Source organism: Parasteatoda tepidariorum, chromosome 10, assembly GCF_043381705.1.
Source record: "Parasteatoda tepidariorum isolate YZ-2023 chromosome 10, CAS_Ptep_4.0, whole genome shotgun sequence".
In the NCBI taxonomy this organism is placed as follows: domain Eukaryota; kingdom Metazoa; phylum Arthropoda; class Arachnida; order Araneae; family Theridiidae; genus Parasteatoda; species Parasteatoda tepidariorum.
Window position 1 is genome coordinate 11,167,390 of NC_092213.1, and position 144,179 is coordinate 11,311,568.

A 144,179-nucleotide genomic window follows, 5' to 3' on the forward strand; every position below is an offset into this window, starting at 1 on the left:
ATGACTCGTTACTTTCAAATCGTACGCAATATAAACCGGCTCTATCGGTTTTTTCTTAAAATATAATTTTCAAGTAAAAAAACTGGAAAAAATCAATAAGTATTTTCAGTTTTTATCGTGGGAAACTTGCCACTGTAGCTTACAAGTAATTTTGTGTTTTGATGTTGATCTTTGCTATCTTTGCATTGTCATCGTATATTTAATGGTGCTCTAGCTTGTTTAATTCAAGTAAATTTCCAAATTTTATATTTAAAGTGTAGATTTTCTATAAAATTATTTATTTTAAAGCAGAATTCTTATAAAATAAGTTTTTTGAATAAGTAATTTGATTTATCAGTCTTGCAAAATGTATTTTCGGGGGGAATTTTGTAGTTTTACTGTCACTTTATTCTATGAAATTTTATTACGTGAAAACATATGTCAAATTTCAATTTATCCTAATTTTGTTGAAAATTTCTTTTTTAAATATAAATTTGTTGATGATGCAGTAGTTTTAGTACAATAAATAATTTAATTAATAATAATAATAATTTATCCTAATTTTGTTGAAAATTTCTTTTTTAAATATAAATTTGTTGATGATGCAGTAGTTTTAGTACAAATAAATAACATTATTCGTTAAGAATTAAAACATTTATTACAGTCAAACTATGCGCAGAAAAAAGATGACACATGCAGAATATTTTTACTTTAGGTTGTTATAGTTTTTACTATAGTCGAACGCTATGATAACATAATTTTTAAGATACATATCACGCAAAAGTTGCCACTCAAATATGTTTTGAAGATTAAAAAAAACATTAATAATTATTTATTGATGTTTATATATTTGTCACTCGTTTTAACAACTCGTTTTTTTTAATACCAATACAAAATTTATGTGTGTTTATTCAGTTTTCATAACTTTAGAAATGATTGAATTATTAAAGTAATTATTATGAATTACTAATTAAGCTGTTAATAGGTTTAATACATTTTAAGAGATTTTAGAAAGTTTTTTTAAAGATAAAGCATATTTTGTTTCATTCAGCAATTCTTTTTTGTAGCTAATTTATATTGATAGATTATATTTTATTACTTGTAAATGTTGCCTACATTCAGAAACGAATGTTAACAATGAGCATTGGCTATTTTTAGTTACTATCACTGATCAATAATGCCCTTGTTTTTTTTTCTCACAAACATTTAAAGTGGTAACAAAATTTTTGCTTTGACGATTATAATCACAACAACAAACATATAAAATAATCTTATAATTTTGGTAACACAACATCTGGCTTGACTTAAAATTTTATTTCACTACCAATGTAGATGTTATATGTAAATATTATTAAATATTTTCTGTTCACCTTAAGGAACTGCCACTTTAAATGTTTACTTTAATTTTTATTTCACTGTCACTGTAAATGTTGTGAGTTGCGACAACTTCAGGATTTGTAACTAATGGTTTTGCTTCTTTTATCATAGGCGATAATTTTCATCAATTGAGTATAATACAATTATTTTTAAAAGATAAAGTATTAATTTTTCATGTAGCTCTTACAATTCCTAATTGTTTATTATTTTATAATTGTTTTCATAATTTTGCATTTTAGTTTATGAAAACTCTATTTTTGTATAAGCAGCTTAGAAGATTTCCTTCTTGTTTTCGCCCATTTTTGTGCAATTATCTTTCTAACAAAAGAATAGTGGTAAATTTTTTTCACTCATCTATTTATCACAGTTGCAAATCGACATCCCTCAAGCTTACAAAAACAGTGAGTTTTTTTTTATTTATGAATCATTTTGGATTAAGATACATGATATTCATATTAATGCTACAAAAAAAAAGTCTTAAAAATTATATAAATAAATAGATGCGTTGAATTCAAATCAACAAGAGGTGATTCGCTTATTTAAGGGGGACCCCACCCTGAATATTTCAAAAATTCGAACAAAAAATTTATTGCATTTTTCGAATCTTCGTACCCTTTCTAATGTCTGTCTAAGACGATTTCTCGGTACCTAACTAAGCAGGTAGCAGGCATCGCTAAGCAGGTAGAAAGGCCCGTTCGGCCGGATTAGGAGGGGCGACATTCTTTTAGTGTCTCATCCATTCTGTTGACTGTATATAGAAACTTATTGTAGGCATTTCATTTATCGACCATTATATATATGAAATTAAACGTCTTCTCCTACCATAAGTCAAAATTTTAAAAGTGTTTTTCTCAAAACGCTGTTTTTTGACTTGGCCTAACATTTTTCTCATGATCTATTCAACGAAATAAGCTGCTCTTCATTTTAAATTGCGTAAAAATATATTCTTTAGAAGGTAACATAGGATTTTTTAGATATGTTTATATTTCGATTTATATTAGTATTTTAATGAATATTTTTTTAATGAAAAACTTAACTTTTTTTTTAAGTTGCCGCCATTTTGGTCATTTTGCGAATATCAAAAAACCTCTGTGCTACTTTTTAGATCTGATTTAGATTTTAAAGTAGACTTAAATTGTAGCTAAATAGCATAAAACAGTTGTTTTTACTTGAGTAGCCACCAATTTTAAATATTTGTCATTGAACAATGAACGACAGCTTCCGTTGGTTGTACTATTATACAAATTTTAAGCACGCCATATACATATACAGTACCGAAATGTAAAGGCCATTATAAAAATGATCCTAAAGTTTTAGTAATTCCCCATGATACGATCTTTGATTTATACGCGTTATAATGTTTCCATTTTCGTAAAAAATCAAAGATGGGGATCTTTTATTTGACGATAATGGAAATATTATATAAAAGGGACATTTATCAAGTAGCAGTTATTAGCCAAGGAAGTGTTATTTATCTTTCAAAATATTCGTTTTTGCTGACTTCATAATAAGCTTCTTAATTAGATAATAAAGGAAGTCGAATTTAAGAATTACAATGTTTCGGGGGACTGTTTATTGTTTTTTAGCGGATATTATAATATAAAATTAGTAAAGCATTCATACTTTTGTTAAACTTTTGGTCGTGAAATAAAACAGATTTAAAAATCGTTTTGTTTAATTATATATGAATTCGGACCAAAAATAAAACTATCCTGGAAAATAAATTTCAGATATCAATAAAGAACTGAAACTTTTATTTAAAAAAGTAGGTAGTAAAAGAAACAGTTTAGTTCTATTTCTAAACGAAAGAAAATTTAATAACAATGTAGACTGGCACTTGAAGCTTATTTATTCTTGATGATTGTACACTATAATTTGATTTAAATTTCGTAAATATTTTACCTGAATGCTGAAAAATTCCTGTACATTGAATGATAGTAATACAAAAGAGTAATTTATGTCATTTAAATTCCTTTTAGGTAGTAATTTTAAATTAGTTTTTATGAAACTGGTTGTTCATGCTTTATATAGCATAATTCTTTCTTACGCAGATAAATTTCTTTAGTGCATCTTCTGATGAATAAAGATATAAGTATTGAAAAATAATTTACTACTTAGGTAAAATTTTCAAATAATTCCAAACACACTGAAAAAAATTCATTTATCTATCTGTATTGTTTATAAAGTTTCGAACGCTTTTTGGAAAAAAAAAGCGGTGGTTTTTCCAGCAAAAACAAAAGTTTTTTCACGTGCATGCTTTTTTATGTTTACATGTTATTTGAATCCCTAGGGATTTTTTGTTGTTGTTGTTGAAAATGAAACTTTTTCGCAATCAACTTAAAATATAATTGTGCCTTGAATAAGCGTTTTGAAAATTATCATTCGATATACTTTTTTTTACTTTTCAATTTTAGATAAAGAGAACCACGGAAATTATTAAAACTGATATATAAGTATATGAATGCACTGATTTACTGCAGGAACCACAATGCAGAAAAAATATTGTTTTGTTGCAGAAAAATTTTGCGAAAAATATTGCAGATATTTACAGCATTAAAAACAAAAAAATTTTTGTAAATTTTAAAAAAAATCTTAGCCATATTATTAAATTTCGAAAATTAATTGATTTTTATTAAAATATGCTCGTAGAGCAACTGAAAACATGTTTATTTTAATTTGATTTTTAAAAAAAATAATTGTTCTGATAATACTTTGATCCCATAAATTAAATATACTTACATGCATAATGAGTTTTTCCCCCCCCCGTCCAAAACGAGGATAGTGTATACTTTGTATTATGTAGGTAGACTGAAGCAAAAATGTGTAGTAAGTGCAAATAAAGCAAAGAATTGAACTTACTATCGTTTCAGTTTTCGAAACAGGAACACTGAGTAAAGTTACGGTTAGACACTGAGGGTTTTAATTTTAAAAAAAATAAAAAAACTTGAAATCTCAATTGTTGTCTATATCTGTACTTAATACATGTTTTTAATTTTTTTTTGGCTACAAAGTTCAAATTTTTTTTTAACCTGTTATTAAGTACCAGAAATTATTTAATCTTATATTTTATCGGGAAGTTTACATATCATTTTGTTGTGAATTCGATAAATGTTAATTGATTACGATTCGATAAAACATAAGCAACTTTATTTTTAGTTATAACGATGAGAAGATGTTCTCTCGTTGATGGTTACATTTTTCTTTCTGATTCTTTGTGCGCTTGCGCAGTTATTAAAAGTTACAAATGGCGCTGCTCCACATTTATTTCTGTAAAAAAAAAAAAATCTAAATACGGGCAGAATGTTACCTTAAATCATCTTTTTAGGTCTGAATAAATGCTGGCAGTAACCAAAAATTTCGCACTTATTTACCACAATTTTAATAATTTGTTAGAAATAAATTAAGACATCAGTTAAATTATCATTCAAGTTTTCTTTGGAAGTTGTTTTTGTTACAGTTCAGTCTTACATTTGAAAAATGAGTGAAAAAGGGATTAGTTCATTTAGAAAGACACACGATTGCTACAACAACTAAATAAAATGGTAGCAAATATTCCAAAGTTTAATTTTTCAGGAATAAGTTTTTTACGTTTTGCTTTCTAAACCAAATTGCACATACTTATCCATTTCGAGAATCGTAAAAGATCGACAAACTATCATTGATTCAAGTAAAGGGGAATCAATGATGGCCGTACTTTAGGTGGCTGTACACTATCGATTTCTGAATTATCATTTCGCATGATTCTATTGTTAATAATAGAATCATGCGAAATGATAATTGATAATCAATTGATAATGAAATGATAATCAATTGATTAAGAATAAAAAATAGTTTCAAGAAAGCAAATTATAATTTTTTTTCTTCATTTGTATGAACTTTTGAGCAATATATGCTGAAAAAAACCTTTTCTGAAAACTATTACAGTAAAAAAAGATATTTATAGATTTAAATATTTTTGTTAAACACTAATAAAGATCTTGGACTAAAATAATTAAGATATGCTTGCTTAAAATAATTCATCAGCTAAAATTGCATGTCAACACTTCAGAAACGTTAAGAATATAAAAACCTATAAAAATAACTGGTTGTAAATTGGTAAATTTCTGTTATTTTCTTAATGAGCCTCTATGGGAACACCAAAAAGCACGGTAATTTTTACCGAAGTGCTTTTGGTAAAATTAAGAGTAAAATTTCGTCTTATAATATGTCTAAAATTTGGTAAATGTGATAATTTTAAAATGATACCTTAGTGCATGGCATAAAAACCCTTTATTCGGTTGAATATATCTTTCTGTTTTGTAATTTTTCGAAATGTGTGGTAATAAGAACTATAATTTTGAAAACCAGAATATCTGGTAAACCGTTTACCATATGAGCGGAAGCCTTTGCCATATGAATGATTTAAATACCGTATATTTGATTTTTATTACCAGAAATGTGTTTAATATGCAGAAAGTTAATTCTACCAGAATTTTTTCTTCGTTCAGTACCTTATATATCATCCTCATACATTTTCGTAACATAATAGGTTATCAGATTATAGATTATAATTAACCAAATGCCCTTAATAGAAGCAAGTACTAAAAAGGGAAAATTGTAAAAAGATTCCAAAGTCTTGCTGTTTTTAGAAACATCATCTGATTTGAAATCAATAAAAAATACGCAATTTTCGGATCAATTTTATTTAAAAAATAATAATAAGCAGTGAAATGGTTAACATTCTTTTTACAGAAATTATTATTAATACAAATTTTTCCCACATTTTATCATAAGAAGATAAGAATGATACTGCTTCAAGGAACCTTCTCAATAATTTCGTTATTTCCAGAATTGAATTCTGCTTGAACGAAACATTTTATTGTTTGAAAGCTAAAACCAGTAACAATTTAAATATTATAATGTATCTGAACTTATTCCATTAATTTTCTGATAGCGGAATCAATGATAAGGATACAACGCTAGGTTAAGAACCTCTGAGGCCCTCTGAACCTCTTTAAATGTAATAAAGAAGATCAATACAAATAAAAAAAAATATTTTTCTTAAATAAAATTAAAAGTAAGTTCACGAAAATAAATACATTTATATAACAACGAAATTTAAAACTTTTTGCAATGAATCGGGTGGAAATCAAAATTTTTCGATTAACTCTTTGAAAGTTTTTCAAGGCTAATCTTCGATCTTTAATTCTTCGATTTCAGAGCAAAATTAAAATATTTTTGACGTTTCTGGTATTTCATTTTTAAAAAAATTTCCTGACCCACAAGATATTTTGTTTTTTATTTTAATTCTATAAAATATAACCTAATTTTTTATTCAAACTTTTCGGGTGTTATGCAATGTTTTTGAATAAGCTTTTTAAATTTTTGCTAAAAATATTTTCACTGTGGGTGTCAAGTTACTATTCACGCAAAAAAATAAAAATAATAATAATAAATAAAAATTATCGAACTTTAACCAATTTTTATGGAGAATACAAAAACATACAAAGGCTCAATTCAGTTAATGAAATTAATAATCAATAAAAATAACAAACAACTTTTTTTTTTATCTCTTAGAATGTTGAGAAACCTGTGCCAGTTTTCCATGAATTTATAAAAGATTTCTTATTAAATACGACATTTGTTATTATAATTAACGAAATTATTTCGCTTTTTGTTTCCACTCCTTTTAAAAATGTAGTGTTTAAAATTTTATTTTACATTATTTTATTTATAACAATCCATCAAAAATATTCTATACATTTGCTTAATGTAAAACAATTTAAAGTTCTGTATTAATAATAAATTTAACGCTTAATTTGTAATTAAACCGTTATATGTTACTTCACTTTAATTTCATTTTCGTGAAAATCAACAACAGAAAGTGAGTTTTGTATATAAGTGATAGTGTGATTATTTTATAACGCACAATATGCTTTCATATTGAATTGTATTAAACATGAATTTTACTGTAAATTTACAGATAGTCTAAGAAGCAGCTTACCTTTCTCAACTATAATGTAATCTAATTTATTTAAAAACAATGTAAACCTTTCCTCAAATCATAACAAAAAATATTTTGCATTTAAAAGAAATAAAAAATTTTAATTATAAAATGTGTGCTAGAAAGGATTAAAATATGCTGCATGCTATTTTGATTAAAAATTGCAATAAAAAAAAACAAATATTACCTTTAACTTGGCACTCTAATGCTGAGAGAATAAATAACAATTTATGATTTTGTCAAGTATAACTGGTGGGTAAGTGCTGTTATATATAACAGGTGATTAGTGCCAGATTACGTGATCGCAGGGCCCTAGGCCATTCAAATTTTTGGGGCCCTTAGATAAAAATTTTTTCCTCGCATATTTTTTTATTTATTCTAAGATTTTTTTTAATTTTTTACTTCCGATGAGCTGCACAAGTGCGCACACATGAGCAGACCTAGTGCATTATCCAGAAGTGGTATCCACTCCTTCAGGACCACCACAATGGGTGAGATACCGTTGGCCTTGTTAATTTGGACGTCTAGTTTCTGCCACACTAGATGGCAGCACCGAGACTCTTATTTGGATGCTTAAGTTCACTAGAAATTTTAATTTTGCCGGAAATGCCATGAGCCAATAGGGCACTCCAGGGATCTTCTACATGCCGCATAATCATACGACATGGTCACTGAGGATTTTCTGAGTCCCGAAAATCCGGTGCCTGGGACGGGGATCGAACCCGCAGACTTGGGCTCAGAAGGCCGACGACAAACCAACTGTCCCACCCAGCCACATTTATTCAAACATAAAAGTATTTATATATCTTTTCATTTAAGAAAGCATATTTAAAATAATAATAGATTAAATTTTACTTTATTTTGTTACATTAGAACTAAAAAATAATTATAAAATTTTGAAAGAATTTGAAATTTATTAACACTTTACAAAATCAACGCTACTATAAAATTGGTATTAAAAATCTTTTCTATAAAATTGGTATCTGTATCTTTTTTTCTGCTCTTGCGATGAATAAACTCATCTATAATTTTATAAAAATTAATTTCACGGAGAACGTCTGATTCGATAAACAACAAACTTAGCATGTCTAATCGTTTTTGAAACATGACGCTTCTTTGCTCCCTCTTGTCTTGTTTCATTTCTGAAAATGAGCACTCTACAGAACAATTTGTTATCATAAAAGTTACAAAAATGCAAAGAGCGGTTTCAACATTTGGAAAAACAGATCCAAGATTGTCTTGAAACAAAGTTTTGTGAAGTTCAGAATGCATGAACTGAGTTTTTGATGGGAATTTTTATTTCATGTAACTCTGAAACTGTTTTAGTTCAGAATAAAAATCTTCCAAATCGTCAAACTAAAAGTAAACTAAATTAGAAATTGCTTCTCAGTATTTATTTTCCGCTAGTCCAAAATCCGACAAAAAAGAAAATTTCTGAGAAACCTCCAAATAAACTTTGTCTCATTTGTTAATTTCTGTTTTGAGCATGTCAATAATTACGATGAATCCGTTTATACGAAAATTATCTCTAGCAGTTAATACCACCTCTTGAGCATCTCTGTTGATAGGACTTCTTCATCTTCGTCAAATTCACGAGGCGACACTTGAAAAATCTGCAGAGCCAATTTACTTTCAGGCAAAAGTGATCATTGTGCACAGCCAAATCATTGTGCAGAACCAAATCAGAGTGCAGAGCCAAATCACTTTCAGGCAAAAGTGATTTGGCTCTGCTCTCAAATTCGTCAAATTTTTCTCCCATCTCAAACATCAACGTTTCCAGCAAATCAAGGCGCATGCATTATGCGGCACTTCAGTTGAGACACTAAATAACTTCTTTTTAATTTAAAATGTCTCAATAATGTCAACAACATTTAATTCTTTGCTTCTTGTTTGAACAAGTCTGAGCTTGCTATGGTATTGCCTTCAATTGTTCCGCGTGCAAATCAAAATGAATTTAATTCAAATTGAATTTCAAAAAATCCATTTCAAGGGAGCCCTTTATCACTGAGGGCCTCAAGCCACTGGTTAGTCTGGCCTCCAGCTCTGCTGGTGATAAAGTAATGCTATTCAGCATACAAAGTTACAAATTCCATGCGTTTGTAACGCTGTATTTTAATTAAAATTCTTAACATTTCTATACTGAGGTTTATTTTATAACCACTACTTATAAAAAATCAAAAGAAAGGAAAAATTACGAAAACTGAAAGATTACACTAAAAACTATTTGAAAATAAAATCCTTTATTCCAGTAGGCAGTGTTTAGTCAGATGACACTTCAATGAAAAACCTTTATCTTTAATGCAAATAGGGTAATCCACAGTATTTGAAATTCATTTAAATATGGTGTATCACTTTTCTGAAAAAGATTGTGTTTAGTAAGAGGACATTTTTGAGATAAACTCCTATGCTACAACAAAAAGGTTTCCTCACCAAAGTGAATACAAACAGAAAGAGCAAGGTCAGCTTTTTGAGAAGTTTTTCATAGGATATGAATACAACTGTGATTACCTGGATAGTCTTTAAGTAAAAAAAATTTTTTACAAATACAAGAATATAGCTTCTAAACAGAGTGTGAGAAAAAATGTCTTTAGTCAGATGATTTTTTTTGTGAAAAACTCTTATTACATATACCACAAATATAATATTTCTCGTCAGTATGAACACGAATGTGCTTCGATACATTATCTCCGTCTGAAAAACTCTTATTACATAACACAAGAATAAGGTTTCTCACCAGTATGAACACGACTGTGTTTAGTCAGTGTACTTCTTACTGAAAAACTCTTATTACATATACTACAAGAATAAGGTTTCTCACCAGTATGAACACGGCTGTGTTTAGTCAGTGTACTTCTTACTGAAAAACTCTTATTACATATACTACAAGAATAAGGTTTTTCACCAGTATGAATACGGCGGTGTCTTATCAGATGAGATTTTTGTGAAAATCTGTTATTACATATACTACAAGAAAAAAGTTTCTCACCAGTATGAACACGACTGTGTTTAGTCAGTGTACTTTTTACTGAAAAACTCTTATTACATATACTACAAGAATACGGTTTTTCTCCAGTATGAAGAAGACTGTGTTTAGCCAGTTTACCTCTTTCAGAAAAACTCTTATTACATACACTACAAGAATAAGGTTTTTCACCAGTATGAACACGGCAGTGACTTATCAGATGGTATTTTCGAGAAAAACTTTTATTACATACACTACAAGAATAATGTTTCTCATCGGTATGAACAAGACTGTGTTTAGTCAGCTCAGCTCTTACTCTAAAATTCTTGTTACATATACAACAAGAAAAAAGTTTCTCCCTAGTATGAACTCGACTGTGTTCAGTTAGTCTATCTTTTCGTGGGAAACTTTTATTACATATACTACAAGAATAAGGTTTCTCCCCAGTATGAAGAAGACTGTGTTTAGTCAGTGAACTTCTTTCTGAAAAACTTTTATTACATATGCTACAAGAATAAGGTTTTTCTCCAGTATGAACACGGCGATGACTTATCAGATTGCCTTTTTGTGAAAAACTGATACTACATATACTACAAGAAAAAGGTTTCTCACCAGTATGAACACGACTGTGTTCAGTAAGTTTACTTCTTTGTGAGAATCTCTTATTACATACACTACAAAAAAATGGTTTCTCACCAGTATGAACACGGCTGTGTTTAGTAAGTGTTCCTCTTTCTGAAAAACTCATATTACATATACTACAAGAATAAGATTTTCTTACAGGATGAATAACACTATGTTCAATAAGTTTACTTTTCTGAGGGAAGCTTTTTTCCCCCATACTGCATGAACAAGGTTTCTCAACTAAGAGCAGAAAAATGTGAACAATTTTATGACAAAGTCTGATTACATGTATACTGCAAGAAATAAACTCCCAACTTCTAGCTAATATAAAGAGTATTAACTATCTGTCACTCTTGTTTGCTTCAAAAAATTATATCACATACGCTATCAACTACTCATTAACTACTCTTGGAATCTTATAAGCACATAAACTACAAACATTAAATTTCTTTGTATGAAATTATTTTCGTGTTAAAACATCATTATATCTATGACACACATTATTTGCTGCTAGTGTCCGAACATAAATTGTTACTATCACATAAAATGATATTGTGTTTAATAATATTTCTTTCTGTCAGGAAGCATTTAACACACACTGCATGAATAGTTTATTAATAATATGAATCATTCAGGAAACATATTCTGTTTACTGTCAGCACGAAGAAAAAATAGTTTTTATCATTTCTAGCCACATTTATTTTCCGTATAAAGAAGATAATAAATGAATAAGATCTGCATGGAAATAATCTTTTTAAAGCATTTTCTATATTTTTTTCCCATTACTATGAGGGCAATTTACTTTATATTGGTAGGGTTTTTTGATAGGCAGGTTTATATAATTGAGTGCATATAAGAGTTTTATTACATCTCATACCCCTGTACAAATATATCTTCGAAATTTAAATAGGAAATTAAGTAATGAAAAAAGACAAAACAATTCAGTAAAGCCTTCCTTTACACAAATGGGGTTAATAAAAGTCTTCCTCAGTATAATTGAGATAGTCTGTTTTAATTTAGTTTATCTCAATAAAGAATTTTTAAACAAACATAATTGCGGTAGCCAGCCGGTAAAAGTTGTTTACGTTATTGGTCGCTTATTTCTACTCACCTGATCTCCAGGATCTCGGAGCAGTTTATGACCATAGATGTCGCTGCTACTAAATATTCACCTTATCTGTAGGCGAAGCTTAAGGCCAGGACCCCAAACCTCGCAGACTTCGAACACGGACGGTGACGTCACTATTCCCCGAAGTCTATTCTATACCACCGTCCGATAGTAAAACAAAATCCAAACCTCGCTACTCCNTCAGCGCGACGTTGACGTCCCGCTGACGCCCAGATAAGGCGCTTGTCCTAAGAAACCAGACCTTTATTTTCTCTTGTAGACGTAATGGTCCGCATAAGCTTCCGGAGCAACCGGAACTTATTTCTTTTTTAATGTTTTTACTTAAGCTGATTCAATCATCGCTGATTAATATGAAAAATTCATTATTAGGAAAAATACATAAAAGTTAAATAAAGGTTCGTTGAATACATAAAATTTAAAAAAGAAATAAAGGCTCTTTGAATAAATAAAAGTTAAAAAAGAAATAAAGGTTCTTTGAAGTGTGTTTGAAGTGAATTACAGAATAAAGCTCTACACTATTTTTTTTTAACACGGGCTATATTTGTTTCTACTCAGTGATGAAATAAGGCCAAGGGCCCATGTTATCCCTCTCCTGAAATTTTGAGTTTAAAAAAAAATTTATAACCTCAACAAAAAAACTTCTCTGCATATATTTCTTAAAATTTTTACGAAAATACTTTTCTATCCAATATATACAGTATTCCTATTCTTTAAATTTCAAGATTTCATCAAGCGTAGTTTAAAATAAAATTTGTACTTTCCCATAATGTAATGTAAAATTTAAGGTAATATCTAAATAGAGAAACATGACTTTTAACACCAAATAATTCAAATTCGTGTGTGCTATATTTGACATATAAAAAATAGAGTTACTTTAAACCAGAGGTGGCATTTTGTGTGGCACACCAACTCAATTTTAATTGAAAAATAATAATTTTTTACAAAAATTTTTAATATAAAAGAATTAGCTGAAATTAAAACAATACAGAAATCACATTAACATTTGTATCCTTGTAAATTTTCTCCTTATTATTTGCAATTGAAAAATTGTCTCATTTAAAAAAAAAATTAATTAAATGTAATTTTCTGTATATTATTTTCCTGCTCATTCAAATGTATAAAAATGATGAGCAAAAAATTGTGATTGATTAAATGTTAGCCATTGTTTAAATTTCACTAGAAACAATTCAATTTTTCAAGATTTTAAAGATAACATCTGTCATATTTTCTAACTTGTAGCTTAATTTGATCTAGAAAAAAGTTACTGTACGTGTAATAATTCAATGAACAACATTAACACGGTAGCACTTATTGACTTGACATAAAATTTATATTAATAATTGCCATGCTCAAGATTTTTTATACTAAAAGTGGTGCACGAGTTGCTCAGTGTTGACCACCCTTGCTTTAAACAATTATACTTCCTAAAGAAAAATAATCAGTAGATTAAGATGGCTTGGCCATATCTGGAGAGGTCCAGAAAACAACGCAGTTCGAATCGCCACTTCTAAAAATCCTTCTGGATCTCGGGCCAGAGGAAGACCTCCAACTAGATGGTTGGATGACACTACTAAAAATCTCAAAGTAAAAAAGATTAACTATCGGAAAAAAGTCGCCATGGATAGGAGGCTACGCGTGGTTGAGGCAGCCAAGGCCTGTAAGGGGCTGTCGTGCTGAAGAAAAAGAGGAAAGAAAAATAAAATAAATGAATTTTCATTTTAAGAAAATTTGATGAAGTAACATATCTCTTGTTTTCTTGTTTGCGTGAATTGAAGGTATTGCTTTTATTTAAGAATGAAAAAAAAATATTTCCATCATAAAATTAAATTTTTTGAAGAAAATTAAATTTCTGTTACAAATTGACAATAAAGCCACATTTTGTACTTCTTTTAATGTCATATCTAAAAGTTACAAGTTTTAAACTGTGCATGTTTTTAGAATGCCATGAATAAGTAGTATATCTGCGAGGTAAATATATCTTAATTTAATATTTAGCTGGTAGAGATCAGTATCTTTTAAAAACTTAATTGCATTTCATATTTTAAACTTTAAAATTACTCTCCAGAAAAAGATAAGACAACTGAATATTATTATATGAAAATTTTTTATTGCTCGTAATAATAGGAAAAGTTTATTTCGTTTTAATGAAACAAATTTTTATTTCCAAACAGCAAACGTTATCAAGATAAGAGAAAACGCCAACAATGTTTGGAAATCTAATGCAAATTTGCTTGAAATCCTCATCACAAAAAAAAGCTAAAATAAAATAGAATTGCACCAATAAAAAGCTCACGAGAAGGGACAGCACAAATAAAAAACAGCATAAAAAAAGACATTCCGCAAAAACAGGTTCAACTGTATAATAAGTAAGTTATTTAATAAGTAGTAATACTTTATTTACGTCGCTAGAGAAGCGCAAGAGCTATTGGTGATGGTCTGGGAAACATCCCTGAGGAGGATCCGAAGACATGTCATTGCAATTTTCTCTACGAAGGCGACGATGGCTCCCCCGTTTTGGTAGTTGCTTGAAGTCAAGCACTTTAAGCTGAAGTCAAGCACTTTAATGAGAGCCGATACCGCTCTCCCTCGGTCCCATCGAAAATTCACCGGTCTCGGTGTCCAAGGTGGTCACCCACTTGTTCTCTGACCGAGCCTTGCAGTCAGTTCTTTTTAGGACTTCCTTAAATAAAGCATCACTGGCTACGGTCAGTGTGCGGGTGGGGGACCACTTGGATCAGTCTGCGTAGGGACCGAAGGTGTGCGGTATTGGTCCTCGTTAAACTGTGCTACCGTAAAGTGCTCGATTTCGCGCGCAGGTCGTCGGGCTACCGAAGCGGGGGTGCCATCCCCTCCGCAGAGGATCAAAATTGTGATGGCATGTCTTCGGATCATCCTCCGGGATGTTTCCCAGACCGTCGCCAATAGCCCATTGTGCAGCTCTAGTGCGACGTAAAATAACAACTACAACAATAAATAAATTGTAATATTTTATCTGCCCTAAGATTTAAATTGCAGTTATATTTTCGAATTATTATTTTTTGGAAACTAATAAGCGACTGATTTAAAAGTGTTTTAATTAGAGTTAAATTAAAAAAATTGATAAATAATTTTCAAACGTTACATTTTAAGAGAAAAGATCTCTTTAATGAGTTTTATAATTGTTTGCAAAAAGTTTTCGATTCGCCAGATAAAAATATACAAAAAGTGAAACTAACACTGCGCTACGCCAAGTTTCGATTTGCCATTATCGGTTTATTTCTGTTAATAAAGATACCTTTAGTAAAAAGTTAAGAAATAAATACAAAATAAAAATTGAGATTAGATAAAGCGTCAATCAGATTTCCAAGCAAATGTTTTGAAAGTCAATTGTGACGCGTTACTTTCAAATCGTACGCAATATAAACCTGCTCTATCGGTTTTTCGAGTTTATCTTTTCTTAAGATATAATTTATAAGTAAAAAAACTGGAAAAAATCGATAACTATTTTCAGTTTTTATCGTGGGAAACTTGCCACTGTAGCTTACAAGTTACTTGTTTTGATGTTGATCTTTGCTATCTTTGCATTGTCATCGTATATTTAATGGTGCTCTAACTTGTTTAATTCAAGTAAATTTCAAAATTTTATATTTAAAGTGTAGATCTTTTATAAAATTAATTATTTTGAAGCAGAATTCATATAAAATAAGTTTTTTGAGTAAGTAATTTGATTTATCAGTCTTGCCAAATGTATTTTAAGGGGGAATTTTGTAGTTTTACTGTCACTTTATTCTATGAAGTTATATTACCTTAAAATATATGTCAAATTTCAATTTATCCTAATTTTGTTGAAAATTTCTCATGAATAATAGAAAAGATAACACGTGCAGAATATTTTTACTTTAGGTTGTTACAGTTTTTATTATAGTTACGATAACATAATTTTTAAGATAAATATCACGCAAAAGTTGCCACACAAATATGTTTTGAAGATTAATAAGAACATTAATAATTATTTATTGATGTTTATATATTTGTCACTCGTTTTAACAACTCGTTTTTTTTTTAATACTGATGCAAAATTTATGTGTGTTTATTCAGTTTTCATAACTCTAGAAATGATTGAATAATTAAAGTAATTATTATGAATTAATAATTAAGCTGTTAATATGTTTAATACATGTTTCTTAAGAGATTTTAGAAAGTTTTAAGATTAAGCATATTTCGTTTGGTTCAGCAATTCTTTTTGTAGCTAATTTATATTGATAGATAATATTTTTTTACATGTACATGTTGCCTACATTCAGAAACGCATGTTAACAATGAGCATTGGCTATTTTAGTTACTATCACTGATCAATAATGTCCCTGTTTTTTTTTTTCACAAACATTTAAAGTGGTAACAAAATTTTTGCTTTAACGATTATAATCACAACAACAAACATGTAAATTAATCTTATAATTTTCCTGACACAATGACTAGCATCTGGCTTGACTTAAAATTTTATTTCAGTACCAATGTAAATGTTATAGGTAAATATAATTAAATATTTTCTGTTTTCTTAAGGAACTGCCACTTTAAATGTTTACTTTAATTTTTATTTCACTGTCACTGTAAATGTTGTGAGTTGCAACAACTTCAGGATTTGTAACTAATGCTTTTGCTTCTTTTATCATAGGCGATAATTTTCATCAATTGAGTATAATACAATTTTGTACAAATTATTTTTTAAAAGCTAAAGTATTTATTTTTCATGTTGCTCTTACAATTCCTAATTGTTTATTATTTTATAATTGTTTTCATAATTTTGCATTTTAGTTTATGAAAACTCTATTTTTGTATAAGCAGCTTAGAAGATTTCCTTCTTGTTTTCGCCCATTTTTGAGCAATTATCTTTCTAACAAAAGAATAGTGGTAAATTTTTTTCACTCATCTATTTATCACAGTTGCAAATCAACATCCCTCAAGCCTACAAAAACAGTGAGTTTTTTTTTATTTATGAATCATTTTGGATTAAAATGCAAGATATTCATATTAATGCTACAAAAAAAAGAGTCTTAAAAATTATATAAATAAATAGATGCGTTGAATTCAAATTAACAAGAGGTGATTTGCTTATTAAATGGGGACCCCACCCTGAATAATTCCAAAAAAAATTTATTGCATTTTTCGAATTTTTGTACCCTTTCTAATGACTGTCTAAAACGATTTCTCGGTACCTAACTTCGTTAGGAAGTTATACAGGAAAATAGAGAGTCATCGCTAAGCAGGTAGAAAGGCCCGCTCGGCCAGATTAGGAGGGTCGACATTCTTTTTGTGTCTCATCCATTCTGTTGACTGTATATAGAAACTTATTGTAGGCATTCCATTTATCGACCATTATATATATGAAATTAAACGTTTTCCCCTACCATAAGTCAAAATTTTAAACGCTTTTTTCTCAAAACGCTGTTTTTTTGACTTGGTCTAGCATTTTTCTCATGATCTATACAACGAAATAAGCTGCTCTTTATTTTAAATTGCGTAAAAATATATTCTTTAGAAAGTAGCATAGGATTTTTTAGATATTTTTATATTTCGATTTTATATTAGTATTTTAAGGAATATTTTTTTAAATGAAAAACGAATTAAATGATTAAGTTGCCGCCATTTTGGTAATTTTGTGAATATCAAAAAACCGCTATGCTACTTTTTAGATAATGTCTTTATGTTTCAGAAAATCTAAACAAAATTGTTTTCCTATGTTGTTTCAGACTTCTAAATCCATGAGGCCAGTGAGGTGCTACTTTTTGATAACCAGCCAAACACGGAGCTGCCACCAACTTATTTTTAATTATTTTGTGAAAGAAAATTTTTTAAAATAGACTTAAATTGTAGCTAAACAACATAAAAAAACAAGGAGTCTCTGCATTGTCTCTATTACTTAAAAAAAGTTCAAGAAAACGGTAATATTTTACCATCTCAGGGTGGAGTCCCTTCTTAAGTTAAGATGTTACAAATAATGTTTTTTTTTGGGGGGGGGGGGGNTTTTTTGGGGGGGGGGAGGGCGAGAAAAAAAATCTAATATTTCAAACATCAAAATTCCTGAGCCATAGCATAAATGTATTTATAAAATGAAAGAAATACACTAAATTTTCCTATTTATTATAGAAGCAAATGAAAAACATATTGGAAATATTTTAAATGTTTTCCCCTTTCTATCACGTCAAAATGTGACATCTGGGTTGTGAGTAATTAAGTTTTGAAACCAAAATCATTGGGTTAATTAGAATGAGGCCTTTGATTTTTGATAATAAAGTCACAAAAGGGCATATGACAACAGGAGGTAATAAGATATGGCACAGTTGGAAAGGAATGAAAGTGGCATCTAGGGATAATTTCTCCATTAAATAAAGTTGCCATTAGTTTATTCTGCAAATAAATGAAGTAAGACATTTAAATTTTCTTTTTTTTACATTTAAAAATAGTAATTTAGCCAAACTTAGAGATTTCATTATCTGTGTTTTATCCAAAGATGTATTTTCTTCCGTTCACTTTCATTATACATCATTTCTGTGTTTATTGTTTATATATTTTTAATAATTGTTTTAATTTCAACAGAAATTGCATTAAGTTTTATTTCTGGACACTCTAGTTAAAATTATCACCACACCCTGGATTTTAAATGACAAAATTTTCGTAATATTTCATCTTTATTTTGAATTATATTGCATGGTTATATAATTCACTTAGTATTTTTAGGAGTTAGGAGTTCTAGATCCATCCTGGAAATTAAAAGCTCTATCTTGCATATAAAATAAAGTTTATGATAGTTTGATTTTCTATTATTAAATTTCTGGGTATTTAATTTTTCTGATTTCTCTTGTATTTTTTTTCAGATAAAATTTTCCAACATGTATGCTTTTTTTTCTTTTGTAGAAAATGTCGTCTCAGTTTATATATCCAATAAATACTCCAATTGCCTTATTGGATTGTACAGAGTCTTTCAACTCTTTATCTGAAAAGGAAAAGCTCTATGCCCATTATTTATCTAGAGCAAGTTGGTTTGGAGGTCTTATTGATTTACCCCAGGTACATAATTAGATTTTTTTAATATAAAATCATTGTTTACCGTTATTTTTTTGTGTTACAAATTATTTATTGTGTGTTTTTTTGTAATGTCCTTTTCGTTTTTTTATAGTTATATTTTATGTCTTTATTTCTTTTCACATTTCTTTATTTCTTTTTACATTTCTTTATTTCTTTTTTATTAAATTATCAGTAGCATAAATGTAATTTGGTATTTCACTATTGTTTTCCATGTTCATGATTGATTCACGATTGACGTATGATAATTTAAAAAATTTTAAAACCAATTATGCTACTTATTACCAATTATGCTAAAATTATATTTTGAGTTATAGGCTCAATTTATCTTATAAAAGGAATGGAATCAGAAGAAATTTTTTCAGAGCTATTGTTTCTGATTGTCTAGTTTTTAAAATTGATTATTATTATTATCATTTAATATTTTAAATTAACTAAAAATTTGACGTAATTTCTTTTGATATATCTTTTGTGACACATTACTTTGAATACTCGTTTTTAAGCTCCTTCATTATAATGTGAGTTTTTGTTGAACAATTGGATGATTTATTAATGATTGGATGGTTGAATTATTTAATTGCATGATTATTGGATAGATGATAATACAGGTTTGTGGTTGGTATGAAATAAACATGGACATATTCTTGGCCTATAATTCTTAATTTGAGTAGAAAATATTACATTTTTATTATTATTTGTATGCAGTATGCAATTTGATAATTGTAACTACACTGTTTCAGTTAATTACTAATTATTAAAAGCAATACAAATATATAAATAACATATAAGTTACTTTTGGTGAAAATGAACTATTAGGTGAAACACCAAATTTAATTTGTGACTCGGTAAAAGTTTTTAAACGAGTGAGTAAATAGTTATAATAAATTTTATTCTGTATAGAGTTATGTTCATTTAATTCATATATTCAATAAAATAAAAAGGCATAAATTGTGTCTTAATTTTTCTGAATTGTAAATGTGAATTAATTAATGAAGAAAGTTAAACTTTTCCAGTGATATTTTATTTATCTTGTTCCTATTTCTTATGGAATAAACTTTGTGTGTTGTTTATCAAAAGTGTGTTAAGAGTTTTTCTAATTTATACTTTTGACATAAATGATTCAGCATTTATTATCATCAAATTATTGATAATTTGATTTTTATCCTGGAAAATTATAACAAATAATGTATTTGGCATACATTTTAAATGAACATATTATTTTTCCAGACTTCTTTGGAGAGTCCATTAATTTTTGTGTTACTTCATAAGTTGTTCTCTATGCAACCTATTCAAGCTTTGAAAGAAATTGCTTTGAAAGAATATGATTTTAATGAAGATGAGTTCAAGGTGACATTTTTTACTATTGCTTTAATTTGACTATATGAAAAAAGTATTTTCTTTAAATTTCATAAATATGTTTATCAAGGAGGAGTTATTAAGTTTGTTTGTTATTAAGTACATATCAAGTTTGATAGTTTTCCTTTTTTTTAGATTTAGGCAAGTTTTTTAAATCTATATTTTAAGTCTGATGATTAATGAGATTTTATTTGCTTACCATTCAGTGAAATCTTTTGGCTTAGTTGTAAAAACTTTCTTCAGTAAACTTAAAAAGTTTTATTGTGATAGAATTATGATAGTTTAATCATCATTTATTAATGAAAATTTAATGGCTATGTTTAAAATTAAGGAAATAAAATGTATGAATATTTTTTTTTATATATTTTTGTTGTTGATAGGTAATGATACCTGAGTCCTATTTGTTTTTGCCCAATTACATGCAATTCTAAACTTAATTTGTCTTTTTTTTTTTTTTTGAAATTTTTTTTCTTAAATTTATTTCTAAAATTAAAGATTTATAAGCATATATAGGAGAAAAATTCTGTCAATGCTGCTAGTGATAGTTTTTATAAAAAAATTATAGCTTTGCATTATGATTCCATGTTTTAATAATTTCCATATCTTTATGTTTGTAAACTAATTAAATAATAACTCATTTTCAATTATTTCTTAAATAGTTCAATGTACCCTTATGCTATTCATTCTACGGTAGTGGAATATTTAGATATTTTGCAGCCTTAGCCAGATCTAATAGATTATGATTATGAGACCCTAAGTCTTAAAAATGAAATTGTAAAAAATAATTTTATTGTCTCATATGAACTTTATACATCATATTATGTTAGTCCTTATTGCTGCCTTACATAAGTCCTTTTTTCCATGTAGTTAAAAACTCAAAACTACTTTTAAAAGCTAAGCAAAAACATAACAGAACAAAGAATTGAAAACAATAAAAACTGGAATGTACCAATAAATTAGATATTTTTTGAGTTAAAGAAAATACAAATCATAGCACCTTTTTGATCAAATTTCCCAGGGAAAGAGGAAAATAGATAACAACTTAAAGAATGACAATTAATCAACTAAAGATCATTGATAAATCATAAAACAAGGTAAAACTGTTAATCATTAATAGAGTAAGAGGCCATCTATGATGAAAGCTGTATGTAACAACTTAAAGAATGACAATTAATCAATTAAAGATCATTGATAAATCGTAGAACAAGGTAAAACTGTTAGTCATTAATGCAGATCTACGATAAAAGCTGTATCTAACAACTTAGAGAAGGAAAATTAATCAATTAAAAATCATTGATAAGTCATAGAACGAGGTAAGGTTGTTAGTCATTAATACAGTAAGATGCCAATACATGATGGAAGCTGTATGTTCCAAGTTGGAGCAATGAATAAGTAAATTATCAGACCTCAGGTTTAGTTTGGAAAATAAGATACAATGACCCTATTACAAATTTTTTGGCTTAAAATAAACACTAATTCTTTTAAAAAAACTTATCAAAAGAATTTAATTAAGTATTTTAACACAATATAGGTTTTGAAATCTAATGAAAATGCTTTTCTGAATAATAAAGTTGTATATATTTGTTTCTTTTCTTTGTTTCTAGTTTTTATCACAATTTTTGTTTTATGTAAACTTTAAACCTATCAATTTTTTTCAATATATCTAACATTATTTCTATTAATTTCTCAGTTTCACGTTAGCTTCAATTGGTTCTACTTTATAAATAACAGTGTCTAAAAATATGTTCTATAAATATGTAAGTTTATGGAAAATAATATTACTTTTAAGTTTAAGTCATAAATAATTTATTAATATTACTTTTAAGTTAAGTTAAAATAATATTACTTTTAAGTCACTTTCCCCAAAAATCACCTTATTATTTATTAAATAATTTATAAAATTGAGGAATAATTTGTGACATTGAAGATATTTAAAGTTTAAGTATTTCTTACTTTAGGTAAGCAAATGATTTATAAATTATTAGTTTTCTTACTTTTTGAGTTAGCTCATATAAACTTCTACTTAATTTTTTTAAGCTTTTACTATTTGATGTATTAATAATTAATAAGTAAAATAACTGATGAGATGATGTTTTGAAGCTAGTATTGTTTTCAGATATAAATCATAACTTTTTTTTCTAAAATTGTGCAATATTGCATCCATTATGTTATTTTTACTTGCTTATTTTCAAAAATATTAACTTTTGCTCAGCTGAAAGTTTCTTATATTTTAATTATTTTAAGTGATTCAGTATAAAAAAACTCAAACATTTTTAAATTTCCAAAGCTTTCAAAGACGACATATAAAAATGTTTTGCACGAACTGTGTAATCATTAAATTTTCATTTAAAAAATAAATGGCTCAGATATTTTGTAAATTTTTTTTTTTGCATGAGAGTTAGTAATTTGAAATTGATTGGTGTGTTATACCAATCAATTAATTTTAATAATGTATTACACATTTTGTCATAATAGTTTTTACTTTTTATTTTAGGCTTTTATTATTTATTCTTGTGGACTAATGTTCAGCATGGGCAATTTTAAGAGTATGGGTAGTAAATTTGTTCCAGATTTACCCAAGGTAATTAAATTAATTTAGTTTAAATGTTGATGTAGTTTAAATGTTTAAATTAAATTTTGTTAGTATTTTATATTACATAGTTATTTTACATTAATACTTATTTTCGTTATTGCATTAAAACTTATTTTTTTGAACTCTTTTGGCTTTTGTAAAGAAGATTTAATGCTCAGTATGTTTTCACTAAATATTATACCATTTATATTAATTAAAAAAAAGTAATTTATTTATTTTCCTAAATTTTAACCACTTTTAATTGATAGAGACCACTTTACAATTAGAAAAAGATAATTATTTTGCTTGACCAAAGAAAAGAAAAAAAAGGTAAAAGGGTCAAATATTTTTCATATTCCTTTCCTTATTCTTCTAACATTACTTATTTTTTAATTTCTGCCAATTATCTTTATTAATAAATTATTTATTAATAAATAAATTATCTCAATTAATAAATTTGATTTGATAGACTCAACAAAAGCTTGCTCATACAAATATCTTATTGCTTATACAAAAACACCTTTTGCATTCCTATTAATCTCTACTGTTTACTTGCATTGTTGGAATAAATAATATTTCATTGAGAAATATTATAATTTTATTTAATAAAACTTTTTCAAACTTGAAGGTAACTATTTTTTAGTATTTACTAAATAGTTGTGAGTGTTACACTTTTATATTTGTTTTATTTATTTAGATTAGATCATAATAAAGATTTTTTTTTTTGAATCAGATTAAAAATATTTTTGGAATATTGTTAAATAATTGTGTGTGTAAAAATTTTATATTCACCTTGTATAGAAATATGCATTTCTTAAATTAACTGTTCTGCATTAAAGTTGCATAATTAACTGATATAACTTTTTCTTAATACTTTTATGAAAAACTTAAAACTATTTTTTATGTGTTACTTTCATATAAAGAATGCCCTTTATTCTAAAATATATAAATTTGCATTCTATGTAAATGTGTGCATTCATAAATATTTTCTTGTAAAACTATTTCTAAACTTAAATATTGATGTTTTGATCAATTTAAGTTTGTAGAAAAGTTTTAGTTACCTAAATGCAACCAAATAAAATTTATAATTAATTCATAAGTTTGCTTCATGTGACTGTTTACTTTTAGTTTAGTTAGTTAAAAGAATATTGAAAGAAACAGCCAATTCTGTCCTCCAAATTATACCTTTGCTCAGTGTTTAATTTTAAATTGACGTGTTTTTTTTCTTTTAATATTTATATTTCCCCCTAATTTTTATTGTTATTTCCAAGTATAAAGTTTATATTTTTTATGTATTCTTGATTATAATTCTCATGAATTTTAATAATGTAAATTACTAATAAATTTATATATATATGTATATATTGATAAGTTTCTTAGTTTCTTAAATTGAAGAATCAGCTGTCAAATTTTATGCATGAAACTTAAATTCTAAATAATTATTTTCTTAAGTTACATTTTTAATATAGATTGTTTTTTTGAAAAAAGGGAAGAACCTTATATAATTTTATAATTTGTTTCAATTTTTTTTCATTCTACTGATGAAAATGATGTTTAAAGTTACAAAAATGTTTTAACAAATATTATTCACGTTTGTTTTTTAAAATTTTCTGTGTTAAAATTGTAAATAATTTCAATCTATAATTTTTTCAATCAAAAGGAGAAATTTGAAAAATTGGTGCTGGCTAGTAGCTTTGCCAAAAATTATCCAGAAAGAGTGACATTTTTGTTATCAAGCTGTTTCAAAAAGATTTACTCTCTTGATGATTGTGACATCCAATTGAATTTTCCAGATATAGTAAGCTAACTTATTGTTTATTTATTTATTTTTTTTAAATTTATGTAATGTGTGATAGTAAGTGAATTATTCAAATTCAAATTCTTTTAATTTGAAGTTGTTATGACTTATTCAATTTCAATTGGTCTGTATAGTCTTGTATGTTATAAATTCATATAAAAATTAAATTCTGAAAAATGTTGATAACTGGAGAAAAGATTTACTCTTTTGATTGTGACATTCAATTGAATTTTCCAGACATTTCAAACCAACTTATTTGCTTCTAAAGTTTTTTTTTTAAAACTTATGTATGTAATGCATAATATTAAGTAAATGATATTAAGTGAATGCAAACTCTTTTAATTTGAAGTTGTTATAAATTATTCAAGTATTTCAATTGCTCTTTTTAATCTTGTATGTAAAAATGAAATTCAGAGATATGCTGATAACTTAAAGTTCAGTTTCCAAAATTTTGTGAGTATGTAATATTATATTGAGGTCTGATGGCTAAATAGTAGTGCTTTGAATTCCTTGCAAAAGGTCCAGAATTCTACTTTCAGACCGGCCATGATTGACTCAGTCTTTCATCGATTCAAGGGGGCAATAATATGATTACTTAGTATGCTTGGGAATTAAACAATCGCCTTCCATGTTTGGCTGACCACCCCACTGGAACATTTGCTTCTGCACCCCAGAGCCTGAGGTCAAGAAACTGGGGTGGGCACTATAGGCCTTTGCCCTTAATAGGCTGTCGTGTGACTTAGTTCATTTTAGCAGATTGTGTGTCCCCTGATGAAGTGTTGTTTTTACTAACATGCATATCGTCAAAACTTTTTTTTTATCTTTCCAATGACCAAGGTTGCAAAAGACCACTCACCACAAAGGGAGGAAGAAACAACAAAATAAACAAACACAAACAAACATGGTGTAAAAATTAATGAACTCAATAAGTCTCTTGCGCGCCAGTAACGGTCACATAAAGAGACATCCCCCAGTGCCAGACAGAGACGAAGGTAATTCGCATCCATCTCAGCTTGAAGGTCACAGAGTGTACAGAAGCAACATGAATCCGATGGAGATGTTTGAGGAGGAAGTCGTGTCCGGTAGTCAGTCGAAACTCAGCAACTGCCTTACATCTTGGCCACATACGAAGATCTTTGAGATTATACCACCAGATCTTATCAGAATTTTTCTCAGTGTATTGGTTTAAAGTGAGATCCGTCATCTTTTTCTTGATTAGATGCTTGGCATTGGTGAGAGGGACAGCTTTCTTTGATGTCTGTAGGATAGAAGCTCCCTGCTTAGCAAGATGGTCTGTTAACTCATTACCAGCTACACCACAGTGTCCCGGGAGCACCCCACAGGCTGAGGTCTTCAAAACTTCGTTTTGCTTATTTTTGGTTTCGAACTTTTTATCTAAATTGTTTATGCGAGACAAATTTGGCTTTTAGCGCTTTTCCATTTTAAGTTATTATTTTAAAGTTTTATCCTAAAATTTTTATCTTTAAATTTGTTTAAATCGATTTCATACCTTGATTAGTTCAATTTAGTCAGTAGTAAAGTATCAGATGAGTGGTAATCTAACTAGACAGGCAATGAATTTAATAAGTTTTGAGATTTTTCATAAGTTTCCTTGTGATAATCAATTTAAACAAAAATATTAATGTTTTTGAAGAAGTCTTATTCAAGGTATGTCCATTAATTTCTGGGCGTATCAAATAACTTCTTTAAAATATCAAGTATATTACGTATGTAAATATTTATTATGTTTTAAAGTAACCACAACTGCTTCTACTCTCTTTTCAAAAAAGTTTCAGAACCAACTTTTAAATTCTTTTTGTTTAGAATACATTTTAATTTTGATGTTTATCTTTTCTTAATGCATTCAACATCCATTATCTTTGTGTCTTTCACAAATATTTCTCAGTTTCGAAAAAAAGAAGTTTGCAACAGGTTATACAAAGAGTATGGTATAAATGATACATTTCTACCATCTGTGAAAAAAATGTTGATGAATATAGTTTAAGGATGTTAAAAGCATTAAACCTTTAAAAACCGGAATTTTTCACCTATTTAACTTGGTTAAATTGACATGAAGTCAAGGAAAATATATTACTTGCTGCAGTTAGAAAAATGTTAATGATTTTTTACCAAAATGCTTTTTATTGTTTTAAAGTTTTACTGGATTTTTTTTTATTTATGAAAAATTTAACTTGTTTGTTTCTATAGTTAATTTTGAACGATAAAACAATTTTGATTAACTATATTGTTTTGTTTTATTCCTAGAGAAACTAAAACTTATCTTAAACATTTAATCATTCATGCTTATTTTGTAAATTGTTTTGAAAACACCATCACCTGTGGTTAATTATACCATTGGGGTAACTTGATCACTTTTGCTGGTTAAATTTGGGAATCATACTTTTGGAACATATGTTTTTAACTTTGGTGGTTAATTTTCATATCTCAATGTCTTTTTATTTTTGGTGGAGTTTTGAATCACATATTGTAATTCTTTTTCCGTTTTTATTAGGTAAATTTATAAATTTTAAGAAATCTATAAGATAATTTTATCATCAATTTTTAAGTTTCATCAATATGAAGACAAGCTCGTAATTTTAGTTTAAACATTCTAAAGCATTTTAAAACATTATCGCAATTAGTTTTTTTTGGTTGTTTAACTTAATTTATTGTACCTATTTGGATGTTTTTCCTATATTTTAAATATCATTGTTGTTTCTTCTACCAGGTAACAGAAATCACCATATTTTTTCTATGAAACTGACTTTTGTTATCACAGGAACACTTAAATAAATAACCCTTGAGTGTGAATTAATTTTGATTTCACAGAAACGTTAAAAAACTGTTATTGATTGTGCTATTATTGATTAGTTTACATATTTTAGGTGAAATTTTAGACATTCAAGGGCGCCGCCGGAATAATATAAAAGGGCGTGCAACCCTCCAACAAACTACACCCCCCCAAAAAAGAAAATTAAAATATTATTTTATTACATTTTGTTTTGTTATTATGTATACTTTCAGCTGTTAATTTTTTTCAAGATACATTACTTCATTGTTAACAAGAAAGTTTGTTTAAAAAAAAGTACAAATTTCTCCTACTTGCAAATTTTGCCACGAGAAACTGTACTGATGGCGCTGTCATTGCTACTGACTTAGAAACTCAAATAACTAGAAACAGTAGTTTCGTTTACTAACGTGTTTGTGCACGCTTAACATTGGTATTTATTGTGTTGATGAAGTTTTACAGTTGTGAGAAGTCAGTTTGTGCTATACACCTTTGTTAAACTAAATAGCTAATAGAAAATATAATATTATTTATATTTTATTAAATGAAATTTAAAAATATAGCTTAGATATCTGCCAAGTTTGTGCATGCTCAGTGTGCATAAGAAAAGAATCAAAGATGACTCAGAATTCATTGAAAAAGTTATAAACAGATTTGGACAGCAAACAAGACGATTGCAATTCTTGTTTGATTAAACAATTTTTAGTTGCTATGTATCAATAATTGCTTAATTATTTGTTTCTGAATAAAAAAAATTTATAGCAAAATTGTTTTTCTGTATTTCTTTAATTGTTTTTTTTTTTTAAAAAAGCCAGGGGGTTGCAAGTGCACCCTCTTGTACTCCTTTGACGGCGCCCTTGTAGACATTCTTTAACAAGCTATATATATATATATATATCACCTTTGATTTTAAACACATATTTTTTTAATCGACATAATAAATGTTCTATTTTAGATTAATTAAATTTAATAGTAATCAAATTATAGAGTTACTTTTGTTAAGCAATAATATTTAAGTTATCCCATACTGTAGGTTACATAGACCATCATGTTTTATTTATTTATTTTGCTTTTGTAGGTTTCAAAAACTTTTGTCCATGCATGTAAATATAGAATGTAGTTGTCGACTTAAGTTTACAACTGTTAATTTACTCTTTTAACTGTTAATTTACTTATCTATAGCAATTGCTCTTAAATTGGAAGACGTCTTCAATTGAAAAGGGGTCTTAATAACCAAAAATGCTGGTAATTTGTTTTGTATCAAATTTATTTTTTAATCCTTACTAAGGTGATTTATTTTCATCATAGGGAACAACAACATATTTTTCCAAAAATTTCTGTGAGGAAGATAAGGAAATTGTAAAGAATTTTTATGAAAAGCATGTGAGTTTACTTTTTACCTTTCAATGTTAAGTTTTTATTTATTGAAAGCTTGTTAGTAGTATTGTGTTTTTTTTTTAATAGAAGTGAAAAATTAATTTTTAAAATTTGGAGTTCTTCAAAATTTCTAACAATAAACTTATGAATTAATTTTGCTTAAATTGTTTATATTTTCAGAGACATTTCTTCTTTGAATTCCAACAATAAAGAGATATTTTAATTTTAATAAATATTTATAAGATTTAAAGCAGAAAACAATGTGAATAAGGCACAAAGGAAAATACATAAATGGGCGTATTACATGGTATCAGTTCTATAAGCAAAATCCTTCCTCAGTGTCTAAACATTAGAAAAAAAGACATTTTGGTGTTTAGATACAGAGGAAAGTTCTTGTTTATAGAACTGAAACTATATTATACGTCCATTTATGTACTTTCAACTGTGCTTTATTCATATCGTTTTTTGCTTTAGTCTACATAGCACAAATGTACCTTATCCTTTGTTGGTTTATAAGATTTATTTATGAATATGAATTTTTGAAAATTTGTTAATTATTCTCTCGTTTGCAAACTTGTGAGTAGAGTACATTCACTTATTACAATTTCTAAAATGAAACATTTATAAACTGGTTTAACGTTCAAGTTAAAAAACTTAAATAAACTACAAAAATATTATGGCTTAGTAGTTGAAGATTTTATTTTATTTATTTTGATTTATGTGATTTTAACAGGGCTCGAAAAAACTCTTTACCCGTCCCCAAGGACAGCTTGTGCAACAATGTTTTTTTTAAAGATTTGACCATTTGATTAATTTTTTATTATCATTTAGCTATTTTTTTAGAGCAAGAATAACCTCACTTTGTTTTGAGAAAGATAATTTGAGTATCAGTTTGCATAATATTTATAATGTAAATTATGTTTACTTTGAGAGAAAAATTATGTCCCAATTAAATCACTTTGACTCAAACTTTAATTTAATACAACATTTTCAACATCATATACATAATATTAAAATTAAACTCTGTGTATTATTTTAATAAGAAAAAGTAAGGTCTGTTTTATCTTTTATTACTTATTAAAGCTTTACTGTGTGAGATGTATATTTCTCTCATTAAGTTATTGTTTTATAATTTTTTGAACAATTATTAATTTTCTAATTTAAAAAAAAAACAATTTTAAAATTAATAAATTTTTCAAGTGGTATTAATATTTCAGAAATAATTATTCAATTTCAAAGTTAATTTGTGTTATTTAGATACAAACATCTTAGTTTCTAATGAACTAGTTGTGTTATTGTTTAAAGATGATACATTAATAAATTTTACAAAACCATTAATGCACTAAAAAAACGTAAGTTGTAATGTGTAGTTATAACAATATGTACTTTTCAAAATCTTTTAATTGGATTAGCATTAGAGTGTGCTATTGAACTAAAAGTCATTAAACTAACATTTAAGTTTAATTTGTCACACCAATTTTTTCTCAGCTCTATTCTAGTTATTTTCCTCACAAAATGGTGCATAAATCTTCACAAACATGTGATTTATTTAAAGCTATGTCACCATGACAGTTTTAAAGTGCTTCCAACTATCCAAATGGAAAGAGGGTAATTCAAAGGACTGTATTTTACAAATCTAATCTTAAAATGAAATTTATTTACCCTTATAGTCTACTTGAAACATCTGAAGGGACATATATGTCTTGTAAAGTTCAAAAGGGTTATTATTCTACCAAAATTAAGGTTTTCTGAGGTTACTCCTCAACTGTTAATGTACACAATCATCTTTCCATTTTAAAAACATTCATAGATCGTCTCTTGAATCCTTCATATATTGAGATATTTGCAACGAAAAGACAGCAAACTTAATTAATGTTTTGTAGTTAAATAAAGCTAAAATAAAAACTTTCACCCATAAATCTTAGTTTTTTTTAAAATTGTCTTTTATACCTTTTGTCCACTTAGTTCTCAAATTATATCTATTGTTGTAAAGAATAATTAGTTTATCTTATACTTTTGAGGTTTGATTATAGTGTCTTATCTTTTTAGAATTTGGAAGCTTATAACACCCGAGTATTTAAAACGGTCAATGATTCTGGGAAAATCTGCTATGAAATACGATTGGCATCTGCTTTACAAACAGGTACTTCTCATTAATTCACATTTAATATTGATAATTCCTTATGTTCTTGTTTAAATTTTTATCAATACAGGATTTGCTTAAATGGATTATTCTGTTTTTAAGGACTACTTATTTACAAGTACATATACTAATCACTAACTCAAGTAATACATGAAAAGATATGTTAAAACTTAACCAAGTTACCTATATATAATATGTACTATATATGTTTTAGATAATTTTATAATTGGACTTTATTGAAAGCTCTCTGAATAATAATATTTACGAAATTCCTTCTCTATTTCCCCCTTCCTATTGTTTTAAAAGTAAATAAGCATACTATTCTGAAAATTCTAAAATAGGGTAGCAAATAGCTAAATATATAGTTTATGGGAAGTTTTGCCAGTTTGTAAATAGTAACTGTGGCTGCTTGAAAACAACCTCTTGTGTACTAACATCAGTTACACCACAACTTACGTTTTTGAAATCTATGTTGTTTCAAAATTGGCATTTTCAACTAGACTCCTTATTTTTAACTGGTATACATTTTTTTTGTGTTATATTTTAGTAGTTAAGATTTCAGTCTAAACCTGAATGCTTTTGATCACTGAACTCTTTTCTGAATTTCACTTTGCACTAAGAATTCTACTATGCAGATTTTATGATTTCTGAAGTAGTACTCCCTCTAGCATATACACTTTCTTATTATTTTCTTTGCTGACAAAATGCACTTAAAAAATTATGGCAATATTTTTATGTTCCTGCTGGCATGTTTATCTTTAACTTCTATTTTATAACCATCGTTGAGCAGCCCACCAAATTTTTAGTTTGTGACTACCAATGCTCAACTCCGTATCGTCATAGTTTTGAACCCATTCCAGAAGACAAAGAAACTCCTGGATCAAGTATTTGGAGAAATTTGCCTTCATGGAGGACTTTTTGATGGAACTATCCCCCGCATTTGCGTTGCATGGAGAGGGAAACCATGAAAACCTCCCACGGTTAGCCTGACGGCAAAGGGACTCTAGCCCATTACCAGTGTACCACTGAGGATATTTCGTGCCAGCACTGTAGTCGGTACAAGTCGGAATTCAAATCATCCAGCCATTGCCGGAATTCGAACCCAGATCAACTCATTGAGAGGGAGCGCTCTATCCTCTGAGCCACCATGGCTCAACTTCCATTTGTAGTTTAAAAATTATTTAACAGATTTTATAATTATATATTTAAATTTACTAATTGTTTTTAATATTTGTGAATTCAGAAAAAAGAACATATCTTATTCCCCTCAGTTTAGCTACCCATTTTCAAGTGATTTTTTATTGCTAATTTTTAATTGGTTTGGATTGTTGTTTGTGTCACATTGGGGCTGCACCAATAGGCTTTTGGTGACAGTTCCGGATTTATTCTTGAGGATGCCTTAAAGACGAGGCTGATGCATATCTGCACTATTTTCCCTCAATTTAAATCAGAGAGTTGATATTGTTATTAATCACCTGGCCTTTGCACAAAGCTTTACAACCGCCCATCTGTGCATGGAGCATAATTACCTTCTAAGAACACTACAATCCAATCTTTAGAACAGAGAATGGAATCTCTACAAGTAGGTGAAGACTTAAGAACTTGCAAAAACTTATGAACTAGGTGGTAATATATAGAAACCATATAATAATTGGAATAGCAATTAATACTTTAATTTATTGATTGTTAGTTGTTAATTCATACTACTTCATTATGTTCAGATATATAGCAAACTTTCATTTTCATTGAATTTGTTTTACTTTTATCATTTCTAGGTGATTCAGAAGAAAAGTCCTTATTATTCTCAAATGATTGTGATTCTCATATGTTTATTATCACTCGTGGCGATTATAGTGAGCTTCTTAAAAGAGTGAATGAATATTTGATGCAAGCCAAGGTCAGTTTTTTATTGTACACTATATTGTTGATTTTATACATTCAATGCATACACTTTTATACTAATGAGCCATTACTTATATTTACTATCTTAAATAACTAAATATCAACCTTACCTATGCATTCAAATTTTGGTATCCATATATTTTAAATTACATGAAGATCTTCATGCATAATAATAGACTATAATCATCCATATGAAATGTCCTATTTTGATTAGTCTAACCAAATACAATAAGTGTCTTTCTTGCATAACGTTGTAAAGGTAGAATAAATTTTCAATGACATCAGTCTTACCTCTAAAATTGCTATCCTAGTTAATTTATTGGAAAGAAAATCAAGTCAATACTGTGCTGTTATTACTGTGTGATACAATATAAATTACGAGTCACAATTTTTTTACCGTTTTTTTTATTGATTTTTTTTTTGTATAATTTTCCCAAATTTTGTCATTTATATAGTCATTAGTTAAAACTGAATCAAAGTATTTGCGAGAAGATGATGTTTTGACTTTACCCATCATAGATACTTTTGTAGGTTCGACTTTACCCCTTGAAGGTAAATGTAGGTTGTCAATGCATAATATTGAAAACCTATATGCAGTGATTCCATTAGGCTTTGGAAACTGCATGTTTTTGAAATTTTCTCTGTCCCATTTTACTAAAAGCTGGATCTTATGTAAAATAATATAAATTTCTACTTTAAAGATATACAGGCATAAAAATAAATATTTAGGGGAATAAAAACTATTACTGATTCTTTCAACAATGATAATTAAATAAAGAATTAAAACCAAAATTTCTATATCAATTTAACTGAGAATTTTTTTCAATTTCTTCTCCTGCTATTAATTCAAGAAGAAAAGGAATGAATTTTTAAAATTTATTTTAATTTTTTGTACACAAATCTGCTATTTTTTAGGGGGGGGGAGAACAAAGAATTATGCATTCTAGGGGTGCAATGTAATTTTTTCTATGGGTTCCTCTTGTGATTTTTTTTGGTGCATTTGGTTTGCTGTAAGCCGTATTGGTGCAGGGGATAGAGCGTTCGCTTGGCAATGAGGTGAACAGGGTTTGAATCCAAGCAATGGCTGGTCAATACGAATTCCGCATCCGTCTTGTACCAACCACAGTGCTGACGTAAAATATCCTAAGTGGTAGACGAATCATGGGTAAGAGTCCCTTTACCGTGAGTCTAACAGTAGGAGGTTTTCTTTGCTTTCCTCTCCATGTTACCCAAATGTGTGTTAGTTCCGTCAAAAAGTCTGCTACGAAGGCAAAATTATTCTCAATACTTTATTCAGGAGTTTCTTTATCTTCTGGATTGGGTTCAAATTACAAGGCTATGGAGTTGAACACTAGTAGTCATAAATCCAAAATTGAGTCGGCTGTTCAACGACGGCTATAAAAAAAATGCATAAGCAGAAAGCCGTCGTAGCTCACGGGATAGAATGCTTGACTCAAAATAAGATAACTCAGACTCGATTCTCAGTGGTGGCTGGTTGATACGAGTTCGGCACCCATCATGCACCGATCGCAGTGCTAATGTGAAATATCCTCAGTGGTAGGCAAATCGTGGAGTTCACTTGACCTCAGGTTAACTGTAGGGGTTTTTTCGTGGTTTTCTTTTTATATAACGCAAATCTGGGTTAGTGCCATCAAAAAATCCTCCAGGAAGGTAAATTTCTCCAAATACTTGATTCAAGAGTTCCCTTGTCTTCTGGATTGGGTTTAAGATCACAAGGTTACGTAGTTGAACATGGGTAGTTGTACACTCAAAACTGGGTCGACTGTTCAACAACGGCTATTAAAATAAAATGCATAAGCAGCATCACTGTATATAAGACAGTAGTTTGGTGCTATTAAAGAAATATTTTATTGTTTAATTTTTTTACAGAATTAAATATTGGTTCTAACTCATAACTGGAAATCTAAATTAATTAATCCCATTTTTAAAAAACTCAGATTTCTTATTTTGGAAAGCATGTTATAGTAAGCTGTAAGTCTAATAATGAGACAATTTTCAACATGAAACATTTTTATAATTTCCTTGTATTTCCATACTTTTAAAAGTTGACTCTATTTTTCAAGTCTACTAAAAACATTAAATTATTTCCATTCAAATTTTTTCCATTAAATATCTTCAAATAATTAATATTCTTGTCTACAATGAATCAAACAAGTGTCTTACTTCATAAACAGATGTACGCTGCCAATGCTACTGAAGAACAAATGATAGAAAAGTATATCCAGAGTTTTCGAACAGGATCTATTGATGCTCATAAAGAGGGATCAATCCTTTGGGTTAAAGATAAAGGACCCATTGTTGAAAGGCATGTTTTTAAAATTCCATTCATTACTTCAGAATAATTTTTAAAAAAATGCATAGTTTGAATAGTTTTTGCTACATTTTTAGAATTTCACTAATTGTCTCACAATTGTGTAACGAAATTTTATTTCCAAATACTACATTATTTAAAGTGTTTACTAATTTGGCATATTGTATTATTTTATTTTTTAATAACTTTTTGAAATATTCTTCGTTATTGTGTATTTAGTAATGAAATGTATATAATTGGTCTCATAAATCATTAATATTTCAAAAAAGTAAAAAAGAAGAACCTTATTGATTTAAGTTTTACAATGTAGTAAAAATAAGTCTTAAATATTCTAAAAAAATGTATGGATTTTAAGATAGAGTGGATGATCTTTGACAGTTAGAATCATGGGCATGTTTTTTTAAAGGATATTTAATTAATACTTTCTCATTAGATTTTAATGATTTAAAAAAAAAACTATAGATCATAATGTACTGCTTTTTTGAGAGTATTTACCTCGTATTTCTGAATATAAGCACATCCGTTTATAAAAGCTGTGAGTCTCCTTTTTTCTTTGAAAATTTACCCAAAATTCAAAATCCATATGTAAACCGATGTGAAAAAATAAGACATACTTATTTTCTATTGTCTTTTGGATTACCCAGTCATCTTAGTTTAGTTGTTTATCTTTGTTCAGAAATAAAAATCCTTTAAAAGTTCCACTGGTTTTTCTTTCTGGTTCTTTTGTTTTTCCCTCTTTTCTTCTCAAGTTTTTTACTTATTAGTCCAAATTGATCTCATCAGCAGTTCAATTTGGCTAGAAGCTGATGTAAATCAAATACTATCAGCTAGGGCAATCTTATGTCTGACTTCTTCATGCTCAACTTTTGCTGTTTTAATTGTTTTCTATTTTACGGGCAAAAATGTCTGGTACAGAAAGAAATATTCTTTTCTTATTATAGTAATTTTAATGTGTTTCCTTTTCACTTGCTTTTTTCTTGTATTTATATGTTTTGTATGTTCTCCAGTGTTATACTTAGATATCTTTTATTAATCCTCAACCAACAGGAAAGGATTTTTCTTGGAGATGTTCGGCTGTAATATTTCAAAATTAATGGATCCTATTTTAAACCGACCTCCTTTAGCTTTTAAAAACTTTGCAAAATTTCTTAAACTATGTTCGGAAATATGCGATATTGACTTCTTTGTAATAAGATACGTCAAATAAGAATATAATATATAGCGAGAATAATCTATTAATAATAATGATAATATATATCAAGAATATTAATAAGAGTATGAAAACTTTTTTGACAGGCCATAGCATAATGTGAACATGTTATTGTTTTAGATTACTTTATTTTTTTATCATCTTGAATTTTCCCTTACTTACGATTGTTAACTGCTCACTAAACATAGATTAGTGATTGAATGTTTATTTTAGTTCATACTTTTATTATAAATGTTTATTTTTACTCTTTTTTTTTTAAATGAAATTTTATAAATACAAAACTATGTTCTTGCTTGCATGAAAATGTTAATTTTTGAATAACATCTAATTAACACATTTATTTTTTCAGTTACATTGGATTTATTGAAACATATAGGGATCCAGCTGGAATGAGAGGAGAGTTTGAAGGTTAGGACTGTTTTATTATGATTAACATAATATAAATGAAAATCGTTTCTTTTATATTATATTTTTTAGTTAATTTTTCATTTCATAAACACTATATTTTTTGCAAGAGCTTATGGCTGGGCCCTGAGCAGACCCAGACCCTGGGACAATTGCCCCTTTTCCTCCCTTGAGTACGGACTTCACTACATCATGTGTTAATTGCATGCATAATTTTCTTAAATTGTCACATAATATAGAAATATCTGCTACTTTTTCATTGAAATTCTTGTATTCCTAAATTTCCCATAGAGTAACTTTTGTTCTTGTTAACTCTATAGGTAGGTACGTAATTTACATTGCACTATAGCTACACAATGGGCTGTTCTCGACAGTCTGGGAAACATCCCTGAGAATGATTGTGTTGAAATGACTTACCCATTATGAACATAAATAATAACAAAATACAAATTAATTTTAAAAAAAATGTTGTTTACTGCATTGCTGTAAGAAAAGCAATAAATTCTGAAAAATGCATTATGCCTACATAGTTCTAAATTTTACCTCTATGCTTTACTGTCATAAATCTGCTGTAAAAAAAACAGGAAGAACGCCTAGTTTTCAACTAAGTGTTGTTATGTGAGTTCATGCTAAGGTATTTTTTTTTGGAAAAAAAGTGTATTCTGGGGAACAACCGCCTTGTTGAAAGTATTGTTATTTAATTTTTATTCTCAAGTGCTACATTATCTTTATCAAGATTCTTTTTATGCCAGTCTGGGGCATAAGGGTTTAAGTCTCGTCCTCCAGCGCTCGTGGTCCAAAAGCCGACTCCCTATCTAAGCTCCAGCTAGACCATTCAAGCACATATCTTTCACCCACTATCATTCTTCATATTAATTTTGGTCTTCCTCGCTTCAACGCTTGATTTCCTCTCTGCAATGGGTCTCGTTGACTGTTATAGTTACTCATTTGAAAATATGTAAGGCCAATACTAAAAGAAAACAATTTTTTTTGAAATTCTAAATAGATAAAACTTCTTTGAAAAAGCAGCAGAATTTTAAAAAAAAGTAGCAATAAAGGAAACGAAGACGTCGGCCTCGGTGGTCATATTTTTATTTCCTTCATTTCCTTTATTATGTAAGGCCAAAAGATTTTGAAAATCCTGCTTAGAACTTTAGTTTGAAATGAGTTTTCTTGAGATGTGGTAAGTTTTCAAATTCACACCCATAAAGTAGGACGGATTTGAATTGAAGATAAGTTGTGTCAACTTGATTGTTAATGCTGAAGAACTCCAGATTTTACTTAATGTTCTAAAAGCACCACACGCTTTGATAAGTTTGGATGCAACATCTTCGTCAGTTCCACTTGAGGTAGACACTGTTGAACCAAGATAACTAAAAGTATCAGTTTCTTCGATATCTGTGTTTTGCACAGGAGTATATTTCGAGACTTTCTGAATTCTGGGTCTTTTTTAAAGGAACGGGGGATTAGCCCATAGCCCAACTTTCAAGAGGAGTCCCCATTAATCGCCTCTTACAATATACAGGGATTGGAGGGAATATTCTGCAACCTAATCCCACATGGAACTCTAACGCCACTCAGTGAGGAAATTTTTAACTATTTGCTTTCAATGTTTTTTTTCTCCAAAATTTATTGCTTTTCTAATAATAAAGCAGCAAGTGGCACAACTTTTTTCTTAAATGGCTAGTTTCAAAGCAGGTCAACCATTTGATGGACACTTTGTATCTCCTCACCGTTTAAGTACAATTCAAATGTTGTACCATGTTCTAAAATTTCATACACTTGTTACTTGATCTATTTTTTTAAACCCATCCATGTGACTGCAGTTCAAATAATTATAATTTCTTCTATGTTTGTGTTTATAAAAATATTTATTTAAAACTTATAAGTAAATTAATTTGTTGGTTTTTTCATAACATTGATTTAAAGGGATTATTTCTTTTTTTTCTCCAAGGATTTGTGTCTGTTGTTAACAAGAAACAAAGTGAAAAATTCTCAAAACTTGTGGATGGAGCTCCGCATTTTCTGTCTCTCCTGCCTTGGCCAAGCACATATGAAAAGGATAAATTTTTACTTCCTGACTTTACCTCACTGGATATCTTGACTTATGCTAATAGTGATATACCTGTTGGCATTAACATACCTAATTGTAAGTTCATTTTTTTATAAACAGTAACCTTTGCAAAATTTTCGATAGATTACTAAATCCTGTCTTTTTTCACTTACACGTTCAAACAATATAGGGAAATAAGTCTTAATTTATCATTATACATAATTGCATTTAGTTTATTATTTATAATACATAATTGCATTTGATTAATTATTATACAGAATTGCAATTAAATAATTTTTATACATAATTGCATTTAAATGTTCATTATACATAATTGAATTTAATTAATCATTATACATGATTGCATTTAATTGAGCATTATACAAAATTGCATTTAATTAATCACTATACACAATTGAATTTAATTAATCATACATAATTGCATTTAATTAATCATTATACATAATTGCATTTAAAAAACCGTTATACATTATTGAATTTTATTATTATACATAATTGCATGTAATTAATCATTTGCATGATTGCATTTAATTTATTATGCATAACTGCATTTAATTTATTATTATACATAGTTGCATTTGATTAATCATTATACATAATTGCATTTGATAAGTCATTATTCATAATTGCATTTAATTGATCATTATATGGAACTATATTTAATTAATCATTTTACATAATTGCATTTAAATAATCATTAAACATAATTTAATTTAAATAATCATTCTACATAATTGCATTCAATTAATCATTATACATAAATGCATTTAATTAATCTTTATACATAATTGCATTTAAATAATCATTAAACATAACTTAATTTAAATAATCATTATACATAATTGCATTTAATTGAACATTATACAGAATTGCATTCAATTAATCATTATACATAAATGCATTTAATTAATCTTTATATATAATTGCATTTAAATAATCATTATATAGAAGTGATTTTAATTAATCAAAAACATAATTTGGGTTTCACTCTCTGCAGCAGCTTCTGATCAATCGGTACTTGTTTGCCTTGGAAGTAAAGGACGTTGGTGCAGAGTGTTCACTATATTATTACATTATGTTGTTGGTGGAGCCTTAAAATCCTTTAACTCCTGCCCCATGACGGACTGTTGTGAGAATGATTTACTTTTACACAAACGCAGGTTAAATTGACTCTAGTAAATAAACTTAATTCAGAATTACCCTTATCTTCTGAAGTTGTTTCTAAGTTAAGACATTATACGACTAATAGTTCATAAAAAGAATGACTTGGTTTTAGATATTTATATTTTCGAAGTTATTCACATAATAAAATAAATGATGCAAAAAAAATGAAAGAAAAATATACTAAGATTTTTAATAGCTGCAAATATTTGATATGTGACTCTCTTCTTACATGACAAATATCTAATCGTTATTTAAGACCAAGGCACTCAGTTTTATTTACTCTTTGGCACTACGTATTATGAAAGTACTTAACCTCTCTCGCAACACATTTTCAAACTTTCCGGCTCTTAAAATTTTTTTGATTTTCATGAGTTTAAGATCTCACTCAAATTCATCTAGCCATTGTTTTTTGACTTTTCTAATACTTCTCCTTCCTCATATTTTCTCCAAAAAAACTTTTTTGTATTTTTGTACACAGCTCTCCCAAACATCTCTCGCACCTGTATGCATGAAAAAAAAAACAACAACCACTGTATACATCTATATGCATGCATACTGTCGATTCTAAATAGAATGTCACTGGTCATTCAAAGGTCAATGCGCTTTATAACTTGTACCTGTAATATCGCAAATGCACATATACAAAACATATTTAATTATTCTTCATAAAATGCTAGATTAATTTGGACAAAACAATGTGCTATAATTTAAAAAATAAGAAACTTATAAAATAATTGATAATAACACGAATTGTTTTTAATGGTAATATGAGTTGAAATAGCATTTAAATTAGTAATTAGTATATTAAAGATAAAAAAAAGCCTTTAAAATTATTATCTGGTTCTGAGTAGCCATTTTGGATAAGTAAAATACATCCAGATAAGTGAAAAGACCAAAAATAAAGCATGCAAATGGACTGAAGTTTCTTGAAAAGGCTGAAAAAGTTTTGAATGACTAAAATATGATTGAAAAATTTATAATACCCATTTAAAAAGAATTGACAAAAAAAGAAAAAGAAAAAAAAAGCATCAAATGTTTGTAAAAAAATAAGTAAATCGCAAACTTTAGTTTTCCATTCTTTTTCTCTAGCTCCCTAGCCATTGCCCTAGTTTCACAATGAATATTGCCTAGCTTCCCAATGTACCTACAATGTGGTATGTACTTTTGAATGAGGTACAGTAGAGAACCGATTATCCGGAACGATCGGAACTATCGCTATTCCGGATAACTGATTTTTCTGGTTTTCTGAATCGCTACAAAGAGCCGTTTTTTTAGTGTTAAACCCAGTTAAAAAGAAATATTTGGAAATAATCTTAAAAATAAGAAAAAACGATGAGGTAATACACTAATGATTATTTCTGAAATGATGGTAAGGTACTTTCAAAAAAGAAAGAAAAATCCTAAAATCTTATGAGGAAAAAAAAGTTTTTTTTAAAAAATTGCGGGAAAATTTATCGAATTTCGTTCTGGTTTTTTGGTTTTCCGGTTTTCTGATTTCCGGATAACGGGTTCTGTACTGTACTAGGTATATTATGCAAGGCAGTAGAAACGGTAGTAGGTAAATGTATATTTTATATGAACCAGAAAATAAATAATAAGATTTTACATCATTAATTTTGAAAACCTGTGAAAATTCAGGAAATTTCTTGTTTTTGTTGACCCGCTGGTAGAGGTCTGTTTTTGAAAATTATTTCACAACTATGTGAAAATTTTATTTATCAGTTTTCATTGTCTTAACCAAATGTATCAATATTCATTATATCTATTCATTTTAGATGTTGATATTAAACAATCTGTTGGCTTCAAAAATGTATCACTGGGAAATGTTATAAGTACAAGTGGTAAAGAACCTCCTAATTACCTGATTAAATCTGATCAAGTATGTATTCATTTTAATTGGTTTTTTTTAATTAAATGCAACCGGGCCTAATAATGGTGATCCCATATTTTATAATATTTTGGATTTAATGAGGAAAATGAGTCTTTAGTTTAGTACTAAACTGAACTCAGTGGCACAACAGCCNATGATGGTAAGGTAAACATCTTTCAAAAAAGAAGGATTCAAAAAATCTTATGAGGAAAAAAAGTTTTTTTTTAAAAATTGCGGGAAAATTTATCGAATTTCGTTCTGGTTTTTTGGTTTTCCGGTTTTCTGATTTCCGGATAAAGGGTTCTGTACTGTACTAGGTATATTATACAAGGCAGTAGGAGCGGTAGTAGGTAAATGTATATTGTATATGAACCAGAAAATAAATAATAAGATTTTACATCATTAATTTTGAAAGCCTGTGAAAATTCAGGAAATTTCTTGTTTTTGTTGACCCTCTGGTAGAGGTCTGTTTTTGAAAATTATTTCACAACTATGTGAAAAATTTATTTATCAGTTTTCATTGTCTTAACCAAAGGTATCAATATTCATTATATCTATTCATTTTAGATGTTGATATTAAACAATCTGTTGGCTTCAAAAATGTATCACTGGGAAATGTTATAAGTACAAGTGGTAAAGAACCTCCTAATTACCTGATTAAATCTGATCAAGTATGTATTCATTTTAATTGGTTTTTTTTAATTAAATGCAACCGGGCCTAATAATGGTGATCCCATATTTTATAATATTTTGGATTTAATGAGGAAAATGAGTCTTTAGTTTAGTACTAAACTGAACTCAGTGGCGCAACAGCCCATGGAGGGCCAAGGCCTACTGTGCCCATCTCAGTTTTCTTGACCTTGGGCTCTGGGGGTGCAGGAGCAGACGTTCTAGTTAAGTGGTCATCCGAACGCGAAACCCCCAGTGTTTAGTTCCCAAGCATGCTTGGTACTCATTTATCGATCCACTGAAGGGATAAAAAGTTGAGTCACCCTTGCCTGGCCCGAAGATCGAACCCAGGACCTGTGGCACGGGAGCACAAAGCGCTAACAATCTGTCACCGGGCGTCTTAGTTTAGTACAATGATGTAAATATGGTATTAGAAAGACACTGTACAATGTACTATTATAGTATAGTTGTATAAATTTAATATTAGAAGTATACAATGTACAATTATAGTACAATGGTATTAATGTACACTTTCACCTAGTCATTTTTTTAAACTTTTTTTTTAAATATTTAATGTAAATAATTTTGAAAACTTTAAGTGATGAAAGAGAATTTAAAAAAGGTTCAGTGGGCAACATAAAAAAATATTGACCACCCTGAATAACTTTTGATCTAATGATCGGGACTCCACGTTATTGAGATCTTCACGTTTCAAGGGAATAACCTCAAATATCCTACTTAATTAGGACAGAGGATATTTTCAATTACGAAATAAGACACAAAAATCTATTTTTTCTCAATAAACCTGGGTTTTTTTCCCCGACGGATTCAGATTTCTCCCCACCAAAAAATAGGGGTTAGCTGCAATCTGGGAATAATGGTCCCAATAGGTAAAGCCCCCTTAGGAGAGCTGTCCAAATATGGACTCCTTAATGTTAATTTTACTTTTTGCTTATTCAGCTGTATTTAAGCGAGTATAAAATTTTTGCACACCATAAAAATTCATTTATTTGAAGATGATTCTATGCAAAATATAACTGTTTGTAAATATTTATCATTTTTTACTTAATAATAGTGAAAAAATTTTTGAATTGTAATGTATAAAATTTTTTACACCATTTTAAAAAAATGTAGTTTTAAATAGAGTGAAATCGGTAGAATAATTCCCTAGAAATCAAATTTTGAAAAAGTCAGATATTTAAAATTCGATTTCTCGGTCGATTTCGCTCAACTTTTGTATTATACCATTCAAAATTTTATTCTTTAGAATGATGTCAAAAAATTATATTTGTTACCATTCAGAATTTTTCTTCTATTGTTAAATAAAACAATAAAAAAATAATAAATATTTTCTAAGAGTTATATTTTGCACAAAATTATCTTTGGATAAAGGAATTTTATAATTGTGAGTAAAAAAATTTCAATTCACTTAAAAAGTTCTCAAGATATGGTACCATATGCAAAAAGTAAAATTTGGATTAAGGGGACAAAACTTTGGAGTGCTTTCCTGACCAAACTATTGGGACCATATTTCAAAATTTGTGGCTACCCCCTATTTTTTCAGGATCAGAGATCAGAATCTATCAATAAAAAATAAAAAAATTTAGAAAAATGTTTATTCAGAGAAAATACTTTTTGGTGTCTGATTTCGTAATTTAAAATATCCTCTGCTCTAATTAATCTGCATATTTGAGGTCAAACTTTTTGAACCATTAGGATTGAGTCCTAGAACATGAAGATCTAATCATAAGACCAAAAATCATTCGGGGTGGTCTGCTTTTTTCCCGCACTGTACATTACATTCTATACGCGAATACATACATTCATTACGCGAATACATACATTCATTACGCGAATAAAGTACGTAAAATAGTGATTACTCCAATTCAAAATTAGGGTATCGAAATATGGTATAAAAAATCGTGTTGAAATGGCCGAAAAATCGATAAATAACTCCCAAAAAAACGAGGTGGATTTCCGGTGGAATCGCCGTAAATTGACCATGTCAGAAAATTTTTACTCAAATTTGATATTCACATGTCGCATTAACAGTGTATTAAAATTATCGGAATTCGGTTGACCATGTAAAAATGTCGTAAATATGAGAAATATTAGCTTAAGTAACTACCGGGAAAATGATCAGAAAAGGACATGGACGTGGATTAACGACGGAGTCGCCGTGCGTCTTGCTCATCAAAAAGTGATTACTCAAATTTGAACTTCGGACCTCACAATATTATCGTATTAAGAATACCAAAGTTTAAAAAATCATGTAGAGATCGCCGAAAAAACGATAAATAACTATCGAAAAAATGATTGGAAAACAATGAGTATTAACGGTGGGATCGTTGTTAATCTAGATCGTCAAAAAGTGATAACTAATTCGAAATTCGCGTGTCGTAATCGTGTTAAAAATATCAAAATCTGAAAAAATCACCTGAAAAAAAGATGGAAAAAAAAACGATTGCAAATCTCGACCATTAAAAGTTGAGACAATTTTTGCTGTCACGTTTTTCTGTAATTAGTATTTAGTTTTTTTACTAGCAGTTTGTTAGTAAAAAAATTTGCCATTCTAGGAAATCAGCCACTGTCCTTGAGTACTTGTTGGAAAAAAAGAGGCTGATATAAGGTTTTATTTCAATACTTTATTTCAGGATTTATTTGTGGAGCACTATCCCTCTGCTTTAGAGCTTCAAGTTGGCTTGCATGAACTTTTGGGTCATGGAAGTGGCAAACTGTTTCAGAGAGAAAGTAATGGAGACTTTAATTTTGACATTAATAGTGTTCTTCATCTGGATACTAATGAAAAGGTAATATGAATTTCTAAATATTTTTTTATTAATTGTTGTGTTTATCCTACTTTGTGCCTGATGGCACATAAGGCCCTTATATTCTTGCTCCAGCTCATTCGGTCTTTTGCACAAAATCTCTCCCCAGACCAGCTCATCCATTCCGCCTGTCCTCTTTCTTCTTTCACCTTTCTTCTCCATGTTAGCATCTACCTCTTTTTTGTTTGCCATCTGCTGTCCACGTTAAGGCTATTGATGGCATTCTTGCAGAAGGCATTCTCAATACATGACCTATCTATTTCCATCTTTTTCTTGTCATACTGATGGTAATTGGTTCTTGCCGGGTTTTACTACAGAGTTCTGAATTTGATATGGTCTGAGCCAAGAATATTCTTGGAATATTTTTCAAACATCAGTTTTGCCAACTATTTAGTTTTGTACTCTAAAGTTTTGTTAGTTTCCATGCTACTAACCCATAAAACAGTACACTTCTTACCATTGAATTAAAATATTAATTTTAGTCTTTAACATTCATACATTCATTTATTCACCCACAGATCATAATTTTCACCTGAACCAGAGAACGATCAATCTCCAATTCAGTGCCCCCAGAAGTTTTGATTTGTTATGGATGTCTTAGTGACCCAACAGATTTAACGTGCATCAGTCACCATTTACTTACCAATGTCTTTGGCCGACGGGGATCGAACAAGGGCTTAACCTCCTCCTAACCAGGCTTTCCTGTCATACATCCAAATTATAAAATTAATGAATAACCAATTGGTTGGATTTCTCATAAATTATAACATTGCCATTTATGCATTTATTTTTCATTCTACCAAACATGTCCATTCAAATTGATTTTCATGGTCATGATAGGTTTTTTTATTTTCTTCTCCTAATTAAGTTGATGATTTAGATAATCTTTTAAATGAAATTTTCTTTTTTATGAGGACTAATTTAATGGATGAGATTTAATTTCAGGTCAAAAGCTGGTACAACTTTGGAGAATCATACGATTCAGTGTTCGGTTCTCTTAGCAATCCATATGAAGAGTGTAAAGCTGAATGTGTAGGCTTATATCTATGCACTGTTCCTGAAATATTGGAGTAAGTACTCATTATGATATTTTACTTCCATTTTTAAAACTGTACACGTTATATTAACTATTTTGTTAATTTATTTTATTATAAAACTTAAGAAAAAATGTGCACCGTTTTACAGTTTACATTCAAATATGTTAGGTTTTTAAAAAAAAATTTTAATAGCAATATGGAGAACAAGAGCTTTTTTTATTATGCAATGAGTTAATTTCACATGTAGCTAAATAAATGATTTAAGAATTGTCATGCATCTGCTTGACTGTATTTTTGGTTTGCCCCATGCTTTATCTAAAAGCATAGAAATAAAGCATAACTAGGACAACTCACTAAATGCAAGAAGTATGAGCAAGGAGTTCCATTGGCTGGAGACCGGCTTGATGCTGCGCAAAGCAAAACTTCAGACACTTTATTTGACTTAATCATTACATTAATTATGAATGAAAAAAAGTGAATAAAGAGCATGTACCACATCAAAACTAACTCATAAATTTAGGCTGATGATGAATACGCAGTGAAAATACAAATCTGCGGTAAAACAAGCAAATAGAAACAAGCAGTAAGCACTGAAATACGAGTGACAATTCTATTTAAACTCTCACATAATTTGCATAATGTTGATGCCAACACAGTTTAACGTAAAATAAGCTAATTAACGTAAAATAAGCTAATAAGCGTAAAATAAGCACAGTTTAGCGTAAAATAATATGATTCAAAAGTATGAATTCTGGCTAGTAACGTCAGTTAAATTGGCATGGTCGATTGTCAAGATGTTACATATAAAAATAGGTTTAATTGAAAATTAGTAAAACCAATAAAAAAGCTTATATAACTAGGAAATGAAAAGAAAAATTAAGTTTGAATTATACGATGTGAATTCTACAATCTAAAACATTAGGCAAAATATGCCAGTGTTGACATCTTTTGATTTTTCTGTGCTAATCAACTATTAGTGTGTAATCAAAACAGAAAACAATTTTAGATCTTTTTTGCTAAAAAGGTAGTTATTACATTGAAATCATTTGTGAAAATTTACCAAATTTAAAAAGCTTTAGAAAGAAATAATTTCTTGATTGTAGCAAACTTCAAATTGGATCATTCTTCATTTAAAATTATTCCTAAAAGTGATTTAGGTTTTTGTTTTTCTAATTAAGTCAAGTGATATAGTTATTTATTTTTTAGAAATTATACATTTCAAAAAATTTTTATGAAAATATTTTTATTGAAAGGATATTTAATTTAAAAAAAAATGCTGTTAATAAATATGTATATCATATATGTATATCATATATGTATATTGTAAATATTGTAAATATTGTAAATATGTATATTGTAAATAAATATGTATATCAGGGCTTGAAAAACCACCCGTCCTCGGCGGTCAAAAATTCCCCGCGGACAACAAATTTCTCGAATCCAGTGTCCACGCGGACGGCCATTTTCCCGTTAATGTTCGTGATACATTTTAAATTTTTGTTATCTTACAAGAGTCTAGCGCCTCACTTCTAAAATGACCCTCTAATCTCGAAATACAGCAACATGCTGCACATGGTGGAATTGATGTTTTCTCTGTCTGGGAGTACTGCAGCTGTTGAAAGGGGCTTTTCAGCAATGAACTTACAAAAAAACACATTACTTACTGGTCTTAAACAAGAAGCGTTAAACGCATTTATGAACATCTACCTAAATGGAAAACCTCTTTCAGATTTCTGTGCAGAAACCTCTGTAAATCATTGGCTTGATTGTGGAACTGGCAAACGTCATATTTGATTCATTTAAAAAACGCAGTACCATCGGATAAATTGACATGATAATTGACAGATAACTTAACCTTTGTTATTTAAATTATTTCATCAAAGAAATAAATTATTTCATAATAGAAATACTAGGTTTTACTATTAGTAACCTAGTATTTCTTTTATTACTGTATAATGTAATCCTACTATTTGTAATCCTAGTAACTACTAATTCATTGTGCAATTTATATAAATGTTTGTAATAAATAAGAGAAAATTATATTTTTATTTATTTAGAAGCGGCGAGTTAGTGTCAAAGGAGGACAGGTACATTGTTGGACAAGTTGTCCTCGGGGACGGCTAAAATTTCTGAGTTTTTTCGAGCCCTGATGTATATATATATTTCTTTTTTTTTTTGCAGAATATTTGTTCCTGATCAGAGTTTAAGAGAAGATATCATGTATGTCAATTGGGTTATGGTTGTAATTGCTGGATTAGGTTCATTAATTATGTATGAACCTAAAACCGAAACTTGGCTTCAGGTAAATTTCTTGAATCCTCAACCTTTGTAAACTTTAAAAATTTTTATAATTTTTTTCATTTTTTAGGTATATTTTTTACTGAATATATTATTAGTATAAATTACAGTAGAACTATTTTTTTTTTTTTTTTTTTTGTTNCAGGGAACTGTCCTTGCATCAGAAAGGTCCTGGGCTTGAATCCCGGGCAAGGCATGGATGTTTCTTTCTCTCTCTGTGTGTTCTATGTCCTTTCTCCTTTGTGTGTGAATGTGACCCGCCCTATAAATGGATTGTGGTCGTGTGAATGGCGTGGCAGAAGTCAAATTCCTGGCCATAGATGGCGCCACTGAAAAAAACAGGAACAATCGCACCTCCACTGCCTAAACAGGCATACGACAACAAAAAAAAACTATTTTTTTAGAGTGATAAAATATGAAACTGTAATGAATTGAGTGAGCAAATGCTCAAGAATTTTTTTTTCTTTTTAAGCAAATTAGGTGCAGTATAGTCTCGATATTTGAAGACTTTTTATGTCAAAAAAATATTTTTCACCTTTGCATTATATATCCACTTAATGTTAATTTCAATTCCTATGTCGAAGGGTTTCTTTTCAAAACCTTGCTATGTCAAATTTTTTTGAAAAAATCACAATGTAAGTTCATTATGAACCAATTCTTTTCTATTTAATGCATAATTGTTTTTGTCTTACTTTTAAAAATAAAATTATCACTACTGTATTTAGTCTTATAGTCAACTATCATTACATATATATTTAAAAGTAGTTATTCTTATGTTTCTTGACTCTACTTCTTAGAGTAGTATTTTAAAAGATATTTTTTTTTACTTTTTAGAACATATTTAGTTCTTGAAAACTCATTATCTCGAAATTTTTTCAGCATTCCTTCAACTCTGAAATATAGAGAATATACTGTATTAATGATTAAAAAATAATCTGTGAGTAATGATTGTAGTTTTTAAATACAGTAGGGAACCGATTATCCGGAACGATCGGGACCATCGCTATTCCGGATAACTGATTTTTCCGGTTCTCTGAATCGTTACAAAAAGCCGTTTTTTTTATTGTTAAATCCTACTGGAAAAAAAAATTGGAAATAATCTTAAAAAGAAGAAAAAACGATGAAGTAATACACTAATTATTATTTTCAAAATGATGGTATGGTAAACATCTTTAAAAAAAGAACGAAAAATCCTAAAATCTTTTTTTTATTAAAAATGGCGGGAAAATTCACCGAATTTCGTTCCGGTTTTTTGGTTTCCGGATAACGGGTTCTGTACTGTATTCAATAATTCAGACTGAGCTTTAGAAAACAAATATTATCTCTATCTAATACGTTTTTTTTTTTTGATAATTACCAAGGGTTCATTTAATGTTAATAGTTAGTTATAGACTCTATTACAGCTTAATTTGAAGTTTTTTTCTCCATGAATTATTGATGTCTTATTAACAAGATGCATAGTGTACCAGTGATGTGGTCTGCTGACTCTAGTATGTCAAACATACCAAATATATCCTAAACGAAACAACAACAAAAAGTTATGGAATAAATTATTTTTAAACAAATTATTGGGAAGATAATTCCCCAGCATCCTAATTGCTGTGCAGATATAGGTGATTTGAAGATTTATAGATGAATATATTATATGATTTGTAGGTGGATATATAGATGAATAGTGATGACTTCTAAATGAATACAGCCTCTGATCTATATCAGAAAAATTGTAACTATACTTAAAATATGCATGCAAAAACTTCTTTTTCTTCATTATTAAAGCTGAAGGATAGTTAGTTAATTAGGAATTAATTTTACAAAAGCCATTTGTGGCCATACTGCACCTACAACTTGGTTTATAAAAAGGGAAGATTAAAATAATTCTGAAGAAGATTATAATAGTTCTGAGTGAGGCCATGGTGGCTCAGGGGATAGAGCGTTTCCCTTCCAATGAAGTGAACTGGGTTCGAATCCCATAGATGGCTTCGCACCCAGCTCACACCAGCTTACGTAAAATATCCTCAGTGGTAGACCCCTTTCCATCAGGTTAGGCGTGGGGGGTTTTCGTGTTTTTCCTCTCCATGTAACACAAACACGGGTTAGTTCCATCAAAAAAGTCCTCCACAAAGGCAAATTTCTCTCAATACTTGATTCAGTAGTTCTCGTGTCTTCTGGATTGGCTTCAAATTAACAAGGATACGGAGTTGAACATTAGTAGTTGTAAACCCGAAAAACTGGGTTCAACGACGGTTATAAAATAAAATAATCCAGAGTGTTAAATTGTATTGTTGCGTTTTGCAGGAGTTTGACCAGATTTTATCAAAAACTTTGATTGTTCAAAAATGTCTTCTCGTTTTGAAATTCTTTCTTTGGTCTAAATAGAATTATTATAAGTGGGAATTTTAATAGATGAATATAGTAGTATAAAATTCATATTTTAAATCAGGATCCACTATTAGTAAAAAGGGATGCAGAAATATGTAAGTCCTGAGTCTCCAGAACTTATAATTTCCAAAGAATCACAAGTGTGTAGTGAGCAGCTGCAAATTTTTGAGGTTGACCAAGTTGGTTGGGGTTTTATCTCCAGCTATTTTATTTTATTTTATAACCCTCGTTGAACAGCAGACCCAATCTTGGGTTTACGGTTACTAATGTTCAACTCCGTATCCTTGTAATTTAGATCCCAAACCAGAAGACAAGGGAACTCCTGGATCAAGTATTTGTAGAAATTTGTCTATGCGGGAACTTTTTTGATGGAACCAACCCACATTTGTGTTACATGGAAAGGGAAACCCCCATCGTTAGCCTGACGGCAAGAAGTCTGATAATCCGTTTACTACCGAGAATATTTTACGTCAGTACTGCTGTTGGTGAGAGCCGGGTGCAGAATTCGTATCGACCAGCTATTGCTGGGATTCGAACCGGTTCACCTCATTGGAAGGTGAATGCCCTATCCGCTGAATCACCAAAGTTTTGCATTTATGACATCCGAAGCTGGTACCCCCTGACGACGTCAGCTTTGGCTGTCATATTTTTTCAATATTTTTTTAAAACTTTTCTTCATTGTCTCATCTGAATCACCATGGCTCTTATCTCTGGCTATTGTAAGGATGGTTGACAACAATAACAGGCTGCTTAAAACCAGAGGGAGAAAAAAAGAAAGAAAACTTCCAGTGTATTCCTTCATTATGTTACGCTTACAAGGAGATGCGAACAGGCTCAATATTCTAGGAAGTTTTATTATTGTGAAGTTTGTTCATATTTACATGAAGTTTTTACCATTCATATGAGTTTTCTGCAATTTAGAAAATTCTAACAGGTCGTGAGCCTAAAGCAAATGTAAGAAAATTAATATCACAACTTAAATAAAGTGTAAGGTTTGCCACATTTCGAGTCAACTAGTACAGTTAACTAATACATTAACCTAGTACAGTTTAATTTTATGCTTTTTTTATTAACTTGAATTTTTGACTACTTTGCAATAAGAAGCTGTAGGTTTGTAAGTGTGACAAGTTTTTGAAGAAGTTAAAAAACTGTTACTGTTGAAATATTGCTTTACCATTTTTATTAGTTATATTATTTTTTATTGAATTTTTCTAATTGATTAATTATGAATATTTCTCAAATTCCCTTATGCATTTAAAGGCCCACTCACAAGCTGCATATGTGATTCTTCAAGTTCTTTTGGAAGCCGGTGGAGATTTTGTAAAAGTCGAACAAATAACAGCATCTGATGGCAAGCCAGACCTTTTGTTTACTTTAGATCGTGGCAAAATCATGTCAGTAGGCAGACCTTGCATTGGAAATTTCTTGAAGAAACTTCAAGTATGGAATTATTTGATTTCCTAGTCTTATTTATGAACTTTAAATAAAGTTTAAGTTTCTTTTTGATAGAAAAGGGATTCTAACTCCTCCATGTTTAATGTATTAAAAATTATCTAAGTACAATTTATTTATCTGATAATTTTATAATTAATATCTTTTAAAATTTTTTGTTTTATTTTCTTTATAAATTTTTTTTATTGAACCTAGATGACAAGTTTTAAGATAAAGTTTTTAAGACTTTTTCATAGTTAAAATATATGAAATTGGGTACTTGCATAAAATCCTACTGACCATTTTCTTCAAGAATAAAAATGGTTACATTTAAATACTATGTAGCACTATTATTAAAAAAGCATTTATTAAAAGACCCTTAACAGTCCAAAAATATTTTAAGTCTATTTCTAGGTATAAATAATTATAATTATCTTAGTAATTATAATAATACATAACTGATTTAATGTAAATATGACAACAATAAGAGTGATAAAAGTAATAAAATAATTTACCATACCTGCAGCATTCCAAGTACCATGGTTAAGTCTATGGTGACATTGGTTTAATTTAATCATTATATAGCACTATTATATATAAAAAAAACTTAACTTTCTGAGTTTAGTGAGGAAAATAGATTAAAAAACGATGTAACTTTCATAATAAAAAGCATTTTGATTACTTGATGTATGCTTGTATTATAGATAAAATCGTTTTCTAGTTTGATTTACAATATTTTTGTTTTATTATGTTATTATTTTCCTTATTTTATTGGATTTTAAGATAATTATCTGATAAATTTTTAAAGCTGTACAAATCAACTGCTGATGTCTCGACTGCCAAAGCTATGTTTGAAAAATACTCAGTTGTTACTTCTGAAGGCTCAAATCCATTTTTGAAGTACAGAGAAATTGTTCTGGAAAGACGTAAACCAAGAAGATTGTGTGTGCAAGCAAACACTGTTGTTGAAGGTGAGTTGTTTTGTGCTGGATTATTTTCTTGTCCCTGTGTAATTAAAAATTGTTAGAGATGCTGCCAGGTGTCCAATTTAATGTTCTGGAATTCTAAATTAGGTCAACTTTTCATTTTGTGACGTAGCTAAATTAACTGAGCTTAAAACCAAAATATAAATATTTGCTACAGCCAGGTTTCCTCTTTGCTCGAAATGTAAACAAAAACCTGTATTGTGTGGCCTTGAGAAAAAATCCTCAAGACTAAAAGTCTGGGGCTGCTGATATAGTAACAAGTGAGAGCACATTTCTAATGGGGATGCAATGGAGGAATGAAGGTACCCACATCCTTATTCAAAGTAACTTTTCCTCGTAACCATGGTACCCACCACAACGCAAGACTGATATCTGGACAAATTCTCCTGAAAGCTGCACTATACTGAAGTGTGTGAAGAGGATTCTTTTTTCCTCAAACATACACAAAGTAGAGGTCACTACATAATGGAACCAGTTGAGTCTCTTTCTTGGCTCTCCTCAATATGAATCAAATATTTATGTTTAAGACTGAACATTTAAGAAGCTCCTCCCTATTCCAATTTGTATATTAGTTCAAGAATTATAACCAGATAAACTTGTAGCAACAAATGCCATGTGGGCTGCTCTGTTAGACTGCAAAAACGTTATTATAGAGTTATAAAAGTTAATTTGACGTGCTGAAAGGGCGATTTGCATTTATGAATTTAAAGAGAGTCTTTTCAGTATTCCCATTTGTTTGCAAGTTGTGGCAGTCTTAAGTGCTTTTGCATAATTTTTTTTGTTTGTCTTAAATAACGACTATTAATCCATCATTATTAAAAATTTATCTCCTTTGAGATCTTTATTTTATAAGATTGTGCTTAATGCTTAACTTGTCAAAAATATTTTTAAAAAATGGAATAAATGTAATAAGAATTAAGAGAATGAGAGATTAAGTGTTGCCAGATATAAATCTTAACATTTATATCAAAATTTTTAAAAATATAAAAGACTCAATAGAAAGTCGTTTCTAATTTGAACACTTATATTCATATGAGATTAGCGTTTTAGTAAAATTACTTCTAAATTATTATTATTTTTTTGTGTTTTGTAATCTGTATTGCTAAGTTAAAGTATTTTTTTCTCGAGAATAGTACTATATAAGTAACAGCTTATTTTGTTTCAGTAGATATATTAACAAAATATATACATTTTAAAATGCATATTTTATGAACAAAATTGTTTTTTATTTGAGAAATATTGATTTTTAAGAAAAAGAAACGAAATTGAATGAAAATAGGTAATTGGTGAGGGCAGGGGTGAAGCTTGCTAGTCTTTAAGAACTAACAAGGAGGTAGAAAATTGTCCACCCTCCAGCTTTTTAAGACTATTTTTGCCTACTTTGTTTCATTGTAAAAAAAAACTTTTTTTTCTCCAGTTTACTGTAAATAAAACTACGTTATTATAGATGTAGCAAAATACATTTTTTTTTAATGTTGTGCTCTCAAACTATTTTCAGAATGTAGCCTTGACAGAAACTATTTTCAGAATGTTTTCTTTTTAAGAGAGCTATTTAGCTGAAAGATTCAACTTACACTCATGCTTAAAATTGAAGTAAAAGGTGAAAACTGTTGAGAATTATAATTGGGTTATTTATTTATTACAAATGTAGCAAACTACATTTTTTCTTAAATGTAGTGATTCAATGCTTTTTTTATTAATGATAGAAAACTTCTGAGTTATAGGGCATAAATTTTTTTAAATGATACTTTATTATATATAAATGTATTTAAAAAAAAGAGATTATTGGTAGGATATACACTTTTACTAAATTCGAGTAAATTAGTAACTTTACTACAGCTTGCATACACAGCTGCAGATACACTGTTTCATAATTTTGTTTAACTGTTCATAAACCAAATAAAACCTAAATCAATATTATTTGAATGTAATATACAATGCCTATTTTGACATTTTTAACCAATATTTCAATTCTCTTTAGATGAAAAAGTAAAACTAATAAACTATGAAGCATCACCAGAGGGAATGATTCAATCATGGTTGGATAGATTTAAGAATGAAAATGTAGATGATATCCTTGTAGACATCTGGCAAAAAGACAGACATCATTTTTCATGACGTTATTTAGAAATAAATTTCTAATTTACAACTGTTGATTTCATTATTGTATCATTTTTTTTATAACACTCATTTGACAGTTTAGTATCCTCTTGTTTCTTAAAAACTTTTTTTTAAAATCTCTATGCGCTATTTTTATGGATAAACTAGGTCAATTTCTAAGTATTTAAATAATAAGGGAAAAATTGGAAATTTTTTTAAACACTACCACAACTTTTCAAACAATTTTAACCTTTAACTTAAAGCCCAATATGGAAATCTTAAGTTAATCCTCCTTAAAGAGATGAGCTTTTAACCGCCATCTTGAATTTACTAAATGAATTTGAATTTAATAAAAAAGGGGGAAAACTTAGAAGTGAGTTATTGTTATCTAGACAAGTGAGTTATTGATTTTTGTGTATATTTTATGCTTAACCCATTGGCATAAAGACCAAGCTGACAGGACTAGTATTTTGTGAATATAAAAATTTTGACTTATGCCTATTTGGGTGTCTGAAACTCTTAGCAAGACAAGTGAGGTATTATTTACTATTATTACAAATTTTTTTAGAACTTACGATAGAACCTCACGCTATGATGCTTGTTTTTGCCTTGACTACGAGAGTCGTTATGTCAAGCATCGACTGTGTGTAATGATTTTTCCATTCTGTCACTTATGTTATTCATAAACTTAAAGCATTCTATAAAACAGTTTTACTCACTTTAAAAGTTGAATTTTTTTTTTAAATAATTGCTATTAAAATTAAACAAACATACCAAGTGAAAAGTTTCAGAGAAATGGCATGATCGCAGTAAAGAGTGGCAGTATACACAAATTTTACTTTATGCTATGATACTGTGTGTGGCTGTTAGTATTAAAAATTTTTCTTCAAATTGAAGAAATTTTTTTTTCTTTTTTATTTTGATTGCACAGTAAATTTTCTGAGAGACATTGAAACAACTTTTGGCTTTAAAAATATTTTTTTTAAATTGATAAAATTTTAATATAGTAACTGTATATAATAATAATACAGTTACTATAGTTTAGTATAGTATTTTAATATAGTATAATTACACAAAATTTATACTAGAAATTTTAGAAGCTAATTTAATATTAAAAAAAACAACCAAAATTCAACATCAGGAAATATCTTTTAAAGTTAAGACCTATTTTTTTTTGAAAAAATATATAAATTTAATAAATAAATAAATTTAAAAAAAAATAAATTTTTTTTTTTGAAAAACTTTTAAACTCAAATTATTACATTTTCTATGATTTATTTTAGGTATTTTATAATTAATTCTTCAATTTTTCCAGATTGATAAAATTTTCTAACTTTTCCCCTATTCTATAGCTACTCTGACTACTTTATATATATATATATATATATATATATATGTTACCGTTAAAGTATATAATGCAGTTATTTCATAGAATACCTAGTTATTCCATTAAATAACGGATTGTGTCTGTTAAAGTGTGTAATATGTTATTAATTTGACACTTTAACTAGTTATTCTATGAAATAACTAGGTATTCTATAAATTAACTAATGAGAGACAGTTAAAGTGTAAAATAAACAATTTATCTAAAATGAAATAACTATTTATTCTATAAATAAATTAATGATAGACGATTAAAATGAAAAAGATGCGATTTATCTAATTTATGCAGCGTATAAATGGTATTTATGGAAACGTACCATAAAATCATTTGTTACAACAAGGATTACTAAAATGACACCTAAAATAACACTTGGAATTACAAAGAACATTATTTCTAAAACAAAAACATTTTTTGTTGTCACACTGGGTTTTACACGAGCATTTTTTAAAGCCCTGAAAAGTACCTAAACTTTGAGCTCTAGCATATAGATTATTTTACACTTTAACGGGCTGCAGATCGTTATTCTATGAAATAACTAGTTAAACCATGAAATACAAGAGAGTTTTACACTTTAACGGACACGATCAGTTATTTCATGGAATAACTAGGTATTCTATAAAATAACGGATTTCATANAATCGCGATGTTGGATTTTAAGAGTGCGTGAATAAGAATCGCGATGTTCGATTTTAAAATAGGGTGAATAAGAATCGCGATGTTGGATTTTAAAATTGCTTGAATAAGAATCGCGATATTGGATTTTAAAATCGCGTGAAGAACCACAATGTTTGATTTTAAAATCGCGTGAATAAGAATCGCGATGTTCAATTTTAAAATAGCGTAAAGAAGAATCACGATATTGAATTTTAAAATCACGGGAATAAAAATCGCGGCATTGAATTTTTAATTCACGTAAATAAGAATCACAATGCATAATTTTTAGAGTCCGTGAATACTTATCGCAACAAGTAATGTTTAAACCGCGTATAAATACGAAATTCGATGTTTGATATTACAACCGCGTGATAACGAAACGCAATATTGAAATTTAAAAATATATATGAATACAAATCGCGATATTGGGTTTTAAAAACGTTTAAATACAAATCGCGATATTGGGTTTTAAAAACGCTTAAATACAAATCGCGATATTGAATTTTTAAATTGCGTGAATGGGAATTGCGAGTAATGATTTTGAAATCGTGTAAAAACGAATCTCAACAAGTAACTTTTAAATCAGTTAAATAAGAAAATCGATGATTTACATAAAAATCATCTAAATAAGAATCGCAATTTTAGCAGAATCTGGCCCAGTTCCTAATATTTAAAATTCTGTAAATCAGTCAATCAAAAGAAATCAAATATCAGCGGCCGAAACGAAACTGCTTAGGACTTTTTTTCTTTTTTCCAATCTATAGCGGAAGTCGCGATTGTCAAAGCAACAAGTCGCAAGTCCGACTATATCGTTCATTCGACTCCCCAAAAGTTTTTGGAACATGGTCGGAGATTTTAAAAAGTCTTTCATCCCTGTAAAGATAAGAGAGTAGTGGAGGAGACGGCATTGTTTTACCAAGGTCAACCACTTTTACCCCAGCCAGCAGATTGACATGTGAAGAAAGGTTTATTGGGGGCTTCAATACTCTCGCTCCGCGGAAGAAAAAAAGTTTCAACAAATTATCATTTACTGCATAAAAATTTTTTCCGCGCGGAAATTTATGAAAAAAAGAGCGGAAGATATGGAAAAATCTGAAAAAAAGCGGAAATCAGCGGATCCGCGGAAGAATCACATCCCTGTATGATATCTGATATGGCTTTCTAAGACACGTCAAATGTTCTCTATCAAATTAAGATCAGGCAAGTAAGGTGGCTGGGACATTCATTGGAATTCATCATTCTGCTTTTTAAACCACTCCATCATAATTTAAGCCTTATGATTTTAAGTGCCACTCTGCTGGAAGATTGCACTTCTATTTGGGAAAAAGAGACACCATGCATAAGTGCAACTGATCCACAATTATGTTCAGATAGTCAGCAGCTTTCAGTGTCTGTTCTACCACAGCAAAGGGGACCTATAACCGGTCAGAAGAACACCAGCCTGTGTATGACCTATTAGCCTTGAAGAAGGTGTGTCCGATACGACCTGGTGAATGAGAAATCACGATTCTTCTGACCAGACAACTGTCTTCTAGTTATCCATGGTTCCGGACCCACTGTAAGCATAGTTGATGATGCTTGGTCAACAGAAGCAAACGAGTGGGATGTCTGCTGCACAGTCTCATATACCACAGTGCCCACTGAACTGTATGTTTCGAAACCCTTCTTTCTATTTTGCTGTTAGCTGAGCTAATCTGGTGGCAAGCAAGCAAGGGCAGTTCCCGGCCTCCCTTTTCTTTGATGAAGTGTGAGCGCCAAACGGGTTTTCGCCAGCTCTGGTTTCTCTGTCATTATTACTTAGCATAAATTTTTACTACTGCAGATCATCATAGTTACCAGTTGTGCAGTTTGGAAGATACCTGTTCTGAGTTTTCGGGCTATTATGAATCAGTAACCTTTCTTATCACTTGCAAAAGTAGATAAATGCAAGAATGATTCCTTATCTTCTGCAATAGCAAAGTACCATTCAAACTTAATCATGTGCCCTTCACGCCATCAACCAGACCAATTAATTGAAAAATGTGAGGTAGGTCATAATGTTTTGGATCTTCAGTGTGTGTGTGTGTAAATACATATACCTTATGTATAATTTGTATATCCTCTTATTATTTCGGTCCACCTATGTGAACCTTCGCTTCTAAAAACATGCTATTTTTAGTTTTACTCTCACTGAAACATTTGTGGGCATTTAAGCTTTCTGGGGATTTCAAGAGATGCAGAAAATGTAAGTTATTTGGATAGAATGCCACATAAACAGAAGTGATTTTTGAAAAATGACACAAAATCCACGTGCTTGAAAATGATAGTAACTTTACATTTTATATAATTTAGTTATTCTGAAAATAATTTTTTCTTCTGACTTAGTAGTTCCGTGATTTGCATAAAGCCTTTAAATTTATATTTAATTATAATATAGTCAAGAACATGCACGTATGTGGACCTTAGTATCATATGGCGAAATTTACAACAGCATAGAAGTCAAATATGTAATACGTTGTAATATTATGAAATCTACATAAGATATATATATTTAGAGAGATTATACCGATTGAGTAATATTTTTATGTGAATTTTAATAAATTGTTTTATGTTAAGTTGTTTTCCATAATTTTGTCTACAAGAATTATATACTTTTTTATAATTAATGGTACATTCTTTTCTATTAATTATTTATTTTGAATGGTATGCATAATTAAAATAGTTTTGAAACCAATATTTAAAGCCGTATTTCAATGTGCTTAAAAAAAAAACTAAATTATTAATAAATCTATTCATTTTTGCATTTAAATAGCCTGAAATATAACAAGTATGCATGTTTGTTTCTATTTTAGTTGCAATTTAACATTTGAAATATTTATATTCTTTTACTTACTTAAGACCCTAGATCCATGTATGTGGACCTAAAATTATTAGCTCTCTGGCTGTATAATTCATATTTGCTTTATCTTACTATGGTAGTAAAATAGAAATTCAGAACTGTAAAATATTTTCTTTCCAATATTATTTTATACTTCAGTAGTGAAGAAGATATAAATAAGAGAAATGAAAGAAAAATGAAGAATTAAAGATTTATAAGCATAAGCTGCAAGTACATAGTAAAAGATAAAAATGCAAAGAAAACAAGGAATAAAATAAATAAATAAAAATGAGTTAAAATTAGAAAAAATAACGTTATTTTTTCTAATTTTCTTACTTTCCTTATTTTCTCTGCATTTTTATCTTATATATAGACTATCGAACAATAGACGATTTAGCTATTAATTCACCCTTCCTTTTGAAGCCTGCAATTCTTTTCAAGAAAATGCAAAATTTTTAAACTGTTATCATTAGGGTTAGCATCATTAGCTATTTTTACAATTTAGCAAATAAAATTCATGAATAACAGAAAACAGACAAATTACCACAAAATCAAATATTTATTTTACAACAGTGGAAGGTTACAACAGTTCAATTTCTTTTATGACAACAATAGATGAGTTATTTACATGCGGAATATTTCTGAATTATGTTTTTCTAATCATCTTTCTCTTTCAGTGCACCAAATACTTCATCTGGTACCTGTCTCTCTTCTAATTGAATTTCTGTTTTAAAAAAAAGAGCAAATTATGATAATACCCGTACTACTGATTTAAATATTATTTCAATAATCATAAACTTTACTCAGAATGAAGGCACATAAGCAAAACTCCTTAAAACTGAAAATCAGCAATATTACAGCAAAAAATTAAGGGTTTTTAACTTTAAAGCTAAATTTTTAATTTATTTTCCAAGCTTTCAGGGAATTTTATAATCAAATCTAAATTTTGTTGTGATTACAGAACATTAGAACTATTTGTCATTCTTTTGGTTGTCATTAATATTTTTCTGGACAGTTTAGATCAACGGTCAACTCAAAATTTATTTTCAAAAAGAGCCAGGACTAATTTTAAAAGATTTAAATATTTTCGAATTTTTAATCTAGTTGAATTTAAACTAGCCAAATAAATTATAGTAATCTGGTAATCTGGATAGCATATTATTTAAATATTTTTGTACTTTTAGTCTAGCCAAATACCCAATTACAGTAATTTGGATATCATAGCATACATTGTACAGTTAAGTGCTGATTTTTAGGATCCGCTGGGATCAAAGCCGATCCGGGTAATTGGAGAACTTTAAAAAAACGGCTATGAGAATGTTTTTAAGTTTCTTATAAGTTAAGTTTCTTAAGTTCCTTCATACTTTTTGAATGTCAAAATCCTCACATTGAACTGGGTGTACAAAATGTAAGGTTCTTTCCAAGGTCACTGTAGGGCAAAAGAAGTTTTTTTTACCCTTTCAGATATTCTGAAAATGAAGAACTTTCATGAAGGTAAGGAAAACAAATGGCCCTTGAATGATCTGAATAATTGGACAATCCAGTATATCAGATTTCGGATAATCCGTGCTCAATTGTGCTTCTCTATTACAACTTTTGAATTCCAATTCAACAAGAGCATGGCATTAAGGGCTGGACCTTGCATTTGATCATTTGCTTATGTATTATACTGCTATTCAAGATTGTAACATTTTTAATGAACCTTTTGTTTTCACTATCATAATTTTAATCTTCATCAATTTTTTTTTTCTTCGGTGGTTAAGATTGTTTTACAATGTTTCTTTGCTAATAATAAGCTGTTTTCATAACTGTTGAGTCAATTTGCAACTGATATTTATGACTGTTAAATAAAGTTTTGTCTAGAATAGTGCCCTCTAGGTAATTCTAAACATGACACAATACGGAAAAAAGCAACAGTTTTGTGAAATTTAAAAACATTTGGGAATTCAATTTTTAATATTTAGAAGATTACTCCAATGTTGTTCTGATGGGCTCATAAAAATGTGTGAAAATGAAGAATTATTCATTAAATTTGATAATTTGAAATAATCTAGCTAAATTGGAGGTTTTTAAAAAGGTTTGATAATTTTTTAAATATTTAATTTGTTTGAGCTAAAGCCCAGATAATTCTTCTTCGCAAGAAGGTACATATTTTTTAAAATTATAGCTTTACTCCTCCACTTAAACTACAGTTTCTTTTTTTTAAATTTTCCTTGGCAAAAGAGCTTTGAGAAACATTGTTAAGTACAATTGCTTGCACAACAATTTTGTATCTAACATACACGTCCAATATAAATGTTAAATGGAAAAGTATCTCCAGTGTCAATATCTTTTAATCTAGGACAAATAAGGAAATGCTGTCTACTCATAGAACCATCCCCCCCTCCCGACAGAAGAAGTTGTTTTACCAATTATATTGTAATACAGCTGAAAGTAATTATAGACTGTAAACATATAAACAGTAACACCTGTCTTCCCTTTCAAACAAAAGGAACTCTGTTTTTTATCTTATAAAAAACACTCCCATCTTTTCATGGTAACAATATCATTGTACTGGAGTATTTTGATGTCCTAAAATTTGATCATGATCCAAGAAAATTAAAACGTAAAAAATACTATAAGAAATGTTGTGTTAAAAACTAAAAACTAGGGTTTGTGATTCTAACTTAGAAATTAAGTTAATCAGAAGAAATTAAGTTAACAGTTAAATTTTACAAACATATTAATAGTCGAAATATTGAAAATAAATCATAATAATACATTTTAAACTATAGAACTACATTGAAAATTTTTTTTAAAGTGATGGATAAATTAATTAGCATAAATTAGGTCACCTCCATGAACGAACCTCTTAAGATTGCTTCTCAGTTCACAAATGTATTTTGTACACAAACGTTTATTAAAGTATTTTTTTTTATTTTGAGCGCCTTATATATCTGACAAATATTACATGTACAGAGTAAATTGATATAGACAGAACATACCTTCAATTTTTTCATCTTCATCACTGTCAAAATCCAGATCAATTTCAGCTGGATTGGAAGCTTGAGCTTCTTCAATCATGGCCTTCTCTTCTTCAGTTGTTTCACCTCTGAACAACAAATAGTACATTAATCCAAATTAAGCTAATAATAAATAGAGCCCAGATTTTGATGACTTAGAAACAGTTAAAATTGCCCTTAAAAACATCAAAAAATGCACATAAATAAAAAAATTCTCTAGTAAAAAGAAAGAAAAATAGTTTTTAAACATCTACATTGACTCATAGTTCTTAACATCTATATTGTACTGGTATATATTTCAAAAATTCAATTTTAAGAAATTAAAAGATATCAGAGCTTAATTGGATTATTAAATGCTTTTTAATGTTTTCAAATGTGAAAGAACCTCTTTCAATCATTTTCTCCACATTAAAAATTAACTTCTCAAAATAGCTAGATTTAGATGGTTTGGGTGCAGGCATTTGTTAAACACACTGTACTTTTGTAACCAGCTGTAAATCAACTAAAGCTCTTCTAAGTTATTTAAGACAAGAACAGGCTACAGGAGTAATTTATGAAAATTGTAAGAATTAATTAAAAAGAGTTCAAAAATTACCCTAATATTAATAGGAATATCAAAAATTTAAAAAAAAAAGCCTTAAAATAAAAAATGCCCAAGAGATACTAAAATAAATATATGCCATGAAATAAATGTCAAAAATAAAAATGTCATCAAAATCCAGGATTTAATATAATAAACAAATAAAACTTTTAAGTTTTAGTCAATTATATTTACCTAACAAACAACACCTTTCCTCTGCTCATCAATGATGGCTCTCCAGTATTTGAAATAGCTTGAGCCTGAGCCTCTAAGTTTTGCATCACATTAGGTTCAATTTCAGGGACTAAAATGTATCAGGGAAAAAAACATTACAAATGAGATAAACAATTATTAACAAAATAAACAATTGATTCCAAAGACAATCAAACTGTTATTAAGTTTTACCCCAGCAATAGCTTTTTGGGAGGGACAAATTCTCATTTTCTACCTTCAACAAAATATACCTTTCAGCATTACCTTTTACCATAATTTTTTAATAGGTTAGCCAAATAATGCTTTTTATCCTTAAATAGGACAATTTGTTTATATTCCATCATTCAAAAGCTATAAAACAATAAACATGCAGAAAACAATACAAATAAAAATCTTATTGTTTGCCACAAGACATTACTGGAAGAAAACAGATTGTTAAGATATTTAAATTAGTAGAAATAAAAAAAATTTATGAGTGGGATATCAAACTGTTATGAAATTTTTCAATCAAATATTATGTGGACATGTTTTTAGCAGTTTAGGTATTTCTTTTCTCCTTATCAGCACACAAAAGGAAATCCCAACCCCCCTCCCATTCCTGTGGCAGAATTTTTTCGAGCTATCTGCGATAAAACTCCCTAGCAATAATATCTTTCTGAAAGATATTTTCAATAATAACAAAGATGTATAATACTAATTTAAGGTAACAAAACTGCTGTATTTACAAAAAAAAACAATGATTTTTTTAATTGAATATGTAATTTATTTTTGATTTTAATATTGGGAGAAGGATGCACCAATTATTTCCGTTATGGCATTTTAAAAATTATCATCACATTAAAAAAGTAATTAAATATCATGAAATCTGTAACAGTAATTACGGAAAAACAGATTGATGACAAAATCACGTAAATCAGACTCTTCAGAAAGGCATGTTTCATTTCAAGATTTGATTGTTTTAATAAATAATATCGGGTTTTACAAGCTATGTGGAATTCAAAAGCAAAAACTGCCAAAAAAATCGACAGAATCATTACCATAAATGGGCAATTCGAATTTCCTATATCGCCTGAAATATATTGGGAGATCTAAAAACCACGTAAAATTAATGTCAATCACGGCTGAAAATTCTGGCTAAGTATAAAATTTTATTTCTATTAGATCGATTTAGTATAAAATCTATTCTTAGCATTGATAACCCCACCTTTTTCCATTAGTTTTTTTCTACAGCTCAATGATTAAAGTACGCACAATTTTTTAATATCTTTTTGTATTGTATATTATACGTATCTCCTCTAATTTTTATCGGCAGATTTTTTTTAGAATATAATGGTTTTTAAATTTTTTAAAAAAAATTTCTAAATATTAATTTAATATATATTTGTGTGTTACCGGCAAAGTTTGAAGGCATTGTACATAATGCCTAAAACTAGCCGGCAATGTATAATTATATTTAAACGATTTATATTTAACACATTTCCTACGCATTCTATAGAATGCCAATAAAGAAACCGGCAAAGTATAAAATACATCTCAGATTTCACTTTATTTCTGTAATTCAAAATGTCATTCAAGCCTACCATGATGCAACAAGTAAGTAAATTTCTTATTTTTTATATGAAAATTTTGTTTCCTTAAAGAAAGGCATAAAGTGTGTTTTGTACATCTTTCATTTTTTCTTAACACATTTTGAATACATTTGTTTTAATGGCACTCTCATTATCTTTTCAGAATAAAATTTTTATTTTTGAGAAATGCACATCATTAACTTAATAACCCATAGCTGCCAACCTCTAGTTATAAAAATGCAGAAGATAGACAAATAAAATGCAGAAGAAATGAGTAAAAATGCAGAAGATTCGCAAGCACATACTAATTACCAATAAATTTATAAAAGAAGCGGATTTTAATTATTTTAATTAATTATTTATTTATAAATCCACTTAATATTAGCAAAAAAAAAAGCAATACTCATCTTTTTTTAAAACAAAAAAGGAAATATCTTTTAAAAAAACTTTCGACCAGCTACTTGATGGTACAATATTCGATTAAAAATGTAGTTACGGCCCTGCCAAACGCTGTTACAAGAGGAACAGCGACGTCTGACTTAAAGAAAATACTAGCTATCAGGCAGATGGGTAAAATGCAGAAGATCTTATCTTCTGCGCATAAAAGAGGAAAAAATAGCTAAAATAAGTAAAAATGCAGAAAGCTTCTGCAAAATACAGAAGGGTTGGCAGCTATGATAACCTCATCAGGACATTTTTTTATACTTCGCCTAAATAGCATTTGTATTCTATAGAATGCCTAGGTATTATATACAATGCTGGCGTTTCATACTTTGCCAGTAACATATATATATGAATAAAAAGTAACTGAATACCTTCAATGCGAGCAGCTGCAACAGCAGCACTTAACATTTGTGCATTCATGAAATTCACTTGGGTGTTATAGGTTGCTTGGACACTACGCTTGATGCGTAACATTTCTCGCATAGTGTCTTCATTACCATGACGAACCTCAAACTCTTTCCACGTCCTCCAAAAGTCTTGGTTAGTCTAAAACAGTGTCAGAAAGTTCAGTCAAAGTTAAAATTATAATTTAAGTTAAAATAATAAGTTTAATATTTTTTTAAGTCAAATCGAAACACATCTGTGACCTTAATTAATTTTTCAATTATAAAATATATCCTAGTTGGTAAAATGATATATTTATGATAATAAAGTAGTTCTTAATGTAACAAACAACAAAAATAAATTTAGTAACACTAAAATACTGAAGATAAGTTCGAATTAAAATAAACATGATAATTGAGTCATTAAAACTTTTGTTTTATGCAATACTGTTTATTTTATGTTTAAACTTTGAAATGAAAATAACAACAGATGTGTTAATGGTTTTGTGTAATCAAATGTGCTTTACAACAAAAGAACAGTAAATTAATTTGTGTTATTACAAAGCAAATTATAAACCTTTGCTTAACTTTGCATTATGATACCTTTCTTATAAATTCAATAACAGAACAATAAAATAAAGTGAAACTTTAAATTTTACTCTTTAACAGTATGATGTGAAAGTTAAATATTTTAAAGTTTACCTTGTTTGAATTGGAAAATAAGAAATCAAGACACACAATTTTTCTTAAATAATTCCAACACAAAGAAAATGACTCCAATTTTGTAATAAATAAATCTTTCAGTAGTTTTATTCCCTAAAATAAAAGTACAGTAATTTTGCGGAGCTACACTGTGGAGTAAACAATAAATTTTGTTGTGGTGGCGTATAAAAAGGGGCAGATTTCTTGTGACTGTCTTTTTCTTTTTCTTCTATCTCCTTCTTTTATTTATTCTCAAGAATTTCATTATTAACTTTCCCTTTACTATCTTTCGTAGTAATCTATCAATGCATAGCTATAATGTTTTACAGTTTATGGTTAAGATTCTTTGCAGTAGTAGAGATATAATAGGTTTGTAAGTAGGAATTATTTTAATTATGCAAACACTTAGTATTTTTAACAAATATTATTGGGATTTTTATTCATTTATTTAAATTACTTAACATATAAATATATTATTAATACATTTTATTATGCATATTTAACAACATATTTTTTCATCTGTAACTAAATTCTTATTTTTATGTTATTTAACATATAAATATTTATAAGTAGAGATGGTAAAGAACATTAAAAATAAACGTTTTCAAACGAAGATAAAGATGCTAACATGAAAATTTTATTAACACTTTAAAAATAAAAAGATCAGCAAAAATTGGAAGCTGAGATTGCAGAGATTTGGTTGCTAAGTCAATAAAGCAGAAAACAAAGAAAATTATTTGGTTGTCGTAAGAAGGAGATCAAAGAAAATATTGGTAGATGTAAACTCAAAATTAGGTCGGTTGTTCACCTATGGTTATGAAATAAATTTCTAAATTAGAGGTGACCGAGGTTTGTATCCCAGAGATTAATGCGAATTCTACTCCCAGTTTACACCGACCATGGTGCTGACATAAAACATCTTCTGACGTAGACAGACCAGTTCTCTTGCTTTTAGGCAAACCGTGGAAGTTTTTCGTGGTTTTCCTCTCAATGTAACGCATAAGTGATTTAGTTCTATCTAAAGGTTCTCCATGATAGTTAGCTTGTCCCAATGGTTGTTTGAGGATTTCCCTTATCTTCTGGGTAGAGTTCAAAATTACAAGGCTACAGAGTTGATAGTCATAAACCCAAAAATGACTTGTAATGCCGGTTATATAATAAAATATTTAAAAGAAAATTTGAATTCATAAAACAAAAAAAATTTACAAACTCTGTTAAATCTTTAATGAACATAGCTTTAATTTATTTTCTCATAGACAGCTATACAATTTTCTTTTATTAATTAATTTTTAATTTCTTTCTTATAAAAAATTTATAAAATTGGTGATTGACTATCTTATAAAGATAATATATTTTATTTCTTACTCTTGGATCACACATTTGGCTGCAGTGAGCATAAATAGCTCTACTTCTATCGATTTCGCCTAATTTCTTCTCCAAATCAGCAAACTTTAAGCACATCTGCTTTGCTTCACTATCTGGTAATAGCTCTATGGCTTTCTCATAAATCTGTCGTGTATACGTTACTCCGTATATTTCAGCTGCTTTTTTCAAGTATATGTTAAACATCTGCAAGCAAAACATAAGTTGATTAAAAATAATGCTGTTACAAATTTATTATTCAAATGTACACATGAAATTACATTTAGAATATATTTAGTAATTCTAATATATACACTCTTCTAAATCTTTACCCTTATCTATTAGTGCCATAGTGTCAGCAATAATTAAAGTTTCCTATGATCAATTTTTAAAAAGCTTTAAAAATTGTTTTTAGATAAAATAACAGTGACTTTTTATGTTGCAAACAACAAACTTGGGGATTATTTAAACAATTATATCTGCATACTTTAATATTTCATAATTTTTTTAAAAAAATTGGCAAATCAGAAAAATGAAGTTTTTATTGAAAGGAAGAAGTAAAATTTCAATCTTTATTTCAGTTCAAAAATTTTGTTATTGTTTTAAATAAAAAATCACTTTGATAAACCATATTCCAGTTAACTCCAGTTTTCTGAAAATTTTAGATTCATAAGATAATGAATGAGAGCACAACATGCTGGTCCTTAAATACTCATTATTAATCAAAATTCATTGGGAAACATAGAATAAGAAAACATAGTTTTCTTTAAAAAAAAAAAATGCTTTCTTATTCTATGTTTCCCAATGAATTTTGTAAGTAATTCAATACACTTTTAAAAATATTGTAACTCAAAATGACAAAATGTTCAGGTACTGATTCAGGGTTTCAAAAGATTTAGAATTTTTGTCATTTCCAATTATTCTAAAGAGGATATTTTTGACAAAACATGTTCAAAAGAAATTAATTTTAGGAATTGTTTTAGAAAAAAAAAAGCTAAGTAATATTTATGTAGTAAAGAGATAATAAAATAGACTTTTTCTCACAGAAAGTAGAAACTTGTTAAAGTTTAATTTTTTTAAAAGTGGAAAAACTTTAACTTATACCATGCATATACTTTGTTTTTTAATTAAAACTAATTGTTAAATAAAGGCTTTCATCATCTAGTTACTACTAAACCTCCACTATTGGCTTTAACCTTATTATAATTTTAAATGGGTTAAAAATGTTACATACCTCAAACTGCTCCTTAGGAAGAACGGCTCTAGTAGCTCGTTCGTAGACAGACATAGCATGCCTTGCTAGACCATGTTCTTCTTCTAATTTAGCATACAGTAAATATATTGCTGCATTAAAAAATAGAATGTTAGAAAATCAGGGTTGGCATTATTTAAATCAACTGACTTTTTAAAAAAATTATTTAAATTTTTTAATTAATTTATTTAGGACAATTTCCAAGGTTATATATTCCCAAGGTTGTGAACTTTTTTATAAGTCTGATCCCATCGAAGTTGAAGGTTTCATCATGAGAAATAATGAGACAGGGGTGATTGTGATACAAAGTGAGAAAGCCTGAAAATTTCATGTGTAAACTAGATAAGAAGATATCAATTTATGTACTATTAATATTTAAAAAAAATTTTTGAACTAAGATTTATAATTAAATTGCCTACTAAAGAATATCAAATTTTTATAGTAACAAAAGTAAGAAAAAATTTAGTTCTTACAAGAATCACAATATTAGATTCTAAAATTGCGTGAATATGAATTGCGATATAAAGTTTAAAAACGTGAAAATACAAATCGCAATATCTAATTTTAAAATTGTATGAATTGCGATAATGGATTTCAGAACGCAAAAAATACGAGTCGTGATATTGGATTCTTAAATAGAGTGAATACAAATATATTAAATTCAAAAACGCGCAAATTCAAATTATGATATTGGATTTTTAAATTGCGTGAATGCGATTCACAATGAGTGACTTTTAAATTAGGTAAATACAAAATTTGATATTAAAATCATGTGAATATGAATCACAATATTAGCGGATTCCGCCATAGTTTCAAATGTTAAAAATGAAGAAAATTTGACAAAAAAAATTTTTTTTAATTGTGGAAGACTCATGTGTATGAAAAGGTTTCATTAACAGGATTTAGGGAAGGTTTTAAAATTTAAATAGTAGAGCTTTTAATTCTTACTTTAAATTTCAGATTAAGTTAAAATTTTGTCGGATTATAAGTTTTGATGCACGGACATCTGTGAAAAAAATCTCATGTCCTGCTCCTAGACCCGGAGGCAAGATACGAAAAACCTGGAATTCCAGTGTACACTCAGAAAACAATAACCTCTAAAGATGGAAAAATTAATGATTAATTTTTCAGTTGCAAGTTATTCGTTCATGTAAAATGTATTACAAAACAGTTATACGTAAGGTTCAAAATAAGCAACTTTTTTTAAAAAAAATATTATTACCAAACCAATTCTTCTGGTAAAAATATTGGAGTTTTAGATACCACAAACATAAACTTATTCCTTTTTCCAGATTTTCTGCTGGGTATTTAGTTTAATTCTACGATTTTTCTATTCATAAAATTCCCGGATCTTTCCCAGTTTTCAAAAATAACAAATATAAATCAAATAAATATTAACTTACATTTTGCAAATTCAGCTGGACATCTTTCAAGACATTGTTCAAACAAATCTCGAGCTCTTTCTAGTTTAGTTCCACCCTTAAAAGGAGAAGAATGTCAATAGAGTACAACATCAAGTGAGTTCACAAATAACGTAAAAAAAATACACAATATAGGCAGTGAGAGACATAAACTTGGTAAAAATAATAATGCAAATCTATAAAAAAAGCTGAACATAACTTTATAAGAGGCTTAAAAAAATTATTTCTTTTAACATTTTGCGATAATTGTATTTTTATTCAACTGAAGAGTTTTAGTACAAAATAATGCACATTGTTAAATTATTCTCATTTATGTTGTACTATTCATGACTTGACACATTTTTATACTTCAAAAATGGATATTTCAACATTAACGTTATTTGCAGATACTGACAAATATCGATTAGCTAGGAAGGAAACACAGGAATAAGGTTTTGTCCATTCTATTGATTTCAAATAATAGTTCTTTAAGAATCCAGATACTCTTAAAATGCCATTTTGTTATTGAATCTATTCTCTAAAATGTTTTATTAAAAAATAAAATAAAAATTTTAAAGCTTCAGAGCACTAAGAAAACAAAAAAAAACATTAAATTATTAACAATCTATATGTAAATTGCAAAATCTCAAAAATTATTCAGATTTTAGAAGCAAAACAGATTCTTGACAGAAATCATTGCAGAATATCGTACTATGACAAACTTGCAATATTAAGCATAATCACACTTTCTTTTAATATTAAGGTTGGGCAAGCACAGTAGAGTTCCATTATTTTAAATTTCTGGATTATTCAAACCATATTGCCTTTTAAAAATTATGAAAGAAAAGAAAATTTTTAAAAATAATAATAATAAACAAAAACACTCACTATTACAATGTGGTAATACCTGAGAGAAATGTGATAACTTTACAAATAATTTTTTACGTGAATAAATTTATTAACTGCCTAATTTGAAAATTATAGTCATGTGAAGAGTATATGGCTTGATTAGAAAAACAACAGAGAATAGTGCTACGAAACAAAATTAAAGCAGTTATTCTTTAAACATGAAACTGTTAAAAGTCACATTTATGAATTAATAAAAATTATCATGGAAGGCTGTAACTTGTTATTTAATAAAACAAAAATTTCCTTATTATTATACTGTAAACATGAGTGCAGTCACATTATTGCAATAATAATAATAATAAAATAATTTCTAAAATCCCTTATTTAAAAATCAAATGGATTTGTATGTTGGTGCAACATGATTAGAAGCTTTCACACATTGGAATCCCGAATAAGTAAAATAAATAACTAAAATGGATTATTAAGCGTATAAAATTTCAAATTTCGGGATTTAAAAATCATTTAAATTTGAATCTTAATAGAAAGCAAGGAAAAAAAGTAGCAACAGAAAAATTACAGCAAAAAGAAAAGTAGGTACACAGATTTACACCTCAATTAAGGGGAAAAAAAACAGTCCTGCAAACTCTTAATTTAAAAATCACATAGATATGTATATTCGCACATGATAAGAAGATTTCTCAGATTTGCACCCTGAATAAGTAAAATAAATAAATTTGATTATCAACTGTATTAAAATTAAATTTCTAATTTCAAAATAGTACAGATTTGTCTTTTATTAAAAGAAAAAAAATGAATAAATAACACGAAAATCACACAGATTTGCACCACAATTAAAGGTAAAAAAATCAGTCCTGTAAACTCCTAATTTAAAAATCACATAAATATGCGTATTCGCACAACATGATTTAAAGATTTCTCAGATTTGTAATAAAATAAAATTCTCAGATAAATAATAAAACAAAATAAAATTGATTATTAGCTGCATTTAAGTTATATTCCCGATTTTAAAATAGTATAGATTTGCATCGAATGATTTGTAAAACAAAGCAACAAGAAAATTACACAAATTTGCACCACAATTAAAGGAAGAGAAAAGAGGAAATGGATCAAGATTTAATTTACTACTTTTGTTTTATTTTACAAGATTTAATTACATCATGCCGATAAAATGATTAGTAAACTACTCAGATTTGTATCTCAAACATGACAAAAAATCAAGTGGATATAAACCGAATTAAAATTTTGCAAAATTTGAACACACAATGATACCATTTAATTTGGTTTACATCAGTTCTACGTAACTAACGAAAACTTGGTTTATAAATTTTTACAAATACAAATTTATCAAAATTAGAGCAATAATATATCTTATTTCAACAGGTATACAAAAATTAATAAGATTATTTGCATTCTATAGGTTATGTTTTGTATTATTACAGATTGCTTAAAGAATATAGTTTAATTGATTAATATTGAGGAAAATATATTTTTACTTACATAACGTTTTAAAAACTTTACTAAATATGTATTCCATATATCATACACATTTGGCCATTTGAAGAGTGATATTCCTTTTTCATAAGCCTAATATAATAAATTTAAAGAGTTAAACAAACATTAAGAAGGTATAAGAATTTAAAGACAAATTATTTCAATTGATTATTGTTACTAACTTACTTTAAAAGCTTCCTCAAAGTAATTGTTTTCTTCAAGAAACAAGCCATAATTGATGATTACTTGAGGAGTTGCTATCCTCAAATCAATGATTCTGTCATACACTGCTTTAATAGACTAAATAATAATAATAAAAAAAAATAACTTATTACATCACAACATTGGAGAATTAATAAATTATTAAAAAAGAATTCTAAATTTAAATTGAAACTAGCTGATTCTAACCTTAAACTTTCCTAGAGCTTCTTCTAAATCTGCATACAGGAGCCACACTTTTAAAGATTTGTAAAGTCTTTCTTGCACGGGCAAAGACTGAAATAATTAATATACATATTATATATACATAAACCTTAGTGGTTAAAAATAAAGAAGAAATAATAGCAAGGAAAGAATAAACAATAATCAAACATGTGATTGCTTGAAGAAGAAATCTGAATATTTTTTTCTCAAGTTGTAGATATTTTTAATGCTCATTTTTTTTTCACTGTACAAAGAAGATAAATGAAACTCATTTTAATGCACAAAAGTGAAATTTATAAAATTTTGTGAAATCCACAGCAATAGCTAAAAAAAGATTGATGATATAATCACATATATTTACGACGAAATCACACGAATCAGGCGTGTTAAAAAGGGGTTAGGGGGATTTATGTGTTGTAATAAATAATACCATATTAAAAATATTGGGATTTTAATAAATATACGAAAATGTGAAAAAGTGGATAAAAAAAAGTCGTATCGTCATGTCAAAAAGAGACTAATTAATCCAATTCGTGAAATTTTCTTGTAGTAGCAATGATGTTTAAAAAATAAAATATAATTTATTTAAAAATATAAAAGGACAAAATTTTACTTGATCATGATACGATCCTTTATGAACAGGTGCAGCAGTGGCTCGATGCATCAGCTTCAGAGCAGTTTCAAAATTACTGTTAAGCAGAAAACACATAAATTAAATAAAGTAAAACAAATACAAAGCTATAATTCTTAGTCTTATAAAACAATGGTTTTTATAAATGATTCAGAATCTCCATTGTAATTTAACTTGAATTAATAATTTTGTATTGTAATAATTCATCTTCTCTAATCAAATGTCATTATCAATAATAATTTTTCATTATACATGCTAAAAATGGGTGATATTTGTGTACATTGAAAATCTGAACAATGTATGTGTCATAGAATTAAAGAAAATTTTTTTGATCAAATAATAACAGTGCTAAAGACGTGAGCTTTCATAACCTATTTTGCAGATCAATTAAGACATTTTTCTTTGAAATTTAATAACTTTTTATCAACAAAAAAAAGTACACTTAAGCAGTAGTTTTTGAAATAAAATGACATATTTTTAGAATTACTGTTATTAAAAAAATAAATATTTTTAATTTTAAGTTAATATAAAGATTTTGCACGCATATATGTCACACATTTTTAAAATTTGATAATGTATTTTATAACAGTAATGTATTTTATGCAACACATAGAATTTTCAAAAGACACTGGAGGGGTGTTCTTAAAGAGTTGATGTGGAGATGTATTGCATTACATTTATTATAACTAACATTAAATGTTTTGTTTACTTATAATTTTAATAAATGAATCGGTAACTCAATGTTAGAACAACTAATGTCATAATTTTAAAAGAGTTTAAATTTCTTAAAAATTATAATAAGTAATTCATGTATATTAAATAATATCAGTTTCATGGGAGACAATCGCTATCCATTTTGTTAATATAAAAGTTTCATAGGTTTCGCTGATTAATATAATTTATTATTAGACTAAACTGTTCTACACCACTTCAATTGATTCCATGACAATTAAAGTTTTTCATTTAACAATATTATTTTTTTAAAATACCAATCCAACAAATAAGGTTTTGTTAACTATGAAATGAGACATTATCAGTTCATACAAAGCCTGGATTAAATACCAAATGATAGACTAAGTAAATCTTCGATGAAGTTTTGAATTTATTAAAAAATGAACAAGTCAAAAAATATTTCTAATAACAGGGGAGAATATTTATAAAAGCTAAATATAAGTTCAAAAAGCAACTGATAACCTGCCAATGTACACTTTATTTTAATAGTTCCTTTAAAAGTGAAAAAGCTTATATACTGCTTGTAATACACTAATGAATGTGTGACATATTAAATCACAGATAATGAAATAAATTTGTTAAAAGCTATAAATCAAAACGAGTATGTTTCCCAAAATAAGGAACATTTCTTACATAAGAATGACAAAAAAAAAAATTAATTCTGCCTCTAATAACATACTAGATGCTTAGCAAGTAGGCAAGTCAAACCTTGATTTTTCTATAAATGTGCGTATACATATATATATATATTCCTCTTCACTCTAAATTGAAGCATTGAGCTCTGTTTGCGGCCAGCTACTTTGCTTCCATGTCGTTCAAATTGCTTTTAATCTCTTATATATAGAGAGGAGTTTGGTGGCCTAGAGAATAGAGAGCTCGCCTCCCAGTGAGGCGAGGGTTTAAATCCAAATGATGGCTGTTCGATACGAATTGTGATGGTCCTTAATGGTACAACTATGCATTTTTATGTTGGTTTAATAATAATTCTTGTTGGTTCAGCAGGCATCAAAACAATTTTTTTTAATGTGGGCTCATCATAAATCAGTCTGAATTCCTACATTGGGGTGATGGAGGCTCATGATGGTTCCAACATTTGATTTCTAGGAAACTCTGGTGGAAATTTCTGATGGTTCAAAATGAACAAACCGTCAAAACGAGTTGCTATTCTTATGTTGGACCATCATAAATCAGTCCGAATTCCTACATTGGGGTGATGGTTACTTGTGTTGGTTATTATAAAAAAATATAATGGTTCATGATGGAATTATTGATGGTCACCATCAATATTATATTGGTTCATGAATGAAAAATAATCCAAAATTTTGACTTTGGTACACAGTCCTACATGCTCAAACAGAGTTTTTAAATGCTTTAGGCAATATAATTTTCAAACCCTGCTACATAGAGATAAAATGTCTAAAACTAAAATAATTCAAAACATTTGATTTACTTATGACGAATTTCCATTTCTGTCCATTCACACCAAACCGATGCAAGATCGTCAACTTCAGTATAAGACACTTGGATGGCTTTTTCAAAAATTATACGAGCCTATAATACAGAACAAAATAAAAAATAAAATTAAAATATGGAGAGAGAAAAATTATGTTTAAGCAAAACTAGTTAAATAAAATTAATCTTACATCATCTATTTGCTTGTGGGATTCATAGAATTTAGCAAATGATACCCACAATGTATGCAGTTTTCCACAAGCCGACTTTGGATCTACCTTCTGTACAGCTTCAGTATATGTACTAATAATCTAAAATAAAACAAATATATATATATATATATATAAAATTTTAAAGTCAATTCCTACTTAGGTCAATAAAGAAAAATTTCATTTTAGTTACTTTTTATTAAATAATTAAAATTTTTTCTCCCATACAAAACTAAAATTATTTAATCAAATTTAATTAATGAATTAATAGTTGAAAAAATTGTATTAATATCAAATGTCATCCACTACAAGTTTTAAAAAATGCACAAGCAATAAAATCCACACCGTTTCTGGTTATTTAAAAGAAGAAAAAAATGTGCAATTTGTGCATGTGTTTTAAAGGATATTTTAAAATTTATCCTAGAAAAAGAAACGTTTTAAAAGTTTCACCTTTTCCTTAAACTTTTCTTTTTTTCTGAGATTTTTCAGATTTTTTAAGCAAATTACACATTTCTTGAGATTTCCAAATTTTTTTCTGAAGCAGATGTCATCAAACACTCAATAACTATTAAAGTTATGCAGTGTTATTAATGTTTACACATTCAGCTTTTATTTAGATATGTTAAATTAAACACCTGTCTAAAACATAATTTACCTCTTTGGGCTTGCCTTCCAGTAACTTTATGCGTCTGTGCCATTCATGGACATTGTGAGGATTTTGTCTTAATAAAACACTAAAAAAGTTAAGAAAAGTTACATTATGGGATGCTTCAGAGTATATTATATGGTAGATCTAAATATAAATTTTTTGAAAGATAGGAAAAAATTACCTGTTTAATAATAAAGGTCTTCTTTCTAACAAATAATCATACCTTTCCATCAGCAAATCTAAATGAAGGACATCTGTAAAAAAATATGAAATTTTAATCATCAGAAAACAAAAATAATCAAGAGAAAAAAAAATTTCAATTAACAATAACATTAAATTTAATAGATTATATTTTGCTAATTTTCTTAAATTTAGGAAAGTGTATGATACAAAATATATGGTAGAAACATTCATTCATATCTACACATGTGGTGAAAATTGTGAAAAATAAAAATATGGCATAAAATAAAAAAGAAGCAGAATAACATTGCACAACGTCGAAAATTGCAAGCTTGTTTTGGAGAATTTCAAGCCTATAACTAATAAAAGGGAAAAGGGACTTTTCAAATAAAACATAAGTACAATTTCCATAGAAATCACTATATTGAGATCTCCAGAGTAGCTAGCTTACATAAATGTTAGATTTTTAATGGTAAATAATGCATAAAAATATGAGCAAATGCCTTTCATTATAACTTGACATATATTTAATAAAATACTAAGCATAAAAAAAATTCTGATGGAAACTAAATGCTTACTTTCAGCAGCCACAGCCCCATTCTCTATTTCTTCCATTTTGACTTTTATGAGACTTTCTTCACATTGAGAATAGGCATCAAAAACCTTAAAGAAAAAAAAAATTCCCTTTTCAAGAACAAAAAGGAAAAAAAATATCAAAGAAAAAAAAAATTATTTTACAAACATAAATAACTGACATGAAATATTTGATGTAAGAATATTTTTTCATCTTAACCAAAAAGTATCTTGAAACCTCTATTAATAGCTAAAGACAAAAAAGAATATTTCTTTTTCATGAAAATGAATTCTCAAAGATTTATGCTTTAATACACGGCCATTTTCAGTCATGTGTGAAATTTCAAATAGTATTTTCAAATGAACTGAAATTATTCAAAGTTGTTAAACATAGTTTTTAAATATTAATATCTGATTCAGAAATTGATCAAGATAATTTTTTCCAGGGTTGGCATGGTTTATTAAATCACTGGATTTTTTTTAAAACCATTGATTTCATTACAAAACATTTTTCAATGTAATTTAATTGTTCGTAAATAATTCATAGTTAATTATAACTAATGAATAATAAACATAATTTTTATAAAAGTCTCATTTTACTGATATTGAACATTTTATCAATAGAAGCAATAACAATAGAGGGAGAGGAGGATTAGGGAGAGGGATAATAGAGGATTCAGAAGAAAGATATTACGTAAATTTGATGTTCAAAATAGAAGAAAAAAAAAGACGAAAAGCAGATTAAAGTGATGTGAAACTTTTAAATTATAACTTTCCAATAGCTGTATGTAAAATAATTTGCTTTTCAATAAAATTTTTTCAATTACATCAATTTAGTTTTATGTTTATTTAAATACCAATATGTTTAAAATACAAAGAAACTTATGGAACATGTAGTTTGTGTAATAAATAATGGAGAAAAAATTAATCTGACATCATAAATTTAAAAAAAATTTTCTTCAGATTTAGCATAACTGGGGTTCTGCTCGTAGAAAGTTGTGATTTTTATTTTTATCCTCTCATTTGTTTGTGCACGCAGAAAATGCTTAGAAAAAGCACCTGATTTTTAAGTGCTGAAACATCAACCTATATAAAAATCGATAAGATAAAAATTACTTTTTATACCACAGTTTTCTGAATGGAGAGGAAAATTAGTATGAAGTGTCTATGTTATATATTTGGCTAATGTGTGAAGTCATTTAAGCCACATTTGTAAATAAAAAAAAGTGTGAACATTTTGAAACAGTAAAAATGAAAATGTAAAAACCACCAGTTACTTAGTATCAATTTATTTTTTATTCAACATAACATATTTGGGTATTAGTATTTATAAATTCATGAGAGTTTTGAAATGTAATAAAAGCTAATACAATTATCTTGTAATAATTAGTTAATAATTCAATCATTTTAGTAAGAAATATTGAGTATTTTAGTCAGAATACTGTTTTTAAATAACATTAAAAACTAACAGATTCTATTAAAGCTTTATTCGGTATGCAGAATTAAAATAGAGCAATCTAATTTATATCAAAGAAATATCTATATTTTCTTAACTGCTGCATACCAACCATGTTTTTTACTTTAAAAAAATTAGGTTTCATAGTTGACATTTTTCAAAATACATCTAATCTCATCTCAATAAAATTCCATCCATAAAATGTTCTACAAATCATTTTTACAACAATAATATTAAAAATATAAAGTTTCAAAACACTTATGTGAAACAACTTGTTTAAATTTTGAAAATAACTTGGATAAAGTTGCGAAGCAACTCCCAGCATCAGAAGAAAAAATCAAAAATAACATTTGTTTGAAAACTACAAAAACTTGTCGAATTTTGTAAATTTTCAAAGAATATGAAACAAATAATTAAAAGAAATACCTGAGTGAAATCTCGCACAGTCATTACTGTGTTGATAGCTTCTTCATAAATATCACGTGCCTAAAATTAGAAAATTTAATAAATAAAAAAATAGTAATGACAATTTATATATTTCTTAAAGTTTATAGGAAAATTTAACACAATCCTAAAATTAATGTTAACAGGGTTCCAATTCAATTTTAGAAAAAAAAAATCTCTGGCTTTTCTTAACTTCTGAATTAGCTAGTCAATGAATGTGATTACAAGTTTTTCAATTGTAAAAAACTTAGGAAGAAAGAGTAATAAATGTGCATTATTGCAGATGCCAATTTAATTCCTGATTATTAAATTTAATAAAGAATCAGTTTCAAACCTTATATATGACAGAAAAGGTATAAAGAAAATCACACATTAGAGTACAGTTTTTTCTAGGTACTCAATAAATTTTTCCAGGTTTTTAGAAAAATTTTAATATTTCAAGATGATTTGCAATTTTTTAAGCTAATTAAAAATCCCAAGTTTTCCATGAGATGTATGAATCCCGCACAGCCACATATAAGTTCGAGATTTCAAGAAAAATTTTATCGCTCGATGTTTCTCAATAATAAATAATAATACAGTTTCCCAGTATGCATCATCCAATCCCTTAAATTTGTGTAGGTGTAATACTTTAAAAACACAAGCATCCAACGACAGCTCAGTTTCTTTTTTTAATTTCTGCAAAAATAATTTGTGCTCAAAATAGCAATAATTTTCTTTGGGAATTATCAACACATGCTGAAACTAGTCTCTACTTCTGTTGACTTCTAGTGTAATCTTTATATTGAGATTGCAAACTTTTCAGACAGCCTTGATAGTCATTTGTTTGCTCTCTATTGAGCTCTTCTTTTCCCTTTTTGGTAAAACATTTTCTCTTAATTAAAGTCAAACAGTTTGCATTTTTTGACATATTATTTTATAAACTAATTAAAAAGCATATGTTTTTATAGAAAAACATGTGGCTTAGCCTTTTTAACATATGACAAGTTTAAAGAAGCTAATAAATATTTAAACATGTTATGAAATTGTTAATAAATTAGTATTAATACCTACCCTGTCAAACAAGCCACTTCTAATATAATAATCAGCAAGACAATTCCAGAAATGTCCAACTTGGTCCGAAAATCTTCTCAAACCGTCACGTATGATAGCGTCTACATTAAGAGATTTCACCTTTTCTGGGTTTTTGGATATTAGCTCACACAGCTCATTCCAAAGCTAAATAATAAAGACATACCAAATAAATTTTAAAATTAAGTTAAACATAACTGTTATAATAGATTTTATGACAGCATTAATTAGATGCTATAATAGCATTTTTTTTATAAATGAATCTTCATTTAGAAAATAAACTATAAGGATAGATATTGGGATTAATCCATAATATATATTTCAATTTGAAAGTCACAAACTCTGCTAATTACTACAGCCTATTAAATACTGCATAAATGTGAATCTATAAGTTTTATAATTTGGGGTTTTAATAAACAGTATTACTTATTTTTACTGCTGAGGAGTTAACCTAAATCATCACTATCTGATATTTATAAGAAAAGGGGTGCACAGCTTCATTAGATGAGGGCTACAAGAAAAAAATATATAGTTGTGCTGGTTACAATGAATTTATTTGAATCAAGTGATAATAAATGATTTAGTGTAATGATAACAACATCAAATTGTTATAAAAAATTCAGAGACAAAGTAAAGCAAATTACTTATTTACAAAGTATATGCATGCTTTTTTAAAAAAAAATTGCAGGTTTGCCAATTCCGTCTTCTTTTATTATTTTTTAAAAAATTAAATTATAGTAGGTTTTTAACTTTCTGTCTAAAAAAATAGTATTTATTTTCTGTGTACAAACAATTTATTTTATTTTTAAATAAATCTTTGAACTACAATCATTTTAAACATGCTTTGAAAAAAAGTTGAAAAGTTTTATTTTTTAATAAGTCAAAAGATTTAATTTTTTTGTTTAATATTTTATTTTAAGAATTTTAATCTTGATTTTTTTTTTAAATTTAAAGTTTCATGGAATTAGTATGAAAAACAGTTCAAAAAAGATTATGAGCAGATTGTTCATACGAAAATATGCAAGAGGTAAAAGAAAAATTCCAAAAAGTGGAGGAGAAAATATGTCTTTTTTAAATGATGTTCTGGTACTTATAAAGGTACTGAGGAATTTTACATACACATTTTATTTAACAAATGCTTTCATATTTTGTACAGCTTTTAAATAAGTTACAAAAATAAAAATATAAAACTGAAAAAAAAAAAGTCATGAAGCTCCAAAACTTAAACACAGATATTAAAAAAAATGTGAACTGCTTGATTATATAATGCAATTTGCACCACTATTTTTTTATGTTATATTACTTCAATTTTATAAACAAGATACAAAATTATAAGAAATAAATAATACGAAAATTTGTAAATTTGAAAATTAGTTGCATCATAATCCAAATAGTTGTATATAAATGCCTTAACAGAAACCTGTGTTCAAAGATATGTTAGAAATAGAAAAAAAAAAAGCTCCTCAATTTACAATACTATATAGATGGACAATATAATCCAATATTGACTTATTTTGGCATTTGCAAGGAGTAGAAACAAACAAATTATGAACAATATGATGAAACAATTTTAAACTGAAATTTACTATTTTGGTCTACCACGCTGTGATACAAATTACAAACTGTTCAATGTTAACAAAATTTAAATTGAGAAATTTCATGCACATTTTTTCTAAGGAATGCTTTCATATTTCATACAACTAACAAATAGTTACAAAATAACAGAATTAATTTCAAAAAAATTCCCTTTAAGTTTAAAATTGAGAATCAGATACCAAAAAAAAAAAAGAAAACATGTTTATTGCTTGATTAAAAAATGCTTTTTTTTTTACTTAAAAACAAAGACATTTAAAAAAAGTTATGAGAAATAAATTATAGAATAATTTGTAACTTAATTATAATTTGTAATAATTTGCAGATGAATCACAATCCAAATAGTCACAGAAACCTGTAACATAACAGAGACCCGTTTTCAAAGATATGTCAGAAATAAAAAATAAAACAATTTTCAATTTATAACACTGCAGGCGGACAATATGATCCAATAATGACTAAGTTAATTCCTTGCAAACAGTAGAAACAAATTACAAACAATATTATGAAATAATTTTAAACTGTAACTTACTTGATGCTTTGGTTTACCATGCTTCGACACAAAGCGTTCGTTGTTGACAACTTCAGCCAACTTAATTGAAGCTTCATCCAGTCTATCAATTTCTGCTAAATAATCTATGAAATCCTCAGTATCTTCATAACATAGCTAATAAAAACAAAATAAAAATATTCATAATATAATATCATTGAGAGATGAAATTGGAGCTAATTAAAACATTTATTGATTCAACTTTCTGTAGATCAAGAATTTTAAATGTGTCAATCAACTGATATAAGTAGTCAAGCTATTTATAACTTCATTTTATATTTGAAATTCTTTACTTACACTTATTTTAAAAACATATCACCCCATCTATTATCAGTAAAAGTTTAAATGAAATAGATAAAAAAAAAATCCTATGAAAATGTTAAATAATTAACATTAAAAAACTGTTATTTAATTACTTCTCACAAATTAGGCTTTATGAACAGTTAGATATAAAAATGGGTAACAGATCACGAAAAACTTTTTACCTTTAAATATCGTCGATAAACTCTGACAGCTGTTTCAGGTGGAGCCTTTTTAGTAACAAACTTAAGATAAAGTGGCCATATTCGATGATGTTGTGTAATGGGAAGAGCTCTCAATGACCTATCAAAAACATCTCTGGTTCTAGTTATGTTGCACTGAGCCATTATGAATTCACAGTAGTCCAGCCATATGCGTGGCATCTAAATAAAACATAAGAAAATAACATAATATTTCACAAAAGGAATGCAAAATTTAAGATTATTAACCAATAAGTTTACAGAAAGAGTAATATATTCAAACTATCACCAATAATGTTTGCAATATACACTATCCAGGAAATCTGCTAGAAAGTTTTTAAACTCATGACTTTCACCAATAAATTTCCATGACCTATATGGGTTAATACATTATTTCACAATAACAGCACATACACAAGCAAAAAAGGAAAACTTTTCTTTAATAATGGCAGGCATTGAACTTTCGCTCTTCGACTTAGAAGATGCTGGAAGTGTTGCTCAATTATCGTTACCCGGTAGGCACCTGTGAACCGAAGTCACGAAGGCGAGCAACATTAACCGCGCCACACTGCCCCAGATACCCAATCATAGGGTGGGCCACATGCACACAACAACACACAGAGAAACATCCATGCACTGAGCGGGATTCAAACCCGCAGCCATTGGCTTCGCAGTCATGCACGCTAACTACTCGGCTAGCTGTCCGTCCAAAAATGTAAAACTAAAAGCTCACACAATGAATTAATTGAAATTGCGATATTTATAAATGTGTTAATATTAAAGAAATAGGAAGAAGCCAAAATATTATTATAATATTTAATAACTAATTATAGTGAAATGCCAACCAGGTGGCCGAGTGGTTAGCGTGCGTGACTGCGGAGCCGATGCTTGCGGGTTCGAATCCTGCTCAGGGCATGGATGTTTCTTTCTCCCTGTGTTCTATGTCCTTTCTCCTTTGTGTGAATGTGACCCACCCTATAAACGGGTTTGTGGGTGTGTGTCGTGGGCTACGAGAAGAGAGCAGCAGTTCTGGCACTCCTGGCCAATGGGACAATACATCCCAAGTGCCCGCCATTGAAAAATTATAGTGAAATGAAGTGTACAAAATAATAGTGTTACCTTATGACGAATACACAGAAATTGCGACAATCAATAAATATTTAAACTAATTGTAACTTATTTCAAACAACATTAAAAAAAGAAAAAGAATAGAATAAGATTTAATAGCAATTAACAATACATAATATCATCTGTAAAATGAAGACAACAACAAAGTGAAATTAAATTGACAAAAATACAATTATCTTAACAAATTTAAATACATATTTTCATAATTAATTGCTATCTTTTTTGCCTTTTTTTATTTCTTGTTTCTATCAAATCATTTTTGTTTTTTATTTGTCATTTTAAGAATTTCAGAAAGGTGTATAATAAGATATTAAATTATTCAATGGAGATTAGTTGGAAACTGCAAATCAATTTCCTAACTCTTGGTAGTTAAGAGAAAAAAACCTACTTCAAATATATTATTACAAAATAAAAAATTTTAAAAAAAATCCGATTTTTATTACTCAATAGTAAGAGTGTAATCATGACTATGAAATCCTATTAATTATGGATAAATCGTAATAATTGGCACATCTGATAACTGTTGGTTTGTGTAGAGTTGTTCAGTAGTAGAAAAATAGTAGTTTTTCTGAAATAAAAAGAGTGATTTGAAAAAGCAAATATATTTTTTAAAATAAATGATAATAGGATACTTATTTAAGCACGGGAAATCACTAAGATACGAAAATAATAAAAACCTAAAATACTGACAGAAGATAGTTAAAAAATCTGGACAAAACATAATTTCTATTTATCAACTGAAAAAGATTCCAACACTAAACTATTAAATTTAATACTAACCTTGTGCATAAAAACCAAGGCTCTTTCAAATGCACTATTAACATCTTCTACGGCTGGATCAAGGACACATAGACCACGCACTTGTGCACGCCGAAGTTTTAAATAACGGTGCCACAGGATATAGCTGTAAATTAAGAATATTTTTTTTATAAAAATGTGCAAATATTTTTATTTCATTTGAATTTTTTTATTTGATATCATTTTAAAAATTTATTAACACTAAAATAAAATTAGTTTTAAATAACGGCGAAGTTTTAAATAACGGTGCCGCAGGATATAGCTATAAATTAAGAATAGTTTTTTTTTATAAAGATGTACAAATATTTTTATTTCATTTGAATTTTTTTTTATTTGATATAATTTTTGAAAATTAATTAAAACCAAAATAAAATTTATTTTAACATTACAGCTTTTTTTATTTTTGTTAATGTTGATTATAAATACCTATTTTTAACTTGCTTTATATTTTTTTAAAAAGTGGAAACGCTTGAATAGTAAATGATTTTTTTAAGCATAAGTAATATTCCCTTACTACAAATTTACTCCATTTATAAACTTCAATAAAAAATAATACCATTGAGAAAACAATTCCTGCCAGCCCCCATATTTTTTAAAATGCAAAAACTTACTAGAAAATTGTTGAAGAACTTACTTAAAATGCAGTAGTTTTTACATGCATTTAATTTTTATTCCTTATTCAAAGAATTAACTGATGTCAGGGATGAGAGTAGTCAGAAAGTAAAAAAGAGGAAATCCAAGAAACAAAANCATTTAATTTTTATTCATTATTCAAAGAATTAACTGATGTACAGTTATTGGCTAATAGTGCTCCTTAAGTGAAATATAGTAATTTAACACAACCAGTTTACATAAATCCGAAATGAAAGAAAAATATAAAACTTTTTTTGAAACTATCAGATGCTTAACATCTTATATTTTATTAATTAATGGTCTAAAACATTGATCAGGCTGAAAGAAGAGCACAAATTCAAGATGCCATTATCTAAGCAAGGCATGAGAGCAAGAATCGCAGATATCCGACAAATACCAAATATGTAAGTTACCAAATGCAATTTGAATCAAAATTATGAAAAAAATGTTTTTTAAAGTTTTCTGCACATGCCCAAGATTAGATGATGATTACTATGAAAAGATTACTATAAATATTCATATAATGCAAAATTTTTAATGATTTTTTTTCTTCAAATTTTAAAATGATATTTTTATTGTTAATTAAAAATAACTCTAAAAAGTATGAGCATTAATTTTATTAAATGTATGGGCGTTGGCTACTGAAAATATCAACCGTCATCTATCAAAAGGTTCCTCCAGATAGAATAGAGTTAACACGTGTCATATACTAGTGAATGGGAATTTAATAGTAGTAACAATAGCTACATTACATTAGTCCCCCACCAGAATTTTATCTGCAATAGAATTCGATGAATGTTGGTTCATTAGTTAGTTCACTAGTTGAGTCATTGCCGTTTTGCAAAAGTTGAATTAAGATCATCAGAGTTTGAGTGCTGGTTGTGAGAGATGTATATTAAGATTACGGTTGTGGGCATGGTTGTTCCTGTGCTACTATTAGCAGTCTAGTGTATACATGCTCCCGTTATGTATGATCGCGACTGAGTAGCAACAGTGTGAGGAGGACAATACGACAGTCACAAATAGAAAGTCAACTGTTCACTGTGAACCATGCGCCCAACTAGGTGTGTTCAAAATGAAGTGAGGGTTTCAGTCAAGGCAGGCATGTTCAGATCAATGTGGGAGTAAACTGTCCTCTATCAAGAGGTATCTTCGGATAGAATAAAGTAATGTGTGTTATATATTAGTGAATGGGAATTGAACAGTTGTAGCGGTAGCTAAGATACAATTATTTCTGGAGTTATATCAAGAAAACATCAAAGTAAAAAAAATAGTTCTTTATAAAAATGTCAATTTTTATAAATAGTTAAGCCAGGTTAACAAAATTCTGTGCAGTTATTGCATATAATAACCAAAGTAATTGATATAAACTACAAGCTAATCGCTATATTTTTTTCAGCACAGAATGTTCAAAAACATTTTTTTTCATTTGCAATTTATTGCCTGACTGTCAAACCTTTGAATTTTATTGATACTCAAACATTTTATTTGAGCCAATTTGATATTTTTTTCAAAGTAAATTCTTAGTACGTTTTCCATCATGATTTTGAAATCATATATTTTTCTTACGATTTCACTTGTACGATATTACGAGAAGCAATTTCAAATAACCCTTTTAAATAATCAATTTTTGACATGCTCTTTTTTTTTTCTAATTTCAGCAGAAATCCAAGTGATATTTAGATTTTTTTTATGGAAAAAGTTTTTCAAAAGTATCAGCTTTTGTATTTTTAAATAAATTCATACAATTTAAAGTATTTAATTTTCTGCAAATATGTTATTAAGTTTACTGATAAAAATAAACTTAGTGTTTAGAACACTAATATTTATATAAAAATTATTATATTTGCAGCAAACATCAGTGAATATGCATGCAGCCCCTTTGTTTATCTACTTGCTGTGCAAGTGGCCCTTCACTCAAAAAGGTTGTGCACCCCTACTATAGATGGCTAATATCAGAAAAATAAAAGCTCTTTTGAACCCTTATTAAGCCAAGATTTGGGTTCCAATGGGATTATTGGGTTCCAATGAGAGCCCAAGTAATTTTGCTGCTAGGGCATGTATGAGAAAAAAATTTCTAAGTATATCTTGAGAAATATGAAGAGAAATAAGTGCTAGAAGTGTTTCTAGAACTTTGTACAATCACTGTAATACAATCATAATAGAAATATAGAAATCACAGTTATAATTTAGATTTTAATTTTAGGTAAAGTACATAAAGTTAACTGAAACAAAAATACAATAATCAAGGTGAGGTTACCTTCCAGGTAGCTCTTTTAATGCCCTTTCAAATAGAAGATTAATCACATTTTTAGGAGCTTCTTTTTTGAAATCAATATATCTCAACCAGGCTTTAACCGAGAACTGATTTCTAAGTATGTCCTCTTCATATGGGACATCATCATCATCCTATAAAAAAATACTTGATTTAACATTATCTATTTTAAGTCAAAATGATAATTTTGGGGTAGTCAAATGAAACAAAATTCAAAAGTTTTTTTAAAAAATATTTCTTATTTTATTTAATTTTAATATGTCTAGATACATTAAATAAATGTTCAAAAAATTCAATATTCTTGTTATATGTATTTAAAACTGAAAGTAAAAAAACAGTCATGGACGCATATATTTTTTGACAACTTGTCACTTGTGAACAGCTGACCAAAAAGTACAGTCAAAATAACATTAAGAATAAGGTGGTGACAAAAAATAATTCGGATAAGTCTTGAAAATTCTACTAAATGGCAAATTTTTTTCAAAAATTTCTTAATATTTTTCACATATAAATAAATTTAGCCAGTATTGAAAAATTATCAAAACTTACATTTATTATTGTTAATGTTAAAATTCAATATTCGTGTTGTATTTGTAATATAATACAATACACCAGGAACTCAGCAGTTTTGGAAATACATCGCAAAACAAAGATAAAAACTTCGTTTAATAAAAAATAATGATAATATTTAATTCAGCACTGTTTAATTTTCATTTAATTAACTTAAAAAATATTCATTAGGGTGGGTAAATGACAAAAATAAACTGAAGATCATTAGTAAAGTATAAACCTCCCACCAAAAGTGATATTCCATAATATAAGAAAAAGCACTTGTATGCTCCCTCATAATATATTTTAGAGATTACAAAATTTAAATATTAAGAAATTAGTGCAACTTTTAAATTCAAATATAATATGTTGTGAGAGTAAAGTAATAAAATAACAATAAAAGAAAACTTCATATGAAAGACAGCTAGGTGAAAAACTAAATATAGCACACTCAGATTAGAATTAAAGCAATAATATTATGAAACAACTAACAAAATATTGAAAAAATATATAAAATATTCAATTAACTAAATAAGAAGATAATATTTTGCAAAATATATTGAAGAGGCGTATAATATGTATCAAATAATTTTTCTATCACAATACATATCCTATTTCACACAGCAACTTAACTATTAGTGTGGATGGCCACTTTACAGGAACAGCAGCTGTTCACCTCCCAACTCACGAAAAAAAGGATAATCAATTTTTAAGCTGTTTCCTACTGTGCAAGTATTGCCGCTGTGATCGCTCAATCTGTGGAATGATCCACTTTCGGAGTAGGGAGAGAAGGGAAACATTTATGATGGTGCTAGTATTGCTGAATATTATAAAGTAAAACGTGAGTTAAAAAAAAAGTATATGTGCCCAAAAAAATAATTTGTGCCCATAATCAATTAAGAATTACTAGAATTATTAGTTACAAATTTATAGAAACATACAACCATAACAATACTGGTGCCAAAAAAGTTGCTATATTTTACCAACAATCGGGGAACACACAGGAAATTAGAAAAAAAAATTTCAGAAGGAACCCTGTCAAAGGAACTCACAGCAACATTGAACAAATCATCAAACCCGAAAAATTGTTTTAAAAAAATTAGCAATCAAGAAACACATTTGGTGACTCGGCAATGATAGTAAGTGCAAACAGATAAGGAAATAACTAAGTTACAGAAGCCTTTTCGGGAATATTTCCATATCTTAATCTGTCACGCCAACTACAATTGACAAATAGATTTTAAATTTGCATATTTTTAAAAAAAAAAGAAAAGAAAAAAAAGGTTTCCATGTTTGCCCGGGTGTGGCTACGAGTTATACCTTTTGAGTTGGTCCCTTTCTGCTTCATTAGTTTCTCGCGGGGCCACTGCCCGGAAGTGTCCAAGACTTGCTGATTATTCTGCCATAGGTCACGATATGGAAATCTCCCCACATTTTCAAAAATATTATACACTTGATCTTTCCAATGGATAATAATGGACGGCAGTAGAATCCACAGAGTACACAGATTAAGTAAATAGTAGGGTTGGCAAGGTTTAGGACAGAATGGATTAATCCACGGTTTAAACCGTCCTGTCCAAAACTCTCTTAAACTTTCCAAAACCAAAACCCTTTTACTCAAATCATGTCACAATTTTGTCTGAACAATATTTAAAAGGTAAAATAAACATAGAACTAATAACATATTGTTAATTAAATCTACTAGAGAATATTTGTTTTTAAAAGTATAATGTTTTATTAATATTCTTTGACTCTTCAATTTCAAACAAAAATTCAAATTCAAACAAAGGATTAATCAGCGATCAAGTTCAATTGGTCCTCTTAACATTCAATAGCACATAACTAATTTAGCTGCTGTATTCACACCAAAACAGTTTCTAAGTTTTGAGTGAATTACTCCAAAATTTGAAAAGATCCTTTCAATTGACCCTGAGCTTGCTGGACATGTAAAAGAGTGATGAATTTAAAAATGTCTTTGGAATATTCCCCAAATGATATTGATTTTTCAATAGCTGTCCACCATGTCACTCGTTTAATGGTTCCTCAGCTTCTGTGAAGTAAGTTTTCGGAAATGATGTCGCTTCAGCTACATAGACAATCAAAAAAGAAATTCACCCAGGAAATTTGTCAGACAAATATGACCGAGCACTTTCTTTTTGCACATCAGACAAACCTTCTCCTTCATGTTTAGGGTTTGATAAATAAGCCGAGAAATGAAATATTTACATTGCTTGAGTAATTTTTAATACTTGCAATTCTCTTAGCATAATGGTCATACATCACCAGTGTCAGTAACTGAAACTGATGTTATGTCCTTCAAAACTGTTAACACATTTTTCAGTTATTTTGTATTTCCAATATAAACTAATATATTTATATTTAAAAACAATTTTTTTTTAAAAATAGATGTCTTTTTTTATCATCCTGAAATGCAGAAATTATAACATTTTATTAAAAAAATATTGTGAAAAATAAAAGGTTAATTTTTAAACAAATTTATTATTTTTTTAAAAAAAAATTATTATTTTTATCATTGCATTATTTATCCTTACGCAAAAACATAATTTATCAGTATTAAAAGCATACTTATATTTAAAGGATAAGGTATTCACTTTAGTTGTTCAATGAATTACGGAGCTTCAAAAATTATAAACCTTTTCATATTATATTATATTACTTAAAGTAAATTGTATAAAAAATATCAATTATTTATTGATATATGTAATTATTATGTGTACATTGGTAACATATATAGAATTTTTACCTTCTACCAAAATTCAAGGTTTTGGACACTTTAAGACAGTCTCCTGTCCAAAACCAGTTTAGAATGTTCAAAACCCCAACCCTGGTAAATAGTAATTTAGAAGAGGATAGATAATTTCCCCTAATCCTGTAACACACAATGATTTTGGTCTTGAAAACATTACAAAAAGAGATATTTGTTTCATTTATAACCAAAGTAACTAAAACTAACCAACATTTACAAAAACTCACTTCTGTTCGGTCAAAAACATAAATTTAACATAAGATCCACTAATTATAATTAATTGAAGAACAATCAGTAAATAATGCGGGTAGACTATATTTGAGGGTGCCCCTTGATTCTCGCCAAGTTGTGATCATGGTTGATCGCCAAGCTGGGCGATGTTGAAACCCAATCATGATTCTGATTGGTTTGGATTTATTTTTTAATGTTCAATAGTATATGTAATTTCAGAAGTCTGTTAGTTCTACGTTGGATACGGGCTGGTTAGGTTACTTTTGAATGTAGTCAATAAGATCGAAGGTATGTGGGCAGTCATAAAAAGGGATGTAAGAAAAAAATGTCACCGCTAATCCAGCATTACAGACACCATTTTCGATTCTTATTTCGTTGAATTTATGTGGCGATGGAGGTACACAGATTCTATTAATGATAAATGTAGACAGTATCTAACTGTTATTAGATAATTCTGAGCACCTGAATTTGAGAATATTCAAGCTTAATGAAGAAGAGAGTTGTTTTTTTTCTTTTCTTTCTGCGCCTACTCCATTAATTTTAGCTTCGATTCAAAATCCTTTTTATTGGGTTTATTAATTTTGCTTATATTGGGTTCATTGCAAGTTTTGGCCGATGTTTTGTTGAAATTTACCAATGTTTTATAGAAATATCATTATGTTTTGGCCGTGATTCCTGTTACCACGGTGTTTGGCGCAAACAGGAATAGCGCCAAACAAAAGTCGCTAACTTCGCCAAGGGGCACCCTGAAGTACATTTTTCCCAATAATGCAAATTAGAACACCAAAAACAGTAAGACAGTTTGGTTTTTAAACAAATATGATAGATTTATGGTCCTGGCAATATTGAATGGCAAGTTTGAACATGATTTTGAAAATTTCGTCTGGCACGTAGTAAAAATAGAAATTTGATACATTCAAATATAAAACAACTTTTTTAAAATATTAATAACATTCAAGTAGTTCTTACTTACCACAACTATATTAACGACGTTAATTTTCATCAGGAAACCTTCAAAAACAAGAGAAGAAAAACAAAATTTATTTCATACGTTTTTGACTGCCTATTTCTGTACTGATCACACTCTGCTTAAATAGCTCAAAAATTGAAAAGTTCTACACTGAGTTTTTTTTTTTTTTTTTTCATCTTCAGCTTTTAGATATTTGCGATTAAAAAATGGCAGCACTAAACCTTATACTTCTATATTTTTTTACCGCACGTGAATGTATTATGTTTATGAATTCTTTTGTCTTAAGACGTAATAATATGAATTGTTTGCCATGTCACAATTTAAAATCATGCGTCTAACAAGTCGTCAAATTTCATGATGGGAGATGACAAGAAAACTGAAAGCTTCTCTGAAGCGCTCTTCACCTATCTATGGCTGACAGAGAACTTCTTATCAGAAAATAATGCTGCTCAAGTAATTGGAGAATCCTCAAAACTAGTAGTGGAAGTTGCCAAAGCTGTGACTGTTTTAACTTCTTTGACAATTGCTGATTTCAATGCAGGACTGGAAAAGTATTTTTCTGTGCACGGAATTTCCAGGAGAAGTGTATTCACATTCATAGCAACCTATTGTTTCAAATATCACGCAAACAACGAAGATATATTTGCTGTCTTCTTAAAAACTTGTGCTTTTGTTTATAAAGTCGTATTATTTTGCCATTCAAAGGGATTTGTAGAATACCTTGATTTCGCATCGATGTGTTGGTTGCAAGTTTTCGTCTACGATTTAAGAAACGAATTTTTTTCGAAAGGTGGTTGGGATAAATTGGAACAGTATGTGTCGGCGAAAAGTTATTTGCTGAAACAAAAAGACTCGCAGCACAAATCTTGCATGACATTTTTTGATGACGTCAATGATCTTTTCCCAAATCTTAGAATATCAAATGAATCCGAAATTTCTGGTTCCTTAGCAAATTCTATTGCAGCAAATTGTAATTATATTTTACAAAACAATGTATTAAATAGTGAGAGAATGGGGGATGAATTCAACTGTCAGAATTCTGAGTTAACTGTTGGCAAGAATTTATTTGAAATTAAGGTGAGTGATGAAGAAGCTATAGCTGCTTACAAGCTTTTAACTAGTTTTTATGGATTAAATGGTATAAAGTCAATTTGTGAGCAATCTGATGATTCAAATTATGATTCTTTTGATATGGAACATGTTTATAATACATTGTCATATTTTATTAATCAAGGGTTGTTACAAATAGATGCCTCAACTGGCAAAATAGATCATCCTAACATAATACAAAATTCTAATGTTCAGAAAGCTGCCTTCTGTTGCACTAATTGCCTTCATGATGAAAATGAAACATTTATAAATTGTGATACAAATGAAACGTTTTCAGCTTCCCCTGTTGCTGAACTAGCGCCTGATGGCTGCGAGAAATGTGAAGCGGAATTAGATACTAGCTAACTGCCTGATATATATATTATAAAATTCATTTATTTTATGAATATTTATTTATTTTTTAATTTGATTGAATACATAGATATTTAGCACTTAAACTGTCATTGATATATATTATGAAATAGCTATTAATTATCTATGCAATGCATATTACTCAGGGTGTTTGATTCCGTGATTGACACTGGATAGTTTAAGATTTATGTATCTACACTTTTGTAATAGAAACAGAATTTAGAAATATAGTTAGGCTGAGTAGTTAAACTTCTTAAAATTTTAGCTAATCAGGGTTGATAACTTTAATAAAATATTTATAAATGCATATTGAAAATGGCATTAACTGCATATGGTTATTAGTAGAGTTCTCCCTTTGAATAAAAAGAGACAGGGTGTTTCCTCTCTGAAAAGGACACTTGAGTTTTGAAAGTGAGTTTTTTTAGTTCACTTGATACCGTAATAATCTTGAATTTTATCTTCAACAATTGTTAAATTACCCTCTCATGCTATTTATGTGTATATTTCAAACAGTATTTCACTCATTATTGAAATAAGCGAAAAATTTTTAGTTTATAAAAATAATTAAAGACCTTACATAAAATCCTTACATATTTTTTTCTTCAAAAAGACTAAACTCACAAAAAATGTTTAGTTGATAAACAACTTGAAAGGTTTTTTCTATAATTTAAACTGAAAATTATAAGAAAATAGACATTTAAAAGTGCATTTTTTTAAAAAAAAGGAAAGAAAATATTTCTTCAAAAAATAGTTTTAAAATCAATTAAGAAGTTTATTAATATCTCCTTCCAGAAAAAAGATAATTATAAAAATTTTACCAGCAGAGAATAATCCTAACACACTAAATATTTGTAACAGTAGTCAGAATTAAACTTAAAAACACAGATAATTTTAACATAGTGTAATTATTATTGAAACAGTGAATAAATTTTTGGATGAATAATTTTGAAATTTTTTTTTAATATGAATGAAAAGGCTTATTTTTATATAATGGACAAAGAGAGAGCATTTATTTGGATAAAGGGCAAGCTGGACCACTCTTAAAAATGTTTAGGGAGAACAGTGGTTATCTGCTAAACAGGCTTAGTTATTTTCTGTTTAATCTTTTCTATATGGCTCTTATAATGGTAACTTCTGGTGGTGGTCCATCAGTTCTATAAGCCTTAAGCAAATGCTTAGATGTCCTTTTTCATACTGTTATATTGTTAAAACTCTAACTAAACTGAACTTGTATTGCATTGTTGTGTGTTGATGATAATCTTTTTAAATTACTTTATTGCTATATCGTTTTTCATCTGTTACATTTAGTTATATGAATGCATTGATAGATCTTATGTTTTAATTAAATTACAAATGTGTTAAAGATAATAATTTGATATAGTCATTTCATTAGAATTATGGAACTATTCTAACTATATGCTGAAAATTTGCATATAAGACTATGATTGGCAAATTTTAAAAAAGCAAATTAGAAAAATATATTTCATTATGCAAGTTCTAATTTATATATCAATTTTTTACACAAGGTCGTTTTTTTTTTCCATGGAGAAATGTCATTGTATTATATTAAATGATATAAAAGAGACATTTGGAAGAAAATTAAGTATTTTAATGCAAGATCTCTTATATTTTTATCTTTTTTTTATTGTTTTAAAGTTGTAAGTATATATTACTGAGTTGATAAGCTTAAATTAAAATATGTACCTTTGTTATTTCGTCCAATAAATTACAGTACTTTTAAATGATATTCTGGATTTAAGTTAAATATATATCTATACATCAATTAGTTTTTTAGTCTGTTTTCTTTTCTTGTAGAATGGTTCATTTGTGTATGTTAAACGATATTTAATGCAGTAATATGCTAAAATTATACATTTTTATGGTTAGCTCTTTAATCTTAATTCAGTTGTGTGCATAAAATTTAACTAAATAACTTACAGTAGCTTAGGGGGAAAAAACTGATTTAAATCTAAGGAAATTTTTGGAAAAACTAGGTGCTTTTTTTCTCCCAAAGTTTGTGTATGTTCAACTTTTATTTTAGTAAATTTGATTTAAGTAATTTTTTGCAATGACAGCGTTTGAATGATCTAACAGTTCATTTGAAATGCCACTTTAATTTTCTACCACTCTATCAAGCATTTCGCAAAAAGCGTAGCGCTGATAACCCTGTCCAATGTACAAGTATAAATACTATCAGGTGATTACAGGTTTTTAGAACTACAAAATGTTATAGTAAGAATGCTTTAAGGTTTTTTTACTAATTTTTCTTAACTGTACTGCATAGAATTTTATTAACTCATTTAGATTATCGTTTTTCGACATTTATTTGTAGAAATTGAAAATGTACTAGCATCTGTAAATCTTCTGATAATTGTGTTACTGCGATATTTTACGTTATTTAATGTAGAATTTCTAAATATTTTTAAGCTAGAATTATGCTGTTCTCTGTGAATTATTTATATTAAAAAAACCTTATGCAATTAGAGTTGGTTTAAACCTCTGCAACTGAGAGTAAATAGTTTTAGTTTCAAGTTCGTCTTCAATTAAACAAAGGTGTAAAACTTGTAATAGTTATTTAGTCAAAGTTATTATTTTTTGCTATTTGTGAAATAACGTTCACTATCAAACATTTTTGTGCTACAGTTTTTCTAAACAAACCAGTTACTAATATGTATACCTGGTTTCATTGAAGAAGCTATGTAAAAATAAAACCTGTTTGCTTACAGAAATCTTGCTTTAACCATATGCAGTTATAAATTGTTTATGTGGTTTTTTATTAAAAAAATTATTTTAATGTAGATAAAGCTTCTTTCTAGAAATTGAACAAGAAAGTTTTCTTTAATTATTTTTGAAATTAATAAAACTTAATAGGAATGTGATGTTATGCAGTTTTTATTTTGATGATTAATAAAAATGTTTAGGTTGAAGTCTTGTTGTAAAACATTATCAAGTCAAAAAAAAATTCAAAAATTTCCAAGTTTATAAAAATCTTTATAACAAATCTGGTGCATACTCGTAGATTAGTAAAATAACGTATAATGTGGCTTGTGATTGTTTTGCAATAAACTCAAGTATATTTTTAGTTATATGTGAAGTTCTTTTATTCAAATTATGTACTATAATTTTAATTTATAACTAAAAGTGTATCAATCTGTATGTGTCTAATAAATCAAAATATACTTTATTATTTTGGTTTCATTTTTGTTTCAGTTGCAATAAAATTTTGTAATGAAATATTTTTTAAAACATAATAGAAAAAAATAATTCAAAACAGTTCAGTTGCAACCTTTTCTCATGGAAAATCAGCTGCATAAATTATGTTGATGATGGGAGGGGGAATTGCAAATTTTGATATATTTTATGTTGGTAGTTATTATGCCTTAAAAAGACTTGAAAAGTTATCTAAAAAAAATATTAATAGCAAGTGTAATTTAATTTTAACCATGCAAGTTTGAATTAATGTAATTTTGATTAATGGTACTAAGTGTTGATGATAATTAATATTTTTATTTTATTATCTATGCATCAAAATAATTCCTTACTTACTATAAGCCTTCAGCCTATCTCTTTATGTTCTTAACCATAGATTTGACCTGTTTCTATCTAGAAATCAAGATATTTAACTCTTTAAACTTCTTGCATTGTAAAGTGAGTTTCAGTCTTCCTCTTTCTTTCTTTCACAAGCTTATGTGAGAGCTACAAATTTTATTTTTTTCTTCTGGGCATTGTAAGTATGTGACCCAGCCAATTATGTCTTTTTCTAAGAATGTCATCTTTTGTTGTCCTTATTTTTGTTTTTTAAATTTTGTTTGTTTGTTGTCTTGTTTGGTCCAAAAATTTTAAAAATAAATCTCTTACATTTATTTTGAAAAGTTTCTAATTCTTGTTTTTTTTATTTATTTTTTTTGTCTGTTTCCACGTTAAAATGTTTTCGACTGTATAATAGTACAATTAAACCAAACTAAATTGCTTTTAATCACAATAGAAAGGCAAACTTAGCTTAATTTTAAGGCTAAAATGAATGCTTAGAGTTTAATAACTGAAATTATGTAAAGGATAATAGTTTGTCTAAAAAAAAAAGGATAAAATTTCAAATAAATAAAAGTTTCATTAAATTTCTAGAAGAATGCATTTTAAAATATTGTAACATTTTTTTGTTCTCTGCTTTCTAAGAACTTCAATTTTTAAAAATTTTATCCTCCTCAGGGGGTTTGCATGGCAAACACGGGTTTCACGCACCCGAGGTACCCCAGTGAATTTTTTTTTTCCTTCAAACATTTAAATGTTTTTGCTGCATAATAAGCAAGACTTCAGAATTTGGGACATCTTATATTTTGTTTGATTATTTTTAAAATATATAGATCACATAGTTTAGCACAAATAATAACTTAAGAGAAGTTTTATGTGGGAGCATGATCAGATTGTTGGCATTTTATAGAGGAGTGCGAACTAAGTCCTTTGCTATCTTCAACCAAACTAATGGCAATACAACAGAGCTCTGAAAATATAGTCTTGATTGTATCAATTCTATTGTTCAGTAAGCAATTCAGAATTAGTAATATTTTGAAGGCTCAGTTTGCTTGCACTCGCAGTGGAAGGAGTAAATATATGCGATAAAGCTTTTTCACTTTGCTGTAACTTGCAAGGATTGTAAAAAAAAAATATTGATACATAATTCATGGTATAAAATGAAAAGTTTATATGTTAAAAAAAAAATCGATTTATTTTGAAATTTAAATGGGCGCTTAGTTTTTCCTTAAATTCAAAGATTATTTGTTAATTTTAACTTTATTTACATTTCTCTTCAAATTGCACGGGAAAAAAATTTACCCCTTTTACTACTAATTTCCAGACAGAGACCCTCAATAAATATTTTGGAACACTGAAATGACTATAAAATATGTTGTGCCACCGTATTTTGAAATTTTCTCTCTACCTGTTAATTGTACTGCTATTTGTAAGGGTTTTAATCCTGAAAATACTAATGACATAAATCTTCGGAAACTATTGGGGAAGTTTTTTTAATCCAAATGGTGCTCTATTCCATTCAAAGAGACCATACTCTGTAGCAAAGTCCGTCTTGTGCTTATCCATGAGATCAATTTTCATTTGGAAAAACTTGTTTTTGACTATTTCTCAGAAATTACAATGTCAATTTTAGCCGTTGCAAAACAGAAATCTCCAGATAAGGGTTACACTCCTGATTTTATTCATTCTGCTCTAGTGCCAAATCGTGCAATTAAAGAAGAAAAAAAAAAACAGAGCCATAGCAAATACTGGTGGAATCGATCCTCATTCTTGTGCAGATGCTCTAAAAGCAGCTGCAAAAAGTTAACTATCGATCTAAAAATAGCTGCTATAACAGCGGATAATTTATTACCTGAGCTTGAAAAGATAAAAAAGCATGAACATCAAAGATATGGATAAAGGTACCTCAATGCCACATAATGTTACCAGTGAAGGACCATGCAAACTGTCAAAAATAATCTCGATAATTGACAGGCACGTACGGTTGCACAAGATCGTTTGACTAAAGATCCGTTTTCTGGTTTCGGTTCGAAGTGAGAGTGGTATTCGCTCTGGGTTCTATTGTTTGGCAGTGTAAGGAAATATCGAGTTTTAATAGCTTTTTTCTTTTCAATAGCAATCGTAATCACTTAATCGTTTGAATTCTCATAGGGAAAATTCAATTTCTAATTAAGCACTTCTGCCGTTACCTTTAAATACAGCTCTTAGCATTATTTGGTAACCCAGAGTTTAAATGCAGTTAAGTGACATTAAAAAAAAACGAAGAAAAATAAAGTAGCGATCGAAACTAACCATGTCTTTTGTTTACATTGCGCTCATGACCAAAGTTGCATTAAATAATTTGCTTGATCAAAATAGTAATACATATTTACATTATTTGGAAGCTGGAGTTCAAAACTCGTATCTGATAAATCGATTGGTTTGTACCAAACGTTGGCATTCGTTTTTTTTTTTACACAAAAGTTCCGCACATAAGAAATAACTATATGTAGGAAATAAGAATATTCATCAACCACTTTGTTGAAATAATAATAAATAAATTGTTTAAATAGGAGATTTAAACTTCTGCTCATCATGCCATAGAATTATAATCTCGTATGATTTACCTGCTGCATCTAATTAGATTTGTTCAACACTCACCAAGATCAATTATTGATAGGAATCATTTTTCAGATGGATATAAAATGCTTCCTTGGAAGACAGACTTAGCTTAGAACTGTTATTTCAATTTTTTTTTTTATTTAAGCTTGACATATTTTGATTGCACATATTTTTTTAATGTATGTAACTCCACAATCAATCTAGGCCTGTCTGAAATAAATTTGCAGCATTTAAATAAATTTATATAGACTGTCACTCTAACTGTAAGAAAGATATAAAAATTCTGTAAAAAATTTGACAACCAGAATGAATTCCTAGTATAATAAAAATATTTGCCGATTCTGTTCAGTTAGTGCTCAAGACAAGATTTCTTCACTTGCCACTGTAAATAGCACTGATTCATCAGAGGTAATTATTATGTTACTGGAAAAGCTGAGATAAATAATAAGTAGCATAACTGAAGAGGAATAGGATTGCAAAAAAGTAGACTGGAGAAGCAATTTATAACAATAGTTGGTGTGGCGATTTGTTTGGACAATGTCGACATGAGATGTAATGGATTTGTAGTGCTATGTTGATGCATGGAGAAGAGGTACACGCACATAACTATCATGATATTTGATCAACATGGCCTTGCATTTGATATGAAAAGAATGAAAGGATTCAGAACTTTCAGAAAGTTCATCAACTCTGAAGATATCAAAAACTTCCATGTTTATAGGCCCTGAATAAAAACTCGAAAAACTCTTCAGATTAAACCTCTTTCCAATTAAATGATATCCATCTTCATTCTGAACAAAATTAAAAAATTTTAAAATTATGTTTCCTTCAAGGAGAACAACACAGTCCCTGGGTTTTGTTGTCAACTTATATTCCTCACAAGCAAGGCCATGTAAGTTCAGCCCTTGAACTCCAGCAGTTGGCAAATCTTTGTCATTGTTTTCCTTTAAAGAATTAAAAACTTTGCTTTTTCCAACAACATTTTCTGTCTCAAAGATTTTTTTCGGCCAACCTTTGTACAACCTGTTGTAATGGTGAATTCGGCTTCATCAGTATATTCTTCAGGCTACTCGAGAAGTTTTCAAATGGAAATGCACTAAAAGAAGGCAAGGGACCCAATCTCTCTGCATCAGCTGGTAAATGTAATAAAGAATGAGTATAATAGATTACAAATTCCTTGCCATATAACTTTTTACTATCACACACTAAGTCTGGTAAACACTTTTTTGCAACATCCATCAGATGCATGTATTTGGCAGCTCTCATTATATTGATAGCGATAAAAAGAAGCATGGAATGAGAATAATATTCGATTGGAAGATTATCTTTCAACAAAACTGGACTGTTTAGTGTTCATGATGTATCGATCTATTAATCAGTGGACTGTAACACACATGGTAAGTTATTTACAAATTAATGATATAAAAATTGACAAGATCATTGTAAGGTAACAGGTAGATGCGCCCTGCTCCAGACTTGAATGTCAACTGAATTCTGAATAGCAACTGATATTGACATAAGCGCCGCCTCGTGGCATAATTTGACAATTCTTAACATGGACCAAGATAAAGAAGAAATTGTCTGAGCTCAGTAGCCTTCCAATAATCTAGCTCATTTAAAGACCTTGGCTCACGAGCGAAATCAGACGGCCACAAAGACTTGGCAAATGTTAACATATCGAATCTGATCCTGTCCCTTGCCCGAACCTTTACAAGGTGCGATGATCCTTTTCCTTTCCACGAGTATAGAAGTTTTCTCATCATCCCCGGTTAAACTAATTTCATAGGATCATGCGGAAAAGAAGATACCATGCCAATCCTTAAGGCAGTGTTCCCCAACCTTTTTATCACCGCGGACCTGTCAATGTTTGCTAATTTTACTGCGGCCTGCTGGGGGTGGGCGGACATTGATTGCTTATATTTTAGATTATTTTGTTCTATTAATTTTAATTTAATTGTATTTAAACATGCCTTCAAAATAAAATACAGTTACACCAAAAAAATAAATATGAAGGGATTTAACATTTTAACTTACTAGATACTAACTAATTAACTCCTTTGAAATGAAACGATTCCATCTGGGGGTAATCGAAAACAATGATATATTACAAACATTAAAAAATTTATGTCACTACCTTCAGGGTCCCCTTTTTTTAAATGAATAAATCAGTTTTATACTAGTTTTATTGTATCATCATTGTATAAATAAATCAGTATCAACATTGCGCAAGGCTGTTCCTAACCTTTTGCTCACATGGTTGATGCATTCTTCTTTTACTATTTCAACACCATCCCCATGAACTTTGTGCTTATTTAGTTCGTTGAAAGATTTGGAGTCCACATCTAATAGCATAGTTGTGTATCTGAAGCCTTTTGCTTCGGATCGCTTCCACAATTTCAATGCTGACACTTCCATAGAGCCAGGTGAACCACTATGGGTGATGCAGCAAGAACTTTTGTGCCCAAGATACCACATATGAAATTCACCAGAATTTTCTCCTAAAGTTGATTTGGAGTGTTCACATTGAGAGCATCTCTTTTGACATAATTTCAAAATCAAGCACATATCCTGTGTAAATGTCTACAACGCAACCAACGTTCCATCATATGAAACCCCGACATTTATTATTTCTGCATTGTCTTCGCAATGATAACATTTTGTGAGTAAACTCAGATAGCATTACATCATATTGATTTTTGCACTTAGTAAATGTCCTACTGGACATAATTTCCATATTCAAGTGCATACAAAATGTTTCTAATGCTGAGTAACCAAGTCCAAGACCTAAAACTCCTTTCACAATTCTATTTACGGTGCATTTGGAATGTCATTTCATCAAAACAGCATAGACGATAAAACGCACACAAAATAGACAACAGAGTAAACGAAATTATTATATAGCCATTTTTTTCTCCTTAATGACTTTCAGAGGTTTTTTGTGTATCTGTTATAAAATAATGATCTTTTTTTTTATTCTCAAAAATTTCTTCTTCCTTAATGTCAATAACTGTTTTACCTCAGATGTTCTCGGGCAAATACCATCTTCAATGATTTTATGCACGATTTTAAACTTTTGGCTCACAAAGTATATGTGACAGCAGATTATGTACCTTTTGTGGTAGAGCTGCTGAAGGCACTGTTCTCTTGTTCCACGTCATAGGTGAACAGGTGATAATTTTTCCATCTTGTACTTTAGTCAAAATATAATGTCCTTCTTTCGTCTGTGTAACTGAATAAATATTGCTAGCCCTTTTTATACTTTCCAAATGGTGTTTTCTAAGATATAATAACTATTCTATATACAGAAATATATACTATTTCATGAAATATAAAAAGAAAAATATTCTATAACTATTACAGTTTTGCACGTTCTGAAATCACATTTATTCATTAGAATGAAGTAAGCAATGTGGACTTAAATAACTTCCATTTTATTTATAATGAAATGAAGACAAAAAAAATTCGATTTCTAGTAAAATAAAACAAAAATTTCTTGTTAGTAATGTTTTTTTTTTATGAAGTGGGTCGCAAAAATTTTTTCCTTGTATTGGGCCCCAGTCAAAAAAGTAAGGGAAACGCTGATACATATTAACTAACAGGCATCGCGGGGGTCCAACTATTAAGAGAGCAAAAAGTCTACAGTAACAATAGTTTTGAGCATAAGAGAAATAATCAGAATTTTATCAAATGCCGGCAAAATTGTATTCTCATTCTTGTTTGTTTTTAACTTAAAGAATTCAATGCCATTTCTTGAAAATTTTCTTCATTTGTCAGAAATATTGAAAGGAAACGAATACCGCCAACGACGACCATGGAAATAAATATCCTACACTAAGTACTTATTTCTGCATTTCTCCACAGTTTTATGGCAGCTTCCAATAGCATGCAATTCTAATTGCGGTGCTAACCACCTTTATCTTTATTTGTGAATTTTGTATTCAATTCGCCTTTATAAAGTTCGGGATTATTTTCCATGAAAGAGATTAACTTTTCTATCTAGTTTCAAAACCCACAGTTGTTAAAACAATGTTACCTTGTTGCGAAAATAAATATTGGTTGGTTAGTCTTTATTGGTAAATTTTGCATTTAATTCATCTTTGTAAAGCTCCGGATTATTCTTCATAAAGGAGACTTAACTTTTCTAATTGGTTTGCAGTAATTTTTATCCCCATTTCAAAAAATATTCTATGAGCCTAATCGTGAGACGAACATCATTCATCTGCAGTTGATCCCCTTACATGTTGACCTAGAACTAAAGGGCGATAGAAAATTTCAGACCACCATTACCAGATTCATTCGTTTTCGTAAATGTCTGGGATTGTGGAGGACTCGACAACTGGCTTTTATAGAAAAACATGGTTGTCAGGCTTCTTCAGCATTTTTTGAACTTAAAGATGTACAGAAAAAGCGTAATTTTTATCTAAACATACCTCACTATTTAGCTTCTTTATACATATTCTGTAAATCTTTCTTGTCAATAAATGATAGCAGCGTAGAAGGTGTATAGTTCGATCTTGCCTTAGCTAAAATCTTGGACTTCTGTATTCGCTGCTCCATCAGAATAATTAAAAGCTAACGTTCATTCAGATTTTCGAACCAAATCTAACAGCTTTATGTTCATGACCAACATGAACAGATTAAAGCTCCTCATTTGGTTGGAATGCTCTCCACTGTGCCAGTGATGTAATGTTTCCAACCTTTACAGCTCTTATTCCTTCGATAGGTAAAAATTTTGTCACAGTATTCAATAACTTCATCCGATAAATAATTTCGAATTCATATAATGAAAATAAGCAATATTTTTGTGTTATCTCCTTTGCGACCCCATTGGTACCTTTAATAAATTTTACCAGGTAGCCATTGCCAGTTTCAAAGGGGCAGAATAGAGCCACAATGGACCCCACACATTGACGCATTTGGCCGAATGCAAAAGAAGATGCACATTAAAGTTTGTGTAAAGCACCATACAGTTTGTGAAACTCATAAACGAACTGGTGCAACATCTGGTTTGCAAGTTCAACGTCTGATTTTTTAACATTAGCTTGTAATAGAATGCAAAGTGCTGAGGAAAATATCGATAGATTTTGGACATATTTTGTTGGCAGAATGTTGTCTGAACATGGGACACAATAAAATAGTATCCATGCTCGCCATTCGTTAGCCTTCCAGTAAACAAAATCACTGAATGCTCTTGGTTTTCTTGAAATCACTTGTGAAGGAGTGATTGCCACAATATTATTATCAATTTTTTGTAATTTATCATTAGATAAATAATAATCATTTGGATGATTTGACGAAAAGGTCCAAATGTATGCCATTAACTTAGCAACACCCAGCAATCAACAGTGCATGTAGTCGATAGGAAATCCATAAACTAAATCGAAATATGGCAGAGCAGCAAAGGGTGTAAGACCTTTGACACCTTTAACGATTTCTCCTGATTGCTCAGCTTCAATCATATTTTTCTTCATTTGGTTAAAATTTCTTCTTTCATAAAAGGTGTCAAAGGTATATTTTAGTTGACTGTTTTCAACTATATCACCAGGGTGATAGCAATATGGACAACCACATTTACAATGGCTTCTTTAATAAAGGGTGTAAAATAGGTTGACATAACAGGGTTTTTTTTCTGCCGAACCGGACACCAGCGAGCATGGTATTACACCCATTAAACCTTTCATTCAAATAAAATTGTATGGGCCACCAGGTGTTTTGCAGGTTTTATAAACTGCTGCTCCATCAGTACTAAAAGTTACTGATAGATCACCATCTCAGTAAATCCCATTTTTGACTAATTTCTGAAATCCAGTTCCATCATTTAAATCCGACTCCATTTTCAGATACAGGGAATGTAATTTCGTGGAGAAGACTTCAGTGCATACATCACAAATTTTATGGTTATTATCATTAAAAGGCACTTCTCCAATATAAGTTAAGCAATTTTTGCCATATAAATGAAATATATATTACAAATTTAGAGAAAAAAGTTTTTTTCGGAGAAACATGCTAGGAGGGAAAATCCCAGATCCGATAATATGGTTAAATAAATTCAATGAGGTCCACAGTTGCATTATTTGTTAAATCATGCCTAATTGCGTAGTGGAGACACATTAACAAGGCTTCAAATTTTGAAGATTTGGAGTCACTGTTTGCAATTGTGCTTAAACTCAGATCAATTGGCTGACATTGTTGATCTAAGTTATTGTTGATTGATTCGGGTCTCTTCCGAATCACTTAGAACTGAATCATAATCAGAGAAAGAAAGTCCATCAGATGAGTCATAAATATCACTAAATGTAGACATTCTATCAGATTCATTGTCTTGCGGTAGGTTTATAATGTCATTCGATGTTGTCGCGCAATTAGTTGTTTTTTATATCTCCAATTAGTTGTTTTCGGAATTGTGGAACTACATATTTAACTTTTATACCTTTTTCTTCTTGGTGGAGCCATGTATAAAATATAGTGAAGCAAAATAACAATAGAGAAAACAATTAAAAATTAACAATAAAAAATAGCAAAAGCCGAATAAAAAATTAACAGAAAGATTAAGTAATAGACAATGCAGAGACTCCTTGTTTTTTTATGTTATTTAGCTACAAATTGAGTCTATTTTGGAATTTTTTCTTTTACGAAATAATAAAAAATGAGTTGGTGGCAGCCCCGTGTGTGGCTGGTCATCAAAAAGTAGCACCTCACTGGCCTCATGGATTTAGAAGTCCTGAAACATAGGAAAACGATTTTGTTTAGATTTTCTGAAGCATAAAGACATTATCTAAAAAGTAGCATAGCTGTTTTTTGATATTAGCAAAATGGCAGCGACTTAAAAAAATATTTATTAAAATACTAACATGAAATCGAAATATAAAAATATCAAAAAAATCCTATGCTACTTTCTAAAGAATATATTTTTACTTAATTTAAAATAAAGAGCAGCTTATTTCGTAGTATAGATCACGACCATCATTTTCTAGAGAAGGCAATAAGTAAGAATGGAACTGGAAACACGTGAGCTCGTGCAATTTTTAATGGATTGCTATATAAATTGAGATACAGTCTCTCTTTTATCAAAATATTTGCTTTCACATATAAGGTTTATTTTCGTATCTTTGCTCTGATAATGGTTTTGCAAAAAACAATAACAAGGTCTAACTGTAAACTAGACCATGTCCAAGAAGTCGTGAATCCTCAAAAAGTCATAAGAAAGGTATAACAATTTGCCATGACATGGTTATGTTTGCCACAATAAAGACAAAGATTTTGGGATATATTAGGAGGAGGTAGTTGATTCCACCTATGAGGATTTGTTGATTGATTGGTTGATCTAATATAGACAGTGTTTAAATTTACCTCCGTTATAGATTTGACTGGGTCGTTGCATAGTTTCCTGTTTGTGAATTTTATCTGTTAGCTTTCTAACAGTTTAACGCAATAGTAATACTTTCTTCTAACTGTCTATTATTCACTCCAACAGCAAAATATCTAGCATCGGCATTTGATACTGTTTACCAAGGGTCCTTATCAATCCCTGTAGCATATAGATATTTAATAAAAACCAAGTTGTAGGTGCCATATAGCCACAACTGNAAACTTTAACCAACCAACAATCCCTGTAGCATATAGATATTTAATAAAAACCAAGTTGTAGGTGCGATATAGCCACAACTGGCCATTAACTAAAAACTAACAATCCCTGTAGCAAACGCACTTTTGCTCCCCTGAGCTCATCGATAGTTGTTGGAGCTGATCTTCATACTAAAAATGAGCTCCCTAAGGCATCCCGTATGTGTTCAACAGGAGTAAGATCATCGCAAACCACTTCAATCATTGACTCTATTCCGGTTCGAGGAATTCGTCCAAAAATGTTGCGAAGTTCCCCAGCAGATTCTTGTTTAATAATATTTGCATATTAAGAATGTTTTTGATATGACAGTTAACTATGAGTCTTTTGTTTTCTTGCCGCTGCTCTAATCTCTTGAATAATGATACAAAATTATCCATTGTTTCTATTTTTACTTCTCCCCTTAGAGATCCGCGTTGGTAATAAAGTTTTTCATTTTCTGAAAGCTCTGAATTTTCGTTTTTTATACTAGTGAATTGACATTTAAATAAATTCCCCTCTTCTATTTTACCTATTAAAATGGGAAGAGGAATTTTCGGTATCTTTAAAGAAGCTCTTTTGAGTTTCATCACTTGGTATAGGACGATTTTCATGCGTTGAACTATATGTTTTGATTTGTAACAGATACAGTTAAATAAAGATTTTTAAGGCTTACCTCTTGTCAGCATTAACTAACTCCTTTGCGTCTAGCTCATCATCATTGAGTATTCTGTAATGTTCTTTTTTTAGGGTATTAAATTTCTTGTGGATATAAATCACAGTATTTTAGGTAGGCTTCGAGTTCGAAAATATCCAGTTTAGATTGTTGCTCTGCTTCCGTGAGAGCATTTGATCTCTTTGTTAGTTGTCATCTTAAACATAGTTTGATTTTACAGTCGTCATTGTTTGGCTTGTACCAATTGAATATCAGTTGATTTTATCTCTGCGTTGCTTGGACCAAAAATATAGAAAGGTTTTGTGTGTTGCAAATGCATGCAGCAGTGGATTGTATCATCAAAACAGATGAAGTTTTTTTGATATTAGAAACAAAGGTAAATTATTTACTTACAGGGGAGCATCCGTTGGTTTTGATTAAGAGCCACTGCTCTAGTTCATGTATTTCTGTCTCAGTTTTCAGGGGCAACTGAGGCACTCCGTCTGGCAGTGGCTCTCTCGACGGTGCACCCGTCTGACGCTTGACATCTGCCCGCATCTCCTCGATGTTTTGCTGGCCAACAAGAATTCGATTTAGCATCGAGAAATTGCTCTATTCTAAATGCTGAAATAACAAAATGATTCATATTAACATTAAAACTAAAAATTACAAAGTTGTTGTTACTAATTCCGGTGTTGTTGTTGTCAATAAATCCGTTGACAGTTAGGAAGTCCGAAACTAAAAGGGGAATAGATGGCGAAAATTACCAAGTATATGTAGCAACTGTGTTCAAGGAAATTTATTGTAATCCTAATTCACAATTATTCTCGGATCTCCAAAAGGATACAAGTGGCCAAAGGGAACTGCTCCTAATTAGATCCTAATAACATTTGCAAGTCGCATTTAAAATTTAAAAAAAGAAACATTTGAAAATAAATCTTAACAAATTCAGTTTGCTTACCTTCGAATTCTTGCTGGCTCACCCAAGCATACTGAGGCAATGCAGAATTTTCCACCACCGGAATTAAATTGATAACCTCGGATGTGGTGGCAGAGGTCGCTGAAATGTCTAGCTGAGGATCAACAGTCTACTAGGTCAAGGAGGCCACACTCTGACAGAGAGTTGCCTTCCGGCCTCAAATTTTCATCATGCATATTTCACCAGTTTTAAACTTCTTGCCCCCTACTGTCTCTGGCTCTCTCTATGTCGATGATCTACACATCTCGTGTTCAGGATCCGACATGAGAGTCATCGAGCGACAACTACAATTAGCTGTGAACAAGATCTTAGACTGGTGTGATCAGAATGGTCACACTCTTTCGCCATCTAAAAGTTGCTGTATCCATTTCTGCCGTAAACGCTCGATTCATAATGACCCTGACATCNTAATCCTAATTCACAATTATTCTCGGATCTCCAAAAGGATACAAGTGGCCAAAGGGAACTGCTCCTAATAACATTTGCAAGTCGCATTTGAAAATAAATCTTAACAAATTCGGTTTGCTTACCTTCGAATTCTTGCCGGCTAACCAAAGCATACTCAGACAATGCTGAATTTTCCGTCACTGGAATTAGGTTTATTACTTCTGATGTGGCAGAGGTCGCTGAAATGTTCCTCTGAGGATCATCCTCAAACATCCTACTAGGAGGTCGAGGAGGCACACACTCTGACAAAGAGTTGCCTTCCGACCTTAAATTCTTCTGCCTCCTCTCTCCAGCAGACTGCTCGTTATCAGATGACTCAACTGGATTACAACGCCTTTTCTTCCCTCTGCCACCTTCCTCGCTAGGAACGAAATCAGACGTTCGCTCCAGCCTTGTCAGCATGTGCCGAGCTTCCGCATAGGATACTGCAAATAAAATGAAATATTCTTTCATTCTATTAATGAGTGCCATAGTTTTAAGACTTATTACCATCGGAAGATGGATAAAACATTGAATCTCTTTCATACACATAGCTTTTGAAATTGTTGAATTAAAATATGATTATGGTTCAAATTATTGATAAAGTTGTACTTGAGAAAACTGCTTTGATACGTTTAAATATTATGCTTTAAATAAAAATTTCTGTTGTGTCGGAAGTTTCGGGTTAATAATTTTGAAGACAGCATTTAGATGAGAATGATTTCGGAAATTTGTTTTCCCTTAATAGTAAATTTTGCTGTAAACCTAAAATCTGGCCATATGAATTCGGAAAACTTAAATTTAACATGAAATAAACTCCTACTAATAAAACAGCTGCCTCTTCCAAACAGCTATCTTCTCGGAGGTTAACGACTTGTAAGCCAGTACTGATAGTTTTCTCTTCACCGAGAAAAATGCTAGGACCTTGTCTTCTTGCATCGGAGCTGAAGTTAACCCAAATAAAGAAAATGAAGCTTTTTTGCTAGTTTAATGATAAATATTTCATTTTTTTAAAAAACAATTTTCTACTCCAATATTGACTATTCAGTTGACAGAGTGTGTTAAGTTATTTCTCCTGGGCTTGTTCACACTTATAAAGCGTTTGAAGTGGACATAATTCTAATCAAATGCAAGTAAAAAACTGACCAAAGTTATTTCGATTACAGGTCTATGTAACTTAGGAAAGTGCTTATTCATCATCTGTGACTCAAAAGAAAAAAATCTAAAAATATTAATTTAAAATGCAAAAATGAAAAGTAAATTATACCAGTGATATACAGTTCCATGTAGAAGTCCTTGGCTCTCCATCTCCAAAACCGAGCCGCAAATGTGGTAATGAGCAGACATTTTTCTTGAAGCCTGTTTCAGTTTCTTCACTATTCTGTCTAATTGCTCGTCGAAGCGCAATTCCACTTCAGCTCTAAGCTGAAAGAGCCATGGAAGAAAGTTAATAATAGAATGGCTTTTTTTAACATAATGCATGACAACATTGAATAGGTAAAAAAATATTTACAGTACACACTTACGTGTTCTTTCTGCCTTAGTTTAAAAGATCTCTTCAGTAAATAGGTTACTCTCTGGACTAAAGTGATAATACATAGTTCTAAGTACATTGCCAAGCCAAATACATTTGCAATAAAATTAAGTGATCCCTTGAAAAGTAGCTATTTAAGAAAATGTCTTACCGCCAGTTCAATAATAGCATCTTCAGGAGACATTTCGCTTTCTATTATAATAGGTTCAACAATTTTCTTGCTTTTTAGTGATCGAAGTCTCTACATTTTTCTCCTCTCACTCAATTTTCGAATGAATATACCCTTTGAAGAATAAAGTAGCAACTTCCAATTAATTTCATATTTACCGAAAAAAGAAAAAAAAACATGGAAACTAGGCAGTTTTACAGTCTTTGAATAATATGAAATTTTTAATAAAAGGACATTAGCCATTGCCAGGAAGTAGGGTCATTACTAACGTGACCATTTATTTTTTGACTCAAAACGGGACATTGGTTTTCGAAATAAAGGGAAACCATCTATATTAAAATCCAATAGTAGAGGGTCCTTCACAATATGATGTTGCTTCATAGTTTTCTCAATGCAATTTTTTCAGCCCAAAATGAAAAAATACGCCAGATCCCATTTGTTGGACGTCAACATGACGGGGGGTTTTCAGCAAAGTTGCTACTGTGATCGGTAAATCTGGGTGCCACTTCTTCAACCCCTTTGACAATGAAGTTAGATGTTTCATGGCTACTCCATTAGTCCCAAAATACCAATTCCGTAAAAAGGATCCGATTTCTTCTACCTCTTCATCACTTGATTCAGATGAAAGGGGAAGGTTGAATCCCTCATTGAAATCAGAATCTTCAACAAAAAAAAAAACACATTTTTTGGCTCTTCCTGACCATGCAGTGCTTTAGGGTGCACTTGATTCGAATCAGAATCTTCATCATCTGAACTTACAGTATTCAAATGAGGATTCGGTTTGACGGACATAAATTTCGAGGTCGATGCCAACAAACTTTGACACATTTTGTTCAAAGCTGCCTCTTTTTTATGTTCGTCTAAAATTTTAGAAAGCCTTCTCCTCTTTTGTTGTTTCTGAGGACAGGTCTTTCTACCAAGAACACTGAACAAAAAGGGGTATTATTATTAATCGAAGTTTATTAATTTATTTCTTAATTATTAAAAAATAAGTAGGTACATATATTCATAAAATTTCTAATGCATTAGCAATTATTTGTAAATAAGAATACAAATTTGTAGTTTAAAGAAAGTATATTTAGTTCAAATATTAAATTTAATAATCTGCATTCACTTTTATTTTGTCTATATAGAATCACTATAACTATTTCATTTGGTTATTACAAGCTATATTTTGCTTACCCAAATAAAATTTTAGTCACTCACTATAATATCATATTTAATAGCTATCATTTTGTATATTACAAGCATTATCATGCCCAAACACAAATTCAAATTACTAATAAATATTGAAAAATGGACGGTAAAATAACACTGAACATTTACTTCAGAATGCAGTATATTAGACGGAGGAATGTTCACTTTAAATAGGTCATTGGTAATTTCCTCATTTGGTTGGAATGCTCTCCACTGTGCCAGTGGTGTAATGTTTCCAACATTTACAGCTCTTATACCTTAGATAGGTAAAAATTTTGTCACAGTATTCAATAACTTCATCCGATACATTATAATTTCGAATGCACATGGGTATGGATGAAAATAAGCAATATTTTTGTGTTTTATCTCCTTTGCGACCCCATTGGTACCTTTAATAAATTCTACCAGGTAGCCATTGCCAGTTTCAAAGGGAAAAGTAGAATAGAGCCAAAATGGACCCCACACATTGACGCGTTTGGCCGAATGCAAAAGAAGATGCACATTAAAGTTCATGTGCAAAACAAGCACCAAACAGTTTTTGAAAATCTTTAACAAACTGGTGCAAGTTCAACGTCTGATTTTTTTTAACATTAGCTTGCAATAGAATGAAAGGTGCTGAGGAAAATATCGATAGAGTTTGGACATATTTTGTTGGCAAAATGTTGTCTAAACATGGGACACAGTAAAATAGTATCCATGCTCGCCAATCGTTATCCTTCCCGTGAACAAAATCACTGAATGCTCTTGGTCTTCTTGAAATCACTTGTGAAGGAGTGATTGCCACAATATTATTAATTTTTTGTAAATGATCATTTGATAAATAATAATCGTTTGGATGATTTGACGAAAAGGTCCAAAGGTTTGCCATTAACTTGGCAGCACCCAGCAATCAACAGTGCATGTAGTCGATAGGAAATCCATAGACTTATCGAAATATGGTAGAGCAGCAAAGGGTGTAAGACTTTTGTCAACTTTAACGATTTCTCCTGATTGCTCAGCTTCAATCATATTTTTTTTCATTCGGTTAAAATTTCTTCTTTCATAAAAGGTGTCAAAGGTATATTTTAGTTGACTGCTTTCAACTATATCACTAGGATGATAGCGATATAGACAACCACATTTACCATTGAACTGTTTGATGTTTTGTAACGCAGCTTTCGCAACGGAATCCGCAACACAATAAGTGAAAATCGCTCTTCTCGTAATTCCAGCAATTGAAATTCCTTCCTCAAACAGAACAATGACTTCTTTAATAAAGGGTGTAAAATAGGTTGACATAGCAGGTTCTTTTCGGCCGAACCAGAGACCAGCGAGCATGATATTACACCCATCAAACCTTTCATTTAAAGGTAGCTCATTCAAATGAAATTGTATGGGCCACAAGGTGTTTTTGCAGAATTTATAAACTTCTGCTCCATCAGTATTAAAAGTTACTAATAGATCACCATCGCTGTAAATCCCTTTTTCGACTAATTTCTGAAATCCAGTTCCATGATTTAAATCCGATAAAACTCCATTTTCAGATACTTGGAGTGTAGAAAACTTTTCTTCTTGATTTCGAGAAGCTGTTGCAATTGTGGGGCCACTGGTATGGTCAAAAAAAGGATACCATCATTTAATGATTTCGTGGAAAAGACTTCAGTGCATACATGACAAATTTTATGCTTATTATCATTACTAGATACTTATCCAATATAAGTTAAGCAATTTTTGTAATAAAACTGAAATTTATATTGCAAATTTAGAGAAGAAACATGCTAGGAAGGAAGATTTAAGGTCCGTTAATTTGGTTAATAAGTTAAATGAGGTCCACAATTGCATTATTGGTTAAAGCATGTTTCTATTTTTACTTCTCACCTTAGAGATCCCCGTTGGTAATATTTCAATCTTCTTTTTGGAGACAAATTTCTCTTTCGGACATTTAGCCCAGATGCAACTATGTACACATTCGTTTGCATTTTAGGTTTTACCCTGACAGCAACGCAATAAGATTTGCGTTGCTGCCTTTATATTTGCATTTGTAACATCGCTATGATGAATTAGTACAACAACTAAAATATAAAAACGGAAATTTTAATTACAATTAAAAGGGAAAAAGAAATACACAACTGAGGGGTAGAATAATAACTTTATATCTGTTTTATATGCACTGAAAAAATTTAAGTATTTTTTTTATAAATTTCTAATGGTATTTAAGCTGCATATTAGCGCTGAATTTCATTCGAAATTTTTGCATTTAATGTATTTTCAAAAAATATTTTTCATATTGTTTTTATTATATTTTGAAATTTTATGTACGGAGGCTTCAATCCTGTAAATCAATCCATAGAAACTAACAAATTTAAGCTTAATTTTTAGTTTTATATAAATTCAACATTTATTGCAAAAATTCATAAAAAAATTTATTTGTTATTTTAATACTTTAATTGTATTTTGATGAGTATATACATATGGATATTTAAAATATATTCATGAAGAACAAAATAAAGACTTTCTTTTTATCAGAGACACCAAAAAAGCAATTCTGAAGCGTTTCTGGCAATTTATTCATGAGATATTTATATAATTAAATGAGTAATATAAAAAGAGAAAAGATATTAAAACTTATAAAATAATGTTAGGTTTTTATTCAATGATCTGATTGAATAAAATTTTGAGCGTTATGGGCGGGGTTAGAGCACGAGATAAATATGAAATTAGCAGCTCCATGCGCCGCTGGCAGTGTGAAAAATATTAAGTATAAGAAATAAGCTAATCAGGCTCTAAAATTGGCCTTTGTCAATAAATATTTACGCCCTAGAAAAGGTCTTATGATTAGAGGATACACGAATAGCATCTCTCGTAAAGAAATGTGCTATAGGTCTTATTTTTGCATCTTCTAAGAGCATTTCAGATTCAGAATTATAATTTGCAGCATCACAGTTAATAGCTTTTTTTTAAAATAAAATTTGATGTTAAGTAGCGTGAGGGTTTCAATTAGAAGTTTAAAATCAATGTGTATAGCTTTATGACGTATGAAATATGGTAAACCACCGAGACTTCAAAGTAATTTATTCTGGAATATATTAAATTTTTTCATTTGGGCTTTATTAATATTGCACCATGCTGGATATGTGTATGTGATTATCGGGCGGATATAAGTTATATAAATATATCTCTTATTTTTGAGTGATAATTTGGACAGAGACCTCAGTAGCCATTTGCGTTTACTTTAAATATAATTGTTTTAATATGATCGTTCAAGATTTTTATTGATAGTTAATCCTAAGTATGTTGCTTTATCGACTATTGGGATTTAATTTTCAACGAATGAATTTGCTTTAATATAGAAGGTGTGAATGCAGAGGAATAAAACAAAAAGTAGCTATGAATATTTTATTTGAATTAGTAAAACAAATGGGCACATTCTTGGGTCTCCAAATCCAAAGAATTGGTCACTTCAACTATCTTGGGTTTTCGTCCTTCCCACTCAGTGACTGTAGCCAGGATCTTCCCAAATTTTTCCGCAAGCTCTTGGCCTCAAAGCGCCTGAGAACTGTAGCTGGCAGCAAAACATTGAGTAATATTAATAACATTTAAAAAATAAAAGCTGGAAGACTATTTAACAAAGCACAATTTATTAATGAGTATAGAGTGAAACATTGGGAACTGAATTGAATGAAGGGCTTAGAGAATCGGCACAAGGACCAAAAAAGGGCATGCTCCATCAGACACTGTTTTATAAAACTGTCTTAATATTTAAGCAGCAATGCTGTGTCTTTGATTTCATAATAAATTCTTTAGCAACAAAAAATACTATAATAGAAAGCTTATCAGTTTAGCTTTAACTGTATTTCTTAATTTTCAATTTTACTTCTATGTATTAAAGAGCATTCTCTTAAACAAATGTGAATACAGAAAAAGTATTGAAGTTTAGAATAAGATTTATTTTTAAAATTTAGATCTTATATTGATTACTTATGATTGCATATACTTAGAAGTATAATTAAACAAAAGCTCAAACTTATTATAAACACACTGCATTTACAAATGCATTCAATTCTTAAATGTAATCGTTTGTTATTTTTTTTTTTCCTTCTGCAAAATTATAACTTTTTTTTTTGTGATTAGATTAAAAAACTATTGACCTACAACTGTGTTAGACTTAGAAAATTTAAGATTTTCAAGCCTTTCTCTCTCTTTTTTTTTGGTTCGGATTTCTATAACTTTTTTGCAATATTTGATTTCCTTTACATGGGAACCAATTTTTATTTTGTATTTTCGAAATAGAATCTTTTCCTCGCATTATTTTTAAATTAAATTTAACAACAGCTTGCAAAGATAAAAATCGACTGACTGAATCATTTTACACAGATTAAAAAATTGCGAGTGTAAATATATGAAAAATCCTGAATGAACTTAGAAATATTAAGGATTAACTGCATATTAATGTTAGTAAAATTTAATACAAAAAGAGAGGGATTCTAAATATTTTGATTTATTATTTGCAATTTGAATTGTTATTCAGATTAAAAACTTATTTTTTTATTAATTTTTTTAAGGTATTTTAAACTGGAAGAAAAAAATATTACATATATATATTAATAATAAATAATATCTTAATCAACAATTCTATCCAAAATGACATTAGGCAATCTTTCGAGTGACTTTTTTCCTCTTCGCCCCAGACTGCTGTACTGCATAGCAAGATCTTTTGTTAACATTTTTCTGCATATGCTGAGCAGGAATGCAGATATAGTTTTCCCATAACATATGCAGTCAAAATGACGAATCTGAAAACAAAAGTTGGTTAATTTATTCAAACAGCTACAAGACAATGCACATTATGTCAAAATTTAAGCTAAAAGAGTATATTAAAGTATTTATATTAGCTGGCCCACTTTCAGGTATTATTTAATATGCACACTTGTTAAAAATAAGTAAAATAGACGTTATCAACAACCAGTCACCGAGCACGACTCATCTCCAAATGCTGTTTTCATCATCTCGTAGGTTTCGGTGCCTGTTTTGTCGAGCTTAAAGCAATAATTGATACAGATTCGCTGCTCCGTGATTTCACACATTTTCTGTTTTCACACATTTTTATATTACAGCAGTATTCTATTCTGCAAAAAAAATTTAACATTACAGTAACATTCTATTTACATTTTGCAACCAGTGGAGATCAAACGAAATAAAAAGCAATCAAATAAAAAAAAAGTATGAGAAATACGACGAAAACAATTTAGTAGCTGCTGGATATGTATTTTAAAAATAAAGTTAAGCATTCTTCACATAAAATTACATTGCAAGTTCAATCCACAAGATAAATAAATAACATGTAATAACGAATAATGAAATAAGAAAAAAGTATCAGAAATACGACGAAAACAATTTAGTACAAGATAGCTGCAGTGTATGTTTTTTAAAAATTAATTTTGCACAAAATATCGGAATAAAACCAAATAGCAAAGCTCAAGCTTCGTAATATACGTCATTTAGGAACGTATTGCCCATGCGCTTAGATTTGGTGAAAGAGTATCGTAATACACGTCATTTAGGAACGTATTGCGCATGCGCTTAGATTTGGTGAAAAAGTATCTTCGCAGGATCTAACGTCTACTGCACTCAAACACTCCACATGAAAGAAGTCAGTGTGACTGAACGGCGCTCTGTACAGACCAGCCGATTTTTGTGAGACGAGGTGAAATATGCGCGTGCATGATGCTCACTGTCCCACCGCAAGGGGTTTTCTGGAATAAATAGAACACATTCAGTCTCGATAGTTTCTGAACAGCCCTCGTATATATAATAATCATCCACAATGATAATTTCTTCCTCGGGAAGACTATATAAGGCGCACAAAAAAATCATGTAAAATGTTCCGTCAAAAACAAATAACACCAAACGAATCTGACTGTCTTCTTAATAAACACTTAATATAGATATTTACAAAGCAATAACTCATACTCAAGATATATATAATATGAAGTAATTTTTTTAGTTTAGACTGTAGTGTGAGTTGGTCAAAAAGCCCTTTTCACAAAGTTACATCTTTTTACCATAGCAATGTATATAAGGAGCCAACATTTAGCCTTGTAAATCACATATACTGTGCCAGGCAAAATCTTACATGTTTAGTTCGGATATTTATAGATGTTTAATACAGCTACATTTCAGGATGCAATAGCAAGTAATGTAAGTTACTTTAATCTAATGATATACTTATTCCTAAAAAAAAAACTGTTAAATTATAACACTTTAGAATTGAAATATCATTTTTAGAGAAAGCTAATTATCGAATCACAAGATTTTAGACCTTAAAACTCTTAAATGTTGCTTCATTATTTTCACATTGCATAAAAGTAACGAAAAATTTAATGCAAAATAATAATTTTTTTTACTTCTTATGTACATCAAACAAGTAAATTCTTTTTTGTATTTAAGTATGTAATATAGAAGTTGAATTTCAGTTGCTATAAAAAAATTTGGCTGAAATATTATATTGCAGCACATCAAACAATATTGAATGCTAATGTTAACAAAATTTAAAATATGTAATCACTTAGTTTTAAAAAATTAAGCTAAGGCTAAATTTAAACACCTCAAGACATTGTTAACATACAAATATACTCTGACTACCTGTATAAACACATTAACTTGACATTTGGAATGAATATTAAGAAGAGTTATCCTGAAATTTAAGAATAATTACTAAAGCGGGATAGATTTTTACGACTGAAATGCCATAAAAATTTAATAAATCATGCACGTTATATAAAGATAATGCAAAATAAAAATATGCAATCAAAGTTTTCAACAAATGTGTTATAGAATTCAAGATTGAAACATATTGATACAAAAGAAATGCATTAAAACTATATACAAGATAAATTAATCTTTTTCCAAGAAATTTGCAAAATCAGCAATATATGATTCCGTACCAACAGTGATTAACAAACTTGTACATTTTATTTCAGGATTGTGGATTACTTTATTTTCACTATAAAATTAAGGTTGACAAATTTTAATTTGAGGTAGCATATGTTTCAAATTTCCATAAAAAATAAAAAAAAAGAACCCACTGTTTTTATTTCACAAACAACTACAATCACATCGTGATTTATTAATAAAAAATTCCTAACTTCACAATATGAATTATCACTTATTTTTAAGATAGAATCGTTACATTTTTTTAATTTCGAATATCATGGAGTCTTTAATTATTTTCTTAGAATGTAGTATATTAGACGGACGAATGTTCACTTTAAATAGGTCATTGGTAATTTCCTCATTTGGTTGGAATGCTCTCCATTGTGCCAGTGAAGTAATGTTTCCAACCTTTATAGTTCTTATTCCTTCGATAGGTAAACATTTTGTCACAGTATTCAATAAATTCATCCGATACATTATAATTTCGAATGCATATGGGTATGGATGAAAATAAGCAATATTTTTGTGCTATCTCCCTTGCGACCCCTTTGTTACCGTTAATAAATTTTACCAGGTAGCCATTGCCAGTTTCAAAGGGAAAGGCAGAATAGAGCCATAATGGATACACATTGACGCATTTGGCCAAATGCAAAAGAAGATGCACATTAAAGTTCATGTGCAAAGCAAGCACCAAACAGTTTTTGAAAATCTTTAACAAAATGGTGCACTTTCAACGTCTGATTTTTTTAACATTTAGCTTGCAATAGAATGAAAAGTGCTGAGGAAAATATATATAGAGTTTGGACATATTTTGTTGGCAGAATGTTGTCTAAACATGGGACACAATAAAATAGTATCCATTCTCGCCATTCGTTAGCCTTCCAGTGAACAAAATTACTGAATGCTCTTGGTCTTCTTGAAATCACTAGTGAAGGAGTGATTGCCACAATATTATTATCAATTTTTTGTAATTTATCATTAGATAAATAATAATCATTTGGATGACTTGACGAAAAGATCCAAATGTTTGCCATTAATTTCGCAACACCCAGGAATCAACAGTGCATGTAGTCGATAGGAAATCCATAGACTAAATCGAAATATGGCAGAACAGCAATGGTGTAAAACCTTTGACTCCTTTAACGATTTCTCCTGATTGCTCAGCTTCAATTATATTTTTCTTCAATTGGTTAAAATGCATTCTTTCATAAAAGGTGTCAAAGGTATATTTTAATTAACTGTATTCATCTATATCACCAGGGGGATAGCAATATGGACAATCACATTTACCATTGAACTGTTTGATGTTTTGTAACTCGGATTTCGCAACGGAATCTGCAACACAATATGTGAAAATCACTCTTCTCGTAATTCCAGCAATTGAAATTCCTTCCTCAAACAGAACAATAACTTCTTTAATATAGCGTGTAAAATAGGTTGACATAACAAGGTCTTTTCGGTCGAACCAGAGGCTAGCGAGCCTGGTATTACACCCATCAAACCTTTCATTTAAAGGTAGCTCATTCAAATGAATTGTAGGGGCCACAAGAGGTTTTTGCTGGATTTATTAACTTCTGCTCCATCTGTATTAAAAGTTACTGATAGATCACCATCTCTGTAAATCCCATTTTCGACTAATTTCTGAAATCCAGTTCCATCATTTAAATCCGATAAAACTCCATTTTCAGATACTTGGAATGAAGAAAACCTTTCTTGATTTCGAGAAGCTGTTGCAATTGAGGGGCCACTGGTATGATCAAAAAAAATTTATCATTTAATGATTTCGTGGAGAAGACTTCTCCAATAAAAGTTAAGCAATTTTTGCAATAAATATGAAATTTAAATTGCAAATTTAAAGAAAAAAGTTTTCTTATGAGAAACATGCTAGGAGGGAAAATCCCAGATCCGTTAATTTGGTTAATAAGTTCAACGAGATCGACAATTGCATTATTGGTTAAATCATGTTTCTATATTTACTTCTGCCCTTAAAGATCCGCATCGGTAATAAAGTTTTTCATTTTCTGAAAGCTCTGGATTTTCGTTTTTTTATACCAGTGATTTGACATTTAAATAAATTCCCCTCTTCTATTTTACCAATTAAAATGGGAAGAGAAATTTTCGGTATCTTTATAGATGCTCTTTGGGTTTCATCACTTAGTATAGGACGATTTTCATGCGTTGAACTATATGTTTTGATTTGTAACAGATACAGTTAATAAATAAAGATTTTTAAGGCTTACCTCTTGTCAGCGTTAACTAACTCCTTTGCGTCTAGCTCATCATCATTGAGTATTCTGTAATGCTCATTTTTTAGAGTATTAAATTTCTTGTGGATATTAATCACAGTATTTTAGGTAGGCTTCGAGTTCGAAAATATCCAGTTCAGATTGTTGCTCTGCTTCCGTGAGAGCATTTGATATCTTTGTTAGTTGTCATCTTAAACAGTTTGATTTTACAGTCGTCATTGTTTGGCTTGTACCAGTTGAATATCAGTTGATTTTATCTATGCGTTGCTTGGACCAAAAATATGGAAAGGTTTTGTGTGTTGCAAATGCATGCAGCAGTGGATTGTATCATTAAAACGAATGAAATTGTTTTGATATTAGAAACAAAGGTAAATTATTTACTTACAGGGGAGCATCCGTTGGTTTCGATTAAGTGCCACTGCTCTAGTTCATGTATTTCTGTCTCAGTTTTCAGGGACAATTGAGGCACTGTTTCGACATCTGCCCGCATCTCCTCGATGTTTTGCTGGCCAACAAGAATTCGATTTAGCATCGAGAAATTGTTCTATTCTAAATGCTGAAATAATAAAATGATTCATATTAAGATTAAAACTATAAACTACAAAGTTGTTGTTGTCAATAAATCCGTTAACATTCAAGAAATCCGAAACTAAAAGGGGAGAAAATTACTAGGTATACAGAGATGCCAACTGTTCCGGCGCGCCAAAATAATTTTAAAAAAAAAAGGGGGTAAGAAACTGCAAAGTAAATTTTGCAAATATTTGACTATTTTTGCTCTCATTTTAAAGGGTATAGCATGACACAATTTTTGTGAAGTGGTGAATTATATAAGCCTACGAATTACTTAAAAATAGTGGTGGTTAAAAATCTACTAAATTGAATTTATTATTCCAAGAATGACAGTTTATAAACTACCACTTTAAAATATATACTTGCCGTCCGGAGCAAGATTGCAACTGTGTTCAAGGAAATTTATTGTGCTCCTAATTAGATCCTAATAGCATTTGCAAGTCGCATTTGAAATTTAAAAAAAGAAACATTTGAAGATAAATCTTACAAATTCGGTTTGCTTACCTTCGAATTCTTGCTGGCTCACCCAAGCATACTGAGGCAATGCAGAATTTTCCGCCACCGGAATTAAATTGATAACTTTCGATACGGTGGCAGCCTACTAGAAGGTCGAGGAGGCACACACTCTGACAGAGAGTTGCCTTCTGGCCTCAAATTCTTCTGCCTCCTCTCTCCAGCAGGCTGCTCGTCATCAGATGACTCAACTGGATTACAACGCCATTTCTTCCCTCTGCCACCTTCCTCGCTAGGAACGAAATCAGACGTTTCCTCCAGCTTTATCAGCATGTTAATTAAAATTTAAATGCAAGTTTAATTAAAATTTTAGGCTTTAAGGAATTTCACACAGAATAAAAGTAAAATGTATAGTACAGTCTAGAAATGGTAAGAGTTACCGGCTCGGCTCCAAATCTTCTTCACTTTACAAACCTCCCAATCCTGACTGGGAGGTGTGTTTCTCCTTTGATGGTTGGAGCAACCCATTCTTGACCAATAGGTTTTTTTCCCATCACCTATTAGCCAAAAAATCCCAACTATATCCATTGTGGAATATTCATCTTCGAATTCCACGACAGCGTAGTGAAACGTCTATTTATATATAAAACAAATTTTGTATTATCTTTTGCATATCTGTTTTATTTTGAGTGCATTTAAATAACTTACTTGGAACTTCATTATATAAAAGCAACTAGAATTTAATAAATATAGGTTATGGTAGAGCCTAACAATTGCTTACTTTAACCTTTTTAGCAGGCTAAATTTCTATATTTATCTAGGAACTATGTCTAAGATTGCCCAATTGTTTCATTTACTAAACATTCTTAATAAATAATTTTTTAAGCTTATAAGCAGATGTGCGTGACCACGTTTAATGGAAATTATGTGGCTATAACAGAAAACTTTCTAGTGTAAGCTCATTATAAAAAGTATAGTAAAGAATAGATCAAGAACAACATCAGAACAAGCTTCTTAAAACCAGCAGAAATATGAAAAACTTCAGATGCTCTCTGCATATCTGACCAGGTGGCAATTTTAGTATACTTGTGTGTCAATTCAAAAATATATCTTTCAAGTGGTTGATTGATTCATATAGTTCAGATATTTTATCTTCCTTGATGTGATGCATTTTCGTTCAGGCCTTAGCTGCTCCAACCAGCAATTTTCAACCGTCAAGTCTTGTAGATGTCATCCAACTATCTAGTTGGTGGTATTCTAGTTGCTCATGATCCCTCAGATTTTTCTTTAATGTAAACCTCTCAGTAGAATTATCTTTCAAGCTTTTTCAAATAACAGCCAGCAACAGTGCCTCTATTTAGAGCTCCTAATACAAACAAAATTTGAATAAACAGAAAATGTTGACTGAACAACAATTTCTAAAAATCTCAATTTTAACATTGTTTGCTTTATCTTTTAATATGTTTTAACTCTATATGCTAAATTTTAGGTTACAGTGTAAATTTAATTGAGTTAATATTTTAGAATGCAGTCCTCTATAAATTTTAATAGCATCATAGACAGTTCTGAGACCAACTAAGGAATCTTCTTTAAGATTTTCAACAAACATCCTTATTCACTCTAAAACCACTTTCTACACTACTAGTTTCTTATTTAAGAACGGGACAACTTCCCAGAAATCTGAAAAATTCCTTGCACTTTAAAGCATCAAAATAAAAATCATAAAAACGAATATGATCATGAAATTAATTATGTGTTTCCTTGCATTCACACTTTAGTTTTTCTAAAAACTTTGCAACTGAATATTAGCACGCTCAGTCTAAATGGTTCTTCATGCCATTTTCAATAAAAAAATATCACAAATCGATTTTTTATTAAAGTTTTACGCAGGAACTCTTCTCCATGGCTATTATCCAAAGAACTTGGTAAAGCTTTTCCAACAGGGATTTCGCGGAAAAGTTTTTAAAGGATCACGTTCTTAAACATATGATCTACACTGTAGCTGAAATATCATTTTTTCTTGGTTAAGCTGATAGAGAGAAATATCATCCACCCCCTATGAAGAAGGAGAGAGAGCGACTACTTATGAATATAAATAGCATAAAATTTTTTAATTGCTCTTTTTTTCTTTTAATCAATTTACTGCACAAGAGACTTAAAAATTTTTATCTGTTTCGAAATAAAAGTGTTATAACTAAAATTTCAAGCAAACATTGAGGAATTAATTTAATTGGAAAATAACATATTAATGCAATTTAATTAAACTTAATATTTAAACAATAAGACTGCAAATTGTCAATAGTCATAAAAAAATTCTACTTATATTCAAAACTTAAGCTGCATTTCATTGAATGATTGTTGGTTTCTGAGCGGATTTTCTATTTTATTCAATAATATTAATTTATAAAATACGCTTTGAGTAACTAAGTACTGGTACTGGACAGTTAAAGACAGGTCAGTGAAGTAACTGGTGAGGTGAGTGAAAAGAAACTGGACAGTTATATATAGAAAACAACAGCTGCATGTGCATAGAGCCCCTTCCTTCCCCTTCTTAACGACATGGATATTGTCTTTATTCTTAGAAAGAGTAAGAGAAAACGTAAGAAAAAGTACCCAATTTGTTTTCAGACATGCTGAAAAATTACCATATAAATTGTTGTGCAACTGTCCGAGCAAGCATTAAAAGACTGAATTAGTCGTCTGTGTCATATATCTTGAATTTTCTTATGAATCGATTTGCACAGATGAAATAGACAACCTTTTCTTTGCAAACACGGAAGTTTTGCATTTACAGCAGTAATTCCTGCCTTTTCAAAATGTATCAAAATAAAATCTGGTTTAATTACTAAACTTGTCCCTATCCCATTCCATCAACTCTTGAAAGATTCATGTGTTTTTTTTTTTTTTAAACTTTATTATTGCACTTCATTGTGAAAAATTCCCAACCGGAGAATGTATAGTGTTCAGTTGGCGAAATACACGAGGAAGTGTCTTGTATTCTTCTATTGTTTAGAATGTGGATTCTTTTTAAAACTTTCAGTTTTCATCTGTAGTAAAAAATAATCTTTCGCTCTCCCTTCACTGAAATATCTTTTGCAAATCTACGTTTGTCTATCCCATATTCACTAACAAAATAAAATGTTTCAAAGTTCGTGGTTCAGCAAGTCTTTGTTCTCTCTTGATTTTTTAACTCAGAGCATCATTGACTGGCAAACATGGAAATATTTCCCTCGAAATTCCTGCTTTTGCATTTTGTGTCAATTCTGCTGGTGTGTCATTTGTAATGTTGGCTAAATCTTTTATTTCCACACATACTTACATTACTTGATTATGTTTCAAAATATCGTGCTGGCTCAAAATATGTTGATTCTTCAACGACGAAAAAACGTATGTTAATACATAACGTTGTTACTGCTGCCCCATTTAGATTTGTAGTGTGTCTACCTTTACGACGGTTTGCAGAAGTTGTGGTGGGATATTTATTTGTAGAAAGCATGGAAATTTCCTTTTTGTCGTTCAACACTCTGAAAGACTTTTGAGACGCCAGCGTGCAGGAGTCTGCAACGTTTCATATCCGAGGGCAAAAATTTGCGACAAAAATTTAACAGCAAACAATTTAGTTACTCATCATATCTAATAAGAGCGGTACGCTAGTGAAATATCTGTCAAAATCGATGTGATAAGTGATGTTTTTATTTAAGCAATTAGACAATTGCTATTCTACATCAGCAAAACAGGCTATGCAAAGACACGCATTGCAAGCTTGACATATCCAAGAGCATCTTAAGTCGTAATCTCCTGACGTTTTGCTTTTCTGCTTCGCTCGACTGCGACATATCCTTGGCGTAGAAAGTTTAGACTTTTTGTGGGGATAGCTGTTATATCGGGAAGATGGACTTGAGTAACAATTTCTGTTGTTAATCCCTTGCTCCAACTCATCTATAAGATCAGTTTTAAGTCCAACAATGTCTTGTGTATTTCATTTGGCAGCTGAGAAAGAGAATATAGGTATTCTGTATGTCTGTGTCTAAGAGAAACCAATAAATGTAAAACCACCATTTCCTTGGCTTTCATGAAGACTCATAATATTTTCGCTTCTGATCAGCGAGATCAATTCCACCCATGTACTTATTGAGATAGAAAAATACTTTTTGACAATCTAGATTAGTAATATTTCCACCCATACGACGGTTTTCAGAAGTTTTTGTGTCATATTCATTCGCAGGAAGCATGAAAATTTCTTTTGTCTTTCCATGCTGTACACAAAAGATTTGGATTGCTTGCAACTTCCGCAGCGGACAATATTTTTACTCATCATACTTAATAAGAGCGGTACGCTAGTGAAATTCCTGTGAAAATAGATGTGATAACTAGTGTTTTTATCTATGCAATTACTCAAGTGTTGTATGACATCGTAACCAATTCCTTACCGTAACCAATTCCTTCTCCCCTACGAGGAATCTTATCATTTTTCCCACAGTATACTTCAAAATTTAAAATATATCCTAGGGAAGAGGTGCAAAGCATCCATACTTTAATACCTCTTTTAGCAGGTTTTTGGGGCATGTATTGCACGATGCCTAGTCTTCCTTTATATTTGATGATGGCTTCAAAATCAGATAGATTTTGATACGGATTATGTAATTTTCGAAAATTTTTCTCATTTCCGTTTAAAAAAAAAGGATTAACTTTCTGCATGAGGTAGTATCCCGCAGCTGTTTCTGCAACTTCATTTTCTCTATCCGAAAGATGAAGAAATCTCCAAGTTTGAAAGAAATGGTCCCTGCTAATGGTTGATTTTATCTTCAAATTTGAGAATATCGGATTTGTTGACTAATAATCCGCTTTTTCGGAATCCTTACGAGACTCGTTACGAACAGGCAAAAAATAAAGACTCATATCTTAAATTCGTTTTTTAGCTCCCATTTCATATTCGCCAGTTCTTTTTCTCACTGTGATTAAGTCTGCTTATTTGTTTGCGTTATCCTATACTGTTTCACACATTTCATATGTGAAAAACAGCTTGAAAAACTGTATAGGTGTTGATCCAGGTATAAATTGTCCTCGGGACCTCCTTGAGTCATATCGATACGTTTCATAATTTTGTTATTTGATACGCTTTCTATTCACGTTAAAGCAGCCAAATCTATTTCTTCCACACCATCTTGTTTTGCTTTTCATCATCTTCTTCATTGTTTCCTGTCGAAAGAGACTGATTTAGTCATCGCTAGTTTCAGAGGCAAATAAAATCTCATCGATATTCGCCCGAGTAAGAGGCCTTTTGCGTTTGCTCATTCTCACGATCAAAATTTAACTGAACTGGAAAAAAAATCTACTCATTCACTACACGGTGTAAAAAGAACGAAATTGAAGAGCTAATGGACGCAATTTTTCAGGAAACAAGTTTATGGTTTGCAAATTAATATGTGGTGCCGACATCAGTACCAAAGTGTCACTGGTGTCATAAATATTTATACTCGCATTCATGATTTTTTACAAAGAAAAAACAGCATTACCATCCCCAGTTTGAAATTTAAAAAAATTAGAGTTTTAAAGATTAAAACATAATTTTAAGTTGTGATCTCATGTTAATTTAAAATGCACATTATTTTCAATATAATTGTGTGGTTCATATGTTATCTTTTTACATGCATATTTAATGTTTATAATTATCAATTAACAAGGAAATAAATGTTTGATATAATTTATTTTAACATTACATGAAAGCTTTTGCTGACAAATGTTTTCAGAAATTTATTTCGTCAATACTATTATAAATACTAGTAATGCTATAATAGTATTATAAAATTAATTTCATCAATAATTATTCAAATTTCAGCAATATTCTCCAGAATTTTCTTTTGTTTCTTACAACTTCTCTGTCACCAGCATATCTTAGCCACCTTTTTACAGCATCTACTACTGATGCTAGTGTGACTTCAAGGAATTTGCATCGGACAGCACCCCCTCAAGGGGTTTACCTTCTTTAGGATAACACAGGGAATGAACTGCAATAGCTACTGCATAGTCCAATCTTTTTTTAGAGACAAACATTTCTTTTGGGCATTTGCTCCAAATACAGCTATGCACGCTTTCATTTGCATTTTGTGTTTTACCAGCCATACATCGCTTCAGTAAGTCTTCTGAAGCGAGTCGCTGGTACACAGGAAGAATTTTCTCTACAACCTCTTCAGTAAGGGAGGATTTCATAAATATTTGACTCCTCGGCAATTCGTTATTAGCGAGAGGTCTTTGATAGATGTACCAAGAGGATGTTCCAGTAGGGCACTTATTATGTTGTGGCTTTTGGTCGGTGGACATGCCGTGGTATAAGGTGGCGAAAATTGATGATTTCATCGCTTTGATACGTGATAACGCTTTGATAAATTAAAAGCCATAATATATTGCCTATTCGCTCTCCTTTTTTTTTTCAAAATTTTGATTTTTGACTATCAAAATATGGATGTAGCCACAATTTGAAAAATATAAACCCGTTAAATTAGTCAGGAGAGCGTTCGATGTTGAAGATAATGTTTAAATAGTGCAGAATAATTTAAAACAGAGGGGAACTTACTATCATTTGGTCAAGATCCCTCACCTCATCTTGACGATCTAAAAGCTCTTTCTGTTCTGCCCTGCGTTCTTCCTACAGAGCCACCAGGTCTTCGAGCTCGTCATTCCATTGGGCAAGGCGGTCATTTCCCGGTGAGCATCGTCAAGTCTTTGAACGAGATGTTGTTGCGTGACATATGAATAGAAAGAATTATTTGATGCACTTAGATTAGAATAAAAATGAGTAGTAAACAATTTAAAAACTACACCAAAGGACGCTGTATCATGTTCAGTAGCTAGCAAATTATTTATTAGCGAGGATAAGTAATATATTCCGCATTTATTTCAATAGTGTTTCATATGGGACAGTATGTTATAATAGTTGATAAATTATAATATTAATATCTTTTCGATGATTTGACAGGTAAATGTAAAAAAAAAAAAAAAAAACNTGAAAAAAAAAAAATCCTTAATTTTGCACATCCTGCTTTTAAGGAAAGATTCTTCTTTCTAGAAAGAATAAGAAAGCATTTAAGGAAATAATGCTTAGAATGAGGGTTCTGTTTTTAGCATACCTTCTTCATCACTAACAATGTTTTTAGATTTTAGCCTGTCTTTAATTACTTGCTTTGTCGATGATGTGTTAGGACTTTTTTCTTCTTTACGAGAGTGATATGGTGCATTGTCCATCACAACGACAGAGTTCGGCAATAGAAAGGGTAGAATTTTCTCGAACCATTCTTCGAAACACGCTGCATTCCATATCCTTATGGTAATCCTTGTTTTTGTTCGATTTAAAAAGTAGGAGTACTTTTTGAGAGGCCTGCTTCGCTACCAGTGCGTAATAATAAGTCTCTCATCTTTGCCAGAAGGCGATTTTAATCCTGTGGACAGACCAGATAAAAATGCCTGATTTGACGAGATAATGACGCATCATTCCACACTTTGTCTTGCGTATGTCCAGCATTCAACAATGTCTCATCCATATAGTAAAATTTTCTTCCTTGTCTCATTCTATTAATTGTTTTAAAATATCTTCGCCTCCGCAAAGTTATTTAACCTTTTTCAATGAGTGAGCTATTCCGTCCTCGTTTTTGATGTTTGAAGCCTAATTTTTTTTTTTTTTTTAACAGGGAATAAAATGTTGTTCTTTTAAAGTAATCTTAATCATCGTTCACAGCTTTGAGAACTTTGTTTATTGTCGGAATTTCGTTATGGCGGAAAAAATCATGAACTTTTCTTCTTACAGCATTTTTGTCGAAATCGTCAATGTCATCCAAAAACGTTTAACGAAATTTAGTCCTCTTCGGTGAATGCAATGTACCATCCCTTTTATATTCTTTAATAATTCTGAAAACAGAAACCGCATGGTCAGCCACATTAATGATTGGAACATCTGGTTTTGAATGCACTTCTGTTTTATATATGTTCAATATTATTTCCTTTTCAGCTTTAGTTATGTAAGATTTCCTCTGCCGTTTTTTAGGAGTACTTAAATCCATCACTTTATTTTCCATATTGCTCATGAAACACCTGCAAAAAGACACCACGGCGAAACAAAAACCCTCTGAGAAATAAGAGTTTTTGCTTCACTGATAGGCGCTATTTGTTATTATTCCGGCGCCAAGTTGACAACGGTATTGCGCCAAAAAGCAAGCCGCTTTGTTTACTTTCACTCTCAGATCACGTTGAACAGATTATGTGTATTCCTGTCATACTTCTGGCTCCATCAGTTGCTATTGAAACTATTTTATTTATATCGATTCCATCGTCTTCCAGGCATTTTTGTACAGCATTTGCTGTATCTTCTCCGCGAGTTTGCCCTGAGAGCAGTAACAATCCCAGCAGTTCTTTGGGACGACATATATATATATATAAGCTAAAAAACTGAGAAAATATGGAAAAAAATAATGACAATGGAAGAAAATTATTAACAATAATTTTTTAAAAGTATTTAAAAAACATAATTTTTAATACCTTAAAAAAAATTTAAATTAAACTTTGGAAAACAAAACAAAGAAATATATATATGTTACATATGGCTTTATTGGAAATATTAATCCATATACAATGTTCAACTTTAAGTGGACTTAAACAAGGAGTAAAAAGGAACAAAATTACAATAACAAACACATAGAAAAAATTAAAGTGAGAAATAAAATATATATATAAATATAAACAGTGAAGAATGAGGAGTAGTCTTTACAGAGAGTTCATGTGATCTCTGGCATCCCAGTAAAGTTTACACAAATCACCCCGCTCTTGGGATTGTTTGTCCAGTAAAGGGCATACAAGCAAGTGGTCTGAGTTGATGGTTCTCGAATTGCAGATTTGGCACTCACTAGATGGAAGGATACCTATTCTGTTGAGGTGCTCTGCCAAGCAGTCATGGCCTGTTGAGAGTCTGAAATTTGACACAGCCTTCTTACGAGGACTGTGACAAAATTTCTTCCAACTGTTTTGGGTGTGCCGTGTCTTTTATGTCGCAAAACTCATCTATGGCAAGTGATAAGGCAAAAGCCAGTTTAATGTCTTCCACTTACATATGTGTCACATTTGAAGACATTTTATTAATTCTATCTTGTGCTGTTTTGAACAAATATAGGATTTAATTTTTGAAGTTTCGATTAAATAAGATCTATAAAAAAAAATAATTTTAACTGAAAATATTTAAATATAAATTACTATTTCAAACACAAAAGTAAAAAGCTTAATAAATAGCTATTTAAAAAAAGGAAAAAGAATTCCTATATTTAGAATTCAAATATTATTTATCTATTTCTATCTCAAGCTCCTGCTAATGAATATAAATAACTTAATATTTTTTCATTGCTCTTTTTTTCTTTTAATCATTTAACTGTAAAAAAGATATTAAAAAAATTTTATCGGCTTCATAAAAATCAATTTTTACCCATATATATTTAAAAAAACAGAACAAGAAATTTCTGTTTTGAAAAAAATTCTTATACCTAAATTTTGAAGCAATAATTGAGGAATTAATTTAATTGGAAAATAGCAGCATATTTAATGCAATTTAATTAAACTTAATATTTAAATAATAAGACTGCAAATAGTAAATATTTATTAAAAACTTATACTTACATTCAAAACTTACGCTGCATTTGATTGAATGATTCTTGGCTTCTGAGCGGATTTTCTATTTTATTCAATAATAATATTAATTTATAAAATACGCTTTGAGTAACTAAGTACTGGTACTGGACAGTTAAAGACAGGTCAGTGAAGTAACTGGTGACGTGAGTGAAAAGAAACTGGACGGTTATATATAGAAAACCACAGCTGCAAGTGCATTGAGTCCCTTCCTTCCCCTTCTTAACAACATGGACAAAGATATTGTCTTTATTTTCAGAAGGAGTAAGAGAAAACGTGAGAAAAAGGCATTTCTAGCTAACAACTTTCTACTAGAACATACATATATATATATTTTTTTTTTTACTTCATTATTGCATAAATCTGAAGGGACATTTTATTTAAAAGATTCCCAACTGGAAAATGTATAAATGTTCAGTTGGCGAAATACACGAGGATCTGTTTTGAATTCCTCGATTGTCTAGAATTTGAATTATTTTTAAAACTTTTAAGATTTCATCGGTAGACAAAAATTAACGTTTGCTCCACCTCCACTGAAATATCTTTCGCAAATCTGACACCGTTTGTTTATCCCATATTCTTTAACAAAATAAAATGTTTCTAAGTTCAGCCAGTCTCTCTTGTTCTCTCTTGATTTTTTCACGCAGAACATTGGCAAACATACATGGAAGTACACTGCTCAAAAAAATTAGGGGAGCAAGTTAAGTAAGAAAATCATTCGAGACATCCACAGAGCTGCATGAAATGGATATTGCATACGTATCAATGCGCAATACAGAAAAAAAGACTTAAAAACATATGTAATTAAGCTTTAATTCATGGAAACTGTGGAGAGAGAAAAAAGGCTGATTTAAGGCAACAATTGGTTTACATGTAAACGATAAAAAAGTAATGTTTGGAAATGATGCAGAACTGTTAATAAGACGTGTGATCTCCTCGTACAGCTGAGACTGCTACACACCGTTTTCCATGGATGCGATGATGCTATCGATGAGAGTTTGGGGAATACAGTTCCATTCCTCAAGAAGGGCAATCTCCGAGTCACGGAGAGTTAATGGAGGCCTTGGTCTCGCAGCAATGCGTCGTCCGAGCACGTCCCAAACATGCTCGAATGGATTCAGATCAGGAGAGCGCGCTGGCCATTCCATACGTTGTATTGTTTCAGCTTCCAGCATGTTCTCCGCAAGACGAGCTGTGGTCTAGCATTATCATCTTGTAAAACAAAGGAATCTCCAAGGGCTGCTGCGTAGAGTATGACATGAGGTCTCAATATCTCGTCTGCATATATGCGGGCCGTCAAAGTACCGTTCCGAATGATATGCAGGTCCGTACGTCCACCCATGCTTATACCACCCCACTCCATCCAACCAGCTTGTCTGTAATGTGACCTTTCACGAATGAAAGTGGGGTTATTTCGAGTGCCCCTTTCCCTCCACACCAAAACACGTCGGGTGTCACTCTCCAGACTGAATCGAGACTCGCCGGTAAACAATACGTGACTCCAATCCCGTTGCTCCCAATCTTGATGTTCAGCAGCCCATCTTCTGCGAGCCGCACGGTGGCTTGAGGTTAATGGAATGCAGACCCTGTCCTACGAGCATAGAGACCTCCCTGATGGAGCCTATTCCGTATTCATTGGGTGTAAACTCTTCGTCCTGTTGCCACGAGAAACTGTCTTTGCAGCTGAGTAGCATTGTCTGTTCTGTTACGACGAGCTGTTAACTGTATATATTGGTCATCAGCTGCAGTTAATGCACGTGGCCGACGACTCACATTTCCAGTCTCTTGGAATCGATTCCACAGCCTTGCAAGGACACTTCTGCTGACTCCAACAGCGTCCGCCATACTGCGTTGTGTTTGCCCGGATTCCAGTCTGCCGATGATGCGCCATGCAACGGATTCAGGTAAATCACGTTGTTGAGACATTTTCAAGTCGCCCTTTCTCGAAAACAATAACTGAAAAATCATTTTTCTGAGTTACGGCAGTGAAACAGACGTCTCTGCTACATCCCGATTTCTGCTCTTATCTTCTTTTCTGGTTTGTCACGTCATGAACTTGTATTTGCATATGGAGTTTTCTTCTTCTTTTTCCTGCTCGGTCTTACATTATAAATGATTACTTTTGTTTTACTTATCGGTGTAAATATTTGCGTAATTTCACTAAAACCATGTGCTCCCCTAATTTTTTTGAGCAGTGTACTTGAAAAAAATTTTTAGAATTAGATTTCAAACTCTTCGCAAACAAATTCAGAGTGATAATTAGGTCAAGGTCACTCGAGTCTTGTAAAAAAAAGTGGGATAAGTTTCCAATTAGGGGAACTTATCCCATTTTTTACATAATTTTTTAAATGTGTTTTGACTTTAAAGCATTTGTCGACATATTGAGCATTTTGGAATCATCTGCCGGCACGTGGGACAGATATTTTCCCTCTGACTTCCAAATCCTCAAGCAATCCCTACATAAAGAGTGACAGCATGAAGTTTCTATAGGCTTGCAAGAAGTTTCTCTAGAGATGTAACAAGATTCTCTAGGTTTCTCCAGAATTTTTCTTGAGCAAATGGAACAATTAGTAGGTTCTTGAAAAAACCACAAACTATATGGGCGAGAATATATATAATTTTTAATTTCCACAGCCGATTTCAGAATTAGTTCATCCGTGAGTTTATTTTTTAAAAGTACATATTACCTTGAAATGATATCTCTGACCCAGTCGATTCCAAATGTTTTCCAGAGTCTGAAGGCTATTGATCCTGGTCCCTGTTGATATTGATGTAGTTTTTGATTTATGAAATTATCCAATAGCTTGTCCTTGAATGCGTGTAAATGAGGAGATGGGATTTCGTCTATAGGCATGTCTGTTCATCACCACAACTTCTGGTTCATTTAAATAGTGTACTGCAAATGGTAGATGCTTCCAAGGCAGCGGCGAATTATGGCTCAAAAAATTCGTTCGTGATAAATCTATTGAGACTTGATATATTCCTGAATAGAACTCATGTTTACGAAAGTAAAATGATGCAGCTCTCGTGTGTGCTAGTCTTTTTATACTATTTATTGGAGTCTCGAAATGGACTCGTCTATTGACGTAACTTCATCATCAAATAAAATTTGATACGGGACGATGTGATTTTGGAAAATTTTTCTCATTTCTGTTGAGAAGGATCCACTTTCTGCTTGAGGTAGAGTTCTGTATCTGCTTTTCTTTGTCCGAAAGATTAAGTAATCACCAAATTTGAAAGGAACGGTCCTTTCTTGTGGTTGGTTTGATCTTGAAATTCGAAAATATCGGATTTGTAGACAAATAATACCCTATTCTCTGATCACGCTATCCTTAAGATCTCGTGACGAAGAGTCAAAAAACAAAAACTCATATCTTAAATTCGTTTTTTAGCACTCATTTCATATTTGCCAGTTCTTTTTCTCTCGGTGAGTAAGTCTGCTTATTTGTTTGCGTTATCCTATACTGTTTCACACATTTCATCTGCGAAAAACAGCTTGAAAAACTGTAAAGGTGTTGATCCAGGTACTAAATTGTCCTCGGGACCTCCTTGAGTCATATCGGTACGTTTCATAATTTTGTCGTTTGATACGCTTTTTATTTTATTGAATTGTGGGAAATATCATTTAAAGTATATAGGTTGCAACCATAACAATTTATGTTGCAAAATAGGTTCTTCCATTGGTCTGAACTCATGAATACATATGAAGGTTCCTTTGGTCCAGTTTTCTGAGACAAATTTTGTTCTCGTATGAATGGTTCTGCCAATGTCAATTTCTTTTCACTGGCACTTAAATTATTCATCGTTTTGGAAGTTTCATTTTCAGATGTTTGAGTCTTAGCTTTATCCCATAGAGCTTTTATTAACTAAGGCGCTCTATCTGGCAGTGGCTCTCTTGAAGGAGCAACTTTTGATCTCTTTATGTCTGCCAACATCTCCATGTTTTGTTGGCTGAGAAGGATTTTATTTAACTTAGAGAAGTGCTCCTTCTTAAATTAATCAAAATCAAAGATTAAGAGATAAATAATATAAAGTCGTGTTATATCCATATACAAACTTAACATTTAATACGGTAAGCTGATATTTCCAATATAATAAACGAACTAAGCCCAAAACAGAAGAATTACAAAATTTACTCACCACTTACAGGAGGAATTGATGAGAAAAGAATTAATTGAAGATTCATCGATGAACAACTGAATATTTTTATTAATTTTCTAATTCACACACCAACATACAAAACAGATAATTGAACATGAATTTAGGAATATTATTTTTCACCAATGATAAGGTTTTTGCAGAGAACTGGGTGACAAAAGAGTAAATTAGAAATCTTATAAAGGTTCGCAATCAAAGGTAAATTTAAAATTTGCCGAAAGAAATCTCAATGTGGTTTCATCAAGTACCGAATAGATATTCATCAAATACCGAATAGATAAAAAATACCGAAAGAAATCTCAATGTGGTTTCATCAGTGGTAAAATTTTACCACACACTTTTATCGTGCAAAAATTAACCATAGGCAAAATCTCATAGGAATACTCTATGGTATTTTTTAAGAGAACCTTGCAAATTTTTCGAAGGGTAGTGGCTAAGTGCATTGGGGAAATGTTAGTTCCTCTTGTCGGATTAAATTGGCTAACTGAACTTTGCTTATCAAATATCAATCATCTTTACTAATTGATCAAGAATTTTTATTGTGGTCGATTATTTGGCAAGCAATTCCAATCTTCTTGTCAGATTGATTTGACAAGCTTCTAATATAAAATGCAATCTTTTTGTGTGATTACAAAAGCTTAGATAGTGAAATGCTTCTTTTATAAAATTCACTAAGGCAGATGTTACTTTGCCTTTGATGCCTGGCAACGTCCTTCATCCACTAAGAAACATGCAATGTAAATTGTATAATTATATACTTACAAAATTTTAATATTTCTTTAGTTTTAACCACAGATAAATATATTGTTTCCATTCTAATGTTAGAGCATAAAAGAGGGCATCACGTGTTTATTCAATGCATGGTAAAATTTTAACACTCGACCAAGAGGTTTAAGCTCCACGCAACACGTAAAGCTTTACCATTGGTTTGATTGATTATTTTATTATTTCCTTTTGATATTTTAATTGAATTGATGTAGTCTACAGTAATCTTTTTATTATTTGTTTAATTTTAATTGAATAAAATGTTTAGAATTTCATTCTTTAAGTATGTCCCGTGCTCTTTAAATTTGTGCAGTAAATTAGGCAAACAATTCCATTCTTGTCAGATTGATTTGACAAGCTTCTAATATAAAATGTTATCTTTTTGTGTGATTACAAAAGCTTAGATAGTGAAATGCTTCTTTTTTAAAATTCACTGTGGCAGATGTTACTTTGCTCTGATGCCTGGCAACGTCGTTTATATTAAACATTTTAAAATCGAATTATGTGCCTTTTTTTCTTATTTTTTTAAAAATCTTGATTAAAATGCATATTAATATGGATAACATACACTTTTAATGCTTTTCAACTAAAAGAAGAATACGTTCTAAGTATAGAAAAAAATATTCTTAACATTAAATTATACATAATAAGGAGCGATTGCTTTATAATATGCACGTTTTTCTCCCCACTTATTTTTAAATAATATTCAAAATCCGAAACGTAATAACAACAGAGATAATTTAAATATACTAATATTTACATGTAAATTATTTATCTTTTATTAGTTTAATGATTTGCTTGGTGTTCTAATGCTGTTGCGATTTCATCTATTGTGATATACAATATAAATATACATTTTCATATATAGTCACAGGTAGATTAAAATTAATATTTATGGTGCAATTAAAAGGTAATTTATTTAATATTAAAAAACGGATAGACGGGTTGAAATATTGTAGTGAACATATATTTGAATTTAAATATAGTCATGATAAAAAAAATGGGCAAAAGATTTTTTTAATAAACAGATTAAGGCCGAAAATAGTATAAAAGGTAATTAAATTAAGGGGAATGTAATCGTTAAGGAAAGTGGTGGTGCAACGATATGGTATGATGATAACAAATACCCAATAGGTAAAAAAGGGTTACAAAGTGTGAGGTTTGCATGAATTGGTATGACCAAATTTAGAATAAGGGGGAAAACTAAAATTTAATCATAATCAAAGATTAAAAGATAAGTAATATAAAGTCATGCTATATCTATGTATAAACTTAACATTTAATACGGTAAGCCGATGTCTCCAATATAATAAACGAACGCATGCCCAAAACAGAAGAATTATAGAATTTACTCACCACATACTGGAGAAATTGATGAGAAAACAATAAATTAAAGATTCATAGATAAACGACTGAATATTTATAATTTTCTAATTCACACACCTACCTACTACATACAAAACAGAATATGAATTTAGGGATATTGTAATTTTTTGAGTGCAATTAAAATAATAAGTGACAAAGCAATGTAAATGAATTACTTACAAGGGAACGTCTATTATGCTTATTTAAGAGCCGCTGCTGCACTTCAGCCTCAGTTTTTAAAGGTAACTGAGCTGCTCCATCAGTGGCTCTCTTGAAGGAGCAACTGTTGATCTGTTTATGTCAACCAACATCTCCATGTTTTGTTGGCTGAGAAGGATTTTATTTAACATGGAGAAGTGTTCCTTCTTAAATGCTGGATCTGTTGATTTTTTATGTCACCCTCCTCCATGTTTTTAACATGGTAGACGGAAAAAAAGGTACCTCCATAGAAAAAATCTGTAGGGATATTTCCCTCTCGCTTTCTGGGCAGCATGAATGCTTTTCGCTGTTTCAATGAATATTCTTTTTATCTGTAATAATTCAGATTAGATCTTTGAGGTAAGGAGAAGGGTAAGGGGGGTGACTTATGGGCTGGTTGTATTACGCTTTTTTTTTAAAATTTTATTTTATTTATTTATTCTTTGATTATTTTTTAGAGTGGGAAGATATTATATAAATTTTTCAATAATGTTTCACTTTTTTTGTAATTTTTTTAAGTGAAAAATGTGTTATTTTCTATTTTAAATTCTTTTTTTATTTCTTTAGAATAAATAAGAAACAAAAGTTAAAAAACCATGCACGGAACAGCAAAAAGCGCTTCAATCTAATCTTCTCATTTCAAATATTTTCCCCTACAGAATTTTCCCTACACAAGTACCTTTTTTTTCCGGTACCTTTTTTTCCTAGAACCTTTTAACATGGAGAAGTGCTCCTTCTTAAATGCTGGAACTGTTGATCTTTTTATGTCACCCTCCTACATGTTTTGCTGGCTGAGAAGGATAATATATGTATCATGAACTTTCAAGAATAAAAAATAATTTTTATTGGTGAGCATACCGTAATTATGATGTATGTTTGAATAGGAATTCTTTTTTTGTTGACAAATTTAGCTATTTTCACTGATTTTTAACAATAAATCAACTCGATAAAAGACATTTTTAATTAAAGTTATGTAATGAATCTTTAATTAGAAAAAGTAATAAAAATAAACATTTANTTCAGTTCATCACCACACACATTAAGATAAGAATAAAAATGAATAACAATTAAAAATAATATACTCTTAAGTAAGAGAACAAGATCATTAGAATGATCACTAATTGCAAGGTGTTAAAACTATTTATTTAATATAGATCATTTAAGATATTTAGAGTTACAAATTTTGTTCCAGGAAGGCATTCACTCCAATTAATAATACATAGAAATTTAACATGAAATTATACAATATGAAGCTGCACTGCTAATTAATAAATTTAAAAAAATAATTATGGACGTGATAGAAAATTTTATAATATAACTTAGCTGTTAAGGATCCTCATCTCTTTTGTATCTTAACCCCAGCTCTCCAAAACCATGTGTGACTCTGCCCCTTCTCTCATTTCTTCCAACTCAGCTCCCAAAGCCTCCACAACTCTTATTGGCTGTTACCATCATCACAAAAATAAGTAGGGCTATACTTGCTATTTTTTTTTAAACTTTTGGCTGAATTACTTAAGGGCAGAAAAAGGCAGGTAAAAACCTATGAAAGGGAAACTAAAACTTTAAAGTAATTATAGCAGTGCCGCAAAAATAAAAGTAACAAAACATCATATAAGCAATACCACAATATGCAGCCATAGCATCTCTTATTAGTTTAGACTGATTTTTGTTATTGCCAATAACGCAGGTTGTATCGTTACTATGCAATACTACATCTTTCTTCCAATCTGGATTAAAATAATCCCCAAACTGTTCACATTAATTATTCAAAATGCAAGCTGCGTGCACAACTGGTACAGCATTGTCTATTCTGGTCTCCAACAAAACAACTTTAAAATTCTGTTGCCCGTCCTCTTGATAAAGAAGAACTGAATTTTTCAAAATGTCGGGCATTGTTGAATGTTCCTTATAAGGTTTTTGTATAGTTTCCAAAAGTGGAAAAGCAGAATCCCCAAGAAAACACAGTGGGACTGAGCACCCTTTGATTGTTTCAGATAATTTGAACAGCAAAGGATTTTCAGTCAGATAATTGTAGAATGCAGAATTCTGTAACACAGAAGCGTCATTGTTCCGTCCAGGAGACCCAGTATTCACATACGTAAATTGATAATTGTAATCCACAACAGCTATTGACACGATACTAAAAAAATGCTTGTAATTGTAGTAGCTCGTAGCATGCATCTTCGTTGGCTGGATCTTAATGTGGGTTCCGTCAATAGCCCCCCAGCACTGTGGAAAACCCCAGCGATATTTAAAAGCATCTCTGGCGTCTATCAATTCTTCTTCGGTTGATGGAAGATTAATTTTATCACCACATTCCTTCACAAAATCTTTACAAAATTCCAGGATAATTTTGCAAACAATGCTTTTGAATAAAGCAAACAAGTTAGCAACAGTTCTGTATTCTGCAGATGAACTTAAAGCACTGGCAATTCTCTTTTCTTTACGAATAGCCTTCCTGAATCTTGTATCCATTCTGTCAAGGACGCATAGTGTTTCGCACTAGAACTGATACGTTCTTTTGCTAATCCTGAAGTTTTCTCTCCACTAGCTGTCAGTCATTGGCGGAACAATATCTTGCCGAAAGTAACTTCTTCCTTCTAAAGTTCACACAGAATGCGTCCTTAAACAAATGGTTGCACTTAAGATCAAAAGCAAGCGCAACACTTTATTTTACTCTCTTCTTCTTTGCTGAAGTAAATTCAGTAGATGGTGCTGATTCTGCTGTAGAACTAAACTCATCTCTAAGGACTCCATCTAAAATTAAAACATTTGAGATGAAGAAAGCAAGATAAGAAAAAGAAGCAGTGTTTAAATATATTGTGAAGTGATTAAACAGTAATAGAAATGAAAATTAAAAATTCGGTTTCAAAGAACAGTAAAACAATCAAATGGTTATATGAAAAATTTAAAATCGAAGATTATGCAATAAAATATGTTATTTTAAAAATCTAATGCAGAGAAACAAGAAAAAATCAATGAAAATTTTAATTCTGACAAGAACTATTTTATTAAGGATAATGAATGATGGAGGGATAACTTAAATAGCAATAGGCAAATCAGGATATAATGGATGTCAAACGACGCTAAGTGGGGTTTCATTTTCAGTTTCGAAGTCTTTTTTGCCACAGTTGTAACAAGCTTTTAGCTTACTTTTCTCAACATGAATGATCTAAATAATCTTGGTACCAGATGCAATCGTTAGTTTAATCTAGTTTCGAGAGTACATACAATCAGTCACAAAAATCTACATACACTGATCAAAATAAAGGTTTCTCAAAAAGCAAGTAAATTTCAATTTTTAAAATCATATCACTCCTTCAGTTTTCTATAAAAATTTTGTTTTCCATAATAAAAATATTCAGAAATAATAATTTCTAGGTACTTTTGTGATTTGCAAAGTAATTATCAAGTCGCAAAAGTCTGCATACACCTGATTGGCGGACGGAAAAAATTTTTTATACGAAGTTATTTTGGAAGATTGTCTTAGTTCGAGGTAACATGTTTCGTTATCTAATCTTCATTTTCCGAGATTTTTTGACATTGTAACTTCAAAAAAATGAGTCAGGGAAAGGAAACATCTTTAGAACTTCGAAATATGATAGTAAGAATGAAATGTGAAAAGAAATCTTATGCAGAAATTATGTTATGCGTGGAAATGTGCTTAACAAATATCGATGTGGTCGTCCAAGGAAGCTTAATGATCGTGATGCAGGAACCATAGTAAGAAAGGTGAAGAAAAATCCGAAAATTAGTGCTCCAAAATTAGCGAATCATATTGCAACAGCTAGTGGAAAGAAAGTGCATCGAGAAACTGTTCGTAGAATTCTTCAATCAGCCGGCTACAATGGTAGAGTTTCTAGACGAAAGCCGTTCATTTCATCTACT

General features: G+C 29.7%; 4 protein-coding genes across 5 annotated transcripts; 1 reads left to right on the plus strand and 3 right to left on the minus strand.

The window, feature by feature from the left end:
• Positions 1–9,562: 9,562 nt before the first annotated feature.
• LOC107453557 (zinc finger protein 271) lies at positions 9,563–12,059 on the minus strand. Its single transcript, XM_016070426.3, has one exon. The coding sequence runs from the start codon at positions 11,140–11,142 to the stop codon at positions 10,045–10,047; it is 1,098 nt and encodes a 365-aa protein (XP_015925912.2). The 5' UTR covers positions 11,143–12,059; the 3' UTR covers positions 9,563–10,044.
• A 3,181-nt stretch (positions 12,060–15,240) lies between these two features.
• Positions 15,241–55,884, plus strand: LOC107453556 (dipeptidyl peptidase 3). Its single transcript, XM_043052011.2, has 19 exons — positions 15,241–15,748; positions 16,849–17,010; positions 18,949–19,101; positions 20,344–20,463; positions 22,967–23,053; positions 24,705–24,842; positions 28,939–29,013; positions 31,057–31,150; positions 32,926–33,047; positions 35,248–35,378; positions 36,944–37,002; positions 38,954–39,148; positions 42,013–42,116; positions 45,431–45,586; positions 46,550–46,674; positions 48,823–48,943; positions 52,579–52,758; positions 53,558–53,720; positions 55,717–55,884. The coding sequence occupies exons 2-19, from the start codon at positions 16,852–16,854 to the stop codon at positions 55,851–55,853; spliced, it is 2,319 nt and encodes a 772-aa protein (XP_042907945.1). The 5' UTR covers positions 15,241–15,748; positions 16,849–16,851; the 3' UTR covers positions 55,854–55,884.
• Positions 55,885–61,270: 5,386 nt separating this feature from the next.
• Positions 61,271–93,937, minus strand: LOC107453555 (Pre-mRNA-splicing factor SYF1 fand). Of its 2 annotated transcripts, none has more exons than XM_043052016.1 (23): positions 93,815–93,937; positions 89,280–89,428; positions 86,369–86,492; positions 84,446–84,643; positions 83,943–84,077; positions 81,800–81,964; positions 80,729–80,788; positions 78,852–78,936; positions 78,275–78,347; positions 78,100–78,178; positions 77,427–77,546; positions 77,234–77,334; positions 75,034–75,109; positions 74,406–74,492; positions 74,184–74,297; positions 74,004–74,090; positions 71,640–71,715; positions 70,219–70,328; positions 68,988–69,191; positions 66,909–67,083; positions 64,508–64,616; positions 63,715–63,821; positions 61,271–61,454 (listed from the first exon to the last, which is right to left on the minus strand). In XM_043052016.1, exons 1-23 carry the CDS (start codon positions 93,842–93,844, stop codon positions 61,387–61,389), a joined length of 2,532 nt encoding a protein of 843 aa, XP_042907950.1. In that variant the 5' UTR covers positions 93,845–93,937; the 3' UTR covers positions 61,271–61,386. The 2 variants fall into 2 exon arrangements, with proteins under 2 accessions (XP_042907950.1, XP_042907949.1); XM_043052015.2 differs by having other exon boundaries at positions 78,852–78,957.
• A 48,112-nt stretch (positions 93,938–142,049) lies between these two features.
• Positions 142,050–142,766, minus strand: LOC107453551 (uncharacterized). Its single transcript, XM_071186566.1, has one exon. It carries the CDS (start codon positions 142,764–142,766, stop codon positions 142,050–142,052), a length of 717 nt encoding a protein of 238 aa, XP_071042667.1.
• Positions 142,767–144,179: the final 1,413 nt, after the last annotated feature.

Bases quoted from the DNA above. Each gene is read 5' to 3' on its own strand.
- LOC107453555 (XM_043052015.2), bottom strand. From the start codon at position 93,844: ATGAAAATTAACGTCGTTAATATAGTTGTG. The intron at 89,429-93,814 runs GTAAGTAAGAAC...ATTTTTTTATAG, and splicing joins ACGTCGTTAATATAGTTGTG to GATGATGATGATGTCCCATA. The intron at 71,716-74,003 runs GTAAGTAAAAAT...TCTCCTTTTAAG, and splicing joins TAAAGTTTTTAAAACGTTAT to GGTGGAACTAAACTAGAAAG.
- LOC107453556 (XM_043052011.2), top strand. From the start codon at position 16,852: ATGAAAACTCTATTTTTGTATAAGCAGCTTAGAAGATTTCCTTCTTGT. The intron at 39,149-42,012 runs GTAAGTTCATTT...TATTCATTTTAG, and splicing joins TGGCATTAACATACCTAATT to ATGTTGATATTAAACAATCT. The intron at 46,675-48,822 runs GTAAGTACTCAT...TTTTTTTTGCAG, and splicing joins ACTGTTCCTGAAATATTGGA to AATATTTGTTCCTGATCAGA.
- LOC107453551 (XM_071186566.1), bottom strand. From the start codon at position 142,766: ATGGATACAAGATTCAGGAAGGCTATTCGTAAAGAAAAGAGAATTGCC.
- LOC107453557 (XM_016070426.3), bottom strand. From the start codon at position 11,142: ATGGGGGAAAAAAGCTTCCCTCAGAAAAGTAAACTTATTGAACATAGT.